At 46.8% G+C, this 135,556-nt stretch overlaps 2 protein-coding genes and 1 pseudogene across 6 annotated transcripts; 2 read left to right on the forward strand and 1 right to left on the reverse strand.

Annotated features, from left to right (window-relative positions):
• Positions 1–3,260: 3,260 nt before the first annotated feature.
• ALDH5A1 (aldehyde dehydrogenase 5 family member A1) lies at positions 3,261–30,730 on the forward strand. Of its 2 annotated transcripts, XM_040967676.1 has the most exons (10): positions 3,261–3,583; positions 8,325–8,408; positions 8,827–8,997; positions 10,634–10,750; positions 12,736–12,879; positions 17,003–17,146; positions 19,601–19,759; positions 22,941–23,110; positions 25,896–25,954; positions 27,461–30,730. In XM_040967676.1, the coding sequence occupies exons 1-10, from the start codon at positions 3,269–3,271 to the stop codon at positions 27,664–27,666; spliced, it is 1,569 nt and encodes a 522-aa protein (XP_040823610.1). In that variant the 5' UTR covers positions 3,261–3,268; the 3' UTR covers positions 27,667–30,730. The 2 variants fall into 2 exon arrangements, with proteins under 2 accessions (XP_040823610.1, XP_040823611.1); XM_040967677.1 differs by lacking the exon at positions 12,736–12,879.
• An 8,704-nt stretch (positions 30,731–39,434) lies between these two features.
• On the reverse strand, positions 39,435–100,578 carry KIAA0319 (KIAA0319 ortholog). 4 transcript variants are annotated; one of them, XM_040967619.1, is made up of 20 exons: positions 100,515–100,578; positions 92,125–92,909; positions 85,366–85,555; positions 81,619–81,717; positions 79,743–79,840; positions 75,186–75,273; positions 73,948–74,040; positions 72,362–72,494; positions 63,202–63,430; positions 59,184–59,307; positions 56,724–56,856; positions 56,085–56,239; positions 53,609–53,760; positions 52,081–52,219; positions 51,011–51,170; positions 46,827–46,969; positions 44,336–44,458; positions 43,003–43,093; positions 42,211–42,302; positions 39,435–39,613 (listed from the first exon to the last, which is right to left on the reverse strand). In XM_040967619.1, the coding sequence occupies exons 1-20, from the start codon at positions 100,576–100,578 to the stop codon at positions 39,435–39,437; spliced, it is 3,270 nt and encodes a 1,089-aa protein (XP_040823553.1). The 4 variants fall into 4 exon arrangements, with proteins under 4 accessions (XP_040823553.1, XP_040823554.1, XP_040823555.1 ...); XM_040967620.1 differs by lacking the exon at positions 81,619–81,717; XM_040967621.1 differs by lacking the exons at positions 42,211–42,302; positions 43,003–43,093.
• On the forward strand, positions 95,092–96,494 carry LOC121147728 (annotated as a pseudogene).
• Positions 100,579–135,556: the final 34,978 nt, after the last annotated feature.

Consider the following 135,556-nt stretch of genomic DNA (forward strand, 5'->3'; position numbering starts at 1 on the left):
CAGCTGTTGGCTAAACGCCCAATCTGTAACCTTATCATGGCCACCTGCTAGTTCCAAGGAACTGAATTCCACAGCTCCTCCAGCTCAGAATGGCACCGGGCTGGGCTGCTTCTGAGTACTCTCAGAGCACATTAAAATGGAGACATTCAGAGAACAAGTGAGCTGGCTCCCAGCACTGACTGACCCACGTGCCATGACAAGGAGACAGCAGCCCCCCCACAGTGTGCCCTCCTTGGCCGTTGGCTTGTGCAGGCTTCTAGCCCCTTCTGCCTGCTAAAACCTTCGCCTTCTCCCTCTCACACCACACTTTCCAAAGCCTGCAGGGTAGGCAGTAGTAACTCAAAGTGTTAAACTTGGAACACGCAGAAGTTGTGAATCAATAATAATAACAGGGTTGCCAGGGCAAAATAAAAAATAATAGAAGCTTCTATTTGGTTTCTATCTGCTTTCACTTGGAAACCAGATAGAAGAAAAACAATCTATATAAAAGCCTCAGAAAAACAAACAGCTTCAATTATTGATGAAGACAAATCCCAAATGCCTCCCTGTGTTTTAAGTCAGACTTAATACATAAACTAGGTATTATTTTACCTGTCATAAAATAGGTGTGATGGTTATGAACATGGGCCTTCTATAACAACATTGCTTGAATTTCTCTCTGTTTTGTTACCAAGGAAGTACCAAAGATATGACTGTAAAGGATTAAACAGAGCTTGCGTTATTAAGAAACTTTCTGATAAGTCTATGGAGACACTTCTCTCGCCCACACCTCCCGCTCCTAATAGGTAGCTTAGTTGTGAGAACGTGGTTCTGTTTTTGAAGATCATTTGTGTACACACAGACCCACACTGAGGAGTTACAGACGCAGGAGTGGGGGTGTGAGCTTGAGAGCCAGAGGGCCCTAGGCTTCACTTGGCCCCCTCGTACTGGGATCTCCCTTCTGTGTCAGACACACTGCACAGCTTAGGGAACTCTATGCTTCTGTTCCCTGTCTGTAACAGCATCTATAAAAACGGTCGTAATAACAGTGTCTACCTTAGACAGCTGCTACTCAGATAGGCAAATACATGTGAAGTGGTTAAAATACAGCCTGGCACATAGTAAGTACTCATTATCTGCTGATGCTAACCATTCAATAGAAATCCTGTTAGCAGGGTGCCTGACCTTCACATGCAGCAGCTGAGGGCCTGAGTACTTGAACTGATAGGCACATGGGAAACCTAGGCTGAGTTTCTGACTCCCAACTTCAGCCACACTCTGGCCATTGTGAGCACTGGGGGGAAGGATCAACCTGCAACAGCTCTCTGTCTCTTACTCTGAGGTCAGTCAGTCCGTCCATCACACAGACACACCGACACACACCTGACCCATGCACCCCAAAAAACTTCTAAAGACTTGTCCTGCTGGAAAAGGCTCACGGTAAATTTCTATTAGCTATCTTCCTCACTGAGTTTTAAAGTCATCAAGAACAACGATCCCGCACGCAGATGTTCAGCATCACAAATTTTACAGCCATGCAGGCAAGTGGCTAGAGCAAAACTGAGTTGAATTCAGGTATCTCAGAAGTTTCTCATTCTTCTACAGCTTTGAGATCCAGAAACTTCTGAGATGAAGCAGACAGCTGGCACACACCTGGTGGGCTATGATAGCAAGTGGCAGAGAGGAAGGCAGGGAGGTGGGGAGGAGGGGCCCTGGACCAGGGTGGGCTCATGGGAATGGAGTGTGGAAAGCTCATACCCCTGGAGGGGGGGGTCTGTCCTGTGGGTCCTTGTGAACACACCCAGCCAGATTCTGCCTGAGGGCCAGCCAGGGGTCAGGAAGGACTGGGCTGGGCTCTGAAGGACACCAAGCAGCAGGGAGAAGAGGAGGACCGCGTGGAGAAGGTCATAAGGCCCAAGGCCTCCTACCCCAGTGGGCCTCTCCCTTCATAAAATAAACAAAACTCACATTCTACATCTGCATTGATACAGAGTACCATACACCAGAGTTTGGATTTTTTTTTCTCCTGATTTTAGAAGAAATAAAACGTTCTGGACCCTAGGCATCCTACCGACTGGGCCTAACGGATAAGCCAGAGATGCGAAGGAGAGCCGGCACAGCGTGAAATGGAATCTGAACTCTTAGTGCAGGACACTGAGATTCCCCAGGGCTCCTCCGGCAGGGCTCCTCCGGCAGGCAGCCCCCGTGAGCTGCAGCTCCCCGGCCAGCTGCGACGCCCATGGGTCTGCCCTCCCGGGTTCCCCCTACTCCTTCCCTGAAACGGAGCCAAAGGACAGATCCACGCACCACAGACTGCACCCTGCTGTTACCACGGCTACCCCCGAAACTGAGCCGCTCTGACCCAGCCAGACACGTTGCCGGAGTGACAAGACGGCCGCTGCATTCTGCAAATAAGAACCCGATGTCCCAGACAAAGATAAAATCAAAAGGAATGATTCACGCGCTGCGGAGAAGCCAGCAGCATTCTCAATAGAGTGGGAGACCGGCTGGGACTAGTACATGGGTCTGTGCTTCACCTGAACCAATACATGTCGACATAGGACCACTGCGTTTGCTTTTTAATCTTCCTTGTCCTTTAAGTTTCCTTGCTGTTTCCCGAGTTGGAGGCCCAACCAAACTTTCAAGTGAATGGGTAATTTTATTTTAAAGGTCACTGCTGCTACTGCCCTAAACATGCTGCACCATCGCACAACAAACCTAAGGGGTCAACGGTCGCTCCATTTTACACGTGAGCAGAATAAGGTGAAGTGATTGGCCCGAGGGCGCGCCGCTCGTAGGCACCGCGTCCTGAATTCGGATTCCAAACCTAGCTTCAAGGTGCCTTTGTTCATCAGGAGGCTCACCTGCTTCCCGATTCACGGAGAGGACCAGACACGTGCCCAAAAGAGCGCAGCCGCACGGGCACCTCGGGGTGCAGTTACAGAGGGCTGGCGCCACGCAGCCGCCCAGTCCCCACGCACAGAACCCGCCTGCCGCGTTCCCGCGCCCATCAGTCCCAGCAGGTCAAGACACACCCGACCGAGAACCGGGAATCGCGGGTGCACCTCGTAGCGAGCCTTTCCCACCCCCCCATTCCAGCCCCAGACGCAGAAGTGGCCGCGTAGCGCGCCGGCTAGTTGCAGCGCGCAGCCGCCGGCAGGAGGGCGCTGCGCGGCCCCGCCGCACCTCCAGCCCGCGCCCTCGCCTTCCCGGCCCCCGCGCTACCGGGCGCGCACCCGCAGGCCCGTCTCCTCGCGTCTCCGCCGCGGCTGCTGCAGCAGCCCGGACCATGGCGACCTGCTCTTGGCTGCGGTGCTGCGGCGCCCTGCGCCTCCGCCCGCGCACCGGCTGCCGGAGGCTGGCTGCCAGCACGACTCAGCTCCGCGGCTACGCCGGGGGCCTGGCCGACCTCTCCGCCGAGCTGCTGCGCACCGACAGCTTCGTAGGCGGCCGCTGGCTCCCAGTCGCCGCCACCTTCCCGGTGCACGACCCTGCCAGCGGCGCCACTCTGGGCTCGGTGGCGGACTGCGGGGTGCCCGAGGCCCGTGCTGCGGTGCGCGCCGCCTATGAGGCTTTCCGCAGCTGGAGGGGGGTCTCGGCCAAGGTGAGAACGCGCCGGGGTAGGGGACAAGGGCTAGCCGGGCCGGGAACAGAGAGGGCTTTGTCCCAAAGTGAAAGCAGCAGAAAGGCAGAGCACCACGTGAGAAAGGAGACGATCCACACACAAGTTTGGAGCATGACCCGGTGCCTAGCGTGTGGCGGGCGCCGGACACCAGACCGGCCCTCCAGCCTCCCGAAGTGTGCAGTCCAGCAGGGGGTGCAGGACGCAAGTAGTGCTGAGCGCATGCGTGTGTAGGCGCCGGCGCCACGGAAAGCGAGAGGCATGGGGGCTTCCTGCTGTAGCGAAAGGAACCTGCCCAGGAAACCTCCAGGTTTTCTGCCTGAATGGAGGGACGATGCCATTTACTGAGAGTAGCAGAGAATCGGGGTGGGTGTAAGGGCTCATTCAGATGAGGAGGCTGGAATCAGAATAAAGCTATTCAAGACATTTCCTCCCTCCATCTATTCCGTGACACCTGGAGTCAGCCCAAGGACATCTTTTTCTGATCTTCAAAGTCCTTCTGAAGATAATGTCTAGTGATCTGCGACAAGTACCAGAGTCTTAGCACCGCTTCAAGTCTCAGCTGTATACGGAGTACCTGCCATGTGCCAGTGCCCTCTGGGGGGGGGGGGGTGCCCGGAATACATGAGCGTGGACAGCAGAAAAACTCTGTCCGTCAGGAGCTCACGTGGGCTGGGGAACAGGGCTGAGACCCAAACTATACACATAAGCATCATACCTAAGAAACTCTGTATCTCAGAGGGATGGTTACCATAGCAAGAAGAAAGGAGAAGCAAGGGGAGAGGGTGGAGCCACAGGGAAGGGGCAAGGTGCAGGATGGACCAGGTGGTCAGGTGTGCCACACACAGTACTGTAGGCAGCCCTGCTCAGTCAACAGCCTTACAGCTTCAGATTGCTGGAAGCTGAGAATCCCAGGCTAAGGCACCATGGGTTTGGCTGCCTCTGAGAACTGCCACTTGGCTCCTAGCTGCTTAATATTTTTAAGATTAACTATTAATAAAACATTAAATATCAAAATATTAATATTAAACATTAATGTTTAATACTAAAATGTTGATAGTAAAATTTCACTTAGTTGAGAGGCAGAGAGAGAATCATTTACTCTCCCAAATGGCTGCCACACTTGGGCTGGGTCAGGTGGAACCTGGGAGTCAGGAACTAATGGTAGGTCTCCCATGTGTGTGTCAGAGACCCAAGTACGTAAGCCAGCACCTGCTTCCTCCTGCTAGGATGCACATTAGCAGGAAGCTGGAATGGGGAGTGGAGGTAGCACTCGGTCCAGGTACTTCCTGTGGGCGCTGGGCATCCCAAGCAACATCTCAGCTATTGTTCCAACGCCCAGCCCTTGCCTCACAGGAAGACCGTCCTATTAGTGCACACCCAGTGACCTCATTTAGCTTAACTGCTTAAGAGCCTGTCTACAAATCCAGCCACATGCTGAAGTCCTGGGGTTAGGACTTGGATCTGTCAGTTGGGGGGTGGGAGATCCATCAGCCCCTATCAGGGTGGGCCTTGTTGACAAGGACATCCTCCCACTCAAGATCCTCATCCATCCCATCTCTGGGGTCCCTTTGCCAGGTACAGTAACCCAGTCGATGGGTTCCAGGTTTGAGTGCAGTCATCTTTGAGCATCATTAGTGTTCCTTCCACAGCTGAGTACCATTCCTGGCACTACCAGGGCTTTACTGATTCTGATTCATGCTGTGGCCTGGAGGACTGGCAGAGGTCAATCAGCATCCTTCCTTTCCTACTGGCCAAGTGAGGGAGGGCTGGCATGACTCTTTCACCGTCCACATCACACAGGCTCTGCAGATGCCCCAGCCTGCGGTCACCCCTTAAGATCTCTTAGCTTGATGACAGTGAAAAGTGTGTGTGTGTGTGTAACACCCTGGCTGGGAGTGTGAACTTGGATCTTTCCTGTGTTCACCCTGTGTAGTTTGATCCTGTCTGGCAATGCTGGGCAGTGCAGCACCTGGGGTCTTTCTCCCATGTGCCATGCTGCTGAGCTGGGACACACAGGAGGGCTGCATTTGCCATGTTTTCCACGTGTAGTAACCCCATACTCCTGAATTTCCTGCAGCCATTGTAACAAAATGCTGCCAACTTGGTGGCTTGAGCGACAGTTGTCACAGGTCAGGAGGGTAAATCCTGGCATGAAAGCATCAACGAGGTTGGTTCCTTCTGAGGCCGTGAGGGGAGGGTCTGTTCCCACCCTGCCTTGGCTGGTAGCAGCCGTTTTCTCCCTGTGTCTCCTTGCAGTGTCTTTCCTGCCTAGCTCTGTGTTTGTGTCGAAGCTTCCTTTTATGACAACTCTGTGCCCTCTGAAAAGCCCAGCTGTTTGCATACCTGGGTGATTCCTGGCTTCTGTGTTCAGCCTGGAAGTTACTCTGCTTCTCCTTTCTCAGAGGAGGGAACAATGAGGGGGGTCTTCAAAAGTTCATGAAAAATGTGTATTATTTCCAAGTGTTTTGGTACCAGATGCACTTACCTTTGAATTCTGTGTTTCCTATGAAGTCCTCGCTAGTATTTGTGCCTCTTAGAGTCCAGTATTTCCTCTCTTGCCCAGAATAACCTGCTATGCCCTGGCCTGTGGTCGGCAGGTTCTTCTCCAGCAGTGTATGGAGCGAGGGTAAACAGGGGAACTTACTGCCGTTCTCAGGGTAAGCTGCAGGCTCTGCCTGGCCTGGAAACTCACACTCAGAGACTGGAGTTCTGGGGGCATCTCTCTTGACAAGGCCCCTAGGTGGTCCCTCCTGGGTCCTCCAACTCGGTTCTTTTTTTTTTTAATGGTTTTACATTGATGAATTTTTTAAAAAAAGTTTTAGAAACCATTTCTTCCATAATATTGTGAATAATATTAATTTGTGCATTTTAAAAACTATCCTTTGGGAATAGTAAATTGCACACAACAATTTGCCTTTGTAATGCCTTACAGGTGGACAGCTCAGTGGCCTTAAGCACACACACACTGTTGTGGCCAGGCCCTCTTATGTGTGAGAAATACATTCTTAGGTCTCACTAGCTCCCATAGGACACCGCTGACCTAGGACCTAATTGTTGAGTGAAACACTACAGCCCCTAAGTGACACACGGAGACAGGAAGCAGCATGGTAGCCATGACTTGGGGGCCCGGGCCTGGGGAGTGGTTGGTTGGCTGGCACAGAGCTTTTAGATGAAAAAGTTCCAGAGGTTAAGGGTGGTGATGGCTGCACAACACTGTGAGTGTACTTAGCGCCCTTGAACTGTACGCTTAAAAGTGACAAGGGTAATGACTTAAAACTGACAATGGTAATGTGTATGTCATGTATATTTCACCACAATGCCAAGTCATAATTAACACTAGTGAACTACACACTTCTGTGGTGAAGATCTTATTTACAATAATGGACAATTATACCATTTCCACTGAGTGCTTTTACGGATTTTAGCTCGGTTTACCCCTTCATGCCTGTTAATGCTTATTAGAGAACAGCCAAGAGGCCAGTGCTGAGGACCAGTGGGCTAAGTACCACTTGCTTCTTGGCTGAATCCCCTTTTGGACCATGGGTATGAGTCCTGACTGCTCAACTTCCAAACTTGTTTCCTGCTAATGCACTGGGAAAAACAGTAGAAGATGGCCCAAGTACTTGGGTCCCTGACACCCGTGTAGGGGACCTGGATGGAGTTCCAGACTTCTGGCTTCTGCCTGCACAACCCCAGCCATGACAGCCATTTGGGGAGCGAACCAGCAGATGGAAGATCTTTCTGTGTCACTCTGCCTCTCAAATAATTCTTAAATATATATATATATATATATGTATATATATATGAAGAAGAGCAGTTAATGCATGTGTCATGTGGCTACAGGCATATTAATCAGGGTTCTCTAGAGAAACAGAACCAATAAGATACACAGGATGCCTCAAAAATCCATAGAAAATAGAATTTAAAAGTATGTGTAATGTTATTCATAAAAATTGGAAATCCACATATACATAGAAAATGCATACTAAGAGAGACTACATGGGTTTCAAAACCTTTTGGCACCAAAATAAACATCTTCTAATTCTATTTTCCCATAAAAATGTTGAAGCACCTTTTTGCGTACATATCCCTGTGAGACATGGGTCTGCACCATAACGGAGTCTGTCTGCAGATGAAGTCAGGAAATCCCAGAGGAAGGAGGGGAAGTGAGCCCAGGCCAAGTCTGTAAGCCCAGGGTCTGGGGCCTGTGGCTCAAGGTCAAGAGACAGTGGCTATGTTTGCTCACAGAGAGGGAACCAACCTGCCCTTTTCAGCCTTTTTGCTCTATTCTGTCCCTAACAGATTGGCTGAGGCCCACACCTATGGTGAGAGCGTTGTCTTACTCAGTGCCCTGGTGCATAGGCCCCTCTCCCAGACACACCCAGGAATGAGGTTTGGTGAATTGCTGGGCATCCCTTAGGTCGGGGGTAGAAAGTTTGTTTCTGCCAAGGGTTGCCTGGATGTTTACAGCTTCATGTGCAGGCCATGCAGAATGATCCACTTAGAGATATGCTTGCCATCGATTTATCTATCGAGTTTCGGGTCCAGCCTGCAGTTGCCTCGGTAGGGCCAACAGATCAAATGATTTTGAAGGCTGGGTGTTCACCACAGTGTTTAGTTACACTGACACCTGAACTTAAACATCATGCCAACTTAACTCACCATGAAGGTGAGTAGTCTTACTGTTCATGTTTTATGACCTATCTACCTTCTTTTTCAGGAGAGGAGTTCGTTACTTCGGGAGTGGTACAATTTAATGATACAAAATAAGGACGACCTTGCCAAGCTTATCACAGCCGAGAGTGTAAGTGCAGGGGCCTGGCTAGCTATTAGTACAGCTGGCTGAGAATTCCTGGATTTAAGTTTCTGGGAGAGCCCAATAACTGTAAGAAATTATTTTATACCGTGGACACATATGGGAGGAGAGGGGGGAAAGAAAAACACTAGAAGATGAAGTTACAGACATCTCCTGATTCGTGAATGTACTGAGGATACAGATGACCCTCCTGGGTTTGGTGGCACAGCCACACTTGTCTCTCATCCATGGTGCTGCTTTCGGAGACCCACATCCAGGGTAGAAGCTTCTCACCTGCCCTGAGCATTTTGCCTTGGGAGAAGTTTTTTTTTTTTTTTTGCCTTTCCTTGCAGCCCAGAACAAAAAGAACAAGTTGAGCTTTTTGTAGGAGATGGTAAGAGAAGTGCCCTTTTCTGGTTTCTTGCAGGGCAAGCCACTGAAGGAGGCACAGGGAGAAATCCTGTATTCAGCCCAGTTCCTGGAATGGTTTTCAGAAGAAGCCCGGCGCATTTATGGAGACATCATCGCTACCCCCTCCAAGGAAAGGCGGGCCCTGGTTCTCAAGCAACCCATGGGTGTGGCCGCCATCATCACGCCGGTACGTGACGGAAGCTGCGCCATCCCAGGGTCCAGAGTCAATTTCTTCTTCTGATTGAGCAGGTGCGCTCAGTCTGTGAGCCTTGTCACCTGACCTGGGTTTCCTGATTCCGTCTCTGGCTGCAGAGGTGTGTCCCTGGCCTTCTAGGTGTGAAGATGGTGAGAGAGGGTTTGCTCATGCATGTGGAAGCAGCTGAACCAGGGAAGCAAGCTGGGGGCTCTTCTGCCTTGGCACTGCCTCGTACCACTGAAAAGATCTGTCACTTAGCATTTTATAAAGAACTTCATATGTGATGATGAATAGTCTATGTATGATGTGATGGTTTCGAGGAAAGTGTATGCTTACTTGACACCGAGCAACAGCAGCATTGGTGCCCCTGCCAGCGGTCACTGGGCCAGTGTCCAGAAGTCAGAAGGCCTAGAAGTGAGATGCTGTGCCTGCCTGCATGGGGGCTGCAGGATACTCGTGGGCTCCCAGCATCCTCCCTTAGCCCCTCCTGGACCCACCTTCAGCAGGCCCATAGTAACCCTCTCCAGTCTCACCAGCTGGTCTCCCGTCTGCTGTACTTCCTACTCAGCATGGTGACAGGTGGCATTCTCACTGCTTAGATTTGCTTCGTTTTAACTCAGAGTTCGCTGTTTTTATTGGTTGTATGGCCGTGGGCACGTTGCTTCCCTGTGCTGTCTCCATTTTCCCAAACTTGCAAAAGAGGATAATGAGAAATTCATTGAGCTGTGATAGTTATAATTTTAAAATGCTTGCAGCAATGAGTGATGTAGAATAAGTATTATTGTCAATTGCCAAACAGTATTTTACTGTTAGGATAAAGATACATGTGCCTGGGCCCGGCGCGGTGGCGCAAGTGGTTAAGTCCTCGCCTTGCACGCCCGGGATCCCATATGGGCGCCAGTTCTAATCCCGGCAGCCCCGCTTCCCTTCCAGCTCCCTGCTTGTGGTCTGGGAAAGTGGTCGAGGACAGCCCAAAGCTTTGGGACCCTGCACCCGCGTGGGAGACCCGGAAGAGGCTCCTGGCTTCGGATCGGCATAGCATCGCCCGTTGTGGCTCACTTGGGGAGTGAATTATCGGACGGAAGATCTTCCTCTCTGTCTCTCCTCTCTGTATATCCACCTTTCCAATAAAAAAATAATAAAAATAAATCTAAAAAAAAAAGGGTTTATTTAAAAAAAAAAAGATACATGATACATGTGCCTATGGATACCTATACGTATGTAGAGGGAAGCAAGTGACAGACTGCTGTTTTCTAATCATTGCTAATATTTTCTCCCAGAAGCCCATTTGGGAGCTTAACCATCCATGGCAGCTTCCACAATACAAAGTTGAGTCAATGTGATAGAGGCCATGCCACCTACAAACCCTAAAACACTATCTGGTCTTTTGCAAAACAAAGTTGGCTGAGCATTGTTCTAAAGGATTTTGCACTGTGTTTTCTGAAAGTGTTCCATGTCACTCTGAGCCCCCATCTCTAATCAGTAGGCACAGGTGTTCTGAAGGCTCACCTGTGAAGTGGAGAGCAGGTTAGACAAGAGGGGTTGTGGACTGACTGCTCGACCGGCCATCCTGTGGACTGGGGAGGGAGCCCACTCCTCACAGGCTTCCTCTCTCTCCGGATCCTAGTGGAACTTCCCCAGCGCCATGATCACCCGCAAGGTTGGGGCCGCCCTGGCAGCCGGCTGCACTGTGGTGGTGAAACCTGCTGAGGACACGCCCTTCTCTGCGCTGGCCCTGGCAGAGGTAAGCCTCCCTTCCCTGATATTGCGTAGCTAACCAAGTCAAAACTGGCTTTGTAAACCAAAGTAGGAACAGTTCTGGGGCCTAGGTCTCTGCTGGCATCTCCTGCCACAAGGGTATTGTGTAACAGTCTTGCTCTTTCTGTGAAAAGATTCTCTGATATACATTATTAGGCCAGCCTGAAAATGTTGTCCTTATGTCCTCTTTATTAGATGGACACTGCTGTATGGATGTTTCTTCCATGTCCGAAACCTCTCTCCAGTGCTCTCGTTCCGACTAGAGTCTGCATCTAGGTTGAGCTTGTTATTGCTTCGTCTCAAACCCTTGCATGGCCTCTAACGACACACAGGGTAAAGTCCAAGATAACCACAGTGGCCCTGCAAGGTGTCACCTCTGATGATTTTCTGATCATGTCCGTTATTCTAGAACGCCTCACTCACCTCTGGCTCTGGCCATCCTGATTTGATCCTTCTTTTCCTTCTGGAGGCTTCCCCTGATCCTCCAGGCACCCCCAGGACTTGCTTCTTTGTGCTTTATTTTTACAGAAAATTTGCAGGATTCATCCACCTACTTACTCTATGCTCAGCTCCACCTCCAGTTGGCCTCTTGCCTCTGCAGTGTTTTTCGGTTTATGAACTGACACTGATGCGTCCTCTTTCATCAAAGCCCGTACCCCTGCTTTGAGCTAATGCTGCAGACATGCAGTGGACTCGTTCAATATGCAGTTTCAATTTTTTGGATTATTATTTTTCTAAGCTACAGGAAGTTTCCATTTCTTCTTTGGTTGGATTTCCTTCCTCAGCAACTCTGAGTTTCCATGGATTGAATCCTTTTGTCATTTTATTTCACTTCCTTTTCATCTCAGCTCTGTTTTGTAAATTTACCTTCCTTTTCCCTTTCTTGCTCTTTCCTGTATTCCTTCAGCTGCTGGTCGAGTTTCTCTAACTCCGATGGGTTCTGTGTGTCCAGATGCTGTGTGTTTCTCATCCCTTGCGTCACACTGAAATCCCCTGTTTGGTCTTCCCTTGTGCCATGCCTCGGACAGGTGACTTTATCTGCAGGGACCTTAACCACTCCGTGTAGAATCTGACATCTGTATTTTCTGAGCATGAGGACTGTTCCCATGGGAAGTTATGCTTTCTGAAGGCTTAGCAGGAGGCTGGGGACAGGCAGCCTCTCCGCCTCATGAAGTTTCTCATGTTTTCTTGTTGGGGTGTTCTGGGAGGTGCCCTGGCTTCCATGCGGCCCTGCCTCACCTTCCACCATGGCTGCTCTCTGACGCGGGGCCACATGCACACCTGTGGGCTGTTTGGAGCTCTCTGTTATCAGGTCCTTGAATGGCACTGGGCTGGTTGGGTTCTCTGTTATCAAGCCCGTGAACACCTGTGGGCTCTGGGCGTTGTCTCAGCCTGGTGTGGCTGTCCTGCTTCCTGTCACACAGGTCCCATTCCTGTGGGCAGTGTAGCCCCACCCACTTGAGATTTGTGGTTTGGGGAGCTTCCTTGTCACAGGCAGCTAGGGGAGGCTGACTGTGTCGCTCTCCGCTGGGTTCTTCCTTCCACGCCCCCCTTCTTTCATCCTCATCCTGGGTCATGACCCATACAAAACTGAAGGTTTTTGCAACACTGCCCTGCACACAGTAGATGCTCACTAAGTAATCCTTCACACTGTCCAGCCCCTGAGTCTACAGGGGAATCAAAGGACCGTTCTTGGAACCTCCTCTTTCTTGGGGGAAAAAAAAAATTAGAGCTTTGGTGGTTTTGTTTCTTTTAAGCAGTATGTGGCAATGAAACTCCTACTCTATTTAATGATGTGCAACATCACAGTATCACCTTAGAATTAATAAGCAACTTACTTCGTTTGCAGTTGTACTCAGATTCTGTCACCCATGTGGATTTAAGTTTGCCCATTGCATTTTGAGCTAAGTGTCTATTTATTTTTCTTGGTTTGGTGATTTGTGACCACATTTCGGCTGTTTCTCTTTCTAGCTTGCCAATCGGGCGGGAATTCCTCCCGGCGTGTACAATGTCATTCCCTGCTCTCGGAGCAAGGCCAAGGACGTGGGGGAAGCTCTTTGCACCGATCCACTGGTGTCCAAAATTTCCTTCACTGGCTCAACAGCGACAGGAAAGGTACGCGACTATGTCTCCAAGAAAACAAGTGCTGCTCTAGTGGCTCCTCTTTATACAGCAGCACAGCAATTTTTCACTGCCAGCTCCATTTTGGCCAGATTCTCACAAGTGTCATCCATACTCTGCTGGGTCATCCTCCGGAGATGTGTGGGTGATGTTTTGCTATGGCAGTCCCACCTGCCTGACAGTTCTGAGAGGCTGTGAGGGCCTCACTATCTTCCCATTTTATTTTTTAAAACTCATTTATTTGAAAGGTAGGATTACAGAGAGAGAGAGGAAGGAGGAAAGAACACAGCGGGGAAAGCAGTGATCTTCCATCCTTTGGTTCATTCCACAAACTGACTACAGTAACTGGGAGTGGGCTAGACAGAAGTCAGGAGCCAGGAGCCTCATCCAAGTCTCTCACCTGCAGGGACCCAAGCAGTTGGGGCACCCAGGCTACTTTCCCAAGAGTATTAGCAGGGTGCTGGATTAGATGCAGAGCAGCTGGGGCCAACCTGTGCCAGCAGCTTAATGTGCTATGTCACAAACCCCGACCCCTAACTATTTTCCCATCATTTATTGTACGTGAAGTGGCTGGAAGCTGTTCATTGCACAGCAATTTCATAAGCTGGAATTTGGGTTTCTAGAAATACATGGTTGATGTTGAAATGGATGTCTTACAAGTGAACAAAAATTTATTTCATATGAACATGCAAAAATGGGAAGGCCTTTTAGATTTTTTTTTTTTTTGCTTTTAATTTTGAAGTTTTTTCCTTACACCTTGATTAAGTGCCTATAAGTAGATGTTTTTCAATGCTCTGTGTAATGTTTAAGCTGTTACTTGGGACACTCACATCCCACATTGCAGTGCCTGGGGTCAGCTTCCTGGTTGGTTCTGGCACCCTGAAAGGCATCAATGATGGTTCTAATACTTGAGTCCTGGGGCCATGGTATAGCTGATATTACAGAGGTGCCAGCATCCCATATGGGTACCTATCCATGTCTTGGCTGCTCCACTTCTAATCCAGCTCTCTGCTAGTGTGCCTGGAAAAGCAGCAAAGGATGGCCCCAGTGCTTGGACCCCTGCACCCACTTGGGAGACTGGAAGTAGCTCCAGATTCCTGGCTTCAGACTGGCCCAGCTCTGGCCATTATAGCCATTTGGAGAGTGAATCAGTGGATGAATGATCTCTTGATTCATTCTCTGTCTGTGTGTGTGTGTGTGTGTGTGTGTGTAAATCTGACTCTTCAAAGAAAAAATAAATGAAAGTCTCAGAAGATGGGAGAGATATTCTCTCTACATTTCAGATACAATTAAATAATTTTTTTTCCATGTTTGGAAGAGAAGCCCCATTGAAGGGGCTTCCCCCTAGCAGGTTATATATGTATGCCTGCTACTTTGTATGTATCCACCTACATACACCTGCATATTTTCAATCTAAACACATGCACAGCAAGTCATGGTAATCTGAAAGTCTGTGCGATAGGGTGGTCACTTTTAGAAACCATAGGAAGCAGTAGGCAGCAGTGCCCTTGTTGGAACTCCCCATAATCATGCTGGAGTTTGCCATCTCTCCTGCTCAGGATGCGGCACTTTGGAGCCCCACCACTCATTCACATCAAAACAGGCACCTCTGAAGTTGATGCTGCAGGTTAGCAGACTAGACCTATGCCTATGATGCTGGCATCCCACATGGGCACCGGTTCAAATCCTGGCTGCTCCACTTCTGATCTGGCTACCTGCTAATGCACCTGAGAAAGCAGCAGAAGGTGGCCCAATTCCTTAGGCGCTTGTACCATGTGGCAGACCTGGAAGAAGCTGGCTTCTGGCCTTAGCACAGGAGAGTAGATACCTGCCAGGACCAGCCATGCCCCTGTCCACCCCAGACTAGGATCTGCCTGGTGACTTAAAGGGAAGAGTGACAAGAGCAGGAGCAAGAACCTGCACGGCACAGGCTTCTCCCAAGCTGGGCTTCCCAGAAGCCAAGGTTGTGGTCTGAGCTGAAAATTCAGCCTTGCGGCCGAGCACAAGAAGGGAACCTGTTCTGGAGATGCATTCCCTGCCCTCACCCCCTTCTGCAGGGCCCTGTTGAGTGATTTAGGACACATGACACCCCATTTCTTCTGCACTGAGAACTGCTCCAAGAGTGGGCACTGGCCTTCAGGGAAAGAGAATCTCTAGACTGGCAGTGAACTGGGACAGTGGCCATGCATAGCAGCATGGACCAGACCAATCATGTTCTGTCTTAGGAGGCTGAGATCCTCAGGTGATCACCAGAGAGAGGGAGGGAGAGAGAGAGAAAGAGAGAGAGAGAGAGAGAGAGAGAGAGAGAGAGAGAGAGAGGGAGAGAGCAGAGGCTGACAGGTGGCTTTTGAGGCAGCAGGAGCGAGCTCATGACTCTGAGGTCATGGTAGGTCAAAGGCAGGGTGAGCCCTGCTCATAGGGAAGCTCCCAGAGAAAGCACAGGTGGACAAGCAGATGGCACAGGGACAGCAAGATCAAGTGACCTGACAGGGAAGATCTGCTTTTCAGTGAAGCAGATGCGGGAGAAAGCCATGGCAGGTGACATTGCTTAAAAATCCCAAATTGAACAGTTCTGTTAAGTCCCATAAAGAAAGATTTCTAATATTAAAACTTGTATTCCTTTGTTGAATAGTGACATTTAGGGAGAAGCTCCTGGCTGCTATCTGATGCCTGGAATATTAATTTCTGGGCATATACAGATCCACTGTCAACCATTCTGAATGTTCACCCAGGAACCTGTTACAAAATCTGTGACTTAGGGACTGGTTTCCTAGAGCAACACTGATCTGTTTAATCTGAACTATCTCAAGAGCTTCCATCTTCCCTGCAGCCAGGGCTGAGCAATGACCTACAGTGCTGTTAGAAGCCAGTGAAGGTCCCTGAGCCACCTTCTCAGGCCACACATGTCTTACATGCACTAACAGCCTAGGGTTCTACACTGAGCCAGCAACTTAACAAAAACAAATACACCCTGAAGGAATAATTGCAGCATTGTTTGTAAAAGCAAGTAAGTGGAAGCAGTCCCATGGTTGGGGGCTGGGCGAATCGATTGTGGAACAATTATGGAATGAAATACTACACAGGAATACAATGTTCTAGAACTACATGTGCTGGACATAAGAGGATCTTCGTGTTATGGTGTTAACACAGAAGCAGCAAGATATGAAGTCTCAGGGACATGTTGAGGTGTTGCAGACATGTAGTAAAATGGGAAGATAAAAGCTGCTTCTAATGCTTTAATTATGCAATGCTGTTCTCTTTTGTTAAAAAGTACACATGGTTGTCCCTCCTTATGCATGAGGGTCTGCTTCCAGGGTCCCTGCAGATACCAAAGTCTATGAATGCTGCTCTAGGTAACATGGTGTCATATTTGTCTGTGCATTCTCCCATCAAATTTAAATAATCTCAAAGTGACTTATAATGCATAATATAATTTAAAATGTTATACTGTATAGTTTAGCACAAGAACAAAAGTACTTCTTTTTTTCAACTAGATTCTATCCACAGTTGGTTTATACTGTGAGTATTGAACCTTAGAGACATGGAGGGGCAGCTGTATACATGAACCAATGTGGCCAGATTCCAAATATGTACACGTTGGCCTGTCCCCAGCGGTGGAATCATGGGCAGTTCTACTCCCACATCTCTCTACGGTGCTAAAAGGCCTGTTCATAATTTTTGAATGAGAAGTACACTTACTATGGCTCTGAAATCAACATGTGTGAACACCTGTTAACATATTTACTTTGAAGTCCCACTTACCCACCCCTGACTCCTTCCCCCATACCTGTTAAATAATTACTCTAGTGTCTTGTAGGATTTCTTCATTAAACAAGAGACAAGGGTGCTTCACAAAGTTCCTGGGAACTTGAAGTCAAAGAGAAGCTTCCTGCGGTACAAAACAATGTCTGAAACTCATGCGGTTTTTTTTTTTCACAATGTGCATTTTCTATTAAGTTTTTGCAAGTCAGAATTGCATAGACATATATTCTTATTCTCATTTCTCCCTTTTTAAATGCGAAGTGTCACCCCCTCCACCTGGCCTGCTTTGTTCACTGAAAGGTCGGGATCTTGGTGGCTGGTTCAGCACTCACAGCCCTCACTTCTCTGCCCACAGATCCTCTTGGGCCATGCAGCCCGTTCTGTGAAAAGGGTCTCCATGGAGCTGGGTGGCCTCGCTCCCTTCATCGTGTTCGACAGCGCCGATGTGGAGCAGGCCGTAACAGGAGCCCTGGCCTCGAAATTCAGGAACACTGGGCAGGTGAGTGCTGTGGAGACCTGCCAGGTTTGGGTTTCTTGTGTGTACCTCTGTATATGTTTTACAAAGAGCCAGCAACCTCCAATGCCCTAGCGTGTCTTAAAGAGAATCTTGTGGATCCCAACCACTGTTCATTCTTCATTCATTCACTCACTCAGCCAATCCTCAGTAAATGCCTTCTTATATGCTAGGGGCGATGCTGAGCTTGGATAATCCAAAGAGAGGTAAGACAGAGTCTTTGATTATAGCTATATCCAGAACAGCACAAGATTTTCATCCAATTGTTTTCTTTTATTCTCCATACCCTCCCAACAGGGTGATGGTGAGCCCTCAGCAGCCACAGGAGGTTGGGTCCAGGATACCCTTTGAAACCGAATTCTCTGGATTCTCAGGTTCCGTGGATAAGATGGCTCAGAGGGGTTACCGTACTCACAGAATGTTCCCTCATTAAGCTTTTCTCTGCTGACTTGCTGTTGTCTCCTCAGATACAAAACAGCCCTGAACAGCTAGGATCTGGGGTCTGCAGTCTTAAGGACAAGAAGCTGGGAAGGCGAAGGTACTAGGGGTGGTGCCTAGAAACACTGTAAATCTGTATGTCCCAGAGACATACTTGGGCCAGCAGAGCGATGGGTGAGGACCTGGCTGGTGGCAGTGGGCATGCCTGGCATGCCCAGGCTCTCAGGGGGAAGGAGCTGAGATCCCATCTGCATAGAAAACCCTGCAGTTGGGCATGACACGATGGCCCAGTAGCTAAACCTCGCCTTGTATGTACCAGGGATTCCTTATGGAATGTCCCAGCTGTTCTACTTCCCATCTGACTCCCTGCTTGTGGCCTGGGAAAGCAGTGGAGGATGGTCCAAAGCCTTGGGACCCTGCACTCACATGGGAGGCCTGGAAGAGTCTCCTGGCTCCTGGCTTCGGACAGGCTCAGCTCTGGCCATTGCAGCCACTTAGGGGGTGAACCAGTAGATGGACGATCTTTCTCTCTCTCCTTCTCTCTGTATATCTGCCTTTCCAAGAAAATAAGTAAATCTTAAATAAATAAATAAATAAATAAATAGAAAACCCTGCAGCATTTAACCTGGGAGGGACATTCTGAGGCAATGGCAACTTGCAAAAGGCTAAGTGATAGTGGTGGGCTCTCAGGCTTGGCTCTTGTCCCAGCTCTGCTGAAGAAGCAGTGCTAAGAGCCAAAGGTCCTATCTCCCTACTGTCCTGTTACTAAGATCCTGGTGACTTTGCCTTAAAAGCACCACCAACTAACAATTTTAAATGCCCTGTAGAAACAAAATAAGTGTGTTGTGGGGGGTGGTTTTCCTCCTTATTTTGGCCTTCAGTAACTAATCCTCCCTTTTCACATAACTTTAGTAAGCGTATTTGTTTCTTTTCAGAAATAGGTACGGTTCATTTTACCAACACAAAATGTCACTATTTACAACCCTTGGTGTTATGCTGTAAATCTATACCCTTGAGGTCTGTGGCTTTCAGCCAATAAAAGTACACAGGGGACTGGCATCGTGGCACCGCAAGTTAAGCTGCCACATGAGACACTGACATGATCAGAGAATGAGTTTGAGTCTCAACTGCTGTGTTTCTTGCTGATATGCCTGGGAGGGGAGTGGAAGGTGAACCAAGTACTTGGGCACCTGCCAAACAAGTGGAAGACCCTGATGGAATTCCAGGCTCCTACCTTGGGACTGGACCAGCCCCAGGTGGTCTGGGCCTTTGGGGAATGCTCCAGTGGATTTAAATCTATCTTATTCTGCCTTTCAAATCAATGGAAGGAAGGAAGGGAGGGAGGGAAGCAGGGAGGGATGGAGGCAGGGATGGAAGCAGGGAGGGAGGGAGAGAGGGAATGCACAGTACAAGAAGTGCACACACCTGTTTCAACCTGGAAAACATGATTTTAAAGCAAGACAAGCAGTAAATTCATCATTTACTTCATTTCCCATAATGAGGTTATGTTTTACAATGTCAATACACTAGTTCTAAGTAGACATAATGAGAAGAAAAAGCCAGGGTCTCTTTGGTAGTTTAGGCTGATGTGTAGGAAGGGTCCTGTGTGTGTTACAACCTCACAGACATTTGGAAGGCTTCCGGTAAAGGATGGAAGGTCAAGTTTGACCTCATTCCTTCCAGCCTCTGCTCTTTTAAGTCCCCACTGTCTCTCTTAAGGGTTTCAAGCCATCGTTTCTCTGTTTGCATTGCAGTGGAAGTCGGGGTTGGGTGAGGTTTGTTTTGCACAGACTTAGACAAGCCAACTTGTTAAACCACAGATGGACAGCAGTTGGAAAGGATCGTCCTCCCTCTAGCCTCCCCGCCCAGGGTCAGCGTGGACATCTGACAGGCCACCTGGGGAGGTGTTTGCACAGAGAGCTAGGGCTGCCTCACGTTCTGTGGCTGGGTCAGCAGCTTTTGAGAAACTGATTCTGTGGGTTTGTTTTGTCTCCTCTCCAGACTTGTGTTTGCTCAAACCGGTTCTTGGTGCAAAGGGGTATCCATGATGCCTTCGTCAAAAGATTTGTGGAGGCCATGAAGAAAACTCTCCATGTGGGCAACGGATTTGAGGCGGCCACCACTCAAGGCCCACTGATTAATGAGAAAGCAGTTGAAAAGGTCAGTTCATTGTGTTGGATTAGCTTCACAAGTTTGATATCTAAAGCTTACCTAAGCAAAACAACAACAACAAACACTGTGACAAGGCACCTGTTGAGGCCATAGAGAAAACAGGGCGGCAGGTGGATTGAATCCCTGGGTACATCTGTGTGTCACATGGATGACTAATTGACCTGGAAGCATGCCTGAGGATCACAGCAAGGCAGTGATGTGGAGAAAGGAGCACCCCTATACAGCTGGCAGGAATGTAAATCAGTATAGACACTGTGGATGTAGAGATGCCGTAAAAATAAGAAATAGACCTGCCACATGACCCATGATCCCATTACCTGGCATATGCCCAAAAGACATGAATCCCTTGTATCACAGAGTTACCTGCTTATTAGCCGCACTATTCACAACGGCCATATCAGTGTCCATCCTCAGGTGAATGTTGCATTCACTTATGGACACACAATGAAACGTTCTTCAGTTATTCAAAAGGGAGAATGGCATTCTACATTTGCAGCAAATGGTTGAAACTAGAGGGGCATCAAGCCCTACACAGAAAGACAAATGTTGCATGCTGTTCCTTCTATGTGAGAGCTAGAATTAAAGAAAGAAAAGCAGCATTGTTACAGAAAGACACACAGCTGCCATAAACAGGCCGGGGAGGGCTCTCTTTGTTGAAAAAAGAAAAGAAATATATTACCATCTAGGCTGCTACCCAAGGGAGATTTCTTTCTTTGTCGTATTGCTTTTAAAATCATCTTTTTAAAAATATCATCCTTTTTTTAGAGTCCTAAAAAGAACTTAAGGTAATGCCAAATATCCCATATGTTCCCTAGATAAGTCTCTACAAATAGCAAGGAGTTTAACAGTGTTTAACAGTGTTTTGAATCTGGTGGACACTGGCAGCTGGGGAATGTGTGTGGGGAAAAAGGAGGAGAAGAGAGCAGAGTGGGTGCAGGGAGCAGGTGCAGCCAGCCCCAGGTGAACCGAGGACCTAAAATCAAGCCAGCACCAAGCCAGGGCTTGAGTAGGAAGCACAGTGTGACTCTGCTCCACCTCCCTGCAGCCTGGGGATCACACTCACGCTCATGGCCAGCCCAGCCAATCCACAGGCAATCAGCTTCCTGCTGGGAAGTATCCAGGTTTGGCCAAGTTCAAGTGCAGTCCTGGTTTTTCCTTAGACTTCTCTAGGTAGCATGCATTAAGGTTCATTTTGGGACCATTAGCATCTTATAAGTGACTTTGAACCCCCAAGAACTGACCAGGGGTGCTTGTCTGTTTAATGACTAGGGTTTCGGCCATCTGTGGCTTAAGTCCCGAAAAGTGGCTCTCAGCTCCCCCCGCGTGCCTGTGATGACCACAGATGCCAAAGTTTCCTTTAAGGATATGGGTGTTTAGCTGTAGTGGGTTCCAGGCTTTGACCTGCAAGATGTCCCAGGGAGGCCAGTTGCATGCAACTGGGCAACTCAAAGTGAAATGCAAACAGTAGCCTCTAGATGGCGCTGTGTGCTAAACCATCAACAAATGTAATCACAACTTTCCTAATTTCATGGAAAGAAGCTGAGTAGAAAACATCTTGATTAAAAACAGCACATTGTGCTACTTTAGTCCACTTGTTGTCATGAAGTGTGTCCCAGGAAATATCACTGCACTTCATATTTAATATGACAAGAGGCAGGTACAGCAGGTTCTATTTAGGGGCAAGGGGTGGGCTACTCTGTAAAGCAAGTTAAATAGCATTTTAAAAACATAAATCAGGGCCAGTGTTTGTGGCGTGGCAATTTAAACCCCCCTTGCAACACCAGTATCCATTATCAAGGTGTGGGCTGCTCCAATGCCGCTCTTTGCTGGTGTGTTTGGAACGCAGTAGATAATGACTGAGTACTTGGGCCTCAGCCACACGCCAAGAGAAAACCCAGGTGAAAATCCAGGCTTTTGACTTTGGCCTGGCCCATACCTGGAAGTTGTGGCAATCTGGAAATAAACAAACAGATGCAAGATCTCTCTCTCTCTGTCTTTCCTTCCCTCTTACTCCACATTTCAAATAAATAGAATAAGTAGTAATGTGGTACCAGCTTCCCATATGGGCATCAGTTCAAGTCCTGGCTGCTCCACTTTTAATCCAACTCCCTGGTTATGGTCTGGGAAAGCAGCTAAGGATGGCCCAAATGCTTGGTTTCCTGCACCCATGTGGAAGACCTGGAAGAAGTTCCTGGTTTCAGATCAGCTCAGTTTCAGCTGTTGTGGCTTCTAGGGAATGGACCAGCAGATGGAGGATCTCTCTCTGGCTTTCCTTCTCTTTCTGTAAAATCTGCCTTTCAAATGAAAATAAATAAATCTAAGTGAAGCTGGGACACAATCGCTATTTGGATGTGGACGACCCAAGGGACACCTTAATTGCTATATCAAATGTTAGGCCAAATTTTTGTCATTGACTTGAGTATATTCCTACTTATAAAGCAGTATGCTGTGCGATTGTGCCAGCAGCAGCCTTATGTAAGTCATGTTTGCCACATTTCCTGACCGTCATTTTCTCTCTTGCTTACATTGCATTTTGTGGTATTCTGTCCTTCACGACTCCACCAGGAGCAGCAGGCTCTACACGCACCACCTCCACACACACACACACACACACACACACAAACACACACACAGAGCAGGGTGTCGTAGGCTGTACCTCTAGGTGTGTCAGTACCTTCCATGACAGTCACCCTGGAACGATGCATTTCTCAGAACACACACACACTTCATGATGCCCTGCATGACCATATTGAGGAGACTGGATCAGCACAAAATCACAGTCAAGTCCAGGAATGAAGGCGATGTGAGATCCAGAAACTGGAACTAACCTCGGAGTGCCATGAAAGCAAATCCCAGGAGAAGCACGGAGCAGCAGGCTGAGAAAGAGGACACGGATGTGAGACCATCCAGCAAGCATGGGGTCAGCAGCGGGAGGGAGAGTCGCAGAGCAGGGATCAGGCCCTCTCTGCACACGCACCTGCCTGCCCATCACCTCCGAAGCATTGCATGTTCCTCTCAGAGAGGAGGAGCCAGGCGCTTTAAGGAAAAAAAAAAAACCAAAAAAAGGATAATGACAGTTTTCTGCCATAAGATGCCCCAAGGGCCTGTATCATTTGGGAACCATTCTCCTCTGACCTTCCCAGGCGTTCTTCTCTTTCTTGTCTTTCAGGTGGAAAAACATGTGAGCGATGCCGTTTCCAAGGGGGCCACTATTGTGACTGGCGGAAAGCGGCACCCCCTCGGGGGAAACTTCTTCGAGCCCACCCTGCTCAGCAGCGTCACCCAGGACATGCTCTGCTCCAAGGAGGAGACTTTTGGGCCCCTGGCACCGGTGATCAAGTAAGATCATTCAGGAGAAAGCATGGGAAAGAAAGGAAACCTGGCCAGAAAATGTCTCGTGTGATTTTGAGGAGCGTGTGCTGTGGGCAGGGTGAGGGGTGGGCGGCTCAGAGAGGCAGCGGAAAAGCAGAGTTGGTGTTTTGAAATCATTTCTTTAGACCACAGTGTCTATCCTATACACCCCTTCTGCTAAAGTCACTTTTCTTACCGGAGTGCATCGTCACGGAGTCCTTTCTTGGGAATCCATCAAAAACGGGCTCTCTCTGTCCTTTTGTGGTCTTCTGCTACACAAGTGACAGTCTGCCTGGGTCAAATCCCAGGATCGACACTCGGCAGGCCTCGCTCCTTTCTCTGCTGATACCCTGGGTCCTTGCTGAGCGTTCCGACATCCAGTTCTAAGGGGTCTGTTCTTTTAGGATACCTGCAGAGATTCTCATGGGCTCTGGTGTGCCTGCGTTTTGCTGTGATAGCTTTTGGGTAGCACCATAAGCTCGCGAAGTGTTGATTTAGTGCTGGGAAATTCTCGGTCATTATTTCTCCAGTTCCCTCCCTCCTTGTACCCACTTCCAGGCTTCCTAGTCCAGTCCAGTGTTGTGTCCCCTGCCCTCCTCCATGGCTCCTCTTTCCAGTGCGTTTGGGGGAACTTCCCTCCATCCGTCAGCTCATCCATGCCTTCGTCACACAGACCCGTGCTGCTGTCCCACCCAGCCAACCAGCCGCCATGTTCTTTACCTCAATCTTCTGTTTTTGACCTACTCCCTATCTCTGCTTGGTTCTTCCCCATGACAGATGCTTGCTGTTTTTGCTGTTCTTCTTCCTTGTGCTGTGCATATTTATCCATTATATTTTCAGTGAGTTGCATGGCTGTGATACTTCTAAAAGCTTATTTTGATACTTCTAAAAGCAAATGTTGAAATCACATGTGAGGGGTGTTCTAAAAGGTCAGAGCAGGGGCTTGCATGGTGGCATAATGAGTTAAGTCTCCACCTACAGTGCCCGCATCCCATATGGGCACAGGTTCGAGACCTGGCTGCTCCAGTTCTGATCCAGCTCCCTGATAATGTGCTTGGGAAAGCAACAGATGATGACCCAAGTGCTTGAGGCTCAGAACCCATGTGGGAGACCCAAGTGAAGTCCCTGGCTCCTGCCTACACCCTGGCCCAACCTGGGCCATTACAGCTCTTTGGAAGATTTCTCTCTCTTTTTGCCTTTCCCCATCTCTGTAGTTCTTTCAAATAAAGAAAAGTTTAGATGTGTTGTGGAGGGAAATGAATGATTTTGAAATTTTGGGGGCACCAAAGTAAACTTGTAACTCCATTGTCTACAAGCTTTTAAAAGGCCCTATCTGTCTCCTCCAGCATAGGTCGTGCCATGTGTTGTCTCTCTTGGAGTCCTCAGAAGTCTTGTAAACTTTTTCATGACCTTGTCTTGAACCTCTTGAGTTTGTAACAGCCTTGGCCTAAAATGTCAACCATGGGGTTAGGGCAGAACTCAGATCTCTGTGCTTCTGCTGAGACATTAGCAGGGCGAAGGTTTAGCTTCTTGTATCAGAATCCCATATCACTGGCACTGCCTCTGCCAGGCATCCTTTGCCCCCTGGGTATTTTGCAGTTACCTCTACTGTGGTAGAATGAGAAGAGGCAGCTGGTGGCCATGCCTGCATTTGCTCTGGACAAGTGCGTGTGGGGCCAGGGTGCTGGCTGGGTCTCCCTGTGCCATTCTGGGGCTGTTGTTCAGCTCCACAGCCACTGAGCGTGGGGCCAGGGATTCCTGTCTGTACGCAGAATCATCTGAAATTCCCAGGAATTCCGGAGGACAGCAGCCCTACCTTGCCAGGCTCTGGAGGGCTCCTGCCCTGCACTGGGGGACCACCTTAAGGCTGTCATTCCTCCGAAGATCCAGCCACCTGTGCTGGTCGCTGGTCATGGCTTGGTTAAGCTGTGGTTCTCTGTTACACTCTGGTATCTCTAGCCTTAGGGGCACAGGTAAGGTTGGAAGCTGGGGCTGGCTGTGCCACCTTGTCCGAGACTAGAAAATCTTATTATATGCTGTGCTGGCCTTGTCCCCATTTGGCTAAGGCCTGCTTTTTCACCACTACGGAAATGGATTGATAGAAGAACTTCCAACTTGTTATAAAGTTATGTACCTGGAATGTTGCTCGAACACATCCACAGGAGACCAAGGGCTTTTCCAGAGAGGCTGGTGTGAGGAACGAGGCCTTGGAAGGGTCTCAGACCAAGCCATCTTGGGTCCGGGCCTGGCTGTTGGCAAGACCGCTGCTCCCCCTGCTGGCAGATCCCTGCAGTTAGCAACAAGTACTTGGAACCTTCTGCCCAGGTTCCAGTTCTAGAGCAGAAAAATGTCACCCAAATCTTGTTCCTGAAATAAACCAGAAGAGACAGCCCAGAGATTTGGTGCTCTCCAGGTCAGAAAGCCACTGTAGTTTGTGAACACCTGGGCGGAAGTGGGAGAGCCCCTCCTCCGGGCGGCTGTTTCCCCACCGCGTTAGACCGCTCTGAAGTCATCTCATGCCTCTTACGTTCAAGGGGCAAGGGGACTAGATTTGTAATTCTTTTCCCGACTTGCCTCCTGACCTGCCTTTTTCCTATTTGCAATGTGGATTTGCAAATGTTCAGCCCTACAGAGAGAGAGATGTGTTTTTCTCCTGTACCCTCCCCCTAGGTCTCTTCAGGCAGCTGACTCACTCCAAGCCATTATTTGGACAACCCATCAGGAGACAACAAAGCTGGTTTTCTTTATTGACACCCTGTGTTGACTTTGGCAGGTTCGATACGGAAGAGGAGGCCATCGCCATTGCCAATGCCACCGACGTGGGGCTAGCAGGTGGGTGCCCGTCCTCATTCTAGCTCAGGCCAGACTCTGCCCTCAAAACACTGCCCAGGGTTCTGATGAACACCAATGGAGCATGTTCTGTTGCTCTCTGGGTGGCAGTGGGTTTTGAACAAGTGTTTATTCTCTCCTCACGTCCCCATGGTACACATGCTGGTTAGAGCTGCATGTGGGCGCAGTGGGGGGGAAGAGATAGTGCAGACTGTTCTAGATGGAAATCACAGCCTCCTCCACAGCCCCGTGTTTTTGGGGGCTCAATGCCCAGAAATTCCAGTCAAGTACTTTTTCTTCCATTGTGCCAGATCCTGGAGCCTGAACAAGGGGGAGACGGAAGCCCAGAGATAGGGCAGAGTGTGCCAGGGAAGATGGAAGTGGTGAGATAACATGTGCCAGAGGGAGAGGGGGTCCCCTCAGTGGCTGCCCTTCTGCCAGTTTGATGATGATCAGGGTGACCACAGTACATGTCTAGTAACCCTGAGAAAATCGCGAATCAGCACCCACAGGGAGCAAAACACTGAGGAACGTGTGAAGACTTCCAAGATGCAGTTACAGCCCTAGAGAAGTGCCCCTTGGGAGCTATTTGTAGCATGAGGAAGGCTTCCCATGGCCTGGGTCCCTTTCCCTGTGCTGCATGCTCTGTGCCCATAAGGCTGGAGTAAGACAAATGTGTCGGGCATCCCACAACACTGTGTTCACAGCTCGTTTCTTCCCATTGCCATGGCATGAGGAAGCCATGCCCTGGACTAGGTTATACATTGTGGGCAAGGGTTTTTTTTTTTCTTTTGAAGATTTATTTAGTTGAAAGGCAGAGTTAGAGTGAGCGAGACAGAAATTATCTTCTACCCTCTGGTTCACTCCTTAAATGGCTGTAATGCCACAGCCAGGCACCAGGATCCAGGAGCATCCCCTGGGTTCAGAGGCCCAGACACTTGGGCTAGCTTCCATGCTTCTCCCAGGTCGTCAGCAGGGAACTGGAGCAGAAGTGAAGCAACTAGGACTTGAACCAGTACAATGGGCAAGATTCTGACTGGGGTGATCAGAGGCAAAGCAAAAGAGAGTGGGGAGAATTTGGTGGGTGACTTTGGGAGAGGTGGGGGGTGACTGGAGCATTAGAAGGCAAAGCTGAAAATACTGATTGAAACCACATTCGGGTTTGAATGCCCACTATGGGATTTTTGACTTGTGTTACAGTCAGGAGTCACCAAAAGGTTTGTGCAGAAATGTCTGTGGAAAGTGAAGCAAGGCATGCGAGCTGGAGCACACCACAGGAAGTGGAAGCTGGGGAGGTTAACCCACCATCCTGCTCTAGGATGGTGAGAGTCCTGGCAAGAGACAAGCAGAAGTGAAAGATAATCCCAGAGGTTTCACATAAAGAAGTGGCTGATCAGGAAGCCAGAGGGTTCCAGGCCCACGATGAACAGGTGTCAGTTGGGTCCTCAGCTGTGGCCGTGAGGTCTTCATTGAGGGACCACCTAACATACCCTTTCTTCCCCACAACAGGTTATTTTTATTCTCAAGACCCAGCACAGATCTGGAGGGTAGCAGAGCAACTGGAAGTTGGCATGGTTGGCGTTAACGAAGGCCTCATTTCCACTGTGGAGTGCCCTTTTGGCGGGGTGAAGCAATCTGGCCTTGGGAGAGAGGGTTCTAAGTATGGCATTGACGAGTACCTAGAAGTCAAGTATGTGTGCCAAGGAGGCTTGTAGGAGCCTTCAGTTCTTCAGGAAATAAAAAAAAGGAAGCTTGCCCACATAAATGGGGACCTGTCACCTATTGTGTTAAACAAATTGTAGGTTGTTAGAGTTAGGAATTTTTTTGTTTTAGAACTAACCCAGTCCCTGTAGTCTACAGCAGGTGTAAATCCTACCCCTGCCCTTTCCAAACTGGGGACCAGTGCAAGCAGTGTGGCTGTGGTGGCATCCTGTAGGACACTCTAAGGCCATGCTATGCCCCATCTGCCTGCAGAGCAAAGCCTGAGCACAGCCAGGTCCTGCAGGCTCCACTCATGGGTCCAGGGAGACTCCTGAGCGTGGCTGAGGGCTGAGTTGGGGGCATGGTAAGGTTAGGGGTGGGTGTAGATTCAGAGGTGTCACTGCAAGGGTTAAGCTTTGGTTTAGAGACCTCTGAGGCAGCACAGAGCTGCCTGGGCTTCTGAGTGAAGCAGTGCTTCACTGTGATCCTGGAACAGTGTTTCCTCTGCAGGATTCATCAGCTTTAAGTGTCTGCTTTTGATTTCCCCCAGGGGCTAGGCATCCACCTGGAGCAGAGAACAGCAGAGGGAGTCTTGGGATGAAGGCAGGTGCCAGAGGCCTGGGCCTGGGCCTTTCCCTAGCAGCCTTCTTGTCCCTGTGGACACACCGACTCAGCACCTGCTGCCTTGTGTGTCAGGTGGACATCTTCCATAGGCCTGGGTGAACCCTACAGCTGCAGTCAGCCCAGGAGACAGTGAGAATACTTTGCAAAAAGATAGAAACCTTGGTGTTACGAGCAGCCCCACCTAGCTTCCTCTTAAACAATACATCATCAGGGGCCTTACCAAGCTGCAGGTCCACCTGCCTGACCCCAACCCTGTGCCTGCTGCATCCAGCTTGCTCTCTACATCCTGAGGCAGAGCTGTCCCTTCCCTAAACTCGCCACAGTAGTCTCAAAAGAGAAAAGAACTCCCAGAATTGCCGCCCACCCTCCTAAAGGGGCAGAAGCCTTGAGTTTGGGTATCTTTTGTCTAGACAATCTGTACAGTTCAACATTCAAAAACCACACAAGACACAAGACCAGCTCTGCCTCTCAGAAAACTTCCCAGAAAAGTCTAGGCTCTTCTAGACCTGTCTTCTACTTCCTGGCCACAAAAGCAGAGAGGTCATTCCTCCTTCTGCCCCCATCTCAGCATGCAAGCCCCACTCTCCTTCTGGAGCAGATGAATCCAACTGCCCCTAAGCCCCTCTCACTTTTACAAGTCCCCTCTCCTCCAGCCATGGGACACTGAGTCACTGAAGGCCTGCCAAGTACCGAGCACCTAGGGACAGCTTCCAGGCCTGGAACTGGCTCCCTCACAGCCCGGATTATACCAGCGCATGGCCAAGGTCAAAGGAGAGAAAAGCAGAAATCTGCCTTCTAGAGACACTGCACAGGCCCCATCAGGAATCCCATACCCACATGAAAAAAAACTTAATTTCAATTCTCTATTGGTATAATTCTTAGATAACTAATTACTAAAGATATGGGTGTGCCCATCTGTTTTCTATGAAGAATGCAGATGTTCACACATTATTTTTTAGGAGTCTGACACCCATGCTAAGCTGTGCAGAAGATACTTTCAAACACATTTTTAAAAAATAAATAAAACTTTGAAAGCCAGTTGCTCAGTGGCCAATTTTAAATTTCCTTGCACATTTTGTTCTCTAAATTGAGGACCAAAGGCTCATGGGCCATAGCCTTGATCAATTTTGTAGTTAATTTGAAAAGGAACAAGCTTATTGTCTAATGAAATGGTTCTAGAGTGTGGGAAGAAAGAGCAGTATTTTTCAATGGACATGTTTTTGTTAATGTGTCCATTTATGATAGATGAGATTTAAATTATACATATATAATATATATATTATATAATGTACGCACATACATCATGAAATGAAAAAGGCTCATGAGACCAGGGGCTGACAACATCCCACATACAGGGCAAGTCCTGCCTGCATCTGTTTTTGTCCACTACGATAGCTATGAATTGTATTTTCAAATGTGTGGGGGGGAAAAGTCAGAGCAGCATTATATGACACATGAAAACGCTATGAAATTCTGATCTCAGTGTCCATATATAAAACATTGTTGGGAAACAGCCACACCTTGGGTTACATCAGCCAATCACCAGGGTCGAAGGAGAAGGAAGCAGAAGGCCCCAGTTAGTGAGCACCCCTTTACTGGGATTGTTAGGGGCTGTTTTAGTTAGGATATTGGTGTGACCATCTTTGCATGTAATTTTCATGTGACATGGATTGGCAGAGTTCAGCAGTGTGGCCTGCAAAGCCTAAAGTGTTTGACCCCTTGAAGGAAACATCTGCACCCAGCCTCTGACCTAGGCCAGGCGTGAGATTGACCTTCCCACTTCCGCTAGACATCATTTTATTTTCCTAATGCCTGTGTAGATGCGTGACTACCATGGGTTCTCAGTAGGAACTTCCCAGCAGTTACCATATAACTCAAATGAAAAGACCAGCTAACAGGAGTCCTTTGGCCTTGAAGAAGCACTTTTCAACGTGTAGGTCCCACTAAACTAGGGCTTCTTGCTGAGCGAGCTGAGCCACAGCTGTTGCCCAGCCATTTGAGTGGCTTTTAAGTAGATTTTTTGGGAAGTGCTGTGTGTGTGTCTGCCTTTATGCCTGTGGTGCGACTACTTGAAACAAGACCAAGGGCACTGTGTAAGCAAATCCGTTTCATTGTTGACCCATCCTACGAACTTGAAATTATGCCTCATGGCTTTTCTCTGAAGGCTGGATCCCAGTGTTTGGCTCACCCAAGTGCAGCTATTTTAAGTCCCCTTTGACTTGAATCAAACATATGCTGTGATTTCAGGCTGTACTTTGTGGGCTAAGACTTGGTGTAAATGTAGCAGGAAGCGTAAGAACACTAGTTTTTAAGCATGTGCCCATGACTTATTTTTCTAGTTTTTGGCAATTGTGCATACCCGTGTTGGCAGATGCTTGTGTGTGTGTGTATGTGTGTCATTAATAAACACTGAACAATGTCCTGTTCATATGTTCGGGTATCTGGCTGTATCATTTTTTTTTTCTTGCTAGGTTGTCATGTGGGTTCGTAGGACACCACATTTGACCAGTTTAGCTGTGTGAAAACTACACTTCCTCCCGTCAGGGCAGCTTGTTGGTGGGTACTGTGAGCCAGAAGCCAGAATAGGAAATTTGTGCCCAAGCATTGAAAGGAGGGTCTGCCCATGGTTCCCACTCAGCAGATGTTTGTGAAACTCAACCAAGAATATTCTAGAACACAGTAGTGGCTGCAATAATTCAGGCATGTGCTCCAACTGTCTCAAATTCACCAATCTCTCCTCCATTCATCCCACTAGTATCCATTACATGTTTTGTTTTTTTCAAGGTATCTTTGAATACAGAAAAATTTGAGGAAGAAACTTTCTGAAACTCTGATTTTTAGATCTCATTAGTATTACTTCATACTGGTCTTCAAATTATTGGTGGAAACTGCACATTAACTTTTTAAAGTTATATTTATTCAAAAAGTAGAGCAAGAGAGAAAAATCTTCCACCCACAGGTTCATTTTCCCAAATGCCCACCTGGCTAGACCAGGTCAAAGTCAGGAGCTTAGAATCAAGCGAGGTCTCTCAGGCCAGGGACCCAACTACTGACACCATCACCAAGTGGACACCATCTGGAAGCAAAGCCAGCACTGGAACCTAAATGCTCTCAAATGGGATCTGGGCATGCCAAGCAGTAGCCAACTGCTGTACCACAATGCCCACCCCACACATTATCCTTGAATTTGTCCACAACTTTTTTAAGTCCCTCGTTATCATCTTAACTGTTTTAGCTCATTTTCTGCTGCCAATGACACAATGCCAGAGCCAAGAGGTTGTAAAGGAAAGAGGTTCACTTTGGCTCACAGTTTTGGTGCGAGGGGCCGAGGCTGCATCTAATGATGTTTTCTTGCTGACAGTCCCCGAGCAGCACACAGCATCACACAGCAAGAGGCAAGGAGCCTGCAAGAGATGCTGTCAGATAGGCTTTCACTGCAAACATGGGTGCTCCAGAGTTAACTCATTCACCCAGGGTCCACTCGCAAGGACAGAGCCCTGATCATCCCTCCCAAGAGTCCTACCTGGTCCCAGCATGCCATCTCAGAGTGGGATTAAGTTGCAAGTCAAGTCTAGGAAGAAACAAATGGCATTCAAACCATAGCCACAGTCTAGCTGCTATTTTCATCTCACATTCTTTATATTTTAAGAACTTTCATATGGCTTTACTGACTTCCCACCCTCCCGCCCTGCCCCATGTATCAACAGATGGTAATTGATAAGGAAAGATTATTGCTGAAGATTGGGGTCAACAAATGCATAGTTCCTTCTGCCAGGTTTTGCTCTCATGCCCAAACCCTGTTTGGTTTTTATTATTTTATTATCTTTTTGTTTTTGATGATGTTTACATAGTCGATGAGGGTGGGAAGGGTCGAGAATCAGGGGAAAGTGGACAATATCACTGTTTCCAATTTTCTTTTTCTTCTTGTATCTGAGGGAAAGGGAGAGAGAAGGAGAGAATCCACACCCAGCTTCCCAACCTACTCAGTGCCGGGGAAGGGGAACAGCCACCTGATGTCATCCCAGGGTCCCCAGTGTGGAGCATGCTTCAAGGGTTCTGCTCATCTCATTTCTTTAGTTCTGGAATGCTGTCAATCTTGCCAATCCAAGGATGTGGAAATCCTTTCAAGGTCCATTGGCTGATACAGTCCACCTTAGTCTCCAATTCACCCTTATATTTACTATAAACACTTGGCTGGGGTAGGTGACCAATGTTTCTGCCTTTCTTTCTCTGTTACCAGATGTCCTCTGCAGGACCCTAAGGACTGCCATATCCTTGTGCATCTGGACATGCACTCCACTGCTCTGTCTTAGCTACAGAGACGACCCAGTTCTGACACATGCACTCCACAGTCAGACCACAGATCCTCCCCATGGTTGGAGTTCTGAGTCCAGCGGTTCAGTTAGGGGGATCCCCACAGAGACCTCGTTTGAGATGATCCCAGACCTGACTCTCCTTTGTCATGCATGTATGGGCTCCGGCTCTGTTCGTCACCCACACCAGCCTACGCACACACTGGTAGTTGCAATTGCTGAGTCAGTTCTGGATCCAGGCCCAAAAACCAATAGATGTTGTGGCCCAGCCCAGCCCTGCCCACCACACACTCAGCCCTCACATACGTCAGCGGGAACTGCAGTCTAGTTGGAGCAACCCTCAATAACCCCTACTAGGCCTGCACCCAGCCCTCGTTACTCTGCTTGCCAGTATGTACCACAGACTGGTCCAGTTTGTCCCACATCCCATTCAGCTTTTATATACATCCATGGTCACTGGAGCCTAGCTCAACCCAACTGACCCCACTACTAAGTCCACACTCATGCTGACAGGTGCCACCACCTGTCCAGCCAGGCCTACCTCCAGCCCTGGTTCTCATGCTCACCAGTGAGAGCTGCTGTCCTTCAGAAAGGTGCCCAGTCTCCCTACTGGGTCCATTCCTAGTCCCAGATCTTGTACTTTCCAGACAGTTCTGTAGTCTAACTTGACAGGGCTTGTCTCTGGTCCCAGAACTTGCCAACTGATGCTACAGCAAAGCCCAACCAGCCTGCATTTACTGTGGCTCATGTATGTATCAGTGGATATAGTCGGTTAGCCCAGTCTGGCTCGTCTCCTAACCCTGTTACATGTAGGCCAACAGGTGTTGTAGCCCTACCCAGCCTGGTCTGCCCGGAGTTCATTCTCATGCTCACCAATTGGGATCAATGACCAGAAGGAAACTCCCATAGCCCTCCTGCTAGTCTCACACCACTCCCCGGGGGTGTCACATGTGCTGGAGGGTGCTGCAGCCCAGTCTGGCATGGCCCACCTCACCTCAACATTAGCCGACGGGTACTATGGTCTAGCCTGGCCCCCTCTGCCTTCAACTCTAGCTCATGCCAGGGGCTGCTGCAGCCTAGCCCAGTACAGCCCAGCACACACTCCAGGACCTATGCGAACTGGCTGGTATTGCAGCCTGACCTGGCCTGTCCTGTACCACGTCCTGGTTCTCCGATTTGCCAGTGGGTATTATGAACTAGCCTAGCCTATTCTGCCCCCAGACCTGACACACAAGTATGCTGGCAGATACAGTAATCTGGCCTGGTCTGGGCTGCTCCCAGCCTTGGTTCTTGCACTAACCTGCAGGGACTGCGTCCTGACAGAGGAGTTCCCCAAGCTCCTCTACTGGGTCTCCTCCCAGCTGCAGCTCTCGCACACACACTGAGTCCTTGGTCCAGCCTAAGTCCATCTCCTGTCCTGGCAGGAACAGTGGCCTTGCCCAACCAGCCTACACCCAATCTGGCACTTACTGTTGGAGCTTCAGCCCAACCATATCTGGTCCATTCCCTGACACAGCTCTCATATGGTTCAGCAGATGCCAAGACCTAGCCCAGCGTTACACTCACCCTGGCTCTCACAAGCATCAGTGCATGCTGGAGTCTAGCCTAGCCTAGTATATCTCAGACCCAGTCTACATCCATGCCTGGGGAGAATATAGTCATGTCTAGCCCAGGTTGCAACCACCTCCATTCCAGCTCTCACGCTCACCAGTGGGAACCACAATCCATCCAGGGCATCCCCTTAGCATCCTGACCAGGTCTGTCCCCAGCCCCAGATCTTGCAAATGCCAGTGGTTGCTCTATCTAGTTTGGCATAGCCATACAGATTTCACATGTGTTCGCGGGTGCTCCGCCCTTACCTGGCATAGTCTGCCCCCTCTGTCCTGGCCTTTGTATGAGCTGATAGGTGCTGCAGCCCAACCTGCTCCACACTCTATTCTTGGGTGCACCTACAGGTGCTGAAGCCTGGACCAGCCCGGCCTTTTCCCAACCCCAATATCCATGAATGTTAGAAGGTTCCATAGTCATGCCTAGTTCAGCACATCACTACTCCAGCTCTTAAGCAAGCCAGTAGAAATTGCAGTTCCACAGGGGTGGACCCACATATCCCCCACAGAATCTGCCCCAGACCTGGTTATCTCACATGCTGGTTAGTGTCATGGCCCAGCCTAATATTACCTGTCCCTTGTCCCAAGTCTTCACTGGCAGGTACTGTGATCTAGCCCTGCCAGGCAGGCCCCCAGCCCTGGCTTTAGTGTGCACTGCTGAGTGGTGGTCGGTTGTGATTCATGTTAAAAAGCCCAGCTCAGGTCTCCCACGTGGGCTGGTGCATTGGTCTGACCCATAAAGGTCCTCCAGTTTCTCCCTCTTCAAACCACTCGGTCCCAGTCCCTGTGTTTACCTGCAACCACAGCAGTAGCTTTGTCGACGCAGGTCCTTCAGAGCTCAGTCCTCACCTGCAACATACTCCTTCAGTCCTCCCTCCCACCATCTCCTTCCCCCTCTCCCTGATCATTCCATAGTCCCTGCGCCCTGGGAATGCATGGGTTAACCAGCCCAGCCTTCTGAAACTCAGTCTTTTGCTGGGGGTAGGGTTCTGGCCTGAGCTCTACCCACCTACTAGGGTCCCAAGTTCCTGGCATATGTGCTAGCCTTGGACCTTACCCCTCCACACACACACACGAGATCCAGGTCCATTCCAAGTTCCCCAAGCACAGCACAACAGGCCAGCACACTATCCTAGTGCTCTCCTCCCCACATAACTCCTGGCACCAAGCATGTGGAAATCCCCAGGCTTGGCTCACTCTGCCTGCCTGGACGTGAGCGCCCAGGTTCCTGCACGCCCCTGTAAGCAACATCCCCCATGCTCCCTGCAAGGCCACACCCCCAGACTCCCAAAAGCCCACCACTGCAAAGCACAAAGGTGCCCAGCTAGACGCTGCCGCAAAGCACCCTGTTTTGGTTTTTAAAATGGCCATCTCATCAGCAAAAGTGACCTACTTACCTCTCCGAGGAATGTCACAGGCTTGGGCTAGCCTTCTGCTGAGAGGAAAATGCATTATCCTCTTCCAACTATTTGTTCTCTAGCCATCAGGAAGTTGGCATGTATTACAGCAGCTATCTATTGATCTCGGTACAACAAATTAAAAAGAAAGTTTGTATATTCCTCCTTGGTTAAGGCTGGGAGGTTTGCTCAGAGTGTTGAATGGCCACAGGCATAGCATATTTATCTCTAATGTTTATGAATGAACACAGATGGATTTAGAGATGGGCCATCATGCTGATCAACTTTAAAAAAATTATTTTGTTTTTATTTGAAAGGCAGAGCTATAAAGAGAATGAGAGAGAGAAAAGCCTTCCATTTGCTGGTCCACTCCCCAAATGGCTGCCACTGCTAGAGCTGAGCCAGTCTGAAGCCAGAAGCCAGCAGTTTCTTCCAGGTCTCCCATGTGACGGCAGGGGCTCAAGCACTTGGCCCATCCTTTGCTGCCTTCCCAGGTCATCCACAGGGAGCTAGATCAGAAGTGGAGCAGCCAACACATGAACCAGTGCCCATACGGGATGTCAGTGTCACAGGGGGAGACTTAGGCTACTATGCCACAGCACTGGCCCAGTTGCTAGCCAATTTAAACTCAGAGGTGTAGCAGCAAAATGTCTTGGGAATGGTAATCCAGACACATGGGTTCACAGAGCTCAGACAATGCTCCGAGGGAGGCAGAGAGGGAGGTGCTGAAAGAAAGAAACTGGTGAGGAAGCACTCAGTAGTACAAATGTCTGTGTGGGGAGTGTCCAAGGAGACGCTGAGGCGGGACAGGGAGTGTCCAAGGGCCAAATGGCATTTCAGGCTTTGAAGACAGTCCCAGTGCAAACTACTCAACTCAGTCACAACAGAGAGCCACCACAGGAAACACATACATACACCAATGGACAAAGTTCCCATCAAAGTTTATTGATAGGCACAAATCTGAGTTGCACATAGTTCATGTGTTACAAAAACAGTTTCTGGATTTTCTTTCAAACAGAACACCTTTGTGGAGGGGTGCTGGGATGTACAAAAACAGGGATAGGCAACAGTTTTGGACCCGTCCTCAGGGGAAATCCCTCCTAGAGGGTTGGGGAACACTTCATCTGGCCCTGGCAAGGCAGCTGCAGGTGGGATTCAAAACTTAACAAGTCTATAGGAGCCAAATCTGTACGTCAATCAGTTTGTATGGTCCATGGCTGTTGTTGTAAATATCCAAACTCCCTTGACATAATAAAAGTGTCAACGAGTGTCAAGGGAGAAGTGTCAGGAAGGCCCATTTCCCCTGAAATATAAGAATTGCAGAAAATCCAGATACGGTTTATTTGGGTTAGTATATGTATTTAGTAGAGTTATTTCAGAAATGACACTTTGTCAACTCATGGGGGGAGTTTATACACAGAAAAAAAAAAAAAAAACTAAGGCCAAGACCAAAATCACAGGCCTTGCCAGCTAGGTTACCAGGGCAACAACACAGCCCCCGCTCCTCACCTACCGCATGTTTCAAGAGGTTCTTCAACTACAAACATGCTTCCCCACTCATGCTGTGGGTCTGAGGCCGCCTTCCTTGAAGCAAGCCCCTATCAGCCTGTGAGCCCTGCAAATGTACCCTCTGCACATGCACCAACTCAGGGGTCCAGCGCTCCCATCTATCCACAGGTGTTGGGTGACAAGTGGCACAAGATGGAGGAGGCGGGCCGCTCATGGCCATTGTGTGCCGGCCCCATGGTGAGCGCTCAGGCAAAGGAGAGGACTCACTTTCCAGTTATGTTTACTGCTTATTCCCCAGACTTCAGGTTCCCTCCCAGAGGTCAGGTTGCGATGGCCAGGGCAGAAAAGGAGGATCAATGTGCAAGCCCAGAGGGACAGTGACTTAGGGCATGAGCCACAGGACAGCCTGGCCAGGCACCTCTGCCCTCATTTCTTGTCCTGAAAAGGGACACGTCCAGAGCGATTCCTCTCAGGCCCAGAAACAGAATTTCCATTAGGCCTCCAAGGTCACCTACATTTGCCCTCCAACAGCTAGAGCCGGAAGCTCTCTCCACAGTGCAGGAGGAGGCTATGGGGGCGGCGGGGGGAAATTCAAGGACTGCCGTTTAAATAAAGTTTACACTCATTTCCCACACCTGCCACTTACAGGGACCTGGGGCGGACTGTACCTTCTTGGGCCCTCATAGGCTGTTCTGCCACAGGGGAACAGGAAATCTCCATTTTGAAAGGATGAACTAAGTGTGTAAGTTGCACATGCCGGGTGGGTCCCTCAAGCAGGATGCTCTCACTGCCTCCACCCTCATGCTCCATGGCTTCACAGCTGGGCGGCCATCAGGGGTGAGCCCTGGTCACCGGCAAGACTCAAAAGCGATGAAGCCAAATGCTGCTGCAAGAAGCGTCATACCTCCTCGCAGCACTATAGCCAGCCGGGGACTGATTAGTGATGCACAAGCTATAGGCATAAGCAAACATATTGTTTTTAACCACACTCATCAATTCTTTACTTTGGCCACTCGCCAATCAAGTACAAGAAGGAAAAAAAAAAAAACATGGTCCCACGAGGATGTATATTCCTGGAAATGACAAAAGCCCCTAATGTTTTATTTCCTTCACGTGCCCCTGGGAACCACTGTTCTGATTCTCCTGCTCTGATGGCTCCTCTCCATCAGCAAAGCAGCCCTCGCTTTCCCCACGGGGTTACAAAACCAACAGGCTATCGCTTGGGTGACTCTGGTCCTGTCTCTCACTGTAGTCCTCCCACAAAGAATGCCAAGTCACTGCCAAGGCCACTAGCCTCAGGACCCAAAGCCAACGGTTTTCCAGGTCACGGTCACCTTCAGTGAATGCTCTACACTGATGCTTCATGGGTGGGAATAAGAGTTGATTTTATCTGCTTGCATGTTTAAAGTAAAATATTAAGGGAAAAAATCAGTATTTTTTTAAAAGCATATGAAGTGACTATGTCCACGTCCAGTTATTTTTATTATTATGACCATACATCCCAAGGGAGACCTGTGCGTTCAGAGTTCTGGAATACACACACCATTGCAGAGTTGCCACTCCTCCCTCTAGTCAGTCAGTAAATGAATGCAGGGCCTGGAGTACTCACTCAATACATGTTTGGTGAATTAGTAATGACCTTTCTTGTGTATAAGCTGGGGCTAAGGTAGGCTTCTGTGTAATTTGCTTATGTTAGCTGTCACCTGCACCTTTCGACCTACAGCTATGCTCCTTTCCTGTGGCCTCTGGTACTAAGAACACATTTCTTCTGTTCTCAAGAGCCCTTTCTAGAGTGAGCCTCTCCCAATGGTGGCTGACCACAGCACATGTCATGCCAGCACAGAACTCCTGGTGCACAAGAGGTGGCCTAGGCCCCTCACATAACCCATTTCCATCCAGCCATCTGACTATAGACTTGACAAGATTAAGTGTTTGGAAAGCTATCCTTCCAGCTACCTAGTGAGAAATCAGCTTTTGTGAAGGCCTTGCTGAAAGGGAATTTTCACTAAGAGGCTGCAGATAGAAAGAGGTTAATTCGTATTTTGACACAGGCAATAGAATATGAAGCCAGCTACAACAGATGAAACCTTTTGAGTGTACGGAGTGTTATCCAGCTTTCATTCTTACTAACAAGCAACCCAGTTAATTGAGCAGTATTTTCCTTTTGCTTTGTGTCTTCCAAGGAGATGGGTCTTTGAATCCGCCGGTCCAGGCCACTGTGAGGGGCTGGTCACACACTACTCATAGGAGAGTCGTTTTTGGCTTCACTGCCACTCACTGGTCCCAGGTTCAAGGGTTCCTATGCAGCTTCTCCCCTTTTCCAGCAGCTCCCTTACCTGTCCTTGGCGCAGTAACTGAAGGACGCCCCATTTCTCAGGGAGCCGTTCATGGAGACTTTGGGGTTCCCTCTCTCCATCCTCTCTCGGCTGAAGATGGTGTCCTGGTCGCTGTCGAACTCCGACTCGGACACCATCAGGCTAGAGTTGTGCTCTGTGCTCCGGTGCTTAATCCCTAGGGAGAGGCAGGCAGCAGTGTCAGAGAGAAAACTCAGCTTTCCCAGTCGGGTGCCAATCAGCACACGGGTGGGTGAGGAGCCTGCCGGTGTGCTCTTGCACCTTCCAGGCAATCATCCCCAACACAGCAAGCTGCTGGGAATCCCACATGTGACAGGAAGGGCTCTGGCATCGCCCCAAGCTTCAGCTCCACCTAGGACAACCGCCAGTCATGTGCCCCTGGCCAAGAAGCCTACCTCGCTGGGATGTCAGTCTCATCTATGAAGTGGAGAGAGAACAAAACATCTGCCTTGTGGTTTCTGATGAGGATAACATGTTTGGGTGTGAGCACAGCTCTTGGTCCAGCCTTTAGCACTGAGCTCCAAAAAAACCAAAATTGTTGGGATCTCATTACGCAGTTCAAATATTTTTGGCAGATTTGATTTCTTGGCATCAAAGTAAGAGACCGAATGGGTGTGAGATTTGATGACTGCTCCCCGAGGGGTTCCAGTGTCAGGTACAGAGTCATGAAAAGATGGCATCTGACAGGCAGGAAATGAATGAATGACCCTTATGACAATCAAGGGGAAAAAAGGGCAAGTATGTGACCTGGCCCGCTCCCTCGGTGTTCCCTGTGGGAAGGGCTCTAGCGGAAGCATCCAGAAATGTTTCGGCAAAGCCAGTCTGTCTGGAGCAAACCAACCATGTACAAGATGATGAACCCAAGGCTGAGATGTCACAGACAACATGGATATAGGGAAAACTGTGAAGCTTGCCTGCTTCTCCTAGTACAGCCATGAGGCCCTGAAGGTGTTATTTTAGGCTGTCAATAAAACCACCATGGGCAGGATAAAATGAGGAGGAGAGGACCCTGGTGAGCTGATGGCAGCCTTTGTGGCCACTGAGGTCTGAATACATGGGCTCCTCATCCAGGAGCTATGGAACTTAGAGGTGGGCCCTCCAAGGAGACAGTATGGGTGCAGCGTCTTTCCATGAGGGGTCCGAGGCAGCTTCCCTGTCCTGTTTCACCATGGGAGACAGGGTGAAAAGGCAGCATGTGGGAGAAGCCAGCTTCACCATGCTGTCCGCAGTTGCTAAGTCCTTGGCTGCAAGCCTCTAGAACTGAGAGGATCTACCAGTGGGGTCCAATGGCGGCTGACTGGGCAGACCAAGGCAGAGCAGAGCACATGAAAGGAGAGCACCCAGGCCCTGATGCAGACAATGAACTCCTGCCATGATGAATATCCACCAGAGCAGACTGCTAAGCTGCCCTTGTCCCTGGGTTCCTCTGCTGTGGAACAGGTCAGTCATCGTGCACACCTCACAGAGCTTTGGGTAGGATTCGAACAGAATGGGTCAAGGGCTTCCAAAGTACCTGATACAGACAACACATGAAGCACTTGTTAACTGTCATGGTTGCTGCTATTAGTTCAGAGGTGAGACTCTGAAGTCTTTTTAGCAGCAGCTCACAATTTCATTCGCCAACCTCTGTATCCACAGGGCTCCCTGCACCCCAGGGTGCTGCTCTCCCCTGGGCTGCGAGCACCTGTAACAGCAGGAATGTATGTCACTGCTCTTCCCTCTCCAGGCCTTTACAGTCTGGGCAGCAGCAAGGGGTGCTGAACACCAACAGTGGGCCCCTTTAGGCATCTCACAGCTGTGATGGTGATTGCAACCCTCCAAATCCCTTTTGTTGGAAATCCAGAATTACAGAAAATCATATCATTGACACAAAGCAGCCTCAGAATGTATGGGAAGGTCTGTTAAGTATGCAATAGTTAACAAATGATGACCTGGGCCTGGCACTGTGGCCTAGCAGCTAAAGTCCTCGCCTTGAACACGCCCGGATCCCATATGGGCACCAGTTCTAATCCTGGCAGCTCCACTTCCCATCCAGCTCCCTGCCTGTGGCCTGGGATAGCAGTTGAGGATGGCCCAATGCTTTGGGACCCTGCACCCATGTGGGAGACCTGGAAGAAGCTCCTGGCTCCTGGCTTCGGATTAGCACAGCACCAGCCATTGCGCTCACTTGGGGAGTGAATCATTGGACGGAAGATCTTCCTCTCTGTCTCTCCTCTTCTCTGTATATCTGACTTTATACTAAAAAATAAAACAAGTCTTTAAAAAAAAAAAAAGACCCAAAAGTAACCAAGCAAGACAGGTTGGGAAGCAAAGGGATCCATATGCTCTGTGGAGAAGGTCAGTGTCCTGTGACAGCACCGACTACTGAAACCGTGGGAGAAGGCTTGAAGTCCACCTGTCATCCAGCTGTACTCCACTCAGGGGAACAGCACTCAGAGAGGAACAGAGCCAAGTGTCAGGGACTCCTCATACAAATGTCCTCTTGGCTGTGGTCACCGGCTGGCTCACAGCTACCAACGGGCACTTCAGATGACCCAGCCAGGCATACTACAAAGTACTTTGTGCCAGCATCTCACTAAAGTCCCACAAGTACAGCGACTACCCCTCTGCATAGCCTCAGGACTGCAGCTGGCTGCCTCCATCATGATGCCCAGCACCCCTTCGCAGGCAGAGTCACCTGCAACCAGCGTTTTCTGCTCACGCCAGGTCGCCCCAGGCTGACACTGGATCATGCCACTGTAGAGAAGGCCTTACCGTATTTGGGCCTCAGCTCCACTCCTTCCTGCTCATCCATGTTATCCAGGATGGTGTACTTGGTCTTTTTCCTTATTTTCGTCCTTTTCCTTCTGAAAGGAACAAGGCAAAGCTAGAGGCTCTCAGGAGAGATAATTGGGGCCTAGGATTCAAAACACACGAAGGCACTAGAGGAGGTGTTGGCCTGTCCTGTGCAGGACTAGGCATCTGTTGACGGTGTTTCAGAACTCAGGAGCCATCTCACAGACAAGCATCCTGTGGAAACCTATGGCCAGACCACTTTCATCCATCGATCTACAGGCTTCAGCTGTGGTTGGTCCAGGGACCTTTCTCCATTGAGTTGTTCCTACTCAGAAAAACCTGGATTGGGGCTGGTGTTATGGTGCAGTGGGTGCAACACTGGCATCTCAAGCACTAGCCTAACTCATTGTACCACAATGCCTGCCTTTGTACCAGCACTCCTTCCCCTAACAAAACCCGGGAAGGCCACTCAGATATTATGCTAGTGAACACAGTGTGAGACTGACAAGTGACACCAGATTGGATAGAGAACCATAGAACCTTCTAGAAACTAAGATAGCTCTAGTGGGAAAAGCTGTCTCTAGTATGGTTTCCCTTCTCTGGGTACATCTGCTTTGGGGCAGAAAGCATATTAAAAAGTACTCTGAATGTCCAGCCTAGCCTATTGTCATAAAAGATGACAGCCCCACAGTCTAACAAACCCAGGCAAACATTTCAGCTGTCATTGTGCATTCTACCCCACATGAAGAAATAAAAGGACACAGTTGGTACCTCTTGCAGCAGCAGATGCAAACTCGCATCAAGCCTCCTGCCAGCACGGTCAGCATGAAGGCCAGAATTGTCACATACAATACACTCCATTCTGAAAGACAGGAAAACCGCAGCAGACCTATAGGGACCCACTGTTTGTGAAACTGTTTCATGTTGATGGTTCACAATGAATAATTTGGGTTGTTTCAAGCAAAGGCCATCTGTGCTGCTGGAAGCACCTGGTCAGGCTGGTGGCTGAACAGATCAGTCAACTAAAACAGCACATGAAACTGCCCTGGTTCTGTGCCTTTGCTTCAGGGACCTCACAGTGCACACGTGTCTTGCTGACTTAAGAACAATGAAGCAATAATGCACGCTTGCATGAATGGCACAACAAGATAGTCATTCTAGAACTTAGGGGTGCCATGACTCACCACCCTCTTCCCAAGAAATGTTCTGGCTTGCTTTAGATGAAAGTAAATGTAACATTGGCAAGGTTGCCCACAACATCAAGTCCCTGCTAGGAGCTGGAGAGAGATTTGGCAATCAGCTGCTCTCCGGCCTTCCCTTTGCCTGCAGAAAGCAACGTAAAGGGCTTTGCAACATGAGTGCAGGAGCAGAGAAGCCAGACTGCCAACATCAGACTTCACCCTGTCCTGTGTTACATCAGCTCCTAGAATCAGGATCCCAGAGCTAGCTGATTCCAAGCTTTGTGTTGTATTTAGTGTGAACATGTCAGCTGTATCTTCTAGTGTTTTCTGCAGGTTATGCCCATCTACATCCATTTAGCAATACGTCTACCCTTAGCAGTAGTCTGGCAGCCAAGCACAGCCCTCACATGCGATCTCAGTCCACCTGCTTTGGAAAGTGGGCAAGATTCCATTCCTTACCTGCTTATAGCAGGTCCACAACTTTGCCCGGGATCATGTTAATCCTGCACCACAGATGTGAATTTCCTTGTAGAAGGGTTGTCTGTAAAAGCCTGCAGAGGTGGGGAATGTCTGGCCTGTAGGCTTCATAAGGTGCACAGATTTACCTGGACTGATCCTGCCAAAGTAACTGTAGATACCACTCAAAATGTGATACATGTACAGCAGGCTCATTTTTCAGCTGATAATTCTGTGTGCACAAATGATGTTAGAAATATCCAACGACCTTTGGCAGAAAAGAAGTTTCCTCTTCCCTGGGCCCTGGATACACCTCCAACAGGGATGGGGGAGAGGATCTTAGCTCACCGCCAAGTGCACCTGGCTGCAGGTGGGGAAAGGTCTGGAACCTGGCACCTGCAAAGCTAGGCGAAGTGCTTTGGATATTCAAGCCCAAGGCACCTTCCAGCTCCCCAGCCACAACTCACCACAGTTGCTCTCGCCGCCCCGGATGTAACGTTGGATGAGGTTCTCCATCCACATCTGTGAGCAAACACAGCGCTTTGTGATAGGGTCACAGCGACCGTGGCCGGAACACTCCAGGAGGCAATCTGCAATGAGCGACAGGTGGAGGTTACCGCAGGGGTGAGGCAGTTCTCGGGGGTCTGTTGCTTCAAGGGTCCTCAGCATCATTTGCCTAAACAGAAGCATCCGAGTTCAGTGCCCCCTGAAAGTGGTTTCTCATCACTGACCCGCTCATCAGGAAGCAAATGGAGGCAAAAGCCTTCAAACTGCAGCCAAGATATACAAGCTTGGACCTCAGAAAATAAACTCCAGGAATGTATTCAATGGAGGACATGCACAAAGATGTATAAAATTAACTTTAAAGTTCATGACTGAAGGACAATTTTACAGTTAAGGAACATATGCAGGGTAGAGTATTATTCAGCCATAAATATTTCACTGAAGGAAAATGTGAAAGGATTTGAGAAAATCATTATGATAATAAGTTTAAAAACAGATGAAACATACACATTAAATGATGACAACTATATTCATTGTGTTTAGAGATGAGGGAACTGAAAAAAAAAAACACATCAGTATGGGAAGGAACTTTGAAAAGTTGGTGGAAAAATAGAACACAATTGAAAGACAAGTGTACTTTAAGAGTAGGCATACATTTTTAATATACAGTCTGAAAATTTTGAGAATTTTTTTGTATGGATAGATTTCAGATTACTTTTGCATCAAAATTATCTTTTAAATCCATTTTCCATTTCCTTTTCAAAATACCCTTGCCTTAATAAAAGGTATCTCTGGGGGCCCAGGGCAATAGTCTAGTGGTTAATCCTCACCTTGCAAGCACCAGATCCCATATGGGAGCTGGTTCATTTCCCAGCTGCTCCACTTCCCATCCAGCTCCCTGCTTGTGGCCTGGGAAAGCAGTAGAGGATCGCCCCAGGCCTTGAGACCCTACACCCACATGGGAAACCCAGAAGCTCCTGGCTCCTGGCTTTGGGTTGGCTTAGCTCCAGCCATTGTGGCCCTTGGGAAGTGAACCAGTGGATAAAAAGTCTTTCTGTCTCTCCTCTCTAGAAATCTACCTTTTCAATAAAAATAAATCTTTAAAGTGAATGAATATATAAATAAAATTTATCTTTTGATGTAAAGAATCCCGGTATCTAGGAGATTGTTTTTTCTTTACTTCTTTCTTTCTTTTCTTATTCCAAATTTCTGACAAAAATAAATCTTACACTTTTTGCCAGAACATAAAATACATCATAAAAAAAATTAAATTGCTGCAAATAATGGAGAAAGTTAATCGCAGATAAACAGGTATCTGAAATAATCAAATCAAATACTGATCAAATCTTACCAGGTCCCTTGTAACTCTCACTGAAATGACCACTTCATTACAAGGGATGAATGTCACTCAAAAGTTAAGGACAAGGAGTCTAGGATTGTGACCATTGTAAGGCCTGGCAAGCAAGAGGCTGGCAAGAGGCTGACTAAATGGCATTTCACTGGCTGTGTCAGAGGTCACAATGACACCACCATCAGAACCAGGATATGCAGATCACGTAAATGAGGTGTTTCCAGCTGTTGGCACTTGTCTGTTTTTACCATTGCTCTGACAATATGGAATTCCTGACCATGATCAGTATTTGTAAGTATACAGAGAGTACTAAAATTTGAAGGTTCTATGTGGAGTTTTTTGCTTCCCTGTGGCACAGAAGCAATATCCATGCAATCATTCTTTTACTCTCAGCCCAGTGTCCAATAAATTATATGACACAGTCAACACTTTATGATAAAGCAAGCTTCTGTTAGCTGATTTAGTCCAACTGCAGACTAATTTAGATGCTCCTAGCACATTTAAGGTAGAACAGGCTAAATCAGTTGGGTTATCCTATTCCCTGGCATTCCTTGGCTCCTGGTAAGACTTTATCTTGGTCAATCATTTTCAACTTACATTGGCTTTCCCAGGACATATCCCCATTGTGAGTTGGAAAGCAACTGGTAGTCTTCAAACGTGACTCATGACTATTTTTGTTCTCCAGTTTCCTTCCAAAACAAAGAGTAACTAGCAACTGTGTATTACAGGAAACTATGCCAAACAAGTCTCTGTACGTTAAGATGTTTGCCTAGGAGATGACATTGTAGTGCGGTGGGCTAAGTCAGTATTCCATATGAATGCCTGTTCAAGTACTGATGCTACACTTCCCATCCAGCTTCCTGCTAATGCAGCTGGGGAAGCAGCAGCACACGGCCCGGGTGCTTTGGGTTTCAATCTCCTGACCCAGACCCACTCCCCACTAACTGGAGAATGAGCCAATGCTCAGAAGATTTCTAACTCTGTCTTTTGCATAAATAAACAAGCCTTCTTAAAAGCATTCAGGCCGCCTCTCTCTGTGTTTATAGACCCTCTCCGTGACTGGCAAGTCTAACTTCCCTGGAATATCCCCACGGAGGACATACCTGCAGTGTCAATCCTCAAGACCTTGAAAAGCAGGAAGTCTGGCTTCTCCTTGGAAAGTCGCATGTGCAGGTTTCGGGCCACTTCAGCAGCTTTAAGAACTGTGGAAGGCGGTCCACTCTGCACATAAAACACAACCATGGTGCTGCAGAGGAGACAAGAGAGGACAGCCACGTAGTCAGGCTATGACTGGCATGGCAGGCATGGTCACTCTGGCCATGTGACCTGTGACACCGGAAAGACAGAATGCGGGCATCCATGGCCAAGGGATTGATGTCTGTATTCACAACTGAAAGTTCTTTGGGCTCAGAGAAGGGTTGATGGGAGATTGTGTGTGTGTGCACGCGTGTGTGTACAAATGCAGAGACACAAATGTACACAAAGTGTTGCCTCTTAGACAAGGTTTTATTTTAATCTTTATTACTGAGAAACAACATAGAAATACCATAGACTTTACCTGGTTAAAATGTAAAATCCAAAAGCTTTTACTGCATGCACACCTTCACCAGTATCTAATTCCAGAACATGTTTGTTATCCCAAACGGAGAGTCACACCTGTTAGCAGCCTTTCCACCAATCCCTGACAACTCCTTTTTTCTATCTCTGAGGTTTTGCCTACTCAGGATATTTCATAAAGGAGATCATACAATATGTGAGCTTCCATGTCTAACACCATTTAGGATGATATCATTAAAGCTCATCCAGGGTGAAGCACATACCAGTACTTCACTGCATTTTACTGCAAAATATTATCCCATCGTATGAGCATATTACCTTTTTCAAATCCATTCAACAGCTGAGGAGCATCTGGGTTGTTTTGACTTTGACTTATTCACTATTATGAATATGTGTTAGGAACATCCACACACCAGTGTTTGGTTTCCCTTGGTCATTTATCTGGAAGTGGATGGGATGGACCATATGGTAACTTTATTTAGCATTTTCAGAAACTGCCTTCCACAGTGGCTGCATTATTTACATCCCCACCAGCAGTGTCCCAATTTATCTACTTACTTCCAACATTTTCTATGATCCATCTTTCATTTTCTTATTGGAAAAGTGGATTTTACAGAGAGGAGAGACAGAGAGAGGAGTCTTCCATGTGCTGGTTCACTCCTCAAACGACTGCAATGGCCAGAGATGAGCCAATTTGAAGCTCAGAGACAGGAGCCTCGTCCAGATTCCCACATGGGTGTAGGGTCTCAAGGACTTAAGCCGTGCTCTATTGCTTTCCCAGGCCACAAGCAGGGAGCTGGATTGGAATTGGAATATCTGGGACATGAACTGGTGCCCATATGGGATACTGATGCCAGAGGGCAAAGAATTGGCCCACCACCATGATCTATTTTTCAAATCAGAATTGTCTCTCAGGATAATTAAGAAAATGGTTGAGGACCCATAGATATCAAAACCTACAGATGTTCAAGTCCTTTACATAAAATGAAATAGTACTATATAATCTACACACATCTTGTATGCTTTAGATTGTCTCTGCATTAGTTACAGTACCCCATACAATGGACATGCTACATAAACTGCTGTTATGCTGTACTGACTAGAGAATAATGAGAAGAAAAAAATCACCTCTATTCCGTTCAAATGGCGGTTTTTTTTTTTCCATATTTTCGGTCTACACTTGGTTGTACCCTGGATGTGGCAGCCTTCCTGGGGTGTGAAGTGGCATCTCCTTGTGGTTCTCACCTGCATTTCCCTATCACCAGGACACGGGCATCACTTCCTGTGCTGATTGACATTTTGTCCATCTTCTTCAGAAAAATATCTATTTGAACCTCTGTGAGTTTCTTAGGCCTGTTCCAAACAAGTGCTATGAGCTGATGGCTGAAACAAGGGAAATCGCCTGTCATGGTTCTGGAGGCTGAAGAACAGAACCAAAGCATCCACAGGGCAGTGGTTCCTACAGCCCCCAAGGCAGGCTCCGTCCTGCGCCATTCCCTGGCATTCCTTGGCTCCTGGGTGCATCACCCTGTCTGCCTGTCATCACAGGGTGTTCTCCCTGTGTCCCTGGTTCTCTTCAACAAGGACAGCCGTCACTCAGCATTAGAGCCTAACCTACTCTGGTATAACTTCTTAGTAACTAATGACATCTGTTGTCTTATTTCCAAACAAGGTCATGTGCACAGGCACCAGGGGTTAGGACTTATGCAGGACACAGTGTCCATAACAGGTGCTTTTCTTTGTGTATCAAAAAAGGTATTGAGGGCTAACTGGGGTAGCCTGGCAGCTAAAGTCCTCACCTTGCTCATGCTGGGATCCCATATGGTCAATGATTCGTATCCTGGCTGCTCCACTTCCCATCCAGCTCTCTGCTTGTGGCCTGAGAAAGCAGTTGAGGACAACCCAAAACCTTGGGACCCTGCACCCACCCATGTGGGAGACCTGGAAGAGGCTCTGGGATCCTGGCTACAGTTCAGCGCAGTTCTGGCTGTTGTGGCCGCCTGGGGAGTGAATCAATGGACAGAAGATCTTCCTCTCTATCTCTCCTCCAATTTAAAAAAAGGTACTGAATTTTTTCAAATGTATTTCCTGTGTTATTCAGATGTTCCTGTGTTGTGGCTCCTTATTAGTGTGGTGTATCATATATATTGATTTGCACCTGTTGAGCCCACTCATAGCCATGGGATAAATCCCTTTTTGTTCTATTATGTACTGCTAGATTCAGCTTGATGATATTTACAGAAAATGTTCACCAGAGATATTGCTTTGTGATTTTCTTGTGATGTGTTTGCCAGATTTTGGTGGTAAAAATGAACCTTACAGAGATGGGAAAGGCCTCCTCTTCTTTTTGGGAGGGAAGGTTTTATGAAGAGCTATATTAATCCTTTAAATCTTTTCAGAACCTATCAACAAAACATCTTGTCCTGGATTTTGTGGAAAGTTTTTTTTTAATTATTATTTTAAATGACTAAATCAATCTCTTGACTTGTTACAGGTCTCTGCCTCTCATACGAATTCGTGTTGCCCACATCTTCCTACGAATTTGCATGCCTAATATTTTAATACAATTATTCCATTTTCTTTTATAAAACTTAGTATTTCTGCAAAGTCATACTCCTCCTTCCTATTCCTGATTGTAGCAACCAGCATCCCATGCTTCCTCTTGGTCTCTCCAGCTACTATTCATCAGCTTTGTTGATCTGTCAGATAAACAATTTTTGGCTTTGTTGGATTTTAGCTATGACTTTGAGTCATTACTTGATACTGCATGAATGAGGGAAAGTTATGATTCAGTTCTATAAAAGTAATTATAATATGCTTTAAGCTGATAGTTTTCCAAGTAAATTTTGAGTTCTTTGGAAAACTAACGTAAGTTGAAGGGCTAGAATAGTTGGCAAAGAAGTTACTATGAATGATGGGTTTTCATCGCTCTATGCTTTCTGTCTCTCTCTTCTCAGACCAGGTTATAGATGAATTTAGAAATGAAACCTTGGGGCTGGCATTGTGGTTTAGTGGGTTAAGCCACCACCTGTGATGTTGTCATGCCATATGAGTGCAGGTTTGTGTCTAGGCTACTCCATCTCTGATCCAGCTCCCTGCTAATGGCTTGGGAAAAGCAGCAGCAGATGGCTCGGGTGCTTGGGCCCCTGCACCCACATGGGAGACACAGATGAGACTTGTAGCTCCTGGCCTCAAATCGGCCCAGCACTGGCCATTGTGACCATCTGGGGAATGAATCTGTGGATGAAAGATCTCTTTCATCTGTTTGTCTGTCTGTCTAATTTTAACTTTTAAAACTGAGTAAATAAATCTTTTTTAAAAAAATAAAAACACCGAAAATAAAAATCTTAGTGGAAATACAGGTTGACATTTCAGCCTCACCTCCTCCCATAGACAGCAAGCGGTAGCCAAGGGCCCTTTCACACCAGAACACAGGGCAGGGCTGGGGTCAGGCAGTGACACAGCTCTTCAATGCCCAGACCAGCCGCACAGCCCCCAAGGATGCCAGCACCCAATCCCACTGCCCCAGCTGGGCCCTGATGCCCTCATTCAGCACACTTTCCATCATTATGCACTGGGCTGTGTCCTTACTTCCGCCCTTGGATGGGAAAAGGCCTATGATGAGATTGGGACTTGCACACACGAGCACCTTCCTGCTGGACTGGAGCTGGGACTGCAGCTGAAGCCGGGACCAGGGCTGGGACCTCTCCAGGCCAAGCATGCTTCTCACCTGACGTCCGAGTGGGCCTGGATTTTCTGAACCTTGATGTCAGAGTCGAGCACACGCAGAAGTGCGGCCAGCTGCCTCACGAGCATGCCCTTCTGCTGCTCCGTCAGCTGCCCAGCGCCCACCTGCAGGATCAGCTCCACCAAGCCACCCCTCCGTGGGTCTGGGGAGAGAGTAGAGAAAGTGCCAGATCAGGGGCTATGTGTGAGAACCTAAGCAGTAAAGCTACTACAGAGCTAAGTCCTTTTCAACATCATGGGGGCCATGCTCCGAGAGCAGCACCTTTCCCTTGCCTGGCCCACTCCTTCTATCCCAGCAGGTAAGCAGGTGGCCTAATTACCCCCTGGGGCTAACTTGACATTTCAGCTGCTCACATATTTCCCCAAGACCAGCGAGCAGACCTCGGGGCCCAGTGGTGTGGGCACCGCCAAGGCTCATGACCCCGGGAGTGCCGATGGCTGCCCACCTCCCTAGCACTGGCCTCCCTCAGCACTGCAGATACAGAAACCCAGACATGTTCTCCATGGGAAGCCTTTGTCTTCTGGCAGAAAAACAAAAGTGAAAAGAAAATCTCAAGGGTGATGTCGTAACATAGCATGTGAAGCTGCTGCCAGTGATGCCACCATTCAACATGGCACCAGTTCACATCCCAGCTGCTCCATTTCCATTCCAGTTCCTGGCTAATTGCCTGGGGAAAGCACTGAAAGATGATCAAAGTGCTTAGATCCCTGCCATCCATGTCAGAAACCTGGGTGAAGCTCCTGGCTCCTGGCTTCAGCCAGGCCCAGTCCTAGCCATTGTGGCCATCTGGGAAGTAAGCCAGCTGATGGAAGATCTTGCCCTCTGTCTCTACCTCTCTCTCTGCAACTCAGACTTTCAAGTGAATAAATAAACCTTAAGGGGTGGAGGGAAGCTTGTTGGGCAAACACTAGGAGGCTGAGTCTGCTGCCAAGTGTAGAAAAGTTCTCAAAGAAGGCCCAGCCAAGAGCTGAAGGCAAGCACACAGGCCTCCCACCTCATGTTACACTGGCCGCAGTCACCCAGGCTGGGGCCACCCCTGCCCACAGACGCACCTGGCTGCACCTCCACAGTGGCGGTGTCTGTGTCCGAGGCCCCCTGGGTGTCCGTGACTCGCAGGTGGAAAGTATAAATGCCCTCCACCAGATTGGTGAGCTGCAGGGCCGCGCTGTGGTCAGAGCTATCGAGGACGTCCTAAGAAATGACACGAAGAGCAAGGCAGCATCTGAGGACCAGCCTTCCCACATGTGCAGGAGCGCAAGGGGGAGGCTGCGAGGTTAGCTAGGGGGTAGCAGGCATTTGGCTCATCCCTGTAAAGCCCCTGGGAAGGAAAATTCTAAAGGCAGAATTCCCTGAGCCTACCTCTCCAGGCCTTTGCTGGGAATTATCTAACAACTGCTTTCCTCCAACGGAGGGAAAGGCTGTTGGTGAGGGTGGGGTGCAGGTGTTAAGTCTTCTCTTCCCACAAGGTCTCACAAGGCTCTGCCCCAGGTTCCCTCATGTTCACCTCTCAAATGACCCCAGAGTATCTCAGTTTCGTAGGCTTCAAAGTACCAAAGAATTAGAGAAGAATTTTCCAGATCCCTGTGAACTGGCTCACAGCAGACGATGGCGACAAAAGTGACATGCTCTGAACAGATGCCACTGTCCTGTCCTGAGGACCCTGACTCTGAAGGTGCTGCATGAAGCATGAGGCACTCCAAGAGCCTTCCCGGGGACCACTGCTCTGGGACATGGGCAAGAATATGTTTGTTTGATTTCAAGTCCTCAGCAACAGTGGGGTGGAAGAAGGACCTCAACTTACAACCTGCAAAGCATAGTGATCCAGAGGGGGAAAACACCTGCCCGGTGCTGAAAACCAAGGTTCGTGTGAGTTGATAATAATGAGTGAGTTGGCCTTGGCCAAGTCACTCTCCTTCCCTGTGAAATGGGACAGCAATCCCTGGCCTACAAGATCAGAAAGAATCCACTTGGACCAGAGCAGGAGTGACAGGAGAGGCGGGGTGCAGAACAACCTACTGGAGGCCTTAGCTTTGTGGCTTTCCAGGCTACAGTGGCCTACCCATCCTAAACCTGGTTAGGGAAAAGTCAGAAAAGACCTGAGGGTCTGGGTCAGCCTGGTGACAGTCAGCGGCTCAGTGCCTCCATGGGACAAGCACAAGCACCTCAATGCAGAGAAAAACAGGTGTTGCTGCAGACAGCGTTGCCCCCTCCAATCTACATGGTAGAGCCCTGACATTGGATGGTACTGTACCTAGAGGAGAGACCTATGATGAGGTAATTAAGGCTCATGGGGGTCACAGAGTAGGGCCCTGATCCCTTGAGATTAGTGTGTTTATAAAGGGGCCAGACAGACCCTTCCCTCCCCACCCCTAGCCCACTCCAGACTTGCACACAGAAGGCAAGTGAGTCTATAAACCAGGAGGGAACTTCACCAGCACCCTGACCTGGCCTTTGCAGCCTCCAGAACTGTGAGGAAATGCATGCCTGTGGTTTGAGCTGCCCATGCCTATTGCTGTGGCAGCTGAGCTGACTAAAATAGACACGTTCAAGGCCCAGGGCCACTGCCCTGTCAGTACTCACTCCAGCTGCTGGACTCTGGCCATCCCGGATCCACAGATAGGACACAATTCCTTGGTCATCGGTAGACCTTGAACCATCCAAAGTAATGGAGTTATTGGGAAGCACAAGAACATGTCTGCCACCAGCCTGGGCTCTGGGAGGACTATTATTTTCTAAGTCAAATACAGCAAAAATGAAAGCAGAGAGATTGATTTAAAATGATGGTGATAGAATGCATGTCAAAAAACACCCACAAGTTTTCCACCTTCCTGATATGAAAAATTGAACATACACCACCAACGCATTGCTTTCTGTCCCAAACACCTGCTACATACTCTGCAGGCATCCTGCAAGCCTGTTTGTGCCTAAGTGGTTCTAATTAGCAAGAAAGGGGTAAAGGAGGTGGCAGCCAGTACCCTGAGAATTTTTGTAATGAAATACTTTTTTGTCTTGGAAAAGAAAAAGCATGATTTTACTTATGTCCATTGACCAGAAAATAGCAATCTTTACCATTTAAAATATCCTCTGGGTCAGTTGATTTCTAGTATTGCCAAATTTTGACCATCCCAGCAAGATAAGGAACCTGAGTGAAAACTAGTTACACCCTCAGATATAAATAAGGAAAAGTAAGGGTCACTCCGAGGCAACAGCCTCAAGAAGAAAGAGAGGGTTGGGTGGGAAGATCAGAAGACACAGCCCCGTTTGGAGATGCAGACCCTTCCAGTTCAAATGGGACTGAGGAACCTAGATGTCCCTTCAAAATAAGTCAAGCAATGGCAATAGCGAAAGGGGGTGACCTAATGTAGTCATTAATGTCACATCGGTCACCAGCTGTTTACATCCTGGGAAAACACACTGGAGACAAGCAGGAGCCATCAGAATCACTGCCAATTTTCCCACAGCATTCACTGCACTTGAGCTGGGAGAGATCTGAGGAGGCAGCGTGTATGTGGCACTAGAGAGGCTTAATTCCACTGTGGACATACAAGCATATCTCAAAATGTCCATGGCAGAATAGAATTCAGAGGTAAGTTTATATTTTTTTAAAAAAATTTAATCCATGCATACATTCTTGTAATGTGCATTTTCCACTAAAAAAGATCCCTCACAGAGAAAGGCCAGGAATAATGGTAAAGAGACAGGAGGTAACTGGAGTTGGCCCAGAAGTCATTCTGTTATCACGCTGTCTGGGTCTTCCCTGGTTGTTAGCTCCACAGCGAGAACTCAAGAGTGCTCCTGCCATACCCCTGGGCCTCCACACTCCGGGACTCCGGTAATCATGCTTCCCTCAGCACTACCCACAGCCATTCCACTGCCACCAAGCAGATACATCTATGTAGGAAGCAGTGTCCTCAGAGCTGCTGCTGACCGTTGTCAACCTCATTTTGGATTACCACACCCTCACACACTCATTAGCTAAAACTGAGAGTCTTGCTATCATCCTGAACACCATTTCTCTAAACCTCCAGATCTGTCAGGTTCCCCAGTCCTGAGAATTCATACTCACAAATTCTTCCTAAAATGTCCTTCCCCCTACCTCTCCTATTGGCTCCCAATGGTGTAACATTTTACATCTTGCATCTTATCCATGCAGTTACCGTTGTCTTCCAACTATTTTCCAAATCCAAGAGCTAAAATGACTTAATGAAAAGGTTTGCTTTACATTTTCCAACAAGAAAGTATGAATTGATAAGTGCAGCAAGATGAGCAAAGTTCTGATGGCTGTGTAGGCTAAAGGACGCACACGTGCTGCTCTGTTAAGATTCTTCCCCCTACTTTGACAAAGGGTTGAAAATTTCTACAGTCTAAGGTTTGAAAAAAATCCAAATCCACATTGCTTTGCTGAAAAGGGAGGGCTCAGCCTCTCTCAACTGCCCAGAGGATAAAGTTCTAGCATGTGACTCTCAGGGCACAGCCATGACTGAGGGTTGCAGCCCCAAACCCAACCTCCATGCCCTAGCCCTTGTACCACAAGCAAGTCCCCCAAGCCAGTCATGCTTCCTTGGTCCTCTGCACTTCAACACATCATCATCGTCATCTGCAGATTAACTCATCCAACTCAACACCATTTATGATTGGCCTGGGTCTACACAGAGAATCAGCAATTCTGAAGCAAAGGGCCTCAGGCAACTCATAGTCAGATGGGAAGACAGACAAGGAGACAAGTACCCAGAGCAGCACTGTGTGGGTCTGTACCATGGACAACACAGAGCTGCAATCTCCAGGGAAGAGAAAAAGCAGAGCACAAGCCATCTCGTGGACATGAGCCTTGGCCTGGCAGGGATCACAGAGAAATCAGTGCTATGGGTGGAAAGGAGAGGCTGCTTCCTTGAAGGAGGTGACAGGAGAATCACTAAGGGGATTAAAGGGTTGGCTTTTCTAGGCGAGGCAGAATTAGACACATGCTGCGAACAAACAAGCTAAGCTCAACATCGCTGGACACTTGCAGCCCAGCTTGGGGTCCTATGAGACATCCCACCGGGGTCAGAACACTCACCCTTCTTCACCTTCACGGTCACGGTCAGGGTGGACATGCTGCTCAGTCCCTGCTGGTCTCTCACCGTTAGGCGGAAGCAGTAGGCACCCACCTGAAGGCCAGTCACAGTGGCTACTGCCTTGTCCACATCTTCCATCTGCACCGCACTGGGGCCTCTAAGACATCAAAGTGGTGAACAAGAGAGAAGTCCTAAAGCCAGCAGGCATGTGACTTTGCCCTCATAAATGCCATCTATGGACTTCCAAGCTAACTCAAGTAATGGGCACTGCTGAGGGAACAGAGCCAGGTGCTGAAGCTGCCTTCAGACAGAACCCACTGGGTTCCCAAAATGAGGGGTTTAGTTCCTGTTTTGTTTGTTCATTGAGCTGGGAGATGGAGCCGGAGAAACTATTCTGTTTCTTTGTATTTAGGCTGAATCTTCATCTCTTTGGAAAAAGTGTAGAGGAGAAAAAAATGAATTTCTCAGAGAGGTATTACAGGGCCACACCCAGGTTCCCTGGCACCACTCACAGCAAAACAGCCCTGCCCACCTGTCCTGGTTCCCCAAGGTGAAGTGCCAAGGTTGAACATGCACTAAAAGCCACCAGGGAAGGGACGGGAGCCTTGGGCCAGGATGTGGACATGATGATGACAGCATACCTGACCAGCTCCCAGCGGTAGAAGACAATGCCATGGTCATCGGTGCTCCCACTCCCATCCAGGGCTGCACTTTGCACAGGAAAGACCAGCTCCTTATCGGGGCCTGCAACAGCTACTGGAGGCCTGTTGTTTTCTAGAATTGCAGAAACAGTGTAGGAAAATATTACCTCTTTGCAGTAAGTTCAAAAATCCCCATATTGCTTGATATCAACACATCGTAGCCAGCCATCTGATTCACAGTTCCCGTGCCTGCAGATTCAACACAGACTGCAAATATTCGGGGGAAATATGTGACTGTACTGAGTACACACACATATTTTTCTTGTCATGTCTCAAATACAGGAACACATTAGAGAAATACATCACTGGCCATTTCTTCCTTGTGTGAACATCACAGAGTGAAACTTGTGCAAGGCTCCATGGTACACACTGCTGTTCACACAGGTCCACCACTAACTGACATGTCCTTACACACCCTAAGACTGTTTCCATGACAATCACATTGTCCATGGTTTTAGAAGTCATCCAGAGATAAATTAAAATGAACAGAAGGATGTGCATGGGTTGTATGTCATTACTACAGCATTCCACCTAAGCCAACTGAGCATCCCCCATGGACACTGAGGTCACTGGACCCATGATTCATTCCTGGCAGCTACCAGAATAGGCAATGTCCTCTGAGAATCCTGGGAAGAAACACTGCAGTCATCTAACCTAACTAGGATTTGACTCTCCCAAGTTTGAGACTGGAGCTGCAGGCAGCAAGAAACACTGCTCCTTGACATTCACCTGCCTGCGGTTTAAAGATCTTCCACACACACAAAGAGTAAAGGGGAGGCAAGAAGAGCAGGAGGAGAGGAGGAGGATAAGGCAGCCAGTTGACATCAATGTGAACGTGACTGCTGCTGTGCCTGGTGCACAGAAAACATCTAACTTTAAACAAATAAAAGACATAAACCATCACTGATATTGTTATTCATACAAACAGAATTTCTGTAAGACAATAAAAGCCACCTGGTTGGAAACTAAGGCTGCCATTATTCAGGGTCTGAGCTGTGTTACTCCTCAGCAAGAACTGGCTGATTCCTCTAGTACTCAGCATGAAACTCCCATGATCTAGTGAGGGACAGGCATCCTGACGACAGGTGGAACTACCATTGGAGATGCCCACATTTCCATGTCTGAGTCATGGCTTGGCTTGGCTTGGCTTCTTATCCAGCTCCCTGCTAACATCCCCAGAAGGTACCAATGACAACAGTCACTGATTCTGCCATTCACATGAGAGACCCAGATGGAGTTGCTGCTTCCTGGCTTTAGCCTGGCTCAGGCCCAGCTGTTGTGGGCATTTGGGGTATGAATCAGCAGATGGATGATCTCTTACTTGCTCACTGGCTTGCTTTTGCTCTACCTTCCCACTTAATTTATTAAAAATTGTAAAGCCCTTTATGGGATTGGCATTGTGGCATAACAGGATCAGCCACTGCCTTTGATGCTGGTATAGATGGAGTTCCAGCTGCTCCACTTCCAACTTAGCTTTGTTAGTGGCCTAAGAAAGCAGTAGAAGATGGTCTAAATGCTTGAGTCCCTGCACCTACGTGGGAGACCTGAATGGAGCTCCTGGCTCCTGTCTCCTCGGGCTCAACCCCTTCCTCTTACCCATTCCTCTGTCCCTTCACCAGAAGCTGCCACCCTCATTCTAAGCTGAGCACTAAACAGCTCTTTCTGGCTACCTTCCAGACCAGGCAGAGCCCCTTCCTGTGGCTCCTGCAGCACCAGTCAATCCCCTCCTCCAACACTGAGCGCCTGGCCTAGATGGACTCACCCATAAGCCCAGAGGGGGCAGAGACCAAGTATAGCCCGCTTCATTCCTCTTCCCTGAGGCCTCACTAGCAGAACATCTTACATATTTGCTGAATACACTAATGAGTAAACTGTGGGTTGTCTTTAGATGGAATCTGTTCTCACTGCCAGGGTCCAGAAAGTAGAGTTTCTAGGACCAGTAGGCTTCTTGTAAAAATTTCCTAAAGCAAATCCTACTCACTACCAAGCAAAGGCCTAGCTGCCTGTGAGGTCATGGAGGTGCAGCGGAACCCTGAGTTTTCAGGAAACTGAGCTGAGCTGGAGGCACCTGCTCCATGGCTGCTGCACCAATCGGATGGCACTTGACCCCCAGCCTCCTCGAGTCCCCTGCAGCAGGACCCACACAGTGAAGCTGGGCTATTCATGGTGCCATGGCTGGCGGCTTTGTCCTTCACACTGCGGTTTAGAGACACGTCTGGACAAGATTCAGAAACTCAAGAGAGCATTAGTTTCACCAGGGACATCGGCTCCCACAGCCCTGATTTCCCAACAGTGCATAGACTGGGAGATGTTACCACCCAGGCTGGCACAACTGAAGGCCAGAGCTCAGCTGCCATCTCGGCTTTCACTGCCATGCTGTCTCTTTCCCAGGTCACCTACCAGGCTGCACAATCACAGTGACCCCAGCAGTGGACTGCTGCCTTGAAGAATCTGTCACCGTCAGCTGAAAGGTGTACTCTCCTTGCTGCAGTGCAGACAAGTGAAGGTAGGGTGTCTGCGCTCCCTACGAGACAGCAAATGCCAAAAAGGGGAAGAAAATGTTAAAGAAACACAAGTAAACAGTACAACATAAGAGAAAAGGAAGGATTTTACTTAATACGCAGATCCTGCTGAAAAAAGCAACGTGAGTGTCCTTGGAAGATGCTGGTTAAACTTAATCCATGGTGTGTACTCATGCACCATAGGAGGGGTGTGCACAGCAGGTGTGGATGCTAGCCTGGCAAACCTACGCCAATGTCAAATGAGCCCATTCTTAGTACCCACAGCACAGAAATGCACCAGGAAGTTCGCAACTGATGCCCACAGAAGTGACATCTCTACCAGTAAAATAAAACCCAACTAGATGCCCGTGGTCAAGAAAATGACCATTTACACTGCCGTACACTGAATGAGGGAGGCTTACAGTTATTAAAATAGAAAATACCAAGGATATATGAGGCAAAAAAGAAGGTTGAAGAACAGTTCCAAAACATGATGGACACACACAAACACATGGGGCAGATTCTGGAAGGACACACAGGAACCTGCTCCCAGGAAGTATCTGCAAGAAGGAGTCCACAAGGCAGAGGTGCTTAATGAACTCCTGAAGTTCATGGGAAACAGAACTAAAAGTTACATTTACTGGGGTGTCAGAAGTCCATGTACTTGGGCTATCTTTCTGCTTCTCCTCCAGGTGCATTAGCAGGAAGCAGGATACAAAGTGGAGTGGCCAGGACTCAAACCTGTGCTCCATGGGATGCTGGCATCACAGGGAACAGCTTAACCCACTGTACCACAGCACAGCCCCCCCACTGCATGTATTAATAAAGACCTACCCAGAACATTGGAAAAAAATGTTTTTTTGATGCAAAATCTGTTGTACTATCACAAAAACGTTGGAAATTTGAAATGCATAAATTTTTTTTTCAGTGTTTTAAGAGAACTTTATATATTCTTATTCCTAACTGACACACAGACTTGAACATTACTCCTGAGGTACAGTGTGATATTTCATTGCATGTATACAACATGTAATGATCTGATTACTCAGCACACCATCAGCTCAAACATTTATTCCTAGTGTTGGGAACATCCAGAAACCTACCAGCCATTCTGAGACACAGTTAATGGTTTCTAATCAGTGACCTCACTATCCTGCCGATCACTACAGGCTACTCCTCCCATTCACCTGCACCCATGTGCCCGTCACTGTGCCCCCTCCATGTCTTCCTCCCTCCTTCCCTTCCCAGGCTCAGGCAATCACTAATCTACTCTCTACTTCCAAGAGCTCAGCTTTTCCAGTTTTCACACATAAGGTAGATTGTGGAATACTGTCTTTCTGACTTGTCTCCCTTAACATGAGGTCCTCCAGGCTCTGTCGTGTTGCTGCAACGCTGGGGTTGTATTGTATTTTTATGGCTGTTATCCCATTGTATGTGTTCTTTCTCCACTCATCCACCAATGGAGCATCCACGTTAGCTGCACACCCTGGCTGTTATGAGCAGTGTTACAATAAACACGGAAGTATAGGTATCGCTTTGCATCTTGGTTTCCTGTCCTTTGGATTTACACATCACAGTGGGAGTGCTGGAGTGTGGCAGCTCCAGCTCTAGATTTTTGAGGAAACTCCATACTGTTTGCCACAAGGGCTGTGCTGGCTCAACATGTGTGTGAGAGCTCCCCTTTCCGTGCATCCTGGCCAACACTTGCTCTTTTTGTTAACAGCCAGGCTAGCTGGAGTGAGAGTATTTCACTGTATTTTTTATTTCCCTTTCCCTGATGATTTCATAAATGTGTTGGTCATTTGTGTATCTTCCTTTGAGAGATGTCTACTACTGAATTTCTCCCATTCTGTGAAATACATGGGATTTGAGGAATTTTTTTAAAAGGCTCATTGCTATTTTGACAGAACAGGGTAAAGCAAATTTGACTGCGGCTGCATGAACCCTTAGACACATGGTAAAAAGGAATGCCATGGCATTCGGTAACTGGCTAGACTACTGCGCCTCATGGACTGTCCACAGCAGCCCCATGGTCTAGGAAATGCACAGGCTTTGTCTCTGTCCCAGCACGAAGCACAGCCTCTGCACCTGCTGGCATGTGTTTTGAACTAAGGCAAAGGGGTCTTCTCACAGAGCTCCCAGCAAGTAAGTATGAAGCATCCCCACTTGGGCATTTTAATCAACCACACGGTTGCCTCTGTGGTTGTTGAAGAACAAGAGGGTATGTGTTGCAGTCAGCTGGTGTGGCCAGCAAAGCCAGCTCTGCTGCCCAACCTGCTTTGGATATAGGTCCAGCACATGTGGATGAATTCTAGGGTGCTAGCTCCAGGCACATAATTCTCAATCATTAAATAAAAGAACATCTGGAGTATTTTGTAACAGAGGAAATGGAAAATATCCCATCTTCCTATTCTGTATCAGAATTCCTAACACAACAGAAGCAAACATGGCACTTGCCACTGCTCTGGGGGCCAGAGACGGTGCTGGTAAGCAGTGAGAGGCAGGTGTGTTCTGCAGGGATTCTCCGAAGCCAGACAGATAACTCTCAGCTCTCTCAACTGTCACAAGTCCTGCTGAGTTATGCTTACCACTCAAAACTGCAAAGCACCTTACAGAAATACCAACAATCAAGTGAGTATGTTTTCATTGGATCTCCGATATCTCAGTACTAAATCAGGCAGTTGACATTTTGTCTAACAAACAAGATGCTGGTTAAGACTTATGAGCCATCCTTAAGTCCTAGGGTTGAATCCTGGCTCTGCCTCCTGACTCCAGTTTCCTGCTCACACACTCTTTGAGGCAGCAAGGGAAGGCACAGGAAGCTGGGTCTCTGCCACTCCACATGGTAGGCATTGAGGGTGTCCCTAGCCCTCAGCACTGGCCTTGGCCCAGCCCTGCCTATGTCCATAGATGATGTGTTACTCTCTTGCTGACCTTCCCTCACCTTTCTCCCTCCCTTTTTCCCTCCTTTTCATTCTACTCCGCTCTACCACCACAATCCAAGCATCTCAAAAATATAAAAAATATAACATATGTATTTATCTCAATATTTTATACTAGTCTGGTGGGATAGACTTTGAAAGAGTTCTATCTTCTAAAAAATTAAATTCTCAGGGGCCTGTGTGGTGGCATAATGGGTAAGGCCACTACATGTGACACCAGGATCTGTTACAGGCACCACTTTGAGGCCCAGCTGCTCCACTTCTGATCCAGTTCCCTGCTAATGTGCCTGGGGAAAGCAACAGAAGACCGCCCAAGTGCTTGAGCCCCTGCTACTCAGGTAGGAAACTTGGATGAAGCTCTTGGTCTTGGCTTCAATCTGGCTATTGTGGCCATTTGGAGAGTGAATCAGAAGAGGAAAAACTTGTCTTTCTATCTCCATTTTTTACTTTACAAATAAAATAAAAATACTTTCAAAAATTCAACATAAAAAATTTAAGAGATCAAAACATAGCCACGATAAAGCTCTGCAAAAGAGACTATCTGATGCAGGCAGGATAGCACAGAGCTTGTATAAGCAAGAGAAAAAGAATTGCAAAGAATTTTCCAACAATAAAGTTCAGGTTGTCTCACTTCGAAGATTTCTCCTAATACACTATTTCCCAGCATATATAGGATACAACTTTGTCCCAATAGACCTCAAGACACAGTTGTTAACACAGGACCCTGTGGCTATGTTCTCCTAGGTGGGGGAGAGGAAGGGAGGACAAAGCACAGGATTGGGTCAGGTGCTTTCATAGTCACTGCAGCATAGCAGACAATCCTGTGAAGCAGATTTTCTTGGTTTCACTTGCTACCCACAAGCCCCTTGTTGATAAATGAGTGGATACTTAGACGGATGAGTGGGTGAGTACGTAGACAGATGGGCTGATAGACAGATAGCAGGCAGAAGTGTGAAGGCACAATGGAGAACTTGCCTGCATGACCACCTCCTTGTTCTCACTCCCAGGATCCAGGGACCACTCATAGAAGACAATCTCATGATCATCGGTGCTCCAGTTCCCATTCAAAATGACGGAGTTTTGGGGCAAAGTTACGGTCTGATTTGGGCCCGCATTGGCCACTGGTGGCCTGTCCATGGCATTGCTGACTCTCAGGACAGCTGTTGTGGAGTTGGTGGCTCCATCCGAGTCTGTGACAGTCAACCTACAAAAGGAGAGGAAGCTATTACACGGTGGAGGAGCCAGGCCTGAGGTCAATCCATTCTGCTCATGGTACACTTCTCACAACAACAGAACATACTTAGAAGAAATTTGAGGATGAATCTAAGAAACGTCCACAGTTGAAGGGGTTTTTTGTTTGTTGGCGTTTGCTTTTGTGGCTGCTGGTTTATTTCACTTCTGGCTCACAATATATTCACATGTTAGAGTATAACCTTTCTAGGTTTCTGATGAGTCTTAGAGATGCAAGGTGAGAACCAGGCTCAGTCAACACAGAAGCCACTCCACGATGAGAGAGACTAAGATGGCAGCTCTTCTGCAGCCTGAGAAGGTAGATCACTCCAATGTCTTCACCTGCAAAGCTTTTATTTTTTAAAACCTGTTCTAAATGGCTTTCTATAATCATGTTGTCAGGACAAATTCTTGGCAAAGTAGTGTTAGACTGGAGCAAGTTCAAATACAAACTAATGTTCAACATTCACAGAGAACATACCTGCACTAAACTGATTCATACACACAGAAGACCACTGTCTCACCTGCTTTACGCTGAGTCCCACTGGTAATGGAATAGTGTAGTTACAAACGCATCATGTCTCCATTGTGGTGTAGTTAGAAGCAGGACTGAAGAGGAGAACAAGAAGGAACTCCTGCAGGCAAAGCCTGTGTGCATGCACAGGGCACCTGGGTGCTCTGAGTCACTTCCACCCCACCCCATGAGATGCACACTTGGTTATTCCTCCTCTACCATGCCCAGTCAGGACTGTGCTGAACCCGTACAGAATTTCTGGGTCAACAGCAGTCACCTGCCTCAAGAATCAGTGGGAAGGGTCATTCATTGATGGTCAAAGGCATCTTAGAGTACATTTCATGAAATACAAGCTTACCCCACCTAAATAAAATATTAGAGACATACTTTCAGTAATTATTTCCCTAAAATTACCTTAGGTTTTTATATCAGATAATTGTCACAAATCTCTATTGACAAAATGTAGACAGTAATGCAACAAGAGAAGTCAAACACCGTAAAGCCATACATGCCTCTGATCCTGAGATTTTTACCTGTGCCCTAAAACCAAACTATAAGGATGTTCACCCAAGCACTGAACAATGGGAACAAGTTAGCAGACTACAACATATCAGCAAAGCATACAATGTGATATGCAGAATGTTTAATGGCATGGATATTCATGACACATCTAAGTCCAAAACACATCTACCCCTCTACATCTATGAAATGTTGGCATAGGGGAAATACAGCAAGAATAGATCCTATAATAAATGGTGCTGGGATATGTGGTTGGTTGTCCACACGGGAGAAAACCAAATCTAGACAAAACCATAATTGAAGCCCAAGTACCTTCAGACAGGTACAAATTTTAACTTGGGAGACAAAACTTTCAAAATGTTGAAAGGAAATATAGAGCTTAGCATGCAAAATACCCCAAACACTTTAATCCAAGGAAGAAAATAAATATTAAGTTTATGTATGCATGGGGACCTTAAGCTTCAACACCTAACCATCAAAGGTGCACGTATGAGTTACCTTATTTCCTTCTTTGTATTTATTCTGCTTATTTTTTCAGCAGACATGCACAGTTCTTACTGTAACAATATAGCACTTTTGTCATCCCTGCATTACAACTTCTCTCAGAAACCTGCATTTGGTCCCAATGGAGATGTCCCAGCCACAGTGGGAAATGAAAACCAAAATGCACTGTCCTTGACCAAGCCTACTGCCTCTCCCCGCCCCCCCAGGATCCATTCCTGATAAATAGAATAAGCCTGCAGAGCTGGATGGATTTTTTCTATTTTAAAAAAATTTTTTTTTACTGTTACTGGAAAATCAGATATACAGGGAGGAGGAAAGACAGAGAGGAAGATCTTCCATTCCCTGATTCACTCCCCAAGTGGCCACAATGGCTGGAGCTGAGCCAATCCGAGGCACCCACATGGGATCCTGGCACATGCAAAGCGAGAACTTTAGCCACTAGGCTATTGCACCAGGCCCAGAAGTTTTTTGATCATCCCAAATAAAAGTCTGCATCCCTGGGCCTGGTGTGGTGGCCTAGCCGCTAAAGTCCTTGCCTTGAACTCGCCAGTATCCCGTATGGGTGCCGGTTCTAATCCCGGCAGCCCTGCTTCCCATCCAGCTCCCTGCCTGTGGCCTGGGAAAGCAGTCAAGGATGGCCCAAAGCCTGCACCCATGTGGGATACCTGGAGGAAGTTCCTGGCTCCTGGCTTTGGATTGGCTCAGCTCTAGCCATTGCAGTCACTTGGGGAGCGAATCAGCAGATGAAAGATCTTCTTCTCTGTCTCTCCTCCTCTCTGTATATCTGATTTTCCAATAAAAATAAATAAATCTTAAAAAAAAAATGTGCATTGCTGAAAACTCACTCCCCATATCCAGCCGCCAGTCCCTGGTGATTACCATACTGCTCTCTGTCTCATGGAGCTTAACCACTCGAGGTCCTTTAAACAAGTGGAATCAAGCACTGTTTGTCCCTTTGTTTCTGGCACATCTCACACAGCATGATATTCTCAGAGTTCATTGACGCTGCAGCAAGCATCAGAATGCATTCCTTTTTCAGGCTGAAAACCAGTCCACTGCATGTAGAGGCCACAACTTTTTTATCTGGCTATGTGTTGGTGAATTTGGGGATTACGGTTAGCAAATTGTTTGAAAAAATCGTAAAACAGAGTAACAAATCCCTTCATTGGACTGATCAACAGAAAAACAGTACACAAGTCACCAATAGCAGGAGGAAAAAAAACAGACTATAGCATGGATTCTGCAGACACGGAATTGATAAGGTGAAAAATCTGAACAGCGCTTTCAACAGACTGAATGTTTTAAGTGAACTGAACTATTTTTTTTACAAATGATTTTAATTATATTCAATTATCAGGTAACCTAGATTTTCCAAGTTAAAAAAAAAGAGTAATGACATTAACAAAAATCAGAGTGCAAAGACTAAGTAATGATAACTCACTTACTACATAAAGGGTTATTTACAATCTCCAACCAGCTTTCCAGAAAGCTAAGCAAGGTTTCATATTAATTTACTTTATGTATATAATATATATAAAGAGGAAAAAATATAAATCTCAGTTAAGCACTCACCTCTGAGAGTATTTTTTTGTTGCTTTAGAGAGGAAGGTGAGTACAGAATGCAGAAATGACCTCAAGTTGTGTTTGCATATGCATTTTCTAAAGCTTTGCTGCTAACTCATTGATGAGACAAAATTATCCATCAAATCCACATCTGCTGAGTGCATCTCTCATGTCCCCAAAGGTCATAGTGCGTGTTCAAACGTATTTCTGAGCCAGATTCTCCAAGGCACACAATACTCTCCGACTTTGCATCAGAGCTCTTTGGCAGTCAGGGTAATTCGTGCAGGGTACACAGTACTATCAACACTCCAAGGTAATCATTTGCTCACTCACTGGGTTGAGCCATAGGAATGAGCCGACACTTACACATCTTAACCTTTAAAAAGCCAACACTGTGCTCTTTTCCTCGCTGGCTGCACGAGGTTCAGCTGCCATCATGAATGACACAGTAACCATCTAAACAGGGAAGCTCATAATTAACACCTCCTTCTGAGGAAACAAACGGTCATTGATGTTTTCCACCTTTCCAAGGCGACAGAGCCCAAGACAGAAATCTGGGAGAAGCCAGCCAAAATGGACAAGAACATGCCAATGTCATCTTTGTGTTTCGATTCCAAACTCACTTCGGAGGTGGCAAGACAATGGGCTTTGGCATGATTTAGGATTCCTTGAATCACAACAAAATGAACTCAGACGTGCAAGAAAAGGCCTGTATGAGAAGAAAATGACCTCAAGGAAAAGCAAAGGAAACAGAAGAACAAGATGAAGAGGGTCCGGGGAAACTGCCAAGGCCAACGTTAGTGTTGGCAATAAGTGAGCTGGACATTGGATAACAACAAAAGTAGTAAAGATTATCCAGTGACTATATGGAAAATACTGTGGATTTTTCATAGGAGTTAATAGCATAAAAAAAAAAAAATAAGGTCGAATCAAGATGGCAGAAAGGGGAAGGACATGTTTAAACAAACAGAGAAGCATTTAATTAGGATGAAGCAGAGAGGACACGTTCCAGGAAATAGGAGAGGACAGAACAACAGCAGAGGGGTACCTGGAAACTGACAGGCACAGGAAAGCAGTGAAAACAATGGTGTGGTGTTGCAGTGATTCATACTCCAGCAGCATTCAGCTAACGACGATCTGAACTCAACCAGCAGCCAGAGCTCCACCAGCAGACTTTCACTGAGAGCTTGGGAGGTGAACCCAGACAAAGAACTGTCTGTTCTGCTGGTCTGTTTGATTTGACCAGGAGCAGAAATAGAGCAGCAGATCCCAGACGGGCAGTGAGAGAACAGAGTGGATTACACAGCCCAGTCAGCCCCAGAGAGCCAAATCGGGTGCCATGTTTTGTGAGGATGCAAAGGCAAGGGGAAAGGACTGAGCCTATGCTGAGCTGGGAGTTAACTCATTTCTGACTCCGTGAACTGCAGTAACGTGGCATTCTGCAGATTCCACCCAAGACAGGTCTGGGTAGCCCTCAGACCTGATGGCCAGCAGATCAACAACTCTAGGAGGGGCATATTAGGCACCATTTTGTACACCATGGCAATAGCTTTAAAACTGAAAGAGACAACAGTGAACTGCGCGTTTGCTGAGTTCATGAGAACTTGCTGAGTTCAGTGAATTGCACTGGTGCCACAGGAAAATAATACTGACTGTGGCATCATATGGGTCAGAATAGGTACGGGAGGCATCAGCCCTAAAGACCAATAGGTTCCAGCAAGATCAACACCAACAACAACCCAGCTATATGGGACACTTGGTGTCTCTCTAATCCTGGGACCTGTTCGAACCAGAAGTGTGAGAAAAGTTGCAGAGACAACAGTGCAATCTCAGCATGATATCACAGGAGGTGGAGAGTGGTGAGCCAGGAGCTGGGGCTGTGGAGACCATGCTGGAAATCTAACATAAGAACCCAGACCTGGAACTTGCTGCAGGGAGTCACACAATTGGCTGCAAGCAAAGAGCTGTGCACCAACTGCAATAAGTAAAATCAAACTGTAGATCTGTGGGTGACACAGCTTAGAAAACTGCCCCAAGGAGAAGACTCTGCTAACCAGAAGTACAACGACCAAGAGCAAAAGAAGACACACAGGCACAATGAATATTACTGGAGACTCTCCTGCAAAGGAGCAAAACCCTATGCCAACCTCAGAGTTAACTGAAGAAGACATTGAGAAAATGGGGCACACAGAATTCAGAAAATTCATTATAAAGCTTCTGACCAACAATGAGAAGCACAATCAAGAGTTCAAAGAATTTAAGGAATATGTTACACAGGAAATAGCAGCAATAAAGCTAATCAAGGCTGATATGTCAGAAATTAAGAACACAGTAGAGAAAATTAAAAGTACAGTGCAGTCTCCAAAATAGAATGAAGCAAGCAGAAGAAAGAATCTCACAATTGGAAGATATTTCCTATCATCAGAGGGAAGCAAACAAAAAGCTGGCATCAGAGCTGGATCAGGCCAAAGAAAGTATTCAAGAATTGAAAGACACTATTAAGAGGCGAAAGAGAAGAGTTATGGGAGTCCCAGAAGGTGCAGAAAGAGAAACTGGTTTTACAAATATATTTAATGAAACAGTAAGGGAAAATTTCCCTAATCTAGAGAAAGAATTGGGAAACAACATCCAGGAGGGGCACAGAACTCCCAACAGACTTGATCAAAAACAATCTTCACCATGACACATGATCATCAAGCTCTCTTCAATCACACATAAGGATCCTTAAATGTGCACATGAAAAGAATCAATTGACGTATAAAGGAATGCCAATTAAACTCACAGGAGACCTCTCACAAGAAACTCTACAGTCAAGAGAGAATGGATTGGCATATTCCAGATTCTAAAAGCAAAAAACTGTCGGCCCAGGATAACATATCCAGCAAAGCTTTCTTTTGTCTTTGAAAATGAAACAAAATTCTGCCACAGTAAAGAAAAGTTCAAAGAATTTGCCTCTTCCAAACCTGCCCGACAAAGGATACTTCAAGATGATCTCTTCACAAAGAAGAGGAGTTCACCTACCAAAACCAAAGGCAAATGGAAAGAACATCCCAGTAAAATGACAACAGAAGGCTGAATCAATTAACAGCCCATTCCTAAAATGACAGGACCAAATTACCACCCATACATATTAACCCTGATATAAATGGCTTAAGTTCAATCAAACCTCACAGATTAGTACACTAGATTTAAAAACCAAACCCATCTATTTGTTGTCTAGAAGAGACACATTTCACCAACAATAATCAGCCAGAACTATAGCTTCTGGATTGTATTATTTTTGTTAGTTTCATCTCTTCAACACAACAACAAATATGTATTTTCATAGATCAGTCTTTTTCTGTGCCATTAACACAAACAGTGGCATTTCCCCGGACCCCTGTGATCACAGGCATCATCTTAGGAATCAGATTTACAGGTGATCTAACAAATGTCTTTAAAAAACATATTATTGGACCTAGTGTGATGGCTCAGTGACTCATTCCTTGCCTTGCATTCCCAGGATCCTATATGGACACCAGTAGAGGATGACCCAAAGCCTTGGGACCCTGTACTCATGTGGGGGACTCACAAGAGGCTCTGCTCTCAGCTTCTGCTGTTGCAGCCACTTGGGAGTGAACCAGTGGGCAGAACATCTTTGTATGTCCTACTCTCCGTAAATTTGCCTTTCCAATAAAAAATAATGTTTTTTAATTATCTACTCAATGTATCAAAACAAAACAAGAAAAATCAGAAGAACCTCACAATAAAAAGACTTAATTTGTCATCAAAATCTTCCCCCAAAAGAAAACCCCAGGGCCCGGAGTGATGGTGCAGTGGTTAAGGTCCTCGCCTTGCATGCCCGGGATCCCATATGGGTGCCGGTTCTAATCCTAGCAGCCCCACTTCCCATCTAGCTCCCTGCTTGTTGCCCGGAAAAGCAACCAATGATGGCCCAAAACATTGGGACCCTGAACCCGTGTGGGAGACCCGGAAGAGGCTCCTGGCTTTGGATTGGCTCAGTTCCAGCCATTGCGGCTGCCTGGGGAGTGAACCATCGGATGGAAGATCTTCCTCTTTGTATATTTGCCTTTCCAATAAAAATAAAATAAATCTTAAAAAAAAAAAAGAAAAAGAAAAAAGAAAACCCCAGTTCCAGACAATTTAACTGGAACATCTCATGAAATATTCAAGAAATAGTTGTGTACCGATGTTTCAGAAGACAGGGCAGATTATTGCTGCTCAGTATATTTTATTTGGCCAGTATACTATTCCTCACATCACACCTTGACAAAGACATTAGAGACAAAAAGAAACAGAGCAATTTTTTGATAAGATACCAAACCTTATCAAAATATTAGCAATTTGAATTTCATACCATACAAAAAGATGTTTGACAAAAATGGGGCTTATTCCAGGAGGGCAAAACTGATTTAACATTCAAAAACCTTAGACAACACACAAGCACTAGTTCAAAATAGATCAATGACCTAGATAAAAAGCTAGAACCATAAAACTCTGAAAAACATGGAAAAAAATCTTAGTAACTTCGTACTAGGCAAAGGTTACTTACAAGAAGTATCAAACAAAGAAGAAAAATTGACAAAACCTTTCATTAAAATTAAAATCTTTGCTTTTTGAAAGGCATTTGAAGAAAAGAAGAAGGCAAGTCACATTCTAGGAGGAACTATCAACAATTCCTGTATTCAAGGAAAGAGCCCGCATGTGGAGTGTAGATACAACTCTTGCAACTACAGGTGGCAAAGCACAGTTTTTAGAATGGGCAAAAGATCTGACTAGAGGCTTTACAGCAACAAAAGGCTAACAGGCCTAACAATAACCTGAGTACCCCTGGCACTTGGGAAATCGTGAACTAAACCGCAGTCACACGCCATCCATCGGGTTGGTGGACCACTTTGGTGTTATAGAGAAACTTTATATTGGAAACTTTTGTGGACCGCCAATGAGGCTGCCAAATGGCACAGCAGCTTGGTGGAAGGAGTTGAGCAACTCAGCTGCAACTCCCACAAGACCCAGCCTTTCCACTCCTGGGGACAGGCTTCCCTTGCATTCCCAAATGAAAAGACGTGCCCACATGAAGACTTACGCACAACACTCACAGCAGCTGTGTGTGAACAACTCAAATGCTCCTGTTACATGGGTAAACAAACGGTGGCCCATTCATGCACTGGTACTCAGCAGGAACAGGAACAAAATATTGATATAGACAACAGCATTGTCTAGAAAATGCAAATCAGCTTAAAGCACCAGAAAACAGGTGAGTGATATGTGAGGTTAGCAGCAGAGATGGACGGATCATAAAAGGGCACGGGGAGCTTTGGTGCGGAGACAGAAGTGGTTACTCTCTTGACTGCGAGGATGTTTTAACAGGTATCCACATGCTAATAATCTCCGAATTTCATACTTGCAATATGGACAGCTTATCATTCTCTTTACAAAATTACACAAAGAAAAATATTGAGGTGAACAATTCAATTAACAGATTGGTCACATAACCATCTCACTTCAAATCTGAAGAAGCAAACTTTGTTCTGTATGGCTCAAAGAGGCAAACTCTTGAAATCTGTCCACTGTTCCTGACAGCCTAAGCCAAATGACTGCAAACACAGGCAGCTATGATTCATGGTCATTAACAAGGATGTCCATGGCCACAAGACAGACAACCAAAACCCCCAGGAAACCAAAGCTGCCTCCTCTCTGGCCTCCTACTCAGACTGAAAGGAAGCAGCACGCCCAAGAACAGAAGCAGCACAAACACGCAAGCAGAAGCAGTATGAAGCACAGAAACAGTGGCCACCCACTCACCTGAAAGTGTAGTTGCCAGGGACAAGGTGGGACAAGCGCAGGACTGGGGAGTCCGCTGAGGTCTTCTCTCCCCCGGAAGGCCCGGCCACTTCTTCCCAGTGGTAACTCACGATCTGCCTGTCATCTGTGCTCTCTGAAGAATGAAATGTAAGAAGAACAAGACAGAAGACCTTACAGAATTGTATATTTCAATTCATTTTATATGAAATTATATGTTCTCCTAGATCTGAATATAAACAAGGGATCTTTCTTATAAAAAGCATATAATAAAAAAAATTAAGCATGGGTTTCAAATTTTTTTACACTCAAATCTGCTCATCTTTTAATTCTGTTTTTCTGTGAGTTCTTAAAAATAAGCTAGTAGTAAGCAACGACATTCCCTAAATCACCATTCCCATTTTTCTCCTAGTTTTCTACCATATCTGAATGAGGTTTCTCTCAGGGAGTTAAATATTTAAGAAGCACGATGACAGGCATCATTGCTTTTTTAAAACCAAGAGTCCATAAAGAGCAGCACATTGAAATACTGCTTGCAGTCATCTCAGCACAGCAATGGTACCCTGGAGGTTGCTTCTAACAGTCAAAAAATGCTGAGATGCCTCTTCATAATTTATAAAACACCTTTTGCTGCATTCATTATTAAGGTAGCAGTCTAAAGCAAAGCCACATCCTGCATAAAAATTTCAACAAAATGTGGCATGCAGAATTGCAAAAATTTACACATGGACAGAAGCCAGTTTCATCTAATTCTTTTCGAACAAGAACCACTTTAAGTGATAGATTAATAACCCTGAACAGTTTTTTTCTGGAACTGCATCAAACTCATACTGAATTAGAGAAACCAAAACATCTTGCTGGGGCTAGCATTGTGGCACAGCCAGTAAGGCTTCCACCTGCAGCACCAGCATACCTTATGGATGCCCTGAGAAAGCAATGGAGGGTGGGACCCTATGTCCACATGGGAGATCTAGGAAAACATTCTGGCTCCTGGCTACAGATTGGCTCAGCTCCAGCCATCGTGGACATTGGTGAGTGAGGCAGTGAATAGTAGGTATAACTCTCTCTCCCCACTCTCTCTGTCTCTACCTCTCTCTTTGAAACTCTAAAATACACTTACTGAGTACATCCTGTTGAGCCAGATCAGACAGAAGTTATGTTTCCAAACCACCCCCATGGCATGGACACCTGCAGCTATGCAGAGTCCCCTTGTGGGCATCCTCTGCCAGAAGGAACAAACTCTGGGCTCAGTCAACAAATAAAACACTACCCACTTTCACTGAGGGCAAACCTGCTAGAACTTGTTGAAAGTGATTCTACTACTACTATTCCTACATGTTCCCTCACATCAAACGGAGATTTCTCAAGAATTACTTTTAAGTCCAAGTCAAAGAAAACTTTTTGTCTGGACCAGTGAGACTTTACTGCAGAGGAAGTGAGTACAGAATGGAGCTGTGATGAAAGAATAAAGAACTTTGAGACGGGAGATGATCGTGTCTCAGTCTGTGTCCTCCCAGCCTGGAGGAGAAGAACCTGTCGCACCTCATGGTACCCAATGGGAAAAATCCCAAGGTAGCCCAGATACTCACGGCTGCCATCGATGTAGGCCGATGTCTCAGGCAGAGTGAGTTCTTGCATTTGGGGCAAGACAACTGCCACAGGAGGTAAGTTGACTCTTTTGGCTGTGACAGAGAAAAGGACAGGAACTGAGCCCACATCATGAGTGCACATGTTGTTACCCAAAGTCTCTGCTTCTTAAAAACTAACTATACACTTTTGTCAGCCATCAGGTGGCCATTTCCCATCCGTGGATACACTGGGGTGGTTGGGAGGTTGGGTGTGGCTTCTCCTCTTGTCCCTCACTCCCTCCCCAGATATAGGAAGAAGAAAAGGAAAGTGTGGAAATAGTAGTCTCACTCGTTTTCCCCTACTCCTCAATTCTTCCCACCCTAACTAAGTTTGTAAACACAATAAAAAATTTCTTTTAAAAAAATGTATCAGCAAGGTCTCCAATGGTAGAGAACATTTTCCAGGTAGAGAGTCTCCCTGTAAATTTCTGGGACTGGTCCTTAGGTTTATATTTTCACACATGCATAAGCCCAGGCTCAGGGAAGAGGTGTTATCATAACCTGGGTTCCTTCATGGGAGCTGAGGGGTGACTGCAGAAAGCGGTGATGGCTCACCATACAGCCTTGAGGAATAACAGGACATTTAATCTCTGACTGCACGATGCTTCAGCCGGAATACACACCTGGCAGAAGTGCAAGAGGGACAGCTGGCATCTCTCAGATAAAGGGGAGTGAAAGGGTGGACAGTTCAGCTATGCAGGTGGCTCCCCCAGTTCCACTGAGGCATGGTGGAGCCCAAAGGCAGCCCAGCCCACATGCTACCTACTGAGCCAGGGCTTTGCCTGCCCAGAGGGCCACCTGCTTTGTGGCCTCACACAATGCACTGATCCAAGGCTGGCAGTACAAAGCACACATTTTCCTCTGCCCTTTTTGCTGCTCAGTGAAAACCATTGCACCTTGGGTAAACCCGAGTCATGAGGAGAGAAGGTAGGAGAGCTGATAACAGAGCTGCATCAGAAAGGGTCACACTTTATGACAATGCATCAGCACTCATGGACAGCTGGCCATGAACCTGTGCCTGCAAATGGTAGTGTCAGGTGAGTACTGCGAAGTATTTGGAAAACAAGCAAAGACATAATCCTTGCATATCTTCTCAACAGAGCCAAATGTAAACCTAAAAAACATATCACATGTCATCCAAGCACCCAAAACTGGAGCTAATCTGTATAACAAGAGGCCTTTATCCAATACAGACATACCTGGCCTAACGGTGACATTGACAAATCCTTCTCCAAAGGCATTTTCACTAGAAACAGCCACTCTGAAGGCATAAAATCCCACTGACAACTGCAATGTGAACAAAAGTGACACAGGTAAACATGCAAGAGACAAGTGTGCTGCTTCAGAAAGGCAGTGATGCCCCCTGTGATGTGCTCCTAAGGCTGGCACAGAAAATGACCCAAGGGACAATTCCCTCTGGGTATGAAATGAGTCTGCCAAACTGTGGAGTGGAGGAGGCCACCACGGACACTGTGCCCCATCCTGGAGTGAATGGGTTCAAGTCCAGCCACCTGATGATGTGTGCAGAGGTGACGGCTCAGGGTCCTGGATACCTGCCACCCACGTGGGAGCCTGGAAGTACGTTCCTGGCCCCCAGCTTCTCCAGATGCCTATCGCAGGCATCTGGAGAGCAAACCAGCAGGGGGAAAGCTCTCTGTCCCACTCTGTCTTTCAAATCAACGAAAGAAGTGAGAGTCAAGAGGCTGCTGCCACAGGTTTGGTCTCTGGATGAAAGACAAGTCTTTGATTATTAGTTAGAGGCTCAAGTCAGGCAGGCCAACTGAGATAGCAGTTCTTAAAAACATGTCAGAGAATCCTGCATTTCACCTATTTGTTTGTTTCTTTGTTTGTTTAAAAAGTAGAGTTACAGAGAGTGAGAGGGAGGAGGAGAAGGGCTGGTAAAGGAGGGCAAGAGGAAAGGAGAGAAAGAGAGAGTGTGCTTCTCCCTAAATGGCCAGGGCTGGGCCAAGCCAAAGCCCAAAGTCAAGAACGCCATCAGCATCTCTTATGTGGATGCCAGGACCCCATGTGCTTTGATTACCTTCTACTGCTTTTCCAAGCACATCAGCAGGGAACTGGATCATAAGTAGAACAGCTGAACTCTAATCAGTACCCATAAGAGAGGCCAGTGTTACAGGCAGCAGCCTAACCCCACTACATCACAATGCCAACACTAAAATCTTGCATTCTTTAATATTTTTGTGCTTTTTTATCTTTTTTAATTTATTATTATCATTTTTATTATTATCATTTTATGATACAGTTCCATAGGCCCCTAAAATTTCCTTTATCCCATCCCCAATCCTCCCAAGTTCCCCTATATCACTATTGCAGTATAGTTCTTCATACACAGACATATGTCCATCATTGCAGGCATGGAAAATGGCAGAGAGTCCAATACCCCATTGTCAATATATTGTAAACAATTTCATTATAAGCCCATCTTTGTCTGGAAGTAGAAATGCATATTAAACTACATCCTCACATCTAGATATGTTAGTCTTCATTTCACAGTTACTGTACAACCCCTTCAATGAAAAGTCGCAATACAAAATAAACCATAGGAAGAAAAATGTTACTATCTATGACAGCCTCCAGTACACAGCTACTATACATCCCCTTAAATGAAAAGCCACAAAACAAAATCAACATTGAGAAGAAAAGAGAAATTGACAACACCATGAGGCTAAATAACGTACTACTGAATGACTAATATGTTGCGGAAGAAATAAAAAAGAAAATCAAGAACCTTCTTGAAGAAAATGAAGCTACTATATGATCTATGAGTCATTGAAGAATTTAGATGGGTTTGGTTTTTTAATCTAGTGTACTAATCTAAGAAGTTTGAATGAACTTCAGCCATTTATATCAGGGTTAATATGTATGGGTGGTAATTTGGTCCTGTCATTTTAGGAATGGGCTGTTAATTGATTCAGCCTTCTGTTGTCATTTTACTGGGATGTTCTTTCCATTTGCCTTTGGTTTTGGTAGGTGAACTCCTCTTCTTTGTGAAGAGATCATCTTGAAGTATCCTTTGTCAGGCAGGTTTGGAAGAGGCAAATTCTTTGAACTTTTCTTTACTGTGGCAGAATTTTGTTTCATTTTCAAAGACAAAAGAAAGCTTTGCTGGATATGTTATCCTGGGCCGACAGTTTTTTGCTTTTAGAATCTGGAATATGCCAATCCATTCTCTCTTGACTGTAGAGTTTCTTGTGAGAGGTCTCCTGTGAGTTTAATTGGCATTCCTTTATACGTCAATTGATTCTTTTCATGTGCACATTTAAGGATCCTTTCCTTATGTGTGATTGAAGAGAGCTTGATGATCATGTGTCATGGTGAAGACTGTTTTTGATCAAGTCTGTTGGGAGTTCTGTGCCCCTCCTGGATGTTGTTTCCCAATTCTTTCTCTAGATTAGGGAAATTTTCCCTTACTATTTCATTAAATATATTTGTAAAACCAGTTTCTCTTTCTGCACCTTCTGGGACTCCCATAACTCTTCTCTTTCGCCTCTTAATAGTGTCTTTCAATTCTTGAATACTTTCTTTGGCCTGATCCAGCTCTGATGCCAGCTTTTTGTTTGCTTCCCTCTGATGATAGGAAATATCTTCCAATTGTGAGATTCTTTCTTCTGCTTGCTTCATTCTATTTTGGAGACTGCACTGTACTTTTAATTTTCTCTACTGTGTTCTTAATTTCTGACATATCAGCCTTGATTTGCTTTATTGCTGCTATTTCCTGTGTAACATATTCCTTAAGTTCTTTGAACTCTTGATTGTGCTTCTCATTGTTGGTCAGAAGCTTTATAATGAATTTTCTGAATTCTGTGTGCCCCATTTTCTCAATGTCTTCTTCAGTTAACTCTGAGGTTGGCATAGGGTTTTGCTCCTTTGCAGGAGAGTCTCCAGTAATATTCATTGTGCCTGTGTGTCTTCTTTTGCTCTTGGTCGTTGTACTTCTGGTTAGCAGAGTCTTCTCCTTGGGGCAGTTTTCTAAGCTGCGTTACCCATAGATCTACAGTTTGATTTTACTTATTGCAGTTGGTGCACAGCTCTTTGCTTGTAGCCAATTGTGTGACTCCCTGCAGCAAGTTCCAGGTCTGGGTTCTTATGTTAGATTTCCAGCATGGTCTCCACAGCCCCAGCTCCTGGCTCACCACTCTCCACCTCCTGTGATATCATGCTGAGGTTGCACTGTTGTCTCTGTAACTTTTCTCACACTTCCGGTTCTAACAGGTCCCAGGATTAGAGAGACATCAGGTGTCCTATATAGCTGGGTTGCTGTGGGTGTTGATCTTGCTGGAACCTATTGGTCTTTAGGGCTAATGCCACCCGGACCTATTCTGACCCATATGATGCCACAGTCAGTATTTTTTTTCCTGTGGCACCAGTGCAATTCACTGAACTCAGCGAGTTCTCACGAGCTCAGCAAACACGCAGTTCACTGTTGTCTTTTGCAGTCCTAAAGCTATTGCCATGGTGTACAAAATGGTGCCTGATGTGCCCCTCCTAGAGTTGTTGATTTGCTGGCCATCAGGTCTGAGGGCTACCCAGACCTGTCTTGGGTGGACTCTGCAGAATGCCACGTTACTGCAGTTCACGGAGTCAGAAATGAGCTCACTCCCAGCTCAGCATAGGCTCAGTCCTTTCCCCTTGCCTTTGCGTCCTCACAAAACATGGCACCCGATTTGGCTCTCTGGGGCTGACTGGGCTGTGAAACCCACCCTGTTCTCTCACTGCCTGTCTAGGATCTGCTGCTCTATCTCTGTTCCTGGTCAAATCAAACAGACCAGCAGAACAGACAGTTCTTTGTCTGGGTTCACCTCCCAAGCTCCCAGTAAAGTCTTTGCTGGTGGAGCTCTGGCTGCTGGTTGAGTTCAGATCGTCGTTAGCTGAATGCTGCTGGAGTATGAATCACTGCAACACCATACCATTGTTTTCACTGCTTTCCTGTGCCTGTCAGTCTCCAGGTACCCCTCTGCTGTTGTTCTGTCTTCTCCTATTTCCTGGAACGTGTCCTCTCTGCTTCATCCTGATTAAATGCTTCTCCGTTTGTTTAAGCATGTCCTTACCCTATTCTGCCATCTTGATTCTCTGCATTCTTTAACATTTATCTTGGTAAATTGGCTGACACTAATTATACATCACACTTTGGGAGCTGAGGCTCAATGCCATGGGCATGTGTACACCTTATACAGCACAATAACATGGGAATGATTCATGGCCACAGGGGAGAATAATACAAGAATGTTGCATACTCTGTTTGCACAGTAACACCAGGGTGATGCGTGCTCATATTGCACCATTAGCTATACAATCTCAGGAGAGGAAGACAGAAAAATCATCTGGCTGATCAGACCTCTGGTAGATAACTCAGTTTGTTCGTCCTACCTGTCTGTTGATACATTACTGACAGTTAAAGCTATCTATAGACTGCAGCAGAATGACAGCAACTCTTAGAAATGTGCCTGCCTGAGAACCAAAGACGAGCTAAATGTCCTCACACTGCAAGCAGAGTAGGCAGGATCCCTGGGAAACCAGCCCCTTGTCCCAGAGCTGCTCTGTGAAGTCATTCAGAGAAACCACCCAGCTACCTCTCACTTACCCACCTGCCCACCTAGTGTCATGGCCAAACCCTGATTCACTTCTCTCCTCCTTTTGATCTTAATCAGAAGGCAGATTGCAATTTTGACAGCTAAGATGGTATTTAATCCCTGCTGGCCCGCACTGTCACTGACAGCTCATCCCCAGCTACTTACGTGAGAGAGATGAAGGGTTTGCAAGTGTCTTTGTTTTATCTCCCCTTGGTAGTCTGCAGGGCGGCTAATGAGACTCCATTCATAGTTGTAGGTCTTTTCTGAGAGCCAAGCAAAAATATGAGTAGTTGGAAAAAAAGCAAAGACATAATGCTTGCATATCTTCTCATTACCCTGAGATACACTAAACTTGACTTTCAAATTCCATCCACTAAGAAATAACAAGGTTCCAGTTATTTTAGATATTTGAAAGTAAGAGACACACAAAGACAGAGCTGTGCACATGCACACACACAAATGCAGAGAGAGATACACAGATACATACACACAGAGCGATCTGCCTGCTACTTTACTCCCCCAAATGCCTGCAACAACTAGGGCTGGGCCAGACCAAAGGCAGGAGCCCAGAATTCAGCCGGGCTTCCCCACACGAGCGGCAGAGGCCAGGTACGTGAATCATCACCTGCCTCTCCGAGAACACACATTTGTAGGAAGCAGGCAGCCCGACATAGCTGGATCTTGAACCCAGGTCCTCTGACATTGGCTACAGACCCCAAGCAGTAGCTCAGCCCCTATGCCAATACCTGACCACATGCATTTTTGGTGTAAAATTTTTTTATTTTACACTTATTTTAAAACATATATTTGGACTTTTATGTAGTTGTAGGAAGTTTGGAAAATATACAAAGCTTTTTTTTTTTTTTTGAAAAAAAAGCTGTCCCTACCCTCATTATCATTATTTCATGACTCTCCTGTGAGGGTGCTGGCCACACTACCATCGTATCATATTTAACCCATGATATTCTCACTCCTTGTAATGAAAGAGATTTCCACTCTTGCAGTCCGCTGCAGGACTGACCATATGTATTGACATAAAAAGAAATGGCCTTAACATTCCTGTATTAGTACGAACAGGTCTCTCAACTTTCTAAGAGTGAATTATGAGGTGTTTCACCTCAGAGGATCAAAACACAAATCAAAGCTTTCCTATTCCTGAATAAAGAAACTAGCATGAATGAGAGACAGTCAACCACCATTAGAATGAGTCTACCTGGGGGCTGACACCATCATATGGTAGCCTAAGCCTCAGCCTGTGGTGCCTATATCCCTTATGGGTGCTGTTTCTGTGTCCCGGCTGCTCCACTTCTAGTCCAGCTCCCTGCTTGTGGACTGAAAAAGCAGTAGAGGACGGCCCAAGTGGGAGACCCAAAAGAAGTTCCTGGCTCCTAGCTTCAGACTGGCCCAGCTCCTGCCATTGTAGCTATTTGGGGAATGAACCAACAGATGGAAAATCTCTCTCTCTCTCTGTGTTAACTTTGCCTATAATATTTATATGTTAAATATAATATTTAATGACATAACATTAATAATAAATATATAATTTTTTATATATATATATATAATAAAAGAATGCTTCTACTTCAAGGACGATGCATTGACAGCTCCTGGGGTTATCCTGGGTCTAAGGCCAAGGTTCACCAAATAGTGAACCCTGAACAGCAGAAGAAAGGGTGTCTGCAGGAGGGTGCCCAGGAACCCGAGGGCCATGTTGCCCACTGGGCAGTTTCCAGGAGCTGCCCGAGGGGAGTGCGCAGCCTCCCTCCTCCCAGGTTCTGCGGGTCCTCCAGGTCAGCGTCCTGCTTTAATGCAACTGTTACATCCGCAGAAATGTCAGAGTTTCCATCCAGCCAATGAAATGCTATTACTGTATCCAATTGCCTTGGCTGTTACTTCAAGTCAATCCACTTCAGTAAATTTTGATCCTTACACCCACCAAAGCTGTGTGCTCCGCTCCACAGCCTTTGGTACGACGTCACAGGCGCTGTGGAAAGAACTCTGTGTTGCAAGAACACCCCAAAGAGCAAGGTCAAACCCTCACCTGCAGGGGGCGTGGGCACAACAAAGGCTTTCAGTTCAACTTCATTGTTGGGTAAAGTCACCACCTGGTTCTCTCCAGCAGACACTGTGAGCTCCTTCACTGAAAGTGAATTGGAAATAGCACCACGTGGCATTAGCTGTGTAGTGATGTCCAGACACTAGCCTAGAAAAGATCTGCTTCAGTGTGCATAAAATGAAACGCTGTATACTTCGATAATTGTCATTCATATGCACCTTCTTCCTCTGCCTGAGGAAAACGACTGTCTACTGTCGTGTTGGGTGACAAGCAGACAGCCAGGATGGCGTCTAGGTTCTTTTTTGCTACCTGCATTTCTTGACTGACTCCCTGCTGGGAACTGCTTTTAGTTAAAAAGACTGCGTGCAGTCACAAGTGTTCCCACACCGTTTAGTCCCACGACACTGAGCTCTGATGGTAACCTCGTGAATGACCACGAAGGTCTCGCTCTTGTGACTTTTCTCATCAGCTTCAATATGAAAAGGCAAATTTACTGAAGCAGCAGGAACGTCGGCTCCCATCATCGCCCCAGTCTGCAATGTGAGCTTTCAGAATGCCACTCTTTGCCTTCTCCAGAACCAGGATTTCATCGGTGTATTCATTCTGTCGTTCTATTGGCTTGCCCTGACCGGACCTTCACTTCAGCTGTGTAAACCTTACACGCAGAGAGAGGCCGTGCTTGGAAGTACGAGCCGAGTTTGCTGCCGAGTCTTTCCCTGTGATCCTCAGCCCCTCCAGGCTGCCTGTGGGGCGAGAGAGGAGGCTGTCTCGATGCCTCAGGACCTCCTCATCCGTCAGTGCACCAACTCCATCCTGAGAGCCAGCAGTTGTGAGATCTTTACAGATGAAATAATCAATGGAGCCCCAGGAAGGCTAATCAAGGTGTTCAAGGTTTAGACAGATACTTAGCAACAGAACCACCACTTTCAAATAATTCACATGTATTTATTTCAACAGACACTTATATGCCAGATCAAACTATGCCGAGCTCTTTTTAAGCCAAAACTCTTGAGGCAGAAAGATCTCTGAAATAAAAGGGTTTATTGAGCCATTATAGGTGATAGCCAGAAAGCACCAGTCTTGGAATGGGTCAGCCCAGCAATCCACAACAGGGCTGTTCGGCATTTGGCAACATGTTTACCAGACCATGACAAAGAACACTTTTTAATAAGCAAATTTTGGGGAAGCAAGGTACAAGTTGTTCACAATTGAACGTACTCTGGCTAGAGGCACCGGATGACACTTGGGAGGGTCCTGAGGGATGGTGCCAGAGGAGGCCTGCTCCTGATTGGCTGGGGCTGTGAGCACGATGTAGCAGCACCCAGGGAGTGGTTCTGGCCAGCTCTGAGTCAAAGCCAAAGCAGTCTTCTGTCCCTATGGCCTGTTGTTGCCTGCCAGCCTCGCCTTGTCTTCTCTCCTCTCCTCAAACCCCCAGCCCTCACACATGCTTTTCCTATCACACCCTTGCTAGAGCTTGCAACTGACTGACTTCCCACTCACAACGTTCTACGCAACAGGCACTGCCAGACCCCAGGGATGCTAAGTCACAGGCCAGGTTCTTCCCACATGCTGCACAGCTTCTCTTCCACAGCGAGCTTCTCTCTACCCACGCTCTGAATCCAAGTACACGCAAAAGCAGAGAGAGTGATCCCCAAACCACATCGGCCACAGCAAATACAGCCCTTTGACCTGGCTGACTCCAACAGCTGCTTTCTGGGAAAATGGGATGGACGCTCTCTGACCTCACGGTGGCCTTGGGAGTGTGTGTGTGCCTTTTCCTCACTTCTTCCTTTTTGGAACTGCCAGGAACCAAAATTTCCAGCGTGGAATGACTAAAGGCTAGAATGGGCCACTAATTATGTCTCCCTGGTGTAAGGATTAATTGGAAACGAGTATTTTGGAGAAGCCCTGAAAACAAGTAAGGGTTCCCACTTTCTAAGGGGAATTTACGCCTGGGGCGGAAAGCTCCATTTGTGAGGCTGTCTCTACCCTGTACCCAGAAGAGAGTTTAAGTTTACCAAGACTCTGCCTAGGGCCGGGGCACCCACTTGAATCCTCAGCAAACCCTACTCTTGCTCACCATTTTTTCTGGCTACCTTCTGCCCTACCCCACCCCCTGTTTGAAGAGCTATACAAGCTAGAGTTCTAGGGCCGCTTCCCTGGGTCTTTGCCATGTCCACACGCTTGTCCTGTGGTATCTATGGGGATTGGTACCAGAACAAACACAAGTAGACATGATCACCTGTGGATTCCCAGTCCCTTACGCTGGGAAATGATGCAGTATTTGCATGGAACCTATGCACAGCCTCCTGTCTACTTTGACCCATCTGTAGATAACTCGTAATGCCTTACCCAGGGCAATCTCTGGGTAACTACCTGCTGTACTGTGTTGTTTAGGGAATGATGACCAGGGGCAGAACCTGTACATATTCAGTGAAAGGCACAAAAGCTCTTTAAAACTAACTTCAGTCTTGGCCAGTTGAATTCACATGTGTAGAACACATAGCTATAGAGAGTCAGGCTGTATGAGAGGTGTAGGTTAACAAACATGCAGTGGTTTTTGTCCAGTTAATCTGTCGTTCATTGCAGGGCTAGCTCCAACCTGAGAAGAGTGAAGGGCAACTGTTTGCTGGCTCATTCCTTCTCTCCCCTCCTCCCTGCTGCTGTCCTTGGCATCTGCTACCTTCTCCACACCTCGGCCCAGCCAGGTTGGCAGACTCCTGCCCTTTCAGAGAATGGCATTCTCTCATCACATTCCCACAATTCTACTCCCTTACTCAAGTCCACTTCCTTGTCTCCATCACTGCAGCCTCTCACAGCAGCCTGTCTTCTAGCCTCCATCCACACTCAGAAAACAACACCCCAAAGACTGGTGCTCTGACAAGCTGCTCACATTCAGGATGCCTCTGACCTTCCCTTGCTGTTCCCCTCACAACGCAGGGAGCAGCTCTCTGCCAAGTTCTCTTCTCCACCTGCGCAGATCGCCAAAGGCGGAACACAGCTGCCTTTGGCCTTCGTGTTGTTTTCATGAGTCACAGCAGACTGAACTCAAGTCACAGGAAGAGACTGAAAAAGAAACATGTAACCTAGTAGCCAGAGGAGCTTCTTCCATGACCATTCTCTATTCTTTTGCCCTTAAAAAACTTGCTAGCACTCCCAAACAGTCTGGCCTGATGTCCCTCTCTGTGAGAAGGAACACATTTAGGCCCTGGTTATCTGTCCCTTTCTTCAAGTCTATATATTTTGTGTATGGCTCCCATGAGTGGTCATGAACTTGGATGAATGTGCATGTTCTTTTTCCTGTTCATTCACTGCCAGTTTCAGATCTTCAGGGTGAGTGTGCACTCTCCCCCTGTGGTAAGAGCTAAGCATGGTGCCTGGCACTCTGTGTGCTTGGTAGGTACCAAGCACCATCGCGAATGTTATCACACAGCTTGCTCCACAGACCTGGAGGTGAGGCTGCCCCTCTTCTGTCATCCCAGCCTTTCACAGCACTGACCACACTGTCCAGAGACATCAGCGGGCTGGGATCCTCCCCTGCCATATGCAGTCACTGAGCAAGAAGACAAAGTCTCATTGACCTTCCCATTGCCAGAGTGTAGCTATGTTTCTGGCACATGATGGATGCTCACAATTGTGGAGAAGGAACAAACTCTAAAAGTCACTAGTACTGTGTTCTGCAGAATGCCATTAGGACATTTCTTACTACAACTGTAGCTTTTTTAAGGTTACCTGTCTTGGGAGTGACGGTAAGAGATGTGGGCTGCTCAGGCAGGGCAGAGCCAGAAGGGATTGCGCTGGTGGGGAGCGCTGGGGTGCTGGGCACCGTGCTCCGAGGGATGATGGTGAGAACAGGTCTTTCTTCCATCGAGGCTGAGCTGGGCTCCAGGCTGGCTGGAGGCCCATGGGAAGGCACTAGCACCTACGAGACCAATGACAAGAAGAAACTGTTATGAAAAAGGTGGTTGAACTCAAGCAATATACCATCACTGACCTTCTTCATAAATGAGATTAAGTAGTGTTGTAAAAATCATGAATGATATCTGACAACCCTGGAACTTAAGACCATCTCCTTCAAATATGCTCTTTGCCATCTATCCAATATACAAACCAATTATGTATCATTAGTTATAGGTGCTCACCCAAACATTCAAGCTAGAGGAAAAGCAAAGAAAAACAGCTCATGAACTCAACAATGCAACAGATTAAATGTTCATGTCCCACTCAAAAGCCTCATGTCAAATCCTACTCCCTAGGGACCAGCCCCATGGCATAATAAGATAAACCTCCACGTGAGATGCCAGCATTGGATATAGGCACCAGTTCAAATCCTGGCTGATTCACTTCTGATCCAGCTCCCTTGTAATGTGCCTGGGAAAGAAGTGGAGAACGTCCCAAGTTCTTGTGCCCCTGCACTCATATGGGAGATCCAGAAGAAGCTCTTGCTCCCAGCTTTGAACTGGCCCAGCTCCAGCCACGGCAGGGATTTGGGGAGTGAACCAATAGATGAAAGATCTCTCTTCCTGTCTCTCCTTCTCTCTCTGTAAATCTGCCTTTTAAATAAAAAATAAATCTCTGGTTCATGTTCCAGCTAGTCCACTTCCCTTCCTGCTCCCTGCTTGTGACCTGAGAAAGCAGTAGAGGATGGCCCAAAGACTAGAGACCCTACACCCATGGAGGAGACCCAAAAGAAGCTCCTGGCTCCTGGCTTTAGATCAGCTCAATTCCAGCCATGTGGCCACTTGGGGAATGAACCAGTGGATTGAAAATCTTTCTCTATGTCTCTCCTTCTCTCTGTAAATCTGCCTTTCCAATAAATGTAAATAAATCTGCAAAAATATTAAAAAAAAAAACAAACAAAATCTTAACTCCTAGTGTGACAGTATTATGCAGTGATTAGATCATGAGAGTAGAGCCCAGAAGAAGCCCGACAGCAAGCGAATCCTATTTTATCAGAGGACACAGAAAGAAGAAAGCTGCAACCAAGATCTGCACCAAGAACCTGACCCTGATCTCTAACTTCCAGTCCCTAGAAAGCCTGAGATCCAAATGTCTGCTGGTGAAGCCACCCATTTTATTGTATGTTGTTATTGTAGCCAGAATGAACAACAACAACCAGGGAGGCAGTAATTGAAGACATTCAAATAATTTGAAAGCGAACAGGCTTCTAGAACAAATGGCCTCAATTCACACTATCTATTGCGTAACAACTGGAACTTGAAGTTACAGAATTAGTCAAGTTACAGTTCTAAATTAAATACTCTCTGCAGAGGGAAAAGTATCGTAATATGAAAATTAAGTGTTCCACTTCTACAGCCAGTGTCTGTGAGGCCCGGCAGGAACAACTGCCAGACGAAGAACCCAGGAAATGCCATGGGGGTGGACGCACTGAGAAAAGCTGCCAGAGAGGCAGCCACTGTGACTTTTCTGCAGGCGAGTAACGGCACGGCCACTCTGAGACTCTGGGCAGATTCACTGCCATCACTACCAGCACTCACTGAACAGCGTGAGGCAAATTTGCAGAACCAAGCAAAGAATTAAACTGGAAATATTTTGATCAGAGAAATCAATGGGTGAATATTTTAACAGTCAGATAACTTTGAGAGGCCCGATTTTCCTGTCCTTCCAGACATCTCGGTTTGAAGTGGGGGCAAATGGATGAGGCCGTTCTTTCCATCGGCTCTCACTGAGAACAGCAGGAAATACAGAGCAGCAAGAGGCACTGCACTGGTGGGACTCTGAAGATGCCAAGATGAACTGCGGTATATTTCCTTGATTAGTTTTGTGAAATATGGAAAGTATGCTACATAATGAATGAAGGTAGACATTGTTGGGAGAAGAAAGATTTGAGAGTTGAGGTCCCAAAGCATGGGAAATGGCTCAGGGTTATAAAACCAACAATCCTGTTCCTACTTCTCCCTGACTTGCTTACTTACTACCTACTGCAAACCAGGTAGTTATCACTTCTATGTTTGAAAGAAACAGCCATGGATGGTCCAGAACTTGGGAAGTTCATAGGACTGAATGAAGTTCTTACAAACACACCAAAAGAAATGGCAACACTTATGGAAGTGGGCTGCTGGCAGTCCAGCGCCCAGGAAGTTGGGCCAGGGAGCAAACGTGCAAGTGGTCTCATTTCCATTTTTTACTTTAAATATGAGACAATGCTTAAGGACCTGTGTAGTCTGATCACTTGAATTTAGCTACAAAAACATGTCTTTAGCATTACAGGTTTAAATTTGATTTGTCTTCCTTGATAACTATTCAGTGAGCCCTATTTAATGAATAATGCTGGACATTCATATACAAGTTTTTGCATGGACACAGAAATTCGTTTCTCTTCAATAAATGCAGAGAAAATGCAATTGCCAGGTTATAGAGTCACATCTTGGTTTTAACAACCAGGAACTGATAGAAAACTGTTTCAAAGAGCTGTACTTCCACATAGTGTACAAGAAGTTTCAATTTCTTCTAGATTTACTGTTATCCATTTGGTGGTGCAAATGTCTCCAAAAGGTCCATGATTAAAAGTCTTGACCAGGAGCTGGTGTCATGGTTAGCAAGTTAAGTTTGCACTGTGGCACATTGTCCTTTGAGTGTCCTAGTTCAAATCCCAGCTTTTCCATTTCTAATCCTGGCTCCCTGTTTAATACACTAGCCGAAAGCGTGGAGATGGTCCAGGTCCTTGGGCTGTATCCACATCGAAGACTGGATGAAGTCGGTGCTGCTGCTTTTGGATTGGCTCTGCTTCCGGTCTGTCCCTTTGCAGCATTTGGAGAGTGAATCAGCACATGGAGGACCTCTGACCCCTCTCTCATTGTAGCTGTCTTTCAAATAAAAAAATAAATACATAGTTTAAAAAATCAGGTGTCAGGTCTGCACAGTGGCTATCAGCTCTAAAGTCCTCACTTGAATGCGCCAGTTCTAATCCAGCAGCCCAGCTTGCAATCAGATCTGTTGTGGCTGGAAGCAGTCGGGGACAGCGAAGCTTGGGACATGCACCACTTGGAAGACCTGGAGGAAGTTCTAGGCTTCGGCTGGCACAGCACTGGTAGTGGCCACTTGGGGAGTGAATCATCAGATCGAAGATCTTCCTCTCTGTCTCTCCTTCTCTCTGTATATCTGACTTTACAATAAAAGTAACATAAATCTTAAAAAAAAAAAAAAAACACAGCAGAGTCTTGATCCCACAGTGGTGTAATCTCACAGAGGTGAAGTCTAGTAGGAAGTCTCTAGGTTTCGGCAGGCATGTCCTTGGAAGGTAATTCTGTGACCACTTGAGCTCTTTGGAGAGCATTACAAAAGTGCTCAGCCATTTTCTCTGCTTCCTGGCCCACCACGTGATCCTCCCACAACTCACATTCCATTGCTCACCACGGGCCACTCTTCTACATTCCACTACCCACCATGGACCCCTTGTCATTAGCGATGCCTACACCATGACGGTTGGACTATGAACCTCCAAAACTGTAAGCTAAATAACACCTCTTCGCTTCACAAAGAGCCTGTCTCAGGTATTTCATTATGCTAAACAAAAACTGTCTAATGGACTTAGAAATAGCTATTTCCAGGGCTTTTTTTCCATGACCATCAAGGTACAGAGGAAGTAATATCCCATTATGGTTCAAATTTTCACTTGCCTAAAGATTAATGCTGTTGAGTATCTTTTCATATGGCTATTAACCATTCTTCCATTATCTCTGGAGGAATATTTATTTATTCAGATCCTTTTCCATTTCAAATGGGGTTATCTGAATTGTGTACACACTTAAGGGACATGATTTACAATTACTTTACTTAGGACCAGTGCTGTTACTCAACAGGCTAATCCTCAGTCTTCTAGCACGAGCATTCTATATGGGCACTGGTTCATGTCCAGGTTGTTCCATCTCCAATCCAGCTCCCTGCCGGTGGCCTGGGAAAGCAGTCGAGGACGGCCCAATGCTTTGGGACCCTGCACCCATGTGGGAGACCCAGAAGAAGTTCCTGGATCCTGGCTTTGGATCAGCATAGCATCGGCCATTGCACTCACTTGGGGAGTGAATCATCGGATGGAAGATCTTCCTTTCTGTCTCTCCTCCTCTCTATATATCTGACTTTGTAATAAAAAATAAATAAATAAATCTTTTTTTAAAAAAAAAAAAGGAATAGCAAAATGTAAACTTTGAAGTACAGAAACAACTGAGAAATCAGAAAAAAAAAAAAAAAGACCTGATCATCTCAACATTCAGAGATGACTTTTTTGGCCATCTTTCTGCCAATTCTTTACGCTTGAGATTATATGGTACAACGAACTCAATTCGGCATTTTTCATTTATTCTAACATAAGCACTGAAGTCCTGCTGCTATCTTCCTTTGAAAAATTCTTAAAGGACTCCCGTGTCCTTTGCTAGGCTGCACCCAGCTACATCCAGCTGCCCAGGCACTCCTGCCCCCACCCTGCCTGTGCCCCACATGGGCAGCCTCCACGCTGTGCAGGAAGCCCTGCTCTCAGGACACTTCTCATCCTCACCCTCCCTGACCCTCCGCCACTGACGGACTCTCAGGCCACTTCGCTGCGTCTGTGAGCTCTGCTCTCCATGTCATTCTCACCCCCTTTCCATGGAAAGTTCCATAAGGCTCAGTCCTCTTCCACTGCTCAGCTGACTTGTTAAGTCACACCCTAAGCACCTGCTAGGCCATGTGGAAACCTGAGATGGGAGATTTTCTACACCTCTGTACTGGATGTTATGTGCTGGCTCCAGGGACTTCTAGAAAAAAATCCCTGTTCACAATTGGCAGGGGTTGGGAGAAGATCAGGCTGAATCTGTCCACGTCATCCACTGGCAAATCCAAGCCCCAGAACAGTGTGGGTCAAGCCAGGTTCAGTCACAACAAAGACTAGTGCACAATACGAATGCCAAGGTGAGGTTGCCTGTACTGGAAATGACTGCAGCGCCCCACCAGCAAGTGTGAGAACAAGGGGGCAGGGCCGGTAGGGGAATAAGGAGTGGTTCCTTTGCTGGACAGCTACTCCTGCTGGAGAGCATGAGCTGGGATGAGGCAGACCAGACTAAGCAGGGCTACAACACCTGTGAGCCTCAGGTGGACTAGATCTGGGAAAAGCCAGGCTGGGCTGATTATTCCTACTGGTGCAAACAAAATTAGAATGGGTGAGGGTTGTTTGGACTTAGCCATAGTATCAGCTGCAAGAAGCTGGCACTGGGGGCTAGTTCTGTCAAGTCAAACCAAACTGGCACTGGGGGCTAGTTCTGTCAAGTCAAACTCTGGAGAGTGCATAATCTGGGAGTGGGAGCGACCTGGGAGGGAAATAGTGGGCTCCTCCCTCTTATTTTTTTAATTTTAATTTTTAAAAATTTATTACATTGCATTATGTGACACAGTTTTATAGGCACTAGGATTCCCCCCTCCCCTCCCGGGCTCCTCCCTATTGGGTTAACACTTCTACAGGAAGGCATAAAACTAGGACAGTGGCTGGGGTGGAATGGGGTGTGGGACAGACTGGATTACTACTACACATACTGGCAAACCAGGGCAGGGGGCGGGCCTGGTGGGGGTTATTGCAGGTCACTCCAACTAGGCTGCAGCTCCTACTGGTTTATGCGAGGGCCGAGTATGTGCTGGGCAGAACCAGGCTGGACTGCAACACCCATTGGTTCCAGTGGAAGTCGGGAGTGAAAACAGAACCAACCCAGCAATTGCAACCACCAGCTGATTGGGGCAATGGACGGTGCCAGTCCCTGTACTTGCTAGCACATACAAGAATCTGGTTTGAGAACACCTCAGACAAAGTTTCTTTGGAGATCTCCCCAATCAAAATGCTGGACTCAGAACCCTAACCAAAAAAAGAGAGAAGACAGAACAGGTCAACCAACCATCTCAGCTATATCTTGGCAGCCAAATACGGGGCAAATAGAGACTCTATGATGGACAATATCAACCAGTGGATTCTTCAAAGACCTCATAGTGCTTGGAGTGGCAAAATTGACAGCGATTCAGAACTGTTGAAATATCAAAACCACCTGAGCAAGAAACTTAGAGCATACGCTACATCCGGGACCTGGGGAGGGTGGGAAATTGGGAGGGCCTTTTCCCTTAGTACCCCACTTTAAACATGAAGGAAACAATATGGAAAAAATAATAGTCTTACCCACTTTCCTGTAGCCCGTGAAACTTCTTACCCTAATTAACTATGTAAAGATTGTCAATAAAAAAAAAAAGACAAAAAAAAAATTTAAAATCCCTGTTCACCTTAACTGCCAGCAGAGGTGCCTCCAGGCAGCTGAGTTGGAAGCAAAACTGTTTATTCTTTTTAACAACCTGGTCACAAGAACACAGCACAGGAACAAGGTGTCTGTTTTCTGAGAGGCTCTGAGAGACAGGCCTGTATCTTGCTGCCACCTGACACAGATGCACTTCAAAAGGAAGCTAGCTGTGCTCAACCAAATGAGGCTTGCTTACCCATCCCTGACCTGTCCCAAACACACGTACCTCTCTTCCAGGGCTAATGCTGGACTGTTCCTGGAGCTGAAATGCCTCCTCCTTCTCTAATATCTCTCGGGCAGATGGAGTTGTTACTGATGGAAATGGATTTGTTTCAGGAGTGTGTGTCGGGGCAGAGGTCCAGGCCAACTCACTGGGTTGCTGATGGGCCAGGTCCTGGTCATGGAGCTCAGGGTCTGGCTGTTCCTCCCCTGGCACTGGACTGTCTCCCATCGTGGAGTTGAACTCCTGGTCGCTGTTGGGCAGCAGGTCCCAGTCGGTGTCGTCAGCCCTCTCTCGGGGCTCCTCCTTGCTGCTGGGCTCCTCCTTGCTGACAGGCGGCAGGAGGTCTTGCTCCAGCTCCCTGTAATCATCTGGGTACTCAGACAGGTCTTCCAGGCTCCCCTGGTCTTTGCCTAGAAAGGGCAAGTCCTTTCTAATATCCTCAGGTGGGTCACCCCAGAGCCCCGAGGGGGAGCCCCTGTTCAGCATCATCTCTCCATAGTCCAGCAGCTGTGCCGGCCTCTGCACAGGCCTGAGCACGAATGTGAGGTGGGACCTGATGGAGCCCATCTTCTTGGGCTCACAGTTCTCTTGGAGCAGGCAGCTGACCAGGAAGCACCTGCCTTCGAACCACCAGGCCAGGTCACAGCTGGAGAGGTCACAGCAAGCGGCAGTGCAGTCCTGCACAGCGAACGTCTGAGGCACGCGCATGATCCTGATGCTTTCCAGGTTAGGGGAAATGATGGCGTTGGAGTACGTCCTCCCCTCACCGCACTGCTGACAGGCACATCCTGCAAACAAGATGGTGTCTAGTGAGGAAGAGCCATGTCACGTGGAGAAACTCCAGCTGATGGAATCAGGAAATGGGATTAAATAAAAACCAATGTTGAGCCCAGCACAGTAGCCTAGAGGTTAAAGTCCTCCTTGCCTTGCATGCGCCGGGATCCCATATGGGCCCAGTTTGTGTCCTGGTAGCTCCACTTCCCAACCAGCTCCCTGCTTGTGACCTGGGAAAGCAGTCGAGGATGGCCCAAAATCTTGGGACCATGCACCCACATAGGAGACCCGGAAGAGGCTCCTGGCTTTGGATCAGCTCAGCTTTGCCATTGCGGCCACTTGGGGAGTGAATCACTGGATGGAATATCTTCTTCTCTATCTCTCCTCTCTGTACATCTGACTTTCCAATAAAAGTAAAATAAATCTTAAAATAATAATAATACAAACCAATGTTTCCTATGGAAAGACCATTACATTATCTTACAGTCTTTCCTTTATATACTTATCCCTCTACACACACATTGAGCCAGCCAGTCAACTACCCATCCACACATTTATCCTCTTACTCTTCCACCTACTCCCTGACTTCTGCCTACCCATCTGTCCATCTGGACATCTGTCCATCCACCTGCCATTTCCTCTTCACACAATTTCACTCAATTAAAAAAATTTTGCTCCACATAATGTGTTATTTTTATATTATTTACAATACAGAATTCCTCTTTATAAAATATGGACCGTGTCCCTCCATCTCTCATTCCTCCCACCAGACTGCCATCACTGCCAAGACAAAACAGCTCCAAGAAGCGATACAGAACAATGCCCATCTTCCTTTATATATAACAAAAGGGAGGGATATAAGAAGTTATACAAATATCCCACCCTGGACCCTGCGCCATTTCCTCTTCCTCACAGCTCACGAAATTCTCGCCGGTCTAGACACCCACCAATCAGATATAACCTGGCATTCCACCTAAGAATCCCACCCCCAATCTTCCAGCCCCTTCCCCAATCCCACCCACAAAGCAATCATCCCTAGGCATTCACCTGCAAGCACCAATCCCCTGGGGCCTGCCCTCAATCCCTCCCAATCCCCCACCCCCACACCACAGACAAAAAGGCCCCCCAGGTGCAGTGCTCACTGCTCGCTGCTCTGCTCCCTAGTGGCTCTCTCTATCTCTCTCCCTCCCTATCTCCCTCTCTCCCTCTCTCTCTCTCTCTTCACTCTCCTTCTCCCTCTCCTTCTGGCTTCCCTTCCTCTTCCCCTCTAATCTCCACCCCCCTCACCCCCCCCACCCCCCCACCCACCGTTCCTGCCCCACTGAAATAGACCTCCTAAGATACAATAAATCAATCAACAAAAATAAAATAAATTTTTAAAAAATAAAATTAAAATTTAAAAACTTAAAAATAATTAAAATAAAATAATAAGATAAGTTAAATTAAATATGGACCAGCATCATGTCTTTGTTTCACTGTTATTGTTTGTTGACTTTTTTCTTTTAATCTCACAGGCTATTTTGATAACTGACCAAATTGACAGGAGAAATGTGCCTTTTAACGATTTATTTATTTGTTTGACAGAGATAGAGAAATCCACTGGTTCACTCCCCAGTGATTACCATAGCCAAATCTGGGTTCAGACAAAACCAGGAGCCTGGGACTTCATCTGACTCTCCCATGTGGGTGACAGGGACCCAAGTTCTTGGGTCACCATCTGCTGCCTCCCAGGTGCATTAGCAAGACTCAAAGCAACTCTATGAGATTGATATGATATGATATGATATGATATGATATGATATGATATGATATGATATGATATGATATGATATGTAAGCATTGCAAGTGGCAACTTAGCCTATGAATCATAATGCCAGGCCCTGAGAAGGGATTGTTAAAGGAGAGAAAAACCTGTCCTCTATACACCTCCATCACCAGTTATTCCTCATCAGACTCTAAGCAATGAACTACAAATATTCCTAACCAGTAATTGTAGCAGGTGCTAATAACTCTGTTACCAACTGTAACACATCCAGGCACAAGAGCAGGAAGCTAGATCCGAAGCAGAAGTGAGACTGAATCCCAGGTACTCTGAGATGGAATGTGGATTACCCAAGTGACAGTTTAATCTACTGTACCACAATACTCAGCCCCAAGATGCACCTTTAAAATTGTGTCATGGGTCAAGCATCTAATATGGCAATTATAATGCCAGGTGAGACACCTCCTCTCAAATTGCCTGGGTTAGAGTCCTGACTCTGCTCCTGCTGCCAGCTTCTCACCAACACAGACCCTGCATGGCAGCAGAGGCACCTGAGACCCTGCCACTCACATGGGAGACCTGGGTGGAATTCTTAACTCACAGTCCAGGATAGTGCAGGTATTTGAGGAGCTGATCCTGCAAATGTGTGTTTGTGTGTGAGAGAGAGAGCAAGAGAGCGAGAGAGCGAGAGAGTGAGAGAGCGAGAGACACACAGACAATTTGTGTCTTTCTGCCTCTTGAATGAAGAATACTTTTAAAAACCACCTGTGCACAGGAATAGGAAATTGCTGTGGAGCAGGGAAATTACTGCAGCAGGGAAAGGAGACCTTTCTATGCAGGAACTGCAACTGAAGTTTAAACTAGATGTCAGTAGATTTCTACTGGCAGGAAGTGGGGATGAGGATACACCCCTCTGGTTCTGTGAGGGAGGGGGAGAATCAGCTAGGAGCTGGCATGTAGCACGGTGGGTTAAGCTGTGGACTGTAACACTGGCATTCTATATGGGTGCCAGTTCAAGTTCCAGCTGTTCTACTTCCAATTTGGCTCCCCACTAATAGCCAGGGAAAGCAGTGAAGGACGGCTCAACCTGGAAGAAGCTCCTGACTCCTGGCTTCAGCCTGACCAGCCTGGGTCATTGCAGCCAAGAGGAGGGGGAACCAGAGGGTGAAAGATTCTTTCTCTCAATCTCTTTCTGCCTTTCAAATAAATAAATAAATAAATAAATTTCATATTTATAACCTAAATGGGAGCTGTTTCAAAACATACCTTACACAGGGTGTAGGCAGGCCAGGCTAGGCTACAGTATCCACCAGTTCACATGAGAGCTGGGTCTGGGGTTGGGCCAGGCTGGGCTAGGCTGTAGTACCTGTCAGCAAGGACTGGAATGGCCATGGGCCAGTTAGGCTGGGCCACAGCACCCACTGGCATACATGAACTTGGGGCTGGGAGCAGGCTTGGTTGCAGAACTTGGGAAGTTCTTCTGCTAGATCACAAGAGCTAGGGCTGACTGTTCCGTGGCATGCTCTTGAAGCATCGTGGTTGCCATGGAGCTGGTGGCCAGGTACGCCACACAGCCACTGAGGCTGCAAGTGCCCTAAGCTGACACCGACCCCCTCAAGGGCCTGCTATCCGGTGTGGCACAGATGAAGGAGCTGGTCACTGAGCTCCTGGGCCGCCAGTGCCACGGGAGGGATAGGGTTAGCCAGTGGTGGGTGAAGACGAGGTCTCAGACGGTAGTGATGAAGATGATATAGAAGATGAAAATAACATTGATAACAGAACTAGTTCAGATGGACCCCCTGCAAAACGGCCAAAACTGTCATCATCCTCACCCTAAGCGTAGCTTTTATAACATGTTAAAGATTGTTATTCTGTCCTTATCCTGGCTGATACTTAAGGAAGATGTGGGCTCTGGCTGGAAAAGGTGTTTATTTTGTTTCCCAGGATAATTTTGCCAAAGAGAAAACTGTTTCTATGAAGAAAGATAAAACAGGCTGTTGAGAAATGAGGCTTGCTTTCACAAGCCTGAAATTCAGGTCATGGAAATAAAATAGTTTACTAAAATGATGCTGTGAAACTCAGAAAATGCTTAATAGTCTATAGAAATCCTGTAAGAAAAGAGAAAAAAAAGAAACCCTCTAAGTTGGCAACTGAACTTTTGTTTTCTGTTTTAAATAAATTGTTAAGTAGGGATGTCTGCACCTTTTAGCTTCTGTTGTAAAAAGTACAGGTCATGCTTCATGAACAGTAGCGTTTTAAGAAACTGACATGAGCCAAATAATGAAAACTGGATAGTAGGTGGTATAATTCATTTGTTTTTAAGTAGAAGAAACATAAGGGATAGAAATATTGAAGAGATATGGGAGGGGTGGGAGGAATCCCAGTGCCTATAAAACTGTATCACATAATACAATGTTATTAACAATAAAAAAAAAAAGAAATATTGAAGAGAAAGAAGAGTCCTTGAGAGAGACTGATAGAAATCTTGAATTCACATGTGCACCAGTGTCCAGCCGCCCACAGGTGACTCACTCACTCGATGACATGGACATTCACACCTGTGCCCAGTGTCCAGCCGCCCACGGGTGACCCACTCACTCGATGGCCTGGACATTCACACCTGTGCCCAGTGTCCAGCCGCCCACGGGTGACCCACTCACTCGATGGCCTGGACATTCACACCTGTGCCCAGTGACCAGCCGCCCACGGGTGACCCACTCACTCGATGGCCTGGACATTCACACCTGTGCCCAGTGTCCAGCCGCCCACGGGTGACCCACTCACTCGATGACATGGACATTCACACCTGTGCCCAGTGTCCAGCCGCCCACGGGTGACTCACTCACTCGATGGCCTGGACATTCACACCTGTGCCCAGTGTCCAGCCGCCCACGGGTGACCCACTCACTCGATGGCATGGACATTCACACCTGTGCCCAGTGTCCAGCCGCCCACAGGTGACCCACTCACTCGATGGCCTGGACATTCACACCTGTGCCCAGTGTCCAGCCGCCCACAGGTGACCCACTCACTCGATGGCCTGGACATTCACACCTGTGCCCAGTGTCCAGCCGCCCACGGGTGACCCACTCACTCGATGACATGGACATTCACACGTGCACCCAGTGTCCAGCTGCCCACAGGTGGCCACTCACTCAATGACATGGACTGCTGTTCTTGAGTGTCTTATACCTTGAGAGGCTGAAGGGATATGGCTTTTGTGCTCTGATATGTTACACCTACAAGTACAAATAAAAGGCCTTAAGTAAATAATTTGTGTTGATAATAACATGGATATTTTCTTTTCTCCTGTAGCCATACTTTCTTTTTCTGAAGAAATTATTAAATCATTCAATATAGGGCCCGGCGCGGTGGCGCAGTGGTTAAAGGTCCTCGCCTTCACGCCCGGGATCCCATATGGGCGCCGGTTCTAATCCCGGCAGCCCCGCTTCCCTTCCAGCTCCCTGCCTGTGGCCTGGGAAAGCAGTCGAGGACGGCCCAAAGCTTTGGGACCCTGCACCCGCGTGGGAGACCCGCAAGAGGCTCCTGGCTTCAGATCGGCATAGTATCGGCCCGTTGCGCTCACTTGGGGAGTGAATCATCGGACGGAAGATCTTCCTCTCTGTCTCTCCTCTCTGTATATCCGCCTTTCCAATGAAAAAATAATAAAAATAAATCTTTAAAAAAAAAAATCATTCAATATATATAATAATCATTTTAAGTATTAATCCTTTTAAGTAGACATTATATATAACCTATATATATTAAATATATATTACATACACTTAATATATAATATTATGAGTACTGTGGCCCAGCCTTCCTAAGCTGCCCCAGCCTCAGCTCTTTCTTTTTTTGGAGAGAGAGAGATATTCATTATATATAATAACATATTATTATATATAACATATAACATATATATATGTTATATATGTTAAATATATATATATATATATATATCCCTCTTTCCAAAAAAAAGAAATAGAGCTGGGGCTGGGGGCAGCTCAGGTTAGGCTGGGCCATAGTATTCATCAACCTAGGTGAGGGCCAGGTCTGGGGCAGGCTGGGCTACGCCAGTCCACAATACTCACTGGCACATGCAAAAGCCAGGTTGGGGGTACAGTCAAGGCCAAGTTAGGCCACAACACCCACCATTCCACATGAAGGCTGGGGCTGGGTCAGCTCAGGCTGGGCTAGGCCACAATACTTACTGGGAAGTGGTGGAACTGAGTCTAAGTCATATCAGACTGGACCAGAGCACATCCAGACAATCACAGGATATTGGGCTGGGAGTGGGCCTGGCAGGGGAACTGTGGGCACTCGCCTGCTAAGCTGCAGCTTCCACTGGTGAGCATGAGAACCAGAGCTGGGAGTAGGCCAAGCTGGATAAGGTGGCAACACCCATTGGCATATGTGTGGACTGGATCCAGGAACAAGTCAGGCTGAATTAAGCCACAGCATCCATGGGTATACCCAAGAGCCAGACAGGATGCAGGACAGGCCACACTCAGTTGCAGCACATGCTGGGGCTGCAGAACCTCCTTGTAAGAGTTATTAGGGATCACTCTGTTAGGCTGCGGCACACACTGGTGTGCATGAGGAACAAGATTACAACAGGCTAGGTTGGGCTATACTACAGCACCTGTCAATTCATGAGGGATGGGGCTGGGGGGTGGAACTGATCAGCCAACCACATCCACTGGTACATGTATTGTCTGGTGCAGTGACAGACTGAACCTGACCCTACACTGGCTGGTATACACAACAGTCAAGTCTGAGGTCAGCCCAGAGACAGTTTCTTAGGAGATCCCCGAACCAGATCACTAGATTCAAACCCTGGCCACAGGGAAAAACCACAGGATGTGTGGTCCTGTTTTGGATTGCACATACTAGATCTGGGCCACCCCAGTTGCTGATGCCTGTGCAGTGGACAGCATGCCCAAATGCACATGGGAGACATGACAGCCAGCTCTTCTAGCAAGCAGATGACGCTGAGTGCCTCATCAGAGGATGGAAAGCAGAACAGATTGGACCACTCTCCTGGCCGAGCTCTGCAACATGTTCCTGGGCCTATGGATATATGAAAGCATTAAGGTGGACTTGATCAAGCAACAGGTCTTGGAAAGATTTTCTCAGCCCTGGAGGAATGGAGCTGACGATGTCTCAGAACTACCAAAACCATTCAAGTAATACCTTCAGAACACCTTTCCCCACATCTATGTCTCTAAGGCATTATCATTGGTACCATTCCTGGGTACCAATATAATTTGACAGCAAGGAGTGATCCCATCTCTTTCCCCTCCCTGGACACAGGCAGAAGAAATAAAAAGAAAGAACTGAAACATTTGTCCCACCTACCTTCCTCCGTACTTTGACCCTCACCAACCTAATCGTAGTCCCATACAGACGTGTATCCTCTAAACTATGTAAACAGTATTAAAATATAACTTCAAATTCTAAAATATTTTTTCTGTATAAGAAATATTTTGAAATCAGGTGGTCAGAAAGGTCATGAATATTGTGGAAAAAAACTGGATTTAAAAAAAACTTTACATCAAACTAAAAGTATCTTTTAATCCCACTTTCCACAAATCTTTTGAAATACTTCTGCTTGTGTTAAATGCAACTTTATTCTCCCACAAAATAGTCATGATGATTAACAAAAGTCATAAATTCCTGTTTCTAGAAAACCATTCATGCCTGAGCTCTGCCTTTTGATGCCTGTTAGATGGGGAGAAAAAATCCTACTGCAAAGCAAACACAGACGCTGCTCATCTCAGATTGATCAGTTTACCAGATTGCAAGCTCAGGTCTGACAGGGCAGCCTTGAAGGTCCTCAAAGGTAAGGAACTCCTACCTGCCATGGTCAGCAGCAGCAGCAGCAACGAAGAGAGTGCATTTGCGCCTGTTGGGGGTGCCATTCTGCCCCGCACAGCAGGTGACAGCAAGATTCTGAGGCCACTGTTTGGTCCAGGCTTCCCTTGATGTGTTTTTAAGAGGCAGATCTGACCTCAAGGACTTCAAAGGAGAAACAGAGAGAAGACATGAGAGTGGAAACATCCATCATTACCTGTTCTGCTGATTCATGGCAATGGGCAGGAGTCTGGCCTACCTCCTGGAGCAGTGGCCAGGCAGCCACACACACAAAAGGAGAATATATAGCGCTTCTGCTCACTCCTCCCTTACAGGCACTTTATTCAGAGTGCATCACCACTGGGGAGTCAGGCCACCATCACCTGAGCTGTACCAGACACAGGCAGGTGGGAGAGTGGGAAAATCATACCATGGAGAAGGCGGCATGCTCCAGGGATGGCTCTGATGGAGGCTGCAGGTCTGGGAGGCTACAGGCGCTCTCCGTGGCGGGGCGAGCATAACTGGATTCCTAGGGAGGATCATGAGTTGGGAGTGGGGACAAAAATCAGGGCAGCCATCTCTCATCAAGTGCTGGTAACCAGGGATTGCTACAGAAGCAATTGCTTTGCTTTTGTGGATTTTGTGGATTGTTATTGGACAAGGAAAGCAGGCTCCCTGCAAGGCTGACTCAGCGCAGGCTGGCCTCCCCTGCTGTTCATTGTAGACAAGAGGTGGACTCCCTGGGCAGGTTGCTACATATCAGAATTCTCTGTTCTTATACATGGTCTGGCCACTGTTGATTTATATATTCCAATCTCTCAAAATCTGGGCCTGCGAAATGATGGGACCAATCACACTGCTAGATTTCACCAATTATAAATATTTTCACATCTTGCCATCTGGAATACCAGAATGTCTGATCATTGAAGATGGCCAGGCGCCAACAAGGAGATAGGTTATCGATCATGTATTCATCAACCATGCAGAGCTAACAAGGACACCCCAAACAACTCTGAGTGCTCTTAAGAGATGCCGCCCCCTCCAGAGCACATGATGGCTCAGGCAGTGACATGCAGAGACTCACAGAAGTAAGCAACTACACTGACAAGGTACTGGCACAAATGAACCAAGAGCATAAAGACATTTGGTAATTCTTTATGTCACTTACAACTTCCTTATTGCCCAAGTAAGGGAAGTCCAACTAAATTAGCCTCCCAAGAATCGAATCTCTATACATGTAAATATTCTAAATTATAAAAAAGCAATGTGTCTTAGTTTACATTTTTTCTTCCTTGATGGCATTTAAAATAGTAGTACACCTTACAATCTTTGAGTCTTGAATTCAGTGGGATTATAGCAGTAACAGCATTTAATGTTTTCATGGCACTTTATTCATAACAACCCAGAAAATATTATTATCTCTGTCTTAAAGAAAATAAAATTAAGGCACAGAAAAAGCTAACTGATTGCCCAAGGCTGAAGAATCTGAACTCATAAATACTTGCTATGTCAGTTACACAACAAAGGCTCCCAGGAGGAAACACAAATTCATATTCCAAAATCCTAGACAATGGTTTCTTAAGGAGGGTCCAAATCTTGCTCGGATTTGCAAGTTGGTATGTTAGGATAACTAGATTTCCACCCCATTCACACTCAGTGCTGCATTCCCACTCCCTCCATTGCTTATTGAAGCCTTTTGTATGAGGACAAAACTCTTCCCCAGCTCTCTTCCCAGAAATACTGTGGTAGGCAAAGACCTGTCTGAGAGTAACAGGGGGAAAGACAGGGGGAAGCGTCTGCACAGAGGTCTCCACAGGAGTTGTTTGAATATATGGTACTTGAGGGCAGGCAGGAGAGCCACTGGAGAGACAAGAGTCTACAAGCAAAATCATGCTAGCAGCATTCCTGGACAGGGGTTTTGGGGACCATTCGACCTGACTTCTGAGTTTTGATCAAAACATGAGCAGGCCTACAGTTGCCCTGAACTGCAGGTTCTTTTACTGACCATACAAAGCAATGCTGCAGCCCCACCATAACCATCATTCTTGGCCACTGCCTAGGGGAAGAGAGAGGAGGGTTTCTGTGGGAGGAGTGGGTAGGGGGGTTTCAACAATCTACAGGTTGGACCAAGAGACCTGGTAGGAATCAAGGAGAGGTGTTGGAGGCCATCAGAACACCAGGCAGGCTAAGGTGAAGTGGAGGATGGAAGCAGTGAGGAACACACTTGCTGGGCAGGAACACAGAGCACTATGGTTTACCACCAATAGCTCCCTTTCTCCAGATTTGAGATGGGAAGTGGACAGGAGGGAAGGATGGCCACCTCTCACCTGCAGTCATTGATTCCTCCCTAACCAAAGCGCAAAAGCCTTGAAGTCAAGTCAACAGACTTTTGGGCCAATCCTAATTGAATGAATAAAATCAGGAGGTATGAAGAAAGGATTTTTTCACAGTGGAGTCTACCAGAGCCGCATAGCAGGAACCACCACTACTATAAAGGACTTGTGCCCAGCCTGTTGAGCCTCAGACTAGTGTCTGTGGTCAAAGGGGACTGACACAAAATCATCCCCATCTTTATCTTTAAATACCTGTGCTGGCCTCAACCCATGGTTTCCTGTGGTACACATCTTCCTGATGTAATACTCCAGTGTTCTGTTCCAAAGCACCCTTAGAAAGATACTCTGATTATTGTTTGTTTTTATTCAGGATGACAAAAGACAAGTGGAAGAACAGCCAGCACTACAGAACCAGCATCCCTTCTGCTGCCCAGGAGCAGGGCCCAAATAGCATCCCTGACCATCCACAAGAGAGAATCAGGTAAGAATCCCATGGATTGGGTGTGTACGAGTGCCGGGTGCGATGTGGGATGTACCGAGCCAGGTCATACCACATGCAGGTAACACACAAAAGCCAGGGCTAGGGGTGGATCTGGTGAGGGTTTCTGGACATCACTCCAATCAGGTCACAACACCCACTGGTATGTAGTGGACTGGAGGAGCTTGGGAAACTCCTCCATCAGGACACAGTCCCTATGGGTGAGCGCAAGAAGCACGAGAGGGAGCAACCCAGACAAGGTTAGAGGAAGATACCCACTGGCATACATATGCCATAGGTGGGGGGGCAGACCAGGCTGAACCCGTTCATATCACCTGCCGGTGATTCCGAGCACCAGAATAGAGTGTGGATCAGGCCACGTTCGGTCGCGACAAAAACCAGTGCACATTATGGAATGCCAAGGTGCAGTGAGCCGTATCAGATGTGGTTGCAGTGCCCAAACAGCACACATGAGAACCAGGAGAGAGGAGGCAAAGCTGGCAGGAAGAATGTGGACTCCCCTGCTGGACAACCACTCCCACCAGAGAGTGTGAGTTGGGATGGGAGCAGACCAGACCAGGCAGGGCTACAACACCTGTAGGCCTCACGTGAGCTAGTTCAGGAAAGGGCCAGGTTGGGCTGACTGTGCTGACTGGTGCAAGCATAAATTAGAGTGGGTAAGGGTTGGCTGGGCTTTGCTGCAGCATCAGCTGGCAGAGGCTGGCGTTTGGGGGCTAATTCTGTTAAGTTAAACCACAGAACCACCTGGAAAGTACATAATCTGGGAGTGGGAGTGACCTAGGAGGGAAATAGTGGGCACCTCCCTCTTGGGTTACCACTCCCACTGGAGAGCATGAAGACCAGGGGTGGCTAGACAGAAAGGCACCCACCTGTATGTGTGTGGATGTGTGTGGGCTGGATAGTAGGTTGGTTGGATTGAACTAGGCTTCAATGCCCATTGACATGTTTGAGAGCTAAATGAGATGTGGGACAGACTGAATAAGCCTGCGGTACATACTGGCATGCATGGGAACCAGAGTAGGGGGCAGGCCTGGTGGGGGTTATGGGGAGTTGCCCCAACTAGGCTGCAGCTCCCACTGGTTTGCTTGAGGGCCAACTATGAAGTGGGTAGGATTGGGCTGGACTGCAACACCCATCAGTTCACGTGGAAGACAGGGCTGGAAATAGAACTGACCCAGCAATTGAAACAACCAGCATATGCATAAGCTGATTAGGGCAACAGACTGTGCCAGACCCTGTACTGGCAAGCACACACAAGCGTCAGGTCTGGGATCACCTCAGACAAAGTTTCTTTGGAGACCCCCCCCAACTGAACTGCTGATCTTGGAACCCCAACCATGAAGAGACTATGTCAGCCAGTGGATCTGAATAGGTTTCATTGTGCTTGGAACGGTGAGATTGGCAGCAACTCAGAACTGTTGAACTATCAAAACTACTTGAGCAGGACCCTCGGAGCATGCCCCACATCAGGGATCTGGGATGGGAGGGAGACTGGTGGGGCTTCTCCCTTTGTTTCTCCCCTAGGCCCAGAATCAGGGAAAAAAATATATTAGTGTGGAAGCAATGGTTTTACCCACTTTCCTGTAGCCCTTGACCCTTTGTACCCTAATCAACTAAGGAAGATTATTAAAATAAATAAATAAATAAATATTAAACAAACAAAAAGAATTGAGAGGCTTTCTTTGCTCTTTGAATACCTCAAAACATGGAGGGGTAGGCACTATGCCCCAGTAAGCTAAGCCTCCATCTACAGCGTCAGTATTCCATACAGATACCAGTTGGCGCCCCTGCTCCACTTTGGATCCATCTCACTGCTCATGGACTGGGAAAATAGAGGCAGATGCCTTCAGTCCTTGGGCCACCATTCCCACAGAGGAGACCCAGAAGCTCCAGGCTTCTGGTTTCAGACCAACTCAGTTCTGGCTATTTGTGGACATGTAGGGAGTGAAGCAGGGATGGAATAGCTCACTCTTTATCTCTTTACCTCTCTCTCTCTCTCTCTCTCTCTCTCTATATATATATATATATATACCACTGAATTTCAAATTAAAATAAATAAAACCAGCAGATGAAAGACCTTCTCTATCCCTCCTTCTACGATCTGCCTTTCAAATAAAAATAAATAAATATTCTTTAAAAGAAGTTCATTCCTGTTTATAGCTCAGTAATTTCCACTCTGTGGAGGTTTCACATTTTAAAAATCCACTTATCAGTTAATAAACATTTGGATTACTTCCAAAAAAAAACAAAAAAAGAAAGGTGATCTCACAGAATTTAAAAGTTTGGTAAGGATTAGCTGAAGTTTGGGACATAGGGCAGAAAGGAGTAATGGGTAATGTTTGGATGGCAGGTACTATATTATAGCTAAATAGCTCCATTAGGAGTAGGAGTTTTGGGGTTCCATTGCACAATGTGGTGACTACACATTTTGTTCATGTACTGTATATTTTCCTATTAAAGATAGAATGTAGGATAGGAATGCGGTCACTATACAATGTTTGAGGAAACATGTACGTTTACCTTATTGGATAAAGTATACTTGTATGAAGACATCATACAGATCCCCCATATATGTGTCATTTTTACGTATATGTTACAATTTTTAATTTAAAAAAAAAAACCTGTGACTTGTGTTTAAAAAAAATTTTTTTTAATAAAATAAAAGTAGTTGGGCCAAGCACAGTAGCCTAGTGGCTAAAGTCCTCACACACACCAGGATCCCATATGGGCACTGGTTCATGTGCTGGCAGCCCCATTTCCCTTGCAGCTCCTTGTTTGTGACCTCAGAAAGCAGTCAAGGATAGCCCAAGGCCTTGGAACCCTGCACCCATGTGGGAGACCCAGAAGAAGCTCCTGGCTCCTGGCTTTGCATCGGCTCAGCTCCAGCCACAGCGGCTACTTGGGGAGTGAATTAGCAGGTGGAAGATCTTTCTCTGTTTCTCTTTCACTCTGCAAATCTAACTTTCCAATAACAATAAGTAAATCTTTAAAATTAATTAATTAAGTGTGAGCAATATAATTTCAAGAGTATTTTGGTGCAAAAACCTTGATATACATACATATCAGGAGTCTTCGAAAAGCTCATAAAAAATATCCATCATGAAAAAAGTGCGTAGGGCCCAGCACGATGGTGCAGTGGTTAAGGTCCTCGCCTTGCACGCCCGGGATCCCATATGGGCGCCGGTTCTATCCCCGGCGGCCCCGCTTCCCTTCCAGCTCCCTGCCTGTGGCCCGGGAAGGCAGTCAAGGACGGCCCAAGGCTTTGGGACCCTGCACCCGTGTGGGAGACCCAGAAGAGGCTCCTGGCTTCGGATCGGCATAGCATTGGCCGTTGCGCTCACTTGGGGAGTGAATCATCGGACGGAAGATCTCTGTCTCTCCTCTCTGTTTATCTGCCTTTCCAATAAAAATAAAATAAATCTTAAAAAAAAAAAAGAAAAAAGAAAAAAGTGAGTAGATGTTGAATTTTCTGCTGTAAAACAGACATACATATCTTCTAATTCCATTGTCCATGAACTTTTCAGCAGACCTTCACACCATCGAATCTGATGCACTTCCAACAAAGCTCCCGGGGGCAAGGATTCCTACCAGCCCATTTCACAGTGGAGGGCAGTGAGCTCCACGGAAAGTCTTTGGTCCCTGGATCTCGAGGTCTCCCCTCAGCAGCAGGGACCTCTTCAGACTTGCAGGAAGTAGGAACACTCCACCTTGCACGGCCTGGAACACCTTCCTTCCTTGTCATTCAGCCCCTGACCAGTGCAGTCCCCCTGAGCGACTTGTTCCTGCTGCTTGCCTTTGGCCCACTTCCCCATGGTTCCTTGTTAGAGGAGAGAATATTTCTAAAGAATCCACATTGAAATCCTGCTGAGCTTGGATCAAAGGGACAATTACATCTGAGTGGACTTTAAAAATAAGGCTGAGCAAATTCAAAGTATTATAAATAATGCAAGTCCACTTATCCTCAGCTAAACTCTGTGTGGACCAACTTTATACCCATGGAGATCTCAAAGGAAAAGTCTAACAAGATCAAGGGGTGGGGGGGACGGTGGAGAGAGGTGAGAGTGAGTGCCTTTTTTGTTCCCTTTATCTATTTTCCCCATTTTTTCTAAAACGTCGCTTTCCTTTGTATATGAGAATATAGTTTTTATCTCTAAAGCAGCCTTAGAGCATCTTCAAAGACATTACCAAGGGCTGCGTGGGACAAGCATTTCTGTCAGATCCTGCCCTTACCCCGGCTCCCTCTCTCCATGGTGAGAAGCCCCGGAGCCAGCTGCACACTGGGACAACATCATTCAGGGCAGACATAAGGCTCAGGAATGGAGCCAGAGAATGAAGGAGAGAAGGAATGAAAGGTAGCAGCCAGGAGAGCCCAGGAATCAGGTCAGGGAAGGGCCAAGCCCAAAATGTTTCCTACATGTAAGGAGGGAGCAGCTGCTCCGGGTGTCAGGATCTGGACAAGCAAAGAGTGAGGCTCCAGGCCCAGACCTCCCACAGGCACAGCCAGTACACTGCACATCCTCTCCTTGCTTGGGAAGGAACTCAGGTAACACTGCGGGACCCCAGAACACACAGCCCTAAGACCACTTGTCCCAACCTCTACCACCCCTGCAGCTCAGCGTGGTCTCACGATGCAGCTGCGGTCAACGCAATATACAAGGAGCTGTTGGGAAGCACTTCCGGGGAATGTCCTTGTGCCCTCCTCCTCTTCTTCCCTTCCACCTGCTGCTCAGAAAAGGACACACCTCCTCCCCAGGCTGGGAGGAGTCTTTAAACAGCAAGTTCTCCGCAGAGATGGCAGGAGCCCAGGCCCTGGGAGGCAGCACTGCCCAGAGCGCCAGCCTCTGAGACTCCCTACAAGGGATAAACCTTTACCCCATGGATGTCACTGCTTATCCAGAATCTTCTAACCATTCTGACCTCATTTTAACTAAGCAACATTCCTTGTTCTTCTTTTCTTTTCCACATATATATATGGGCTGTGAAGTGCTTCGGTCCAGGTAAGATCAAAAGCAGACACACACAGTGAGTATAGAGGCAGAAACTAGGACAACCCAAAAGTTTCTCAAGGTGGCAGGTAGGCTCTGCTGAATTCTCTTATTGCTAGCTAGCATTTAATTTCCCATAGCAGCAACTCCTTTCCTCATGTGTTTTTCAACTAACTTGCAAATCTCCTAAGGAAAAGGATCAATTAAAACAAATGGGACTGGCATGGTAGTTCCATAGGCTAATCCACCACCTTGCATTGTCAGCGTCCCATGTGAGTGCTGGTTCACATCCCAGACGCTCCACTTCCCATCCAGTTTCCTGCTTATGGCCTAGGAAAGTAGAAGAAGATGGCCCAAAGCCTTGGGACTCTGCACCGGTGTGGGAGGCCCAGGATCAGCTCAGTCATTGCGGCCATTTGGGGAGTGAACAAACAGATGAAAGATCTTTCTCTCAGTCTCCCCTTCTCTGTAAACCTATCTTTCAAATAAAAATAAATAAATTGACATATTTTCTAATTTAGCAATTTCTCATCTACTAATATTAACTGTTTTAGGTTTTTAAAATGCAATATTTAATCCAAGTATGCATTTTAGCAAAAACATTTCCTTAGTTAAAAACATTTTTTAATGACAGATGATTTCAAAATTGCTGGCATACTTGTCTAAAAGCTTTGCAGTCGCCAACTGTGAACAAGTAACTGATGTCATAGTGGGGGAAAAAATACCCAAACGTCTATTGCTCTACCCTAAGGAGCAAACGATTTTTTTAAAAAGAAGATTTAATTGTATTCAGTGTCTCTGCTAAGATTCTCATCATTAACAAGCTAAGAGATAATGGGAGAATGTAGTGATAAAGAAAAATGAAAGAAGACAGACAACACAACAGAATAGAGCAACAGCAGCAAACAAGAAGAAGAACACCACTAAGACAGTTAAAATGCAGTGAAACAGGACAGAACATTTACAGATCATACAATGAGCAAGGGACTTACATGTCAAACATTTAAAGTAACTACTATAATTCAATAAGAAAAGGGCAAACAATTCTTAAAACAAACAAGGGTCTGGACCCAGCACTATAGCATAGCGGCTAAAGTCCTCGCCTTGAACGCACCAGGATTCCATATGGGCACCGGTTCTAATCCCGGCAGCCCCGCTTCCCATCCAGCTCCCTGCTTGTGGCCTGGGAAAGCAGTCGAGGACGGCCCAAAGCCTTGGGACCCTGCACCTGTGTGGGAGACCTGGAAGAAGCTCCAGGTTCCTGGCTTTGGATTAGCTGAGCTCCAGTTGTTGTGGCTACTTGGGGATTGAACCATCGAATGGAAGATCTTCCTCTCTGTCTGTCCTCCTCTCTACCTGCTTTTCCAATAAAAATAAATAAATCTTTAAAAACAAAAAGCAAGGATCTGAATAGACGGTTCTTCAAAGAACATCCACATGCACAGGAAAACCCACTGAAGGCCATTGGCAACCACGCAAGCGTGAACCAAAAAGACCATGAGATGCCAAGCCATACCAGCCAAGGCTGAAATAAAAAGGAGAAACAATTTTTTTAAATTGAGGATATGAAGGAAAGAATCCCCTCCCACACTCCTGGGGAGAATGCACACGGGTGCCACCACTTCTAGAAACAGCCAGAAGTACCATCAAAGGTTAAAATGTTCCTGTGTGGTCCAATATTGACATATATATGTACATACTCAAGAGAAATGAAAACAGATGATCACAAAAAATTGGCACTTGAATTTCTTTTTTTTAAAAAAAAAATGTATGTATGTATTTGTAAGGCAAGTGTCAGAGAAGGTGGGGAAGGACAGAAAGTGAGAGATCCATCAACTGCTAATTCATTCCTCAAACACCTGCAAAAGCCTGGGCTGAGCCAAGCTGATGCCAGGAGCCAGAACTCCACCCACGTCCCCCAGGTGGGTAGAAGAAAGCCAAGCACATGGGCCATCACCTGCCACTGCCCTGGTACACCAGCAGGAAGCTGGATTCTATGGGGGTCTTCCCAGTGACAGCTCAGCACATTGTACCACAACACCCACCCATCTACGTGAATGGCCACATCACACAAACCCAAACAGACATCAGCTGAAAAATGTGATACACTCATATGAGACAATGCTATTTGGAAGTGCTGACACATACTGCGGCGTGCGTGAATCTTGAAAACCAGGGAACTATCATGCTGAGAGAGCCAAGCCAGCCAGGAAGCAGCACATATTGTTGGATTCCACTTACATGAAATATGCAGAACAGGAAACTCACGCAGACAGAAAACAGATCAGTGATCATCTAGCGCTGTCTGCAGGGAAAACAGGCAGTGAATTATAATGTGTATGTTGATGTTGAGGTCATATTCTAAAGAGACTGGGGTGATAGCTGCACAAGTGAATATACAAATCACTGGGTGCATGTTCCCTCTAAGTAAGCAAATCATATGCAATGTGAATTATGTCTCAAAATAACTAATTTTTTAAAGAAAAGAAATTATAAGGGATTATAACATTTGAGTGAGAAAGATCTAACATATAATGACATGGACTCAGAAAGCATATTAGCAACATATGGATACACTGTACCCAGTAACTGGCTGTATGAATTAGTAGAAACCAGGGCAGATGTTGTGGTGCAGTATGTTAAATAACCACTTGGGATATCCTCACTCCACACTGGAGTGCCACTTCAAGTCCCCGAGTAGTTTTCTATTCAGCTCCCTGCTGACTCACATCCTGGGAGGCAGCAGATATCAGCTCAAAGTCTTGACTTCCTGTCACTCACGCTCCTTGTCCTGTATGTACCAGGATCCCATATGGGCACCAGTTCACATCCCAGCTGCTCCATTTCTGACCCAGCTCCCTGTTAACATGCCCAGGAGAGCAGAAGATGATGGCCCAAAGCCCTGGGACCCTGTATCCATGTGGGAGACCAGGGAAGAAACTCCTGGCTCCCAGCTTTGGATCAGCACAGCTCCGGCTGTTGCAGCCATTTGGGGAGTGAACCAACAGATGAAAGATGTTTATCTCCTCCTCTCTCTCGCTCTGTAAAATCTGCCAAATAAATAAGCAGCCAAATTGAATATTCCTGTTATTAGATTTGGTCACTGGAGGCTCAGGTCCAACCCAGCATGGAGAAATTCCAGTAAATAACACCAGAGAGCAGGGGCAGAATGCCTGGCTGCCAGCAGAGAGGAAATCCTTCTGCACACGACACAGGGAGATGGGGTATGAGTAGGGAGGCCAAATTGGGCCAATACAAATGCAGGATTCCCAGTGCATTGTAGGTTACAGGCAAATAACACATGCCTGTTGGACTGCAAGCACCTGGCAATAGCTCAGACTGTTTTGTCTGGCTATTTCAAATATGAGCGGAGGTCTGGGTGTCCTGGGCAGCTCTGTCAGAATCACAGCCAGCACGCGTCTCTCTCGGGAAGACCCACACACAACACCGACAAGAGAAAGCTCTGACATGTCATCGCCTGCACTCACAGAAGGGACAGATCAGCAGCATCCTGAGCAATCCATTAACAAGACGATGAAAAACCTGTCAGGGAAGGACACAAGGAGGTCCCATCATGTGAACAAAAGAATAAAATTAAGAGCTAGGAGACAAGTCACTGGGGGAAAAGAAAGAGATTTAGTTCAATTTTTTTTTTTATTTTTCAAATCCAGTAACCTTTATTTCAAAGGAATTGATTTATCATGCTATTCAAAAACAAATTATTTTTCTGAATAGGCTAGCAGCTTTCATCCCAGCAGGAGTCAAGGATATTAAAAAAAAAAAAAAGATAGCCTGATACTTCCTTCCTAACTGCCTTGCATTTCGGTAAGCTTTGCCAAGAATACCCCACGGAGAACAGGAGAAATCAATACATTACTCACACTTTTCCCTTCCCAGTTCACTGCAGTTGCATTCTTATTGGATCTTAGGAAAAGTCACTGTAGCTGAGAAGAACAGCTCAGGTCACCCAGGCAAGAACAGCACCAGGTGCCACACTGCAGGTTTCCTGGCCACTGACCAGCCGTGTGCCTGCCACCCCGCTGGACACAGATGGAAGGAGCCAGTGTTGGCGAATCCCAGAGTGTCAGAGGGCAAGTGTTCCCAACCACCTTTCCATGGCTAATTCCTGCCCTCTCGGCTCACTCTCATCCCCATGCCCCGGGGTGCCCTCGCCTGCCTGCCTGCCAGCCCCCAGCTCAGAACCCTCTCGCTCTCATCCTCCTGCCCCAGGGTGCCCTCGCCTGCCTGCCAACCCCCAGCTCAGAACCCTCTTGTGGAAACCCTTCAAGCTGTATCACTACACAGTCCCTGGACACAGGCTAGGCTGCATGGTTACAAGTAGAACTTTATAACAAATACTGATAGAAACTGCCATTGATTTCAGTGTCTCCGACATCTTACACATATTATTTTTAATTCTTTTTAAAAATCCAAATACAGGGCCCGGCGCCGTGGCGCAAGTGGTTAAAGGTCCTCACCTTGCCCGCCCAGGATCCCATATGGGCGCCGGTTCTAATCCCGGCAGCCCCGCTTCCCTTCCAGCTCCCTGCCTGTGGCCTGGGAAAGCAGCAGAGGACGGCCCAAAGCTTTGGGACCCTGCACCCGCGTGGGAGACCCGGAAGGGGCTCCTGGCTTCGGATCGGCATAGTATCGGCTCGTTGCGCTCACTTGGGGAGTGAATCATCGGACGGAAGATCTTCCTCTCTGTCTCTCCTCTCTGTATATCCGCCTTTCCAATGAAAAAATAATAAAAAATAAATCTTTAAAAAAAAAAAATCCAAATACAGCACCTGGTACGGTAGCCTAGCGGCTAAAAGTCCTCGCCTTGCGCACCCTGAGATCCCATATGGGTACCGGTTCTAATTCCAGCGGCCCTGCTTCCCATCCAGCTTGTGGCCGGGAAGGCAGCTGAGGATGGCCCAATGCCTTGGGACCCTGCACCCACGTGGGAGACCCGGAAGAGGCTCTGGGTTCCTGGCTTTGGATTGGTTCAGCAGCTGCCATTGCAGCCGCTTGGGGAGTGAATCAACTGACAGAATATCTTCCTCTCTGTCTCACCTCCTCTCTGTATATCTGACTTTTCTAATAAAAAATTAAATAAATCTTTTCTAAAAATCCAATTACATATTATCATCACTTTGTGCATGGAGAAATGGAAGCTGCGAAGAATTGGGCATCATCTGAGTAAATGTGACACCGGAGAATATGCTCCTTCCCACTGTGCTGCACTACCTCATTTCATGCATCTCTTTAATTAAAAAAAAAGAAGAAGCTAAGCAATCTGATTTGCAAAGGCAATAAATACTTAATCCAGAAAATGCAAATGATCAGGTGTAACAAGGTGAACGACGCTGTCTTGCCAGTCATCCCTCACTGTCACTCTGCCTCTTTGCAAAGCGACTTCACAGATTCGTCACTCAGCATTGCGAAGCCCATTTGTCAAACATCTCCCTGTAAGGGCAAGTGTGGGCTCTACCTGCTCACAACCACTTCCTGGGAAACCGGGAGAGCCAGAGCTCAGCCCTCCTGAATGGATGCCAGGAAGGATAAATGAATGCTAACTCATGATGAATAGCACCAAGAGGCTTTCCACTGGCAGAAGTCCAGCTCACGTGACAGGAAGCTGTGCAGCCAGACTCACATCAGGCAACTCAACATCTTCAGAGAGTGGAACAAGAACAAGAACAGACTCCAGCATGCGACCTGGTGAGCAAAACAAGATGGTATCTACACACTTTACTTGTGTTTGCAAAAAGAAAAAAACAACTCATGAAAAAATATAAAAATAAGCAAAAATAAGAAGTGGGTCAGGAGGCAGGAGACTCCTCAGAAAGCATGGCGTAGCTGGCTGCCACCTGTGATACCAGCATCCCACAGGAGCCAGTTGCTCTACTTCCCACCCTGCTTCCTGGTAATGCACCTGGAAAGGGGGTGGAAGCTGGCTGAAATCCTCGGCCTGTCACCACTCACGTGGGAGACCTGGATGGAATTCCGCGTTGCTGACTTCAGTCTAAACCAACCTTAACCGTTGCAACTATTTGGAGAGTGGACCAGCAGATGGAAGATCTCTGTCTCCTCCCTGTAACTTTCAAAATAAATAAATAAATGTTCTAAAAATGTTGATATCTTCATCTGCATAAAAATAGAAAGGATAGAATCTCATGATAAGGGGATAACTTTTGAAATGTAATAGTATTGGCCTTGCCTGGTGAACCGGCTTGTCACACATTCATACCTCTCTGCTGGGAGGCAAAGTTGGTACAGAAGTACAGTATTTCTAGTTTGTTGTTCCACGTATGTACAACCCGCAGCACTGCTGTATCAAGTAATCATGTGCACAGGGGAAGTTGAGGCATGGGTTCATAGAAAACAACCAAATGAAAATCAAAAGGACTTCTCTTTCAGAGTTGCCCAATGTTTATTTGTTGAGCTTATCCAGTAATTTAGCTAATTACTTAGCATACTTCTGAGTCCATTCCCCAGCCATTCTGTTGGGCTTTTCTGTTTCATAGACCCAAGCAATCTCAGACACTAGAAGATCACCTGGATTGGGATCATACAACAGAGGACTAATCATGGACAAGAGGACTAATGAAATAGTGTCAGGGACTAGCAGCTAAAGCCCTCGCCTTAAAAGCACTGGGATCCCATATGGGCAGCGGCTCTAATCCTGGCAGCTCCACTTCCCATCCAGCTCCCTGCTTGTAGCCTGGGAGAGCAGTTGAGGACGGCCCAAAGCCTTGGGATCCTATATCCATATGTGAGACCAGGAATAAGTTCCTGCCTCCTGCCTTCTGGCCGTTGTGGTCACTTGGGGAGTGAACCATCGGATGGAAGATCTTCCTTTCTGTATATCTGACTTTCCAATAAAAATAAATAAATATTTTTTTAAAAGGAGAAATAGTGCCAGAGACACTGTGACCATGGAATATCAAATGGCACCATTACTGTTAATTATAAAAGCAATCTTCGGTGGTTTGAAAGTTTAATCTGTAGGAAAATGGATTGTCAAGAAAAATACTCCACTCTGATGGGGAATGTCCTCTGGTCTCATTTTGGTAGTCTGCCAATGGGACGGATCATCTCCAACTGGACCTGCTGAGTTCTATGCTGGAGGCTCCCAGGCCAGACCACCCAATTCCTTGTGAATCTTTTCAGAAGCATGGTGGGAGTGTGGTGATGGTGTCCCACACACCCTGGGCAGGGGACAGGGATGAGGTGGCCTGAGACTGTCCCAAGATCACAGGTCCTCAGGAGACGACAGGGATCAGGGACATGCGAGCAGGTCTTCTGGGTTAGGCTCTGGCCAGGGCCCACTCAGCTTCTGGGCCTGCCCCAGGGGTCACCGTATCACCTGCCAGGCACCATGTCTAAAGCTCAGGAGACCTAACTTCCGCTGTTAAAAGCTCAGTGATGGCTCAAGAGCAGGTAAGTCACTGCTGAAGAGAGAGCAATGAATGAGAAGGTCACAGGCCAACAAAGGCTTAGAAGACTCAAAGAAGCCACAGCAGGGAGTGAGTCCCATGGGCACCCAAGGTGAGAAGGTCCCAGGCAGGCAGAAGAAGAAAGACCAAGGCTGGGAAGGGGGATGCCTCTGAAGTAGCCAGGGCAAGGCCAGAAAGGGAAAGTAGGAGCAAGTCAGGGGAGGACGGCAAGAGGCCTCAGGGCAGGGAGATGTTGGGGACCGCTGGCTCTCGGCTGAGGGGGGAAGCAGTGCAGCATCAGCCCTTCAAGCTCCCACCTGCAGCCCAGTGTGCAGGGTGAGAGCACAGTGACACAGGAGAATCTGTAGGAATGCAGGTAGAGGACAGCACGTGGTACCATGGTGGCAGCAGTGACAATTTTGAGAAGGCAGATTTCATTATTACTATTGTTATTGTTATTATTAAGATTGATTTGGGGGCCAGGACCATGGCATAGTAGGTTAAGCCTCTGTCTGTGGCACCAGCATCCCATATGGGCACAGGTTCAAGTCCTGGCTGCTACACTTCCGACCCAGCTCCCTGTTAATGGCCTGGGAAAGCAGCAGAGGATGGCCCAAGTCCTTGGGCCCCTATACTCATGTGGAAGACCTGGAGGAAACCCGATTCCAGACTTCAGACTGACCCATTCTGACCTTTGCAGTTATTTAGGGAGTGAATCAGTGGATGGAAGACATCCTTATCTGTCTGTCTCTGATTGTAACTCTGCCTTTCAAATAAAAAATACATCTTTAAAGAAAAGATTTATTTGATACCAGCACTGAAGCACTGTCTGTTAAGCCACTTACAATGCTGCCATCCCATATGAGTGATTTTTTTAATTGTTTTTTAAAATTTGTTTTATTATTTTTCTTAATTTTAACACAGTTTCCATAGTAGAGAGGGATGCATGCCCATGTGGGTCACTGATCAGGGTGAGGAGGGTCAGGTATGGAGGAGAGCGGGTGGGACAAATGTTTCAGTCTTTTTTTTTTCTCCTATGTCTGCTAGGAAAGAAGGGGAAAGGGCTGCTCTTTGCTGTCAAACTACATCAGCACCCAAAGATAACAGATGGTCCTTTGACGACACCTTAGAGACGCTGGTGTGGGGAAGTGTTCTGAGGGTGTTACTTGGGTGGTTTTGATAGTTCTGAAACATTGTTGGCTTTGTTGCACTAGGACTGAGAAAACCTTTCCAAGGTATATTGGCTGACTAAATCCACCTTAATGTGTCCAAAAATCCAGGCACATGTTGCAAAGCTTGGCCAGAAACTGTACAATCTGTTTTTGTTCCATCCTCTGACAAGGCACTTAATATCTTCTGCTGACCTAGATGAGCTGGCCATCATATCCCTTATGTGCAACTGTGCACGCTGTCCACTACACAGGCCATCAGCAACTGAGGACACCCAGTCCTGATGCATGCACTTCAAGGTCGGACTACACATCGTGTGATCTTCCCTGTGGCCAGGGTCTGAATCCAGTGGTCCAGTTGGGGAGTTCTCCAAGAAACCTTCCCTACGATGACCTCAGACTTGACTCTTATGGCACCAGCCAGTGCAGGGTCTGTCACTTGTACCAGCCAATGCACATACCAATGAATGCAACTTGGTCAGTGCTGCCTTAGCCCCATGTCTCAATCACACTGACAGGTATTATGGCCTGCCCCAGATAGCCCACAACAAACCCAAACCTTATGCACACCAGCAGGTGCTGTGGCCTAGTTTGGGCAACCCCCAGTAACTCCCACCAGGCCCACCCCAAGCCCTGGTTTTCATGAATGCCAGCTTCTGCTGTTGCTTAGCCCAGACCAATCCACCCCACATCCCAAACAGCTCTCATGTACACTTTTGGGTGCCACATCTTAGTTCAGCCCAACTTATCCCCAGACCTAGCCCTCACGTATGCTGATGGATGTATCAGCTTATCTACTTGCCCCATACACAGCCATGGTTCTATGCTCACCAGCAGGAGGTGCAGCCTTGCAGGGGAGTGTACCCAGCCCTGGATCTTGTGCCTGCCAGGGAGTACTGTGTTCCAGCCTGACATGACTGACACCCAGTTCTGGCACTTACCAGCTGGTGCTGTGGTCTAGCTTGGCTGGCCCTTACTCAATCTGGCTCTCATTCATGCCACCAGGTACAATAGCATAGCCCAGTTTGGCCTGCCCCTAAACTGGCCCATTCCCAGCCCCAGCTCTCACACTTTCCAGTGGAAGCCACAGCTTAGTAAGGGAGTCCCTGAAGTTCCCCTACCAGATTCACTCCCAGCCTCAGATCTTGCACGTGCCAGCAGGTGCCGCAGCCCAGTCTGAGACTGCCTTCCACCAGTCTCAGCATTTGCCAGCAGACACTAAAGCCTGCTTTAACCTGGCCCACCTTGAGTTCCAGCTCTTGCTGGTGGATGTAGCAGCCTAGCCCAGCCTGGCACACCCAGCCTTCACGTGAACTGGCATATGTTGCAGTCCTACCCAGCCTGGCCTAAAGCCTGTCCTGGCTCTCAATGAGTGCTGACTTCAATGATATATATTTGAAAGACAGAATGGCACAGAAAGAAAGTCTTCCATCTGCTGGTTCATTTCCAAAATGGTGGTAAAAGCCAGGAGCCAGGAGTTCCATTATGGTCTCTTGCATGAGTGGCAAGCACCCAAGTACTTGGTTGTCTTCTGCTGCTTTCCCAGACACATGAGCATGGAGATGACTGGAAGCAGAGCAGCCAGAACTGAACTGGTCCTGTGACATGGGATGCTAGCATCATAAGTGGCAAAGGAACTCCCTGTACTATAACACCATCCCTAGGAGGCAGATTACGTGTTGTACTTTGAAGATAAGTGAAGCTTATGGAATTTGCTGATAGATAAGAATAAGTCATGAAACCAGGTTAAGGTCCAGGATGACTGAATATCCAGAAGTATGTGAGTGCCACAGTTAGAAACAGGAACTCATGCAAAAGGCTCGTGCTCAGCTGCTGAGCAGCCACTGGGGAAGCATGGCTCCATGCAGCCAAGACATACTTGATGGCATCAGCAGATGGCCGCCATTCACAGCCACCGAGGGAATGACAAAAGGAAGGGGGTGGGAATTGCTTGAGTAAATAATCTGAACAGGAGAGGACAGGAGAGATGGGGTTTGTCTCTCTTTAAAGGTTCTAAAACAGCAGGTATTTGGCCTATGTCCTACTCCAGAGGTCACGGTTTGATATTCAGATTCAGTTCCCAAACTGCAGCTTCCTGTGTGTGGACACCTGAGGCAGCAGTGATGGTTCTAGTGATTGGGTTGCTTCCACTCACACAAGAAATCTCAATTGATTTTGAGGATCAAGCCCTGGTCACTGCAGGAATCTGGGGACTGAACCAGCAGGTGGGAGCGCTCTCTGTCTGCAGCAAACAGTACATAGAACTGGTAAGTAGAGGGAGCTTGAGTTAGGATCTTGATGATCAGAATCCACCCCACACCTTCCCGCATCCCTTACCCTTACCCCCACAAGGCAGGGAGTGAAAAGATAAAAACTGCACTTCCAAGACTTCCCTGTGATTAAGTTCTGGGTGCAACTCACGCTGCCACCGAAAGACAGCCAAGTGAGATTGTGAAACCACAAGTTTTATTAGTTTTTCATTTCTACAACAAAATATCTGAGGTACTCTGGCTTAATAAAGCAGAGGTTTATTTTAATTCACAGTTCTGTGGGTTTATGCGTCAAGAAGGGGCAGGCCTCACAGATTCAACCTGGGGGGGGCGGTGGTGTTCTGGATGACAGGGTCTTTAGGTAGCATAGAGCATCACATAGCAAAAACCAGGAAGCAGGTATAGTTTTCTAGAAAAGCCAGCAGGATTTAATTGCAGGGTTCCACCTTAATCCCATCTAATCACTTCCCAAAGGTGCTGCTACTAACACCCTAATCAGGTTAAGTTTCCATCCTCTCGGTAACATTAATACAAGTCTTTGGGGGCTAAGTCGAGAACCAACATTCAAAGCATCGCAGAAGTGAATTGCTATTCCCTCCTGACTTTCTTCTCTGTGCAGTGCAATGGGGGTGAAACAGGACCAAGGGCAGTGGTCATATGGTCCTGCCCTACTCAACAGTCCCACTCAGCTGGAATAGGTCCTGCTTTCCTTTCACACTTCAACCACGAGCACTATGAAAGCTGTAAATGTCAGAACTAAGAATCTCACGTTAGTACAGTATATGAAATACATTTGACATGTACTATAAGCCTAAATGTGAAATGCAAAGCTTTAAAATTAAAAAAACAAAAAAAGTAAATGCAGCAGGACTATCTTTACAGCATCTGGTTGCAGATGGATGGACCTGCCAACAATTCCTTAAGCGCAAAGATCATATAGGAGATATAAGAAGTATGCTAAGGAGTGGGGACACTGCTGTGGCATAGCAAGCATCTATCTCAGTTCTGGATGCCAGTTCAAAGTCCAGCCGCTCCACTTCTGAACCTAACCCTGCTAATATGCCTGGGAAAGCAGTGGAGGATGGGACAAGTCCTTGGGACCCTGCAACCACAGGGAGACCTGGAAGAAGCTCTTGGCTCCTATGTTCGGCCTGGCACAACCCTGGCAGTGGTAGCCATTTGGAAGGTAAACCAGTAGACTGAAGATTCTCTCTCATCTCATCATATTGATGACTTTGAAACTTTAACATTGATAAGATAGAAGCATCTCCAAAACTGATCTACAGATTCAGTGTAGAATCCCAGCTCCCTTTTGCAGAAATATGAGGTGATCCTAAAATTCATACAAAAGCCAAAAGGACAGTGCTGGAAGACTCACATCTCCCGATTTCAAAAATGTACTACAAAGTACAGTCATTGATACTGTTATGGATGACTCTGGCAGAAGTACAGACATATAGATCAAGGGAACAGACATGAAAGTCTTCATACAAACCCTTACAATCACAGCCAAGTGGTTTTTGTCAAGTATTCCAGGAGGCAAAAACCATCTTTCGAAAACTGGTGCTGAGACTACTGGATGTCCACATGTAAAAGAACAAAGTTCTATGATATTCTACACATAAAAATTAATTCACAGGGTCTGCACTGTGGTGTAGCAGGCTGAGCAACACCAGCATCCCACATGGGTGACTATTCGAATGCTGGCTGCTCTGCTCCAATCCAGCTCCCTGCTATTGTACCTAGGAAATCTGTGGATGATGGCCCAAGTGCATGGGTCTCAGTACCCATGTGAGAGACCCGGAGAAAGCTTAAAGCTCCTGGCAATGGTCTGGCCCAACCCCGGCTGTTGTCGCCTCTTGGGGAGTGAACCAATGAATGGGAGATGATCTCTCCTCTCTGTGTAACTCTTTGGGAAAAAAAACTACCACCCTAACTCAAAATGGATTAGAGATCAAAATTCAAGAGCTAAAACCATAAAACCTGGTGAGAAGGGAGTAGTGTTGTGGCACATAGGTAAAGCCACCACCTGTGATGCTGGCATCCCAAATGGTTGCCAGTTCATGTTCCGGCTACTCCACTTTCAGTATAGTTCCCTGATAAAGGCCTGGGAAACATGGTAGAAGATGGCCCAAATATCACTAACATGGGAAATGTTGATGAAGCTTCTGGTCCTGGTCCAGCCTGGCCATTATACCATCTGGATAGCAAAAAGCAGGTGAAAGATTCTCCCTCCCTCTCTCTCAGCAGTTGAAAGATAAACAAATCAATAAATCTTAAAAATGTCATATGCCACTGGTTCTGAAAAAAAAGGTATAAGAAAATGGGTAAGCAGGTAATGGTTTCTTAGAGAGGATACCAAAAATACAAACCCCATATTAAAAACAGCTAAGATAGATTTCACCAAAAGACACTGTGAGGGACTGCATCGTGGTACAGCATATAAAGCCGCCACCTTGCCATGCCAGCATCTCATTTGGTATGTTCCACTTCCACTTCTGATTCAGTTCCCTGATCCTGTACCTAGAAAAGCAGTGGAAGATGGCTGATGTACTTGGACCCCTGTCACACATGTGAGAGACCATCGGCCATTGCAGCCATCTGGGAGTGAACCAGTAGACGGAGGATCTCATTCTTGCTCTGTTTCTCTAACTGAACCTTTGAAATAAATAAATCCTGTTTTGTAAAAAAAAGTGACAGCCAAGAAAATGAAGACACAATTCAAAGATTCAGAGACAATATTTATAGACTATAAATTTGATAAGATTTCCAAAATAAATAATTCTGGAATTAGTAATTCCGGAATAATTCAAACATAAGAAGATACACAGCCTAATTTTCAAAATGAGGGGAAAAAAATCTGACTAAACATTTCTCAAAGAAAGATATGCAAATGGCCAATGAGCACAGGAAACAATGGATGCTACACATCACCAGCCATCAGGGAAATGCGACCAATACCACAGTGAAGCATGGCTTCCCAGCAACCCAGAGAGGCAGGCATCTGGCCTGTGGTGAGCAGTTAAGGCGCAAAGGTCCAAGGCCCAGCTCTGCTTCTGATTCCCGCTTCTTGCTAATGCAAAACCTGGGGGGAATAGTAGGTAGTGGTTCAAGCGGCTGAGTCCCTCTCACCCATGTAAGAAACTGGATTGAGTTTATGGCTTCTGGCTTCAGCCTGACCCAGCCCTAACCAAACTGGAATTTTGAGTGAGCCAGCAGATTGGAATCGGTCAGTCTGTTTCTCTATGCCTTTTAAATACATAAATAATTTAAAAATTAAAAAGACACCTGGACCCAGTGCAGTAGCCTAACAACTAAAGTCCTTGCCTTGCTCACACCCGGGATCCCATATGGCCGCCGGTTGTAATCCCAGCAGCCCTGCTTCCCATCCAGCTCCCTGCTTGTGGTCTGGGAAAGTGGTCGAGGACGGCCCAAAACCTTGGGACCCTGTACCCGCATGGGAGACTTGGAAGAGGCTCCTGGCTTCGGATTGGCTGAGCTCTAGCCATTGTGGCCTCTTGGGGAATAGATCAGCAGACAGAAGATCTTCCTCTCTGTCTCTCCTCCTCTCTGTATATCTGACTTTTCAATAGAAATAAAATTTTAAAAGAAAAAAAAAAAAGACACCTGCATCCAACACGGGGTTGCTGGGATTGACTTCTGGCTCAGGCTCCTGACTCCAGCATCCTGCTACTGCTGATCCTGGAAAGCAATGGTGACACTCAAGTAATCAGGTTCTTTCCACTCGCACAGCAGAACTGACCAGATTTATGATACCCGATATGTGATACGTGTGACACCAGGGCCCAGGTTGGGGCTAACACAGCATTTGGAGAATGAACCATTGAATAGAGACTCTCTACCTCACAAATAATTTAATCTAAAAGAAAAGAAAATGACAAGTGTTGGTGAGGATATACAGAACTTTGGAACCCTCATACATTGCTAGCAAGGATGTAAAATGATGTGATCTCTGTAAAACTAATTTTACAGTTCTTCAAAGATAACGCACAGATCTGCTATTCCCCCTTTCGGCATATACACAGATGAGCCCAAAATAGACACCCACATGAAAACCTGCACACAATGTCACAGGAGTATTACTCACGGCAGACAAAAACTCACTTCCCATCAGCTTCAGCTTGGATAAAGGAATGTAATCTAGCCATCCTATAGAGTCGTATTTGGCAATAAAAACAAGGAATGAGGCATCTTCTACCGCATGGCTATCTTCCATAACAGAGTGTGACAGCATGATACTAAGCAAAAGAAACCAGACGAGAAGGCAACATACTGTATGACTCCATTTATGGGAAATGTCCAGAGTAAGTAAGTCCACAGAGGCGGGTGTTTCACTAGCGGACACCAGGGAATGGTGCGACAGTGTGTGTGGAAGGACAGCTCAACAGGTATGAGGACTTATTACGAAGTGATAAAAACATTCCGAAAGTTGAATGGTGATGGCTACAAAACTTTGAACATACTAAAAACCACTAACTTTGTGCACTTCAATCAGGTCAATATTGTGGTATATGAATCCTCTCAACAAAGCTTTCACTTTAAGAGAATTCCGGAGCTCCTAGTCATGCAGGACACACATCAACGTCAGCAGTGAATACGGTGGTAAATGCAAAGCTTCCTTTGGAGCTGAAATGCCAGTGGCAGGAGTACAAGGGCACAACAAGGAAATAATGTCCCAAGGTACCCAAAGAATTGGCAGGTTTGCACAATTAGGCAAGGTAAAATGTGCAAAACTGTGGAGAAAAAGAGATTCCACAAGCTAGGAGTGTTCTGAGACAGAGTTGTGACTTTCAAAAATGGAGTGTGATGATTTATAGAAATTTTAGATTAGGATCTAGACTCTGCAATCGGTTATTGAACAGGTAATCCATGAGAACTTCACAATGGAAGCCAGGGATTGGTGGACCAGGAGAATGTCATGAACATCACAGACAGGATCTCCCAGGGCATCCTGGGAGAAATGAAAAATGTGGAAGGAGGCCAGGCAGCATGGCCTCACGGCTAAAGTCCTCGCCTTGAATGCATCAGGATGCCATATGGGCGCCGGTTCTAAACCCGGCAGCTCCACTTCCCATCCAGCTCCCTGCTTGTGGCCTGGGAAAGCAGTCGAGGACGGCCCAGAGCATTGGGACCCTGCACCCGTGAGGGAGACCCGGAAATGGTTCCTGGCTCCTGGCTTTGGATCGGCACAGTACTGGCCATTGTGCTCACTCGGGGAGTGAATCACCGGACAGAAGATCTTCCTCTCTGTCTCTCCTCCTCTTCGTATATCTGACTTTGTAATGAAAAATAAATAAATCTTAAAAAAAAGAGAGAGAGAGAAAGAAAAATGCGGAAGGATAGTGCTGATTAGAAATCAACGGGTGTAATGCTCGGCCTGGGGAATTCTAGTTCAAAATGTCCACTGAGGACTTAGTGCCCAACCAGTGCCCTGGGAAGAACAACACTGAGAATGAGCACAGCATTGTATAGTTGAACTTAGAATTGTTGGGTGGTGAGCCTTTACCCTGGCTGATACTAGGTACTTCTGAATTGCAAACAAAATAAGCTACAAAACAGATCTTGTGCTTTCTACCTGGCTGCTGAGTGTATCTGAATCCGACTTTCTAATTAAAGAGAAATTCTTTGCAGTGTTCCATTGAGGTAGTCACTACAATGTACTTCACGGTTGCCTTCTACACATTAGGATGTTTGAGATTTTTAAAAATAATGCTGATGGGGCCCGGTGCGGTAGCCTAGAAGCTTTAAGTCCTCATCGTGAATGTGCTGGGATCCCATATGGGTGCTGGTTCTAATCCCAGAGGCCTCACTTCCCATCCAGTTCCCCACTTATGGCCAGGGAAAGCAGTAGAGGACGGCGCAAAGCCTTGCAACCCTGCACCCACTTGGGAGACCAGGAAGAGCTCCTGGCTCCTAGCTTTGGATCAGGTCAGCTCTGGCTGTTGCAGTCACTTGGGGAGTAAATCATCAGACAGAAGATCTTCCTCTCTGTCTCTCCTTTTCTGCGTATATCTTACTTTCAATAAAAAATCAATAAATCTTTTTTAAAAAATAAAAAAATGCTTGCAAAAAAAAGGAAAAACACACACACACAAAAAAATATAAATAATGCTGATTTGCAACACTTCCTCTGGCTCAGAAAGGGTAGATGGCAGTCTTCTCACCTGAGACGAAAACCTTTCAAACAGGCCTTCCGCAGGGCATGGTCCCACCAGCTAGCAAGAACAGCCTTACTTCTTGTTTAGCACATTTGTACAAAAAGCCAAGTAGGTCACCTCTGCTTTTCCTCTGAGAATTCAAGCAAACAGAGCTTGCTTCCTCCTTCATCTTGGTCCATGGGTGACTGGACACACGCTCCTCCGTCACACCTTGTCAGCCACGTCTTTGACCAACACCAGTCTTTGCTAAGGCAGCCTTCAAGCCAAGGGCAACCACAAGCCACTCTCGCCCATGTGAGCTCCTCGGCTCACAGATCAGGAAAACAGAGCTACATGAGACAGCAGTGATGCTCTGGTTATCTGGGGATAAGCTGATAAAGAGATGAGCAGACAGTTCAAAGCACAAGAAGGCACAGGTAGGGACGGGGTGCATGCTGGGAAGTGTCGCTGTCCTGCAGCGATGGACTTGGTGCACGGAGCCAATAATAACACGCATGGACTACTGACTGATGGTCAATAGCTGAAGTTTATTAGGGGTACCAGACGTTATACACTGAGGGTCATATGGATAAGGGAGCAAGTATTGAGCTTATCAACAAAACCCATCAACTGTTTCTATACTTTTGTTTGGAACTCCTTTTGTTTTGTATATTCCACCAAGTGTTCTCATTCACATGCTGCCCACTCAACTGTTCTCTTCCAAATGATATCCAATCAGTTATACAAAAGGTATCCATTCGGTTGTTACCACACAAATATTATCCAATCATTGTAATCCTGTGCTCGCTGACCTTCTAAGGTCACAATGTCCTCCTCCAGGGAGGAAGAGGCTATGAGACATTCACAGTAGGAACCGTGGTCAGCATTTCACATTCACATGTGAACAGACTCAGATGAAAGCCATCTCTCATAGCCCTTGTCCTGCAAACATCATGCACAATTAGGTGAGCAGTTTTCCACTCCTGGAGATAGCATTTATGCAGCAACAGGAAATATATCAGAGAGTGAGAGTCAGGGTATATCTCATAGGCCTTTAGATAGTCTCCTTCAAAAAGGAACAGCTTAACTGTCCATTGACTTGGCATTTTTCTTTTCTGCTCCCTCCATTCAATTTTGACATCAGTAGCTGCTCTGTCCTGTGCTACAGCATCAGGAGGCCAGACAGCATGCAGAGCAGTCCAGATGAGCTAGCCCATCCAGCTCAAGATGAATGCTTTGAGAGTCAATGGATGAGATCTGTTTGTAGCAAATTCCAAAGCCAGCAGGTGCTGAGATCCAAGCCAACTGCTCTTGAGTCCAGAGACTATTCCACCCAAACTTGCATTCACTTTATCAGCAGACATTTGGTCAGCTGGTTAAAAAAAAATTTTTTCCAGGCCTGGCATGGTGGCCCAGCAGTTAAAGTCCTCGCCTTGATCGCTCGAGGAACCCATATGGGCGCCAGTCCTAATCCTGGCAGCTCCACTTCCTATCCAGCTCCCTGCTTGTGGCCTGGGAAAGCAGTCAAGGATGACCCAGAGCATTGGGACCCTGCACCCACATGAGAGACCTGGAGGTAGTTCCTGGCTCCTGGCTCTGGATCGGCACAGCACCAGCCATTGTAGTCAACTTGGGGAGTGAATCATCGGAGGGAGGATCTTCCTCTCTGTCTCTCCTCCTCTCTGTATATCTGACTTTGTAATAAAAATAAATAAATCTTAAAAAAAAGAAATGTTTCTCTTTAGAGCTTAACTTTCTAGAATTAAAGAAATAATTTTTCAGTTTTTCCCTATAAATGCATAGGAACAAAATGGAAAGAAGACAGAACAATGTCAGTGAATGGTCCTTTGTGTTAATAATAGAAAAATCACAGGTTTGAAATATTCACTAACATCATTATCAATGTAACAGCCATTTATGAGTCCTGGGCATTTAAAAAGCCATATTACCTACATCACATTATGTGAGCTTCCCAACCACATTGGGAGAGATGCCAAAGATATTACTATGCCTAACAAGTGTACAGAATGTTCTGGTTAAATCGGTTGAGACTTCGTGGTTTTCCAACCTGGTTTGTTTCCAGTTTCTCTGTAAGTTTCAATCAATAAGGAATATTAAAGTTGAAAGCAAGCAGTGGTGTCTTTTCAGCACTTTTTCTAAATGATTGAGGAGCCATACTCCATTGCTCCCTGCCTGGGCCTGGAGCACGAGGTTGAAAAGAAGGCTCCTGAGGAAGTACTAGTCAAGGAGCCACATCCAGCATTTGTACCTCGGCAGGCTCCGAAGCTGCAAAAACCAACAAACCAGGGGATAAAGGCCCAGAAACCCAGAGAGCACACAGAGCCAGGAGCCACGCCAAGAAACCGGAACACTGGTGATTCTCTCCCACACCTTGACTTTCTCCAATGAAACCTGATGAAGCAAAAGCAGTTGTGGCAAATCTGTGCCAATCAACACGTAAGAACACTGAGGAGTTTCCTGGCAACAGGCACAATGCCTTACAATTACAGTATAAAATGACTCCTCATCAGGAGATCAGGCACAATTAGGTGAACATGATCCAGGGCTGGCCTTTCTACACAGCAAGGGAGTTTGTGGGACTTAAGCAGCTGCTGTAGGGCTCCAAAGAGGCCAGGAGGTGGCAAACAGAAAAAATTCCACATCCTCTTTTTCTGCCTTTTAAAGTATCACATTATCCAGGAGACAGCAGAAAGACCGACAACACAGATGTCTCCTCCTCCTCCGTCCCATGGAACCAGGTGATCCCGCAGTGCTGCAAGTGAAACAGACTATGGAAAGACTGCAAGGTGCACGGGAACTCCAACGTCCCTGAACACAGAGCCACAGCCACCTCCACAGACACATCACAGTCACAGCCGGGGGCACAGCCATGGCCATCACAGCCACATCCACAGACACATCACAGTCACAGCCGGGGACACAGCCAGGAGATACAGTCAGCAGACAGCCCTGTACCAGTCACGGCCAGCCATGTCCTCAGTCACAAGGCGAATGGACATACTGACAGATAGCCCCTTTATAAATACAGCTCCAGACTACTGGGAGAGATGAATAAAATAGGAAGGGAAATCTTTAAGCCGAAAGAAACAACAACAAATATATTTTTAAATGATTTATTTATTTTATTAGAAAGGCAGATATACTGAGAGGTGGAGAAACACAGAGAGATCTTCCGTTCAATGGTTCACTCCCCAAGTGGACACAATGGCCAGAGCTGAGCCAATCCAAAACCAGGAGCTCCTTTCCGGGTCTCCCACACAGGTGCAGGAACCCAAGGCTTTGGGCCGTCCTCGACTGCCAATGGACCTTGGAAGGATTTCCACATCCTTGGACCAGTGAGATCGACAGCATTTCAAAAGCAGCTAAACCACTTGAGCAGAATCCTTGGAGCATGCTCCACATCAGGGACCCTGGGATGACGTCAGGTGGTTATCCTCCAACCCCGGGTCTGAGGCAATTGGGAAGCTGGGTACAGCTTCTCTTCTTTTCTCCCTCTTTCCCCAGATACAGGAAGAATAAAAAATTTTTGAAGCAATGGTCTCATCCATTTTTCCCTAATTCTCAACCCTTCCTATCCTAATCAACTATGTAAACATCAAAAATTAAATTAGAAGATTTTAATTCATTTTCATTGGAAGGCAGATTTATAGAGAGAAGATAAAGAGAAAGATCTTCTATGCACTGGTTTACTCCCCAAGTGGCCACAACAGCTTGGAGCTAGGCTGATTCAAAGCCAGGAGCTTTTTCCAGGTCTCCCATAAGGGTAAAGGGTCCCAAGGCTTTGGGCCATCCTTGACTGCTTCCCCAGGCCACAAGCAGGGAGCTGGATGGAAAGTAGGGCAGCTAGGACATGAACCAGCACCCATATGGTTTCCACATTGGTGCTTGCAAGGTAAGGATTTAGCCATAAGCCATAGTGCTAGGCCCTCGCTCCTTTCCAAGAACATGAGCAAGGAGTTGGATCAGAGTGGGGCAGCTGGGATTCAAATTGGCACTCACGTGGGGTGCTGGCACTGCAAATGGCAGCTTACTCCACTTTGCCTGACTATCAGCCCCAAGAGGCGGCTATTTTGAAAAACAGTTTAAGGACAATTAGGTTATAGTGACTGGAAGGCAGTGCATTTATGTATGCTGCACTTCTTTTTGGTGATGCAAGCAAAAATGATAAGTCTGATACGATCCTAGAATTTTGGTAGGGCAACCATACTTCCCCATTACCACATGAAAGGCATACTACAAATTACAAAGCCTAGAGTCTGAGTGGAAACACTCAATTACCCTCACTTGTTACAATTCTGGCAATTCAAGTTTTAGCATGGAGTGACCCACGACTTCGAAAATCTCTTTTTAGGTCTGTACTATCCTCTTACTCCAGGCACAATTACCAAAAATAAGTAGATGCCTACTAGAATCCATTACTATTTCTAACTGAAAGAAAAGAATGACCAGCAGGCTAGAAATACTGCAACTTTCCAACAGAAAATTCTGGAAAGGAACAGATGCAAACCTCCAACAGCATGGCCTCCATGAGCCTCAGTGTCACTTGTTCAGAAAATCTCACTCTGAAACCCAAACCCCACTGTTAAAAACTTGCAAGATAATGCTAAACCACATGACATTTTGGCCCGTCCATTTTCACTGCTTCATAGAAACAAATGAGCAAGTAATCTGTCGTTATTGAATTCACATGAACAGTACTGAAAACTGCAGGTTCTGAGCAACAAATAGAATAACCTGTCGATTATTTCACATGTAACAAAGCAAAACTTGCCTAAAGCTGTTATTTATATTACCTAGGCATTATATTGACATGTGCTTGTGATAATGCATTTATTATTTTTGTTTAAAAAAAATACGCTATAAGGAAAGTTTTATTCATTTCTTGATGGTTTGACATTATAAATCAGAACAAGTTTTGATCATAACAAAGTATTTCCGTTATTAGTGCTTAATTTTAACACATGGAAAATATTCCTTGAAAACTCTCTAAAAACAGTTTTTATTGAGATATAACCACATGCCAGGCTGTGAGCAAACAACTTCTTAGATATTTATTTATTTAACTCCTATAAGAATTCCATCACCTCTAAAAGGTCCTGTTATTACCTTGACATTACAGAGGAAACAGAGGCTTGCAGGGGTACCCCAAACATGAGGCCCAGCAAAGTGTCAGAGCATAGGCCTCTGCTTATCCAGGAAAAATATTATGAAGTCAAGAAAATTTTCATGCTGAATCCATTATTTCACATTAATAACTTACCTAAGTGCTAGGACCTTTTTCCTTTTTTTTTTTTTTTAACTGTTTTTAATACATAACAATTCTGGCAGAACTATTTTCCTTAGTTTGCAGGAAAATGAAGTCCATGCCTTAGCATTGTTTGAGCAAAACAATATTGAGTCTTTCTAGCATGCATAGTTTTAACAAGTCTTAACTGTTTATATTTTTCTCAAATAAATATGCAATTCAATGAATATTACCGAAAACTCCCCAGCAAAGGAGCAAAACCCTATGCCAATCTCAGAGTTAACTGAGGAAGACATCGAGAAAATGGGGGACACAGAATCCATAAGACTCATTTTAAAGATTCTGATCAAAACTGAGAAGCTTATGCAAGAGTTCAAAGAATTTAAGGAAGCAATAAAGCTAATCAAGGCTGATATGTCAGAAATTAAGAACACAGTAGAGAAAATTAAAAGTACAGTGGAGTCTCCAAAATAGAATGAAGCAAACAGAAGACAGAATCTCACAATTGGAAGACATTTCCTGTCATCAGGGGAAAGCAAACAAAAAGCTGGAAGCAGAGCTGGATCAGGCCAAAAAAAGTATTCAAGAATTGAAAGACACTATTAACAGGCCTAATAGAAGAGTTATGGGAGTCCCAGAAAGTGCAGAAAGAGAAGCTGAGTTTGCAAATGTATTTAATGAAAGAATAAGGGAAATTTTCCCTAATCTAGAGAAAGAATTGGGAAACAAGATCCAGGAGGGGCACAGAACTCCCAACAGACTTGATCAAAAACGATCTTCACCAAGACACATGATCATCAAGCTCTCTTCAATCACACATAAGGGAAAGATCCTTAAATGTGCACATGAAAAAAAAAAATCAATCGACATATAAAGGAATGCCAGTTAAGCTCACAGGAGATCTCTCACAGGAAACTACAGGCAAGAAGAGAATGGAGTGACATATTCCAGATTCTAAAAGCAAAAAACTGTCGGCCCAGAATAACATATCCAGCAAAGCTTTCTTTTGTCTTTGGAAACGAAATAAAATTCTGCCACAGTAAAGAAAAATTAAAAGAATCTGCCTCTTTCAAACCTGCCCGACAAAGGATACTTCAAGATGTTCTCTTGACAAAGAGGAATAGCACCTAACAAAACCAAAGGCAAATGTGAAGAACATCCCAGTAAAATGACAACAGAAGACTAAACCAATGAACAACTCATTCCTTAAATGACAGGACCAAATTACCACCCATACATATTAAACTCTGATTGTAAATGGATTAAGCTCAATCAAACCTCATAGATTAGTATACTGGATTAAAAACAAAACCGATCTGTTTATTGTCGGGAGGAGACATACTCCAACAAAGATCAGCGGAAACTATATCACATGGGTTTTGTTGTTTTCTATTGGTTCATCTCTTCAAAACACTTTCTTCTGATTAAATCATTCAATGACTCGTAGATCATACAGTGGCATCATTTTCTTCAAGAAGGTTCTTGATTTTCATTTCTTCAGCTACACGTTAGGCATTTAATAGCATGTTATTTAACCTCTTGGTGTTGTTAATTTCTTTTTTCTCCCTGAAGTTGATTTTGTTTTGCGACTCTTCATTTAAGGGGATGTATAGCAGCTGTGTAATGGAGACTGTCATGTCATTTAACTTCATGGCATTGTAAGTTTCTATTTTTTTATTATTGATTTTGTATCATGACTTTTCATTTAAGGGGATGTACAGTAGCTGTGAAATGGAGACTAACATCCAGATGTGAGGATGCAGTGTAGTATGCATTTCTGCTTCCAGACAAAGATGGACTTACAATGAAACTGTTTACTATATCTTGACAATAGGATTCTGGACTCTCTGCCATTTCTTATGCCCGCAATGATGGACATACGACTGTGTATGAAGAACTAGTAATGATATAGAGGAACTAGGTGTGGGGGAGGGCAGAGAATTGGGGAGTGGATAGGAAAATATGGAAGTGTATTATAAAATGATAATAATAATATAATGTAAAAAAATTAATATGCAATTTTCCCTACGGCTAAGTCTATAACTAACTTGAAACTTCGAGTTTTCCTTACTTGCAGTTTAAAGTAAGGTAAAATGACAACCACAACACAAAATTTTTCTGGAATAATTTTAGTTGTTACCATCATAATAGTATGCTTTAAGTGAGCCAGAGACGTTGCTATGTATTTCAGGAATAAAGAAACAATAACATTCACCCCAAGAATTCTTGTGTTTTGGGCAATTGTAACTCATTTTTTCTACTATTACCAAAATCATCACTTAACTTTTCAATTCAAGTTCTGAGAAAAAAATCCTAGCAATATAACTCACCAACAGAAATGTTTAGACAAACCAACCAGCAATGCAAAGGTGTCTGAGTATGTTCATATTGGTTCCTCTTTATATAGAATTAACGGAACAGGGAACCTTAAGAATGATGACTCTCATAACTACAAATTTATGCTCCTGATATGTGACCTTCCCCTAAAAGAAATTTAAAGGGATGGAGAGAAAAGAAAAAAAAAAAAAAAACCTCTAAGGAGTTTAACACTTCAGCTTAATGAGGAATGGACACGAAATGCATTCAGCAAACAACAGAAATAATCAGGCATAGAGAACTCGCCTAAGTTTATTGGCGACAATGATTCCTCAGGTCTAAGAAATGCAATCCATGAGGTTGGAAAAAGGACACCCGCACTTCCCGACTCCACCCTTCTAGGAAACCAGTCACCCAGTAGCGTTCAGGGAATGCCTCTCCCTGGCGTCCAAGAAGAGCCTGCCCCTGGGCTCTACCACCCGAGGTCCTGGTCAGCGGGAGCTGGTCAGGGTTCTGCGCCTTTACCTGGGTCGCTGGAGACCAGCACACTGGCCCGGTCGGTGCCCCCGGCGGGAGCATCGCTCGGGAGCTTCACTGCCGCCGCACCTGCTCCTCCTTGCCGACACCGCCAGCTCGCGCGCGCGCATTCACGCCCTGCGCCCTCGCGCCCCGCCCAGCACAGAGCCGCTTTCAGAACCTCTCACACACACACACACACACCCGAGGCCGGTGAGGTCACGGCTTGAACTCACCTGCAGGCGCGCGGTTGCCGCTCTGGACCCCGGGCACAGCAGGCGCACCGGGCGCACCGGGCACTCCCGGAGCACAGAGCGCTCGCCCGTGATTCAGCGCCTTTCCCCGCGCGGTTGCCCCGGTAACGCCCGCGCACGCGTACACGCCGCTCCGTGCCCCGCTGCACCTGAGACGGGGACACCACGGCCTCCCTCGTTCTGGAACCGGCTGTTTCCGGAGCAGCCTCGTGCCACCTTTTTTTTTTTTTTTTCCAAGACAGAAAAGTTTATTTGCGAAAGGACCAGGTGAGCAGGAAAGGGAGAAGGAAGGCGAAGCACCTCCGGAGAGAAAGCCGGCAGGTGGGGTGCCTCTCAAAAGAGGAGGGAGAGAGAGACACCAAAGGTTTGAGGAAGGGACTTGGGATTTTAACCATTCCCTGACCCCTCCTTTTTGGGCTGGGAACTTACAGGTAACACGTTCCCCATTGGTGGTCTCTTGGTTAGAAAACGGGTGGGCAGGGCCTCGGCGCCGTGGCTTAGCGGCTAAAGTCCTCCCCTTGAACGCACCAGGATCCCATATGGGCGCCGGTTCTAATCCCGGCAGCTCCACTTCCCATCCAGCTCCCTGCTTGTGGCCTGGGAAAGCAGTTGAGGATGGCCCAAGACTTTGGAACCCTGCACCCATGTGGGAGACCCGGAAGAGGTTCCTGGTTCCCAGCTTCGAATCGGCATAGCACTGGCCGTTTTTGTGGTCACTTGGGGGAGTGAATCACCAGACGGAAGATCCTCCTCTCTTGTAATTAAAAAAAAAGAAAATGCTGAAGGTGTGGCCAAGCAGCAGGCCTGGATGGTCTCAGACACCCCCCCCCTTAAGTCCCACATCCTACTTCTGTAGGGGTAAGGGGCGACGATGTCTTCTGGCTACTTCCTGCTGAAATTGGGACGCAATTTGGGTAAGGAGCTGTAAGGACTTATTCCAATATCCCACCCTGGACCCTGCGCCATTCCTTCTTCCTCACAGCTCACGAAATTCCCGCCAGTCTAGTCATCCACCAATCAGATGTAACCTGGCATTCCACCTGAGAATCCCACCCCCAACCTCCCAGCCCCTTCCCCAACCCCGCCCACTCACCAATCATCCCCAGGCACTAATCCCCTGGGGCCTAACCACAAACCCTCCCAATCCCCGTCCCCCACATCTGGCAAACAAAAAAGGCCCCCAGGTGCGGCTCTCTGTCTTTTTTGCTCTTCCCCTCTTTCCTCCTTCTGGCCCCCTTGCCCCCTTCCTGCCCACTGGAATAAACCTTCTAAAATACCTCGTTGCATATGGTGTTTTCAGCTAACGGTAAAGAACCAGGTTGTGGGAATTAGCTGCACATAAAATATCATATCGTATGAACTAGAACTCAACCACTGTTTTAAATAACTAACACATACAGACCTTGTGAAGTCTTCTCTCGGTTGAGTTGGGCCACGTGGCTCCCATCTAAGTCTCTTTTTTCACACCCCACGTTGGACACCAGGGAAAATATGTTATCAGAAATGCCCGGTGGGTTCTTTCCTCAGCTTAGTATAGAAATAAAAAGCCAGGAATCTATTGCAGACAGAAAAGTTTATTTGCGAAGGGAACAGGTGAGCAGGGAAGGGAGAGAAAGCCGGAAGGTGGGGTGCCTCTCGAAAGAGGAGGGAGAGACACCCTCGTGCCACCTCTTGCTTTTACTCAGCCTGACTGCTCTAGGAAGACGAGGCGCGCTGAAGGGGCCAGAGACTCCAGCCACACAGGTCCTTTTCCCTGTGGAGTCCTTCTGACGCCCTTCTGTCACTTTGCATTTCATGTGCTGCCTGCGGGCCGAGCCAAGATGCCCCAATTCCAAACCTTGTAAGGTAGTCGTGGC

Source organism: Ochotona curzoniae, unplaced genomic scaffold (assembly GCF_017591425.1).
Source record: "Ochotona curzoniae isolate NIBS_2020 unplaced genomic scaffold, NIBS_Ocur_1.0 scaffold_461, whole genome shotgun sequence".
Lineage (NCBI taxonomy): Eukaryota > Metazoa > Chordata > Mammalia > Lagomorpha > Ochotonidae > Ochotona > Ochotona curzoniae.

Coding starts and splice junctions, on each gene's coding strand:
- ALDH5A1 (XM_040967676.1), top strand. CDS start 3,269: ATGGCGACCTGCTCTTGGCTGCGGTGCTGCGGCGCCCTGCGCCTCCGC. Junction 19,760..22,940: donor ATGAGAAAGCAGTTGAAAAG/GTCAGTTCATTG, acceptor CTTGTCTTTCAG/GTGGAAAAACATGTGAGCGA. Junction 23,111..25,895: donor CCCCTGGCACCGGTGATCAA/GTAAGATCATTC, acceptor TGACTTTGGCAG/GTTCGATACGGAAGAGGAGG.
- KIAA0319 (XM_040967619.1), bottom strand. CDS start 100,578: ATGGCACCCCCAACAGGCGCAAATGCACTCTCTTCGTTGCTGCTGCTG. Junction 81,718..85,365: donor TACCGTCACTCCCAAGACAG/GTAACCTTAAAA, acceptor ATTCACTTTCAG/TGAAGGAGCTCACAGTGTCT. Junction 53,761..56,084: donor GACCGTGAAGGTGAAGAAGG/GTGAGTGTTCTG, acceptor TATTTGACTTAG/AAAATAATAGTCCTCCCAGA.